General features: G+C 46.2%; 1 protein-coding gene across 8 annotated transcripts; it reads left to right on the top strand.

The window, feature by feature from the left end:
* The first annotated feature begins 36,885 nt into the window (after positions 1-36,885).
* Positions 36,886-135,099, top strand: Znf532 (zinc finger protein 532). Of its 8 annotated transcripts, XM_075968456.1 has the most exons (11): positions 41,038-41,169; positions 42,719-42,769; positions 42,861-42,970; positions 76,939-79,289; positions 91,717-91,898; positions 96,927-97,103; positions 104,280-104,442; positions 109,364-109,645; positions 129,389-129,501; positions 131,714-131,870; positions 133,198-135,099. In XM_075968456.1, the coding sequence occupies exons 4-11, from the start codon at positions 76,956-76,958 to the stop codon at positions 133,690-133,692; spliced, it is 3,903 nt and encodes a 1,300-aa protein (XP_075824571.1). In that variant the 5' UTR covers positions 41,038-41,169; positions 42,719-42,769; positions 42,861-42,970; positions 76,939-76,955; the 3' UTR covers positions 133,693-135,099. The 8 variants fall into 8 exon arrangements, with proteins under 8 accessions (XP_075824568.1, XP_075824567.1, XP_075824571.1 ...); XM_075968452.1 differs by lacking the exons at positions 41,038-41,169; positions 42,719-42,769 and adding an exon at positions 40,553-40,574; XM_075968449.1 differs by lacking the exon at positions 42,719-42,769 and having other exon boundaries at positions 41,040-41,169.
* Positions 135,100-143,329: the final 8,230 nt, after the last annotated feature.

Genomic DNA, 143,329 nt, shown 5'->3' with positions numbered 1-143,329 from the left:
GAACGTTAGGAATTTCCTTTGGATGGTCTGTTCTTGGGTGGTGCCTGGGTAATCTCAGTTTGTGATTCTTCCTGCAACCAGGTATTGCCTCAGGGTAAACTACTGTGGCACAGGGTAAACTATTGTGACTCAGGCCTCCATTAAACTTACTCTGGCAGGTGATAAGGGTTGAAAGTTAAAAACTTCCTTTGGGTGGTCTGTTCCTATTAAGCTTATCATGGCCGGGTCCTACAACCCCCAGTATTAGCCCATTCTTGGAAGTAGCACCTTTCCAATATAGATCCCATCCCAGATTACACTCCAGGGGACCATGTTCCTCAGCTCATTCCAAGTTCCAGATGACTAGTGGCAGCCCCCATGTGAGGGCAATCAAACCTGCCTCCCACCTCACCTGTCCTTCCTGTGAAAATCACTCCCCACCAGGTCTCCCATGGGCCCCAGGTGGTACTGCACAGCATGCTGTGCCTCCCGTTGCTAGGAAACCTCCCACAGCCAGGATTCCTTCCTCGTTTCCCTAGAATCCCACATATCCCAGGCTTCAACTGATTCTGTAGCCAGAAGAGGTCTGATTTCCACAGCTGTGATAGAACACCGTGACCAAAAGTAACTTGAAGAGGAGAGAGTTTGTTTGGCTCTTATGGTCCCTCCCCTTTATGGTCCCTCCCCGTTAGGGTCCCTCCCTGTTATGGTCGGTCCATCATGAAGGGAAGTAAGGGAAACATGAGGACCTGAATTTAATTGCTAGAAACGGGGTGTTCGAGAGCAAGGTTATGGAACAGTAGAATTGCCATCCTCAGCTGCACACGAGCTGACAAGTTTACTCTGTCTGAGGCCATGAGGAGGCAGAGGAGCTGAGACTCAACCTCTTTGTTTCAGCGCTAATGAAGGGTAACCCAGCTCTCACTTTTTGGTCTCATTGCCTGCTTCTTACACCTGCCGTTTTATAAGGTGCCTTTTCCTCAGTTTTGTTCCAAAATACCTTCCCTGTCCACCAAATCGCGTCCGGATGTAAGAGATGGAGATTTAGGGTGTCCTGTGTCTTCTATGCTAAGCATAGCAGCCGTTAACCAACTTCATCAGAAGCAGCGGAGACTTATAGGAAGTGGGGAGGTCACTAACCACCCCCCACTGAGATTCAGCACCCCTCCTGCTGCTCCCTCCCAACTGTAGCTCACTCTGCCCCACCTGTGTGGTCTCAGTAGGTGCTAGAGGAGCCTTTCTCAACCTGTGGGTCGCAAACAACCCTTCCACTGGGGGTCACCTCAAAGCATCAGAAAACACAGATTTTACACGAATATTCATAACGGTAGCAAAATCACAGTTATAAAGTAGCAATGAGATAATTTTATAGTGGGGGATCATCACAACACGAGGAATTGTATTAAGGGAAGAATTGCATTAGGAAGGTTGAGAAGCCGTGCGCTAAAGTATATAGAGAAACGCTAACTGAGGGAGGAGCTCCAGCTCTCTATCTAGCTATGAGGGCGTCATTGTGCACGCTGAGGCAAGGCTTTCCAGGCGGTGCTGCTTTGGGTTCCTGAAGTAAGCCACACTCCCTGGTTCACCATCCTAGAGTCAGGAAGAATTGTTTGGGTCTGTGTCCCATCCTACTCCTCCAACCCCGTTCCACCCAACCCCCTCCACCCTTGGGTAAGTGGATACTTGTTTACGTTTTTCAGGAAAAACATAATGGTAGTTCAAAACATCAATGGGGGGAGCTGGAGAGATGGCTCAGTGGTTAAAAGCATTGCCTGCTCTTCCAAAGGTCCTGAGTTCAATTCCCAGCAACCACATGGTGGCTCACAACCATCTGTAAAGAGGTCTGGCGCCCTCTTCTGGCCTTCAGGCATACACACAGACAGAATATTGTATACATAATAAATAAATATTTAAAAAAACATCAATGGGCGGGCGGTGGTGGCGCACGCCTTTAATCTGCCTCCCTTTAATCCCAGCACTCGGGAGGCAGAGGCAGGCGGATCTCTGTGAGTTGGAGGCCAGCCTGGTCTACAAGAGCTAGTGCCAGGACACAGCTTCCAAAGCTACAAAGAAACCTTGTCTCGAAAAACTACAAAAGAAAAAAAAAATCAATGGGCTCCCCAGACATAAGTGTTCTCAGAGCTGTGTGCCATGGGGCATCCTGAGTGTGGCATGGTCTCTGAATACAGAGGTCACATTCTAAGTCAGGATCAATGGCCACAAGAAGAGGAAAATCACAACATGGAGAAAGACTTAGCTGACAAGTTATACGGTTCAAAATATCCACATAGACAGCTGGCAAGATGGCTCAGTGGGTACAGGAGAGTGCCACAAAGCCCAAAGACCAGAGTTCCATCCCCACATGCTGGAAAGAGAGAACTGAGTCCCACAAATTGTCCTCTGAACTTGACGCATGGCCCTAGCAAACATAACTAAGTAAATGTAATTTTTAAAAATATCCAGAGGGATCGGGCAGTGGTGGTGCATGCCTTTAATCCCAGCACTCGGGAGGCAGAGGCAGGCGGATCTCCGTGATTTCAAGAACAACCTAGTGTAAAGAATGAGTTCCAGGTCTAGCTCCATAGCTACTGAGAAACCCTGTCTTGAAAAACAACAACAAATATCCAAACAAAAATCTAAAGGAGATGAACAAAGACTTCCCTGGATAGAAGATTCTGAATGAGACGTTGAAGGCTGGGGAGTGTTTGGGCAAGGAAAAGAAAAGGGGTGGAGAGATGGCTCAGCACGTAAAATGACATACTGCAAAAGCTTCACAACCTGAGCTCACCTTCCTGAAACCACCCGAGAAGCTGGATGTTATGGCCCACCCATGATGCCAGCACTCCTACAGCAAGATGGAAGCAGAGACGGGGAAAGCAGCCGGAAGATACAGGCTGTGCAGTGGAGCATTTCACAGTCGGGTCTTCACTGGGATTTGCATATTTGGAGGGAATGCCCTCCAAAGTTACAAATTTAATCTTTTTAGTCTTGGGAAGCATGGCAGTTGGTGTTTAACCTATGAGCCTGTTATAAAAGTAAGTTCGGAGAATATCAGTTACCTGGAAATTATAGATGGTATAGTTTACAATAGAAATAGACAGTTCAGAGCAAAGAACAAGAGCTCAAGGATTGGGAAGGGGGGAAAGAAAAGAGAGGAAGGAAGAACAGTGAGAAAATCTAGAAACTCAGAGAGAATCTTGGCTTGCTGACCAGGCTGGGCGAGGGAGATCATGCAGTGCTTCTGAAACATGTTGAGCCTCCTTCTGAGTTAGCTCCCAACTTTTTCTTTTTCCCATTTCCTTTGCAATTTTATATACATCACATTCCCAAAACAGCTTAAGAGATGTCAGAAGTTTCATTGACTAGAATCGAGAGGAACATGTAACCCAGCTCTAACGAGAACCCTGGCCAGTTTTGCCAGAGATGAGAAAATGCTCGCTTTAGCCAAATACAGGAAGGTCTCATTCATTTTCTTGGGTAACATTGGAAAATAAAGTTTCATCATGAAAGTAAAACTTCAGCCACATCTATCAGGGTGGCTATTTGCAAAACAAAACAGAAAATCCCAAGCGTTTCGTAAGGTTATGAGAAACCCACTGGTGGGAATGTTGGGAAATGCAGATTAGGAAATAATCAGTAGCGGCCTCATAAAAAACCCACTCCCACGCTAGGTATTTCAGAGGGATGGAATACGGGGCAGGGGGTCGGGAGGTGGATTGGGAGTAGAAAGTGGCCATCTTGCCTCGTGTATTATTGCAAGAGCGCAGGAACCGCTGAACCATGGTTTGTAACAGGCAAAATCTGGAACATCCTCAATGCCTAGCAGCAGGAGAATTCGTGAGGAGGCTGCCATGAATTCATAAAGAAGAATGAGACACCAGGCACAGGCACTGCAGGGATAGTGGTGAAGCAGTGCTGAGCCAAGGAGGCTTGACTTGGTGCGATGTATACAGTTCCCAAGCAGGACCACTAAACACTAATAGGGAAGGAAGTGTTCACTGCTGAGCTCGAGGTACTGGGAGCTGGTTTGAGGGGAATAGCAGACTGTATTGTGCATAGGGTGGGGTCTTGGCATACAGGCAAGAATCTACTTCCTAACAGTTCTCATCTTAAAGGGAATTATATACCATGGGATAATCTCAAGTGTGATATTGAGCAAAGGAGACTTGACCTGGTATGATTCTGCCTATATAAAGTTCTCAAAATGGAGCAGGAGAGATGGCTCGGCCATTAAGGGCACTTGCTGCTCATCCAGGAAACCTGAGTTAAGTTCTCAAGACTTATACCAGATGACTCACAGTTGCCTTCAATTCCAGCTTCAGAGGAGCCAGTGCCACCTCCTGACCTCTCTGTGAACCTTTGCACACATGGACAGACCGACACAGAAATATTTTTAAAAGCCCCAAGTAAAAAACTAAACATTATTCATCCCTAGGAGGGAAGTAACTGAAATTTAAGATAATGGGGTAAGAAACAAGTGCTTTAAAAATTAGCATTGTCAGCATGGTGGTGCACACAATTAATCCCAGCACTCAGGAGGCACAGGCAGAAGAATCTATGAGTTCAAGACCAGCCTGGTCTACAAAGCAAGTTCCAAGACAGCCAGGGTTACACAGTAAAACCCTGTCTGGAAAAAAATACCAAAAATGATAATAAATTAATTGATAAAAATTGGTATTGTCTCTACCTAGGAGAAATCAGGGCAGGATCCACACGGGCACTTGTGCACCGTAGCAAGTCTTTCTCTGTCCCACCGCCTCCCAAATGATGACACGGAGATTTCTTAATTATTATCAAAGTTTAGCCTTAGTTTAGGCTTGCTTCTAACTCACTCTTATAACTTAAATTAACTCATTTCTATTAATTCACATGCTGCCACGTGGCTTGAGGCTTTTACCTCCCTCTCCTCCTCTATGCCCTGCTTCCTCTGCATCCTGCTGGCAACCCCACCTTTCTTGGTCTCTGAGTTCTCTATGTCCCACCTAACCTCTTCCTGTCTAACTATTGGCCATTCAGCTCTCTATTAAGCCAGTCACAATGACACATCTTCACACAGTGTACAGGAATATTTCCCAATAGTATACGACTGATCTTCCTCGTGTCGTTGCTGTGCCTCTATTCTGCTTGATGAGGGCATGACAGTCTCCGTGCTCTCTACTGCTGACTGACGTTTAAGATGTCTTGGGATTTGCCTGTTATAAAGAGTGGCCCAGTGGTTCCTAGACCCTGGTAAGAGACAGACGATGGGGTGTTTAATTTCTACTTCAAATCCACCTCCTTGTATTAGAGACACCTAAAGTGGGTGCTGCTTTCTCAATGGTTCTTACTGCCAGCTCCAAATCAATGCCTCCTTAAATTTCTAACGAAGGAAAACTAACTAAAAGCACAAATTTCAGGGTCTCAAACCCAAGCCTCTCAAATCAGACAATCCTTGGAACATACAGAGGACTTTTTTTTTTTTAATGCATTGGTGTTTTGTCTGCATGTTAGCAGCCATGTGGGTGCTGGGAATTGAATGCAGGTCCTCTAGAAGAGCAGCCAGTGCTCTTAACAACTGAACTATCGCTCCAGTCCACAAAGCCTTTTTTTTTTAAGTGCCTTAATTAACTCCTGGAGTTGCTTTGCCTCAGTTTCCTTAAATGATGGACTGTGACCAAGGCAGGTAAGCCAGAAAAAAAACAAAACAAAACAAACAAACAAACAAATAAAAAACCTTTCCTTCACTGAGTTACTTTGGGCATGGTCTTCATCACAGCAATAGAGAGCCAATTAGAGCAGGGAGTGGAGGCCCAAGTCTTTAATCCCAACACTCAGGAGGCAGAGACAGGCGGAGCTCTGTGAGTTGGAGGCCAGCCTGGTCTACAAAGCGAGTTCCAGGACAGCTAGAGAAACCCTGTCGTGAAAAACCAGAAAAAAAGACTAGGACATTATTGTTCTGCATAAACATGTATGTGCCTATAAGATAAAGTCCTACAGATACACTTAACCAATAAGAATACTTGTAGTTTCAATAAATATATTTGATTTGCTATTTGTAGTTATAAGTATTTGTTATCACTAAACTGGCCTATAAGGACTTAGTATCAATCTAAGATTGAGAAGGATTTTTTGGAAAGGGAAAATGTGGTTGCACATCAGAGGCACATGTACTAGGTCACAGTCCCTGTACTTGGGTTTAAATTTCAGAAAGTGAACAGAGAATGCAGACAAAGCCCATCCATGGCAGCCACAGTTCCCAGTGTCTGTCTCCATAGCAATCACTGGCTGGAAGTTTCCATGCCTCTCCTGACAGTAGGGATTCTTGTTCTTTCTAGTCATTGTTCTCAAAAAGGTCACAGTCTGTGCTCTCTGCTGTGGTTCAGAAAAAAGATGAAGCCACATTTTGTAGCCCTTTGTAGACATCATCCAGACCAAAGCATCGCTTCAGAAGTGAACGTCCCCAGAACCAGGCCAAAGGTGAGTTGTGCGCAGGGAACTCAGAGCATTCCTGCCTCTGGAGGAGCTTCTCATTTATGAATACAAGAACGAAAGGATGGAAACTTTAGACACAGTTATGTTCTCTAGGATGGCAAGAACATTCCAGCCCTAGAGAATCATTACTTTGAGGCTCCGCCAGGAGCTAAAGACAATACAACCAAGCATTGGATTAGAAGTGCACTCTTCCACAAAGACGAAGGATTCTTGGCGCAAAAACTAGACACTCTTTTGGGAGTCCTTTACTTTTATATAGTAGGAGATTTTACTGTGCGGCTTTCTGTTTTGCTTCTGCTTTAAATTCTTGGTCCTCCTCTGAGTCTGATAGACAGAAGTAGAAACAAAAATAGAAGCATGAAACTACAGAGGGAAGCAGAATTCCCTCTCTCCTCTCTCTCTTTTTCTCTCGTGGGTTTTTTATTGTTGTTGTAGGGGGATTGCTGCTTGGCTTGATTTGCTTTGTCTTTTGGTTTGAGATATGACTTCATGATCTCTTGTTGGTAGGAACTCAACATGGAGCCCGCACTGCCCTCACCCTCACAGCAACCCTCTGGCTTTAGCTCCCCAGATACTGACATTAGAGACGTGTACACTCCATCTGGCCAGATTTTCATTTGACTATGTCATGGTTTTGTTGCTTTTTGCTTATCTTTGATTTATTTCTTCGCTGTTTATGTTTGTTTGTTTGAGACAAGGTCTCACTACTATGTAGCCCTGGCTGGCCTGGGACTTGCTGTGTGGACCAGGCTGACCTCAGACAAATATCTGAAACTACCTATCTTCTGTTTCCTGAGTGCTGGAATTAAAAGTATAACAATGACATGTTTTTATAAAATCTGTCAGTATTTCCTGACAGAAACAAAGGATAAAAAAAACAGCTGATTTTCATGCACAGTGAGTTCTTAGAGATTTCTCCTTATTTCTTGAAGAAATTCAAGCATCGGTCTTTGAATAATTTATCAGTTGAAGGCCTTTGATAGAGGACAAAGTAAGTCAGAATCAGAAGCAGTCATTTCAGCACCATGAGTGCACAGCTGGAATTCACAGCGCTGGAGGCTTAGAAATTGCTTCTGGGCTTCTAGGACTGAAGACAGAGTGTGCATCCAGCCTGGCATAATCCCATACATCCCCAGCATGTGCATGGAGTTCAGAGGACACACTGAGAAAATCAGTTCTCTCTTTCCTCCATGTGGGTCTCAAGGCTCAGACTCAAGTCTTCAGGCTTTGCAGCAAGCACCTTTACTGGCTGAGACATCTCTGTGACCCACCCCTTTCATGATGACTAAGTTAGGAAGAATAACAACTCTCATTCAACGGGTAAGGCGCTTTAAACACATGTGAGTGAGTACCACCTGAGTGACCAGTCATTAAAATCTAGTTGCTCAGAGGTTAGAGAGATGGCTGCTCTTCCCAAGGTCCTGAGTTCAAATCCTAGTACACACATGGTGGCTCACAACCATCTGTAATGAGATCTGGTGCCCTTTTCTGGCCTGCAGGCATACATGCAGACAGAACATGGTATACATAATACATCCATCCATCCATCCATCCATACATACATACATAGATAAAATCTAGTTGTTCAGCTGGGATAGAATCAAGTATCAGTAGATTACGTGAAGTCAAATCTAAGGTTTGAGGCCTAACTTTCTAGAAAATCTTGAAGAGATCCAAGTAACCCCGAAGAGATTTGTGCTGACTCACAAGACCACAGCTTCCCCACCACACTTTCATCTAGAATCTTCTTCTTTTTTTCCTACAGCTCTCTCTCAACTAGATTCTAAGTAGTCATACATTCTCTGCCCAGGCTGTGGGTGAAGACGCTAAATCTTAGATATGGCCTGGATGCTTCCCAAGACCATGTGTCTGCAAGCTCAGGCCCAGTTCCAAAGCCTGTCCTCTTAAGGACACTTTGCTGTCTTCTGCCTGTAAAAACACTAGGAGAGCCGGGCAGCGGTGGCGCACGCCTTTAATCCCAGCACTCGGGAGGCAGAGGCAGGCGGATCTCTGTGAGTTCGAGACCAGCCTGGTCTACAGAGCTAGTTCCAGGACAGGCTCCAAAGCCACAGAGAAACCCTGCCTCGAAAAACCAAAAAAAAAAAAAAAAAACAACAACAAAAAAAAAAACCAAAACACTAGGAGATCACCATGCAGGTGGAACTGGCAGTCCAGCTGGGCTGGTCGATGGTGAAGCACTGTTCTCAGGATGTCTTTGTTGCTAATTCCATGTTAGCCATATTTGGTTGTGTGTGTGTCTTAAGTTTTTGCTTCTGGTTTTGTTGTTTGTTTGTTTGTTTGTTTTTGAGACAGGATCTCTCTAAGTGGCCTTGGCTGTCCTGGAAGTTGCTTTGTAGACCCCGCTGGCCTCAAACTCTCAGAGATCCAACAGCCTCTGCCTCTCACGTACTGAGATTAAAGATATGCACCACCACCGCCTGTCATTAACCATGTTTTTATTCCTTTATCTTCTGATGTGTTGATATGATATAGTAATCAAACTTTCTAGATGAACAATTAAACTTCTCTTCTGGAGTAGTGATGTTCTAAAGAACAAGAAACTACAGGGGTCCCATCTATAACCTCAGATAAGCTTTCTGAGAAGCCTGTCATCCTGAGTTTGAGCCCAGGAAACCATGTGGTTGAAAGAGAGAACCAATTCACACTGGCTGTCCTTTGGCCTTTTCTTTTGCTACTTGGCATTTACACACGCACACTCACATACACGCACACTCACATACATGCACACACACACACAAATAAGTAGATAAAAGTAATAAAAATCAATTTGGAATTACAGCACTAGGGAGATGTCTCAGTCATTAAGGACCATCTGCTGTAAAAGTGTGAGGTGCTGTGTTTAGAACCCCAGTGCCCATGTAAAGAGCTGGGCAGAGTGGCAGGTATTCTTATTCCCAGCACTGGTAAGGCAGAGACAGGCAGATCCCTAGAGTCCATCAGCCAGATAGATCAGCTGAAACAGGGAGTCCACGGCTCAGAGAAAGACACTGGCCTCAAAAAGTTACAAAAGAAACTGTGGAAGGTACCGAGTGTTAACCTCTGGCCTCTATATGCCCTTACGCACTCACACACTCACGCTCCAATACACACGTGTACAAGTACACATCCATAATACTACACACACACACACACACACACACACACACACAATTAGGAATTAGCCCGTGAGCCTTTCTCATGTTAACTTGCAAGTCCAGAAGCTGCAGCCACACCTGCCCCTTATCACATTTGTAGTTGGTTGTTTTTGTTGTACTCTTTGGCCCTTTGTTCTATGAGGGCCCATCACCCAGATCCCAAATAAATCACATAGAGTCTTATTCTTCCTTATGAATGCCAGTCTTAGCTTGACTTGTTTCTAGCCAGTTTTTCTTAACTTATCCAATCTACCTTTTGCCTCTGGGCTTTTACCTTTCTCTATTTCTGTATCTCTTTTCTTTCCTTCTTATTCCATGTCTGGCTGTGTGGCTGGTGGCTGACCCATTCTTTTCTCATTCCTTCCTTCGTCTCTCCTCCTATTTATTCTCTCTGCCTGCCAGCCCTGCCTATCCTTTCTCCTGCCTTGCTAGTGACCATTCAGCTCTTTATTAGACCAATCAGGTGTTTTAGGCAGGCAAAGAAACACAGCTTCACAGAGTTAAGCAAATGTAACATAAATGAATACAACACATCTCTGCATCTTTAAACAAACGTTCCACAGCAAAAACAAATGTAGCACATCTTAAAATAATATTCTACAGCACAGCTCTCACACCAAGCCAGTGCTTCATTTGCCCTAAGTCATCCAAGGGCCAGGTACCCAGTTATCACTTCTACAACCCAATGCCTGTGCTATCACTCAAATACTCTGACTCAAAGCTGGTTACCCTGCCCTGCCTTGCCTTACCCCTTGAAAAGCCCCAATAAAGGCCCTACCTCCACATTCCCTCCCCTGGAGTTAGTTCTTCCTGTAGCCAGAGGTGGCCTTGTTACCTGACAGCAGGAATTTGTGGCATAAAAAGCCACTCATTACAACCAAGACAGGCAAGGCTTCTTTACAGGGACTTAAGCACAAACCGGCCAACTTGGGCGCTAACTAAAAGGATAGCAGAGATAGAGAGGCTGGCTGCTGTTCACAGGACCAAGGAAATGGCAGACGCTTGCCGGTTTTTCCAAGTACGTCTAAGTTTGGTAATTGTTTGGTGGTCATGGCACCAAGTTTTCCTTCTCTCTATTTATCCTATTTATTGTTTGTTTATATTTAGATGTAGCTCAGGTTAGCCTCTAATTCACTTCAATCCACTGCCCCAGCCTCACAAAAGCTGGGAGAACAGGTGTGTGCCATAAGGCCTGGTTTAAGGTTTTCTTGTGTGCAATCATTCCAGCCTGGAGGTTTATAGGCTAAGAGCCATGACTCAACTCAGGAACTGTTGTGTGTCTCCTGTTATTGATGTCGTCTTCTTCCATAAACATCCTGGCCTATGGTTTGCTGGAGCCTTGATGAGGCTAAGGGACTGTCGTTTGCGTGAGCCGCCAAGAAAGCACGCACAGAGTAGGGCACTCACATCAGCACCAGTGGACAACGGTCAAGTAAGAATTGCAGCGTGCTGGGCATGATGAATATGCCTGTCAATCCCAGCTCAGGCGAAGCTGAGCAGAAGCATCACCCTGAGTTATACCAGTCAGCCTGGGCTCCAGCAAAAACTGTATTAGAGTCTTTGACAAAACACGTGAGTGTGCATGCATTGTGTGTATATATGTGTGTGTGTGAATATGTAGTTGTTAGTATAGGTGTGTGTGTGTGTGTGTACAGGTTGCATGCATGTGTGTGAACACGGATGTGGAGACCCAAGGCTGATATCAACCGCCTTTCCCTCTATCTATGTTTTTTGAGATGGGCTAGAATCCCTGGTTTCAGGGGTCTACCCAACAGTGCTGGAGTTACAGGCATATGCTTCCACACACACATACAGGGTTTTTCGTTTGTTTGTTTTAGTTTATTTTTAACATGTGCGTGCTCTGTCTTCATGTACACCTGCAGACCAGAAGAGAGCATCAGATCTCATTAGAGATGGTTGTGAGCTACCATGTGGTTGCTGGGAATTAAACTCAGGACCTCTGGAAGAACAGTCGGTGCTCATAACCACTGAGCCATCTCACCAGCGCCCCCCCCCCCACACATGTGGGTTCTGGGGATCTAAACTTAGGTCCTCAGGTTTATAGGGCAGATACTTCACCAGCTGAGTCATCCCCCACAGCCCTTGGGTGCAACATTTTAATGACCACCATGTCTACGTGTAAAGCTCCGAAGAATTTGACCCCGGGGTTAAGGACCAAAGGGAACAGACATGATATAAAGACAGATGCCAAGCCTTTTATGTCACTTAGCCATCCATCAGATAGAATCTGTAGGTTACAGTGAAAAGCCAGTGTTTAGCAAAGGGCTCCTTCAGGTTCTGAGAAGTAACCTAGGCAACTGTTAGGAAAACCTACATCAGAGTCTTATCTCCTGCAGGTCAATGGGAAGTCAATAATGTGTGGCCCAGCTGTGGGACCTCCAAAATTAGGAATTTTCAGGTCAAGAAAGAACAAATGTGATTTAGCTTTGACAGGTTGATATTGAAGCTGGTTCTGGGCCTTTCCAAGGGCATCTCATGGCACAAGGATTTTCTGGTTATTAGTTTTCCCTGCCTTCATGGGGTGATGATGTGACTGCCTTGAGCCACACTGGCTTTTACTCAGCTTAGTCATATAGGCTCCCTTGTCAGTAAACGTTCCAGTCTTGTGACTTAATCTACCATTATATCACAAAGCTATCAAAACTGTGCTTTCCGTGGGTCTCAAGGTAAGGGCCCTGTGTTTGTCCTTTTGTGCCCTTTAAGTGGTCCCTGTCTCTTTCAACACAGTATGCCCCATTATAAACTCATGGGCACAAATGTCTGACACGGGGGCTGAAGAAGTAGCTCCATTGGTAGAATACTTGTCCGACATACACAAACCCCTGGGTTCAATCCCATTCTTGGATAAACTGGACATGGAGCATACATGTAACTCCAGGTTGCAGGAGTGTAGTAGGAGGTTTCTGTCCCACCTGGTCCCACGATAAACACACAGAAACTATATTATTTGCAATGCTGTTTGGTCAATAGTTTAAGCATATTTCTGGCTTACTCATATCTTAAATTAACCCATCTCCATTAATCTGTGTATTGCCACGAAGCTATGGCTTACTGTGTAAAGTTCTGGCATCTGTCTCTGGTGGGGCTATATGGCTTCTCCCTGACTATGCCTTCTTTCTTCCAGCATTCAGTTTAGTTTTCCCCACCTAGCTCTGCTCTACCCTATCACAGGCCCAAAACAGCTTCTTTATTAACCAATGGTATTCACAGCATACAGAGGGAAATCCCACATCACAAGAGGTTGAGAGAGAATATCAAAGTTCAAAGTCCTGTCCAGCTACATGGTGATTTCAAGGCCAGCTAGTCTACCTGAGACCCTGGAGGGGGTGGTAGTGGTTTTAAGAAAAAAAATTAAAATTAAATATTATCTGCATGTGGGAAGCAGAGGCAATAGGATTTCTTTGAGTTTGAAACCAGCCTGGTCTGCATGATGCATTAATTCCAGGCTGCTCAGAGCTACATAGTGAGATTCCGAGAGCTACATAGTGAGATTCCATCTCAAAAGAGTCTAGAGATTAGATGTCCTGATTTAATTTAGGAGAAGCTGATTCTGGAGGCTTCCTGTAGAATGAAACTGGTGCTTTCTATAGTTCTCTTTTATTCAGTCATAGCAATGCTTACCTAGCACTATGCACAGTTCTACCTGTTTCCGTTCATCCGGGAGCCTGTGAACTCTGAAAGCATGACAATAATCTTGTGTGGTGTATGTATCTGTCTGTGGTGTGTTTGTGGGCATGTGTGAGCAGAGGTGTGCTCACTCATTCATGCACCTATGGACACAAGGGTTAATGTCAAGTGTCTTCCTCTAGGTCTCTCTATCTTTGTTTTGTTTTGTTTTTCCAAGACAGGGTTTCTCTGTGTAGTCCTGGCTGTCCTGGAACTCACTCTGTAGACCAGGCTGGCCTCGAACTCAGAGATCTGCCTGCCTCTGCCTCCTGAGTGCTGGGTTTAAAGACAAGGGCCATTACCACTCACATTTTTTTAATTATTATTTTTTTTATTTGTAGGAGTGTGTATGTGTGTGGGTGCATACATGCCATTGCATGCATGTGGAAGTCAGAGGCCAGCCAATGGGAAGCAATCCTGTCTTCCTGCTGTATGTGCCCTAGAGATTGAACACGGGTTGTCGGGCTTGGCAGCAGGCACATTGGCCTGATAAGCCATTTTACTGTTCTTCTATCTTGTTTCTTTTCGTCGTTGTTCTCTTGAGTTGTTTGAGTTATTTTTAAGATTATTTATTTTGTGCCAGGTGTTGTTGGTGCACACTTTTTATTCCAGCACTTGGGAGGCAGAGGTAGGTGCCTCTGAATTCCTGACTGGTCCATATGGTCTGCTATCTTCATCGTACTGAAAGCACTGGGGTTATGAGCATGCACTACCATGCGTGGCTTTCTACATGAGTGTCAGGGATTCAAAGTCATATCTTCACCCCTGCTTAGCAGGCAGTTTACCCACTGAGCCACTGGTGCAGCCCTAATTGCTCTTTAAAGAGCTAAGAATATGATTTGGTGATAGAATGCTTGTCTAGTATATTCAAGAGCCTGCCTTTGAGCCCTAGCACTGAAAAAAAAATTGTTTTAAATATAAAACTGTGCCTATTGAAGTTTTTGTTTGTTTATTTATTTCTCAGTCAACATCTTGGTTGATTCTTGGAATTGCCGAAGTCCAGAACATTTCGGGAACCTGTTACAGAGCAAATTCCCAGTTCCCAGCAATGTTTGCTTTTCTCATCTTTCCTAGTAATAAAAATTTTAATGGCACATAGCCACCCAGAACGAACATGACTCCTGGCTTCCCTTGTGGGGCAAGCATGGTCAGTGGACTAAATTGGAATCACCTGGATGGACGGATGCGCGATCCCTGTCGCTCCCAACCCTTCGCTTTTGTTGTTGTTGTTGTTGTTTGTCCCTTCCTTACATCCTTACAGCTGGAATGTGATGTCACTGGAAGGGCTGGTCCCTAACGATTTTCAGAAGCAAATTGCTGTTGTTCAATTTGCCTATTTTGTTAAGCAACTGTTATCTGGGGGTTTTCTTTCACTCACAGCCAAGACAAATCATTACTAATTCAGTGGCAAATGGCCTAAATAAAGCAATCAAGGAGGGGGCACTTAGTGACGAACTTCATAGCTGCATGGTTTAACTGAGACTGCATCATAGAGGCAATGAAAACAGTACTTTTTGAAGTGCATGGTTTTAATAATTTCAAGTCATTTCTCCTTTGGATCTTCACAATAACTATCTGGGTCAGAGAGAGGAAGACTAAGGTGAAGCCTGCCTCCGTTGGCCTGAGGGTCTGTTTTTTGTTTGTTTGGGTTTTTTTTCCTGAGCAGTCTCACCACCTGGTCTGGCTCAATGAGCCAAAGATAAATATAGTAGACAGTGCAGATTTTACTTGTTATTTCAATAATTTTTTGTAATTATAATTTTCTTTCAGATATTTATTTTATTTTACCTATGTATGAGCGTTTTGCCTGCATGTTCACACGTGCATCCGAAGGTATCAGATTCTCTGGAAGGGATGGTAGTGAGTCACCATGTAGGTGCTGGGAACCGAACTTGAGTCCTCTGGAAGAGCAAGGAGCGCTCGGAACCACGAGCTAAGTCTCCCACTTTGATTATAATTTGATTGGGAATATACAATGATGATGAAGTCAAAGTTCAGAGAGAGGCTGAGTGTTGGGGGGCTGGAGAGATGGCGGTTAAGAGCACTGGGTCTTCTTCCAGGGTACCCGGGTTCTGAGCACTCCGATGGTAGCTCACAACTGTCTGTAACTCCACTTCCAGGGAATCCGACACCCTCACACAGACATTATGAAGACAAAACATCAATGTGTATAAAGTGAAAATAAATAAACAAATATACATAAAAAAACCCTAGTATTCTTTTTGTCTCCTTCCTCTCCTTCAGTCTCCCATGACCCTACCATGCCAGTAACTGCCACATCCTGCCGTATTCCTAAGATGAACAGTGAAGGAGAGACGGTTCTGAGCGGTCTTTGCAAGGCAAGTTTTCTATTTGCTTGGGTTTCTACTTGCTTGAGTGGCCTCCAGGGTTGTGCCTTCGTTTGGATTCCCTCAGGTCCTGGTGATTTATTTGGGAGATGACTGGAGAAAGCATTGCTAGTGAATAGGGACGTGAAACAGGGAACAGAATGGAGACACCAGTGTGTGCTCCTGAAGGCTTATCTCTTTACACAACTTCCATCCTGGACAGTACCTCCTGAGAGACTATTGAGGACTCCCAGAGAATTGTCCCCTAGAAGGAGAGGAAGCCAGAGGATGTATCCACCCACTCCTGTGTCCGGTTTGGTTTACTGGGGTTTTGCTGGGTGGTGCTAAGCATATGTCCTATTGCTGGACTACCCCACCATTCCCCTGAAGCCCATGTGTTTGTGCTGCTCCAGGGAATTGGCCTCTGTAACGTTTCCATCTGTGTGCATGCTAGCCAAGCACACTTCTGCAACCAAGGAAGGGCTGCAGGCTGGGAGGCAAAGAGCCTGAGGCAAGAAGCCATCGAGAAGGCTGGTGGTATACCCTGGTTGGTAGAGTTATTTGTCTGGCACTTATAAAACCCAGGATTTGACTCCCAGAACCCCACAAACTGGATGGAATGGTGTATACATAATTTCAGCATTTATGGTAGAGGCAAGAGGATCATCCTTAGCTACAAAGCAAATTTGAGGATTGCCTGGGCTACACAAGACCCTGTCTCAAATACTAAAATCAAACTTAACCAGTAGAAGGCACTGGACACAGGGGAACTGTCTCTCATAGGTCTGAGTGAGCTCCTATGGGAGACCCAGCATCTACTATAGACAGATGGATAATCAATGTAAGACAACCCTGTCTCCTCCACCCACCCCCCTTTTTTTTTCTCATTTTGTGAGATAGGGTTTCTCTGTAGCTTTGGAGCCTGTTCTGGAACTCACTCTGTAGACCAGGCTGGCCTCCAACTGACAGAAATCCGCCTGCCTCTGCCTCCCAAATGCTGGGATTAAAGGCAAGCATCACCACCGCCTGTCTCTCCCCTTTTCTAGAACTCTTTGAAGTCATAACTTTTCGTGTGTTTTCACTGCCAGCATCCTGGGCAGAGTCAGCAAGTCTCCACACATCATTCCCATTTGCCTCTTGTCAGTCTAAACAATGGGATTAAGGGGCAAGGACATAGTTTAGACATCCATTGGAAAATTCTCTCTTTCCTTTCTTTCTTTCTTTCTTTCTTTCTTTCTTTCTTTCTTTCTTTCTTTCTTTCTTTCTTTTTTCATTTTGTTTTGTTTTTCAAGACAGGGTTTCTCTGTAGCTTTGGAGCCTGTCCAGGAACTAGCTCTTGTAGACCAGGCTGGCCTCAAACTCACAGAGATCCGCCTGCCTCTGCCTCCCGAGTGCTGGGATTAAAGGCGTGCACCACCACCATCCGACTATATATTTCTTTTTAGTTTTATTTGTTTTTTTAAAAATATTGATTTATTTATTATGTATACAACATTCTGTCTGTGTGTATGCCTGCAGGCCAGAAGAGGGCACCAGACCCCTTTACAGATGGTTGTGAGCCACCATGTGGTTGCTGGGAATTGAACTCAGGACCTTTGGAAGAGCAGGCAATGCTCTTAACCTCTGAGCCATCTCTCCAGCCCTAGTTTTATTTGTTTATAAATGTCCCTCACCCTCCATAGTGGGTATGTGGATTTCGGGGGACAACTTTAGAGAGTCATTACTTTCTTCATACCTTGTGGGTTCAAGGGATCAAACTCAGGCCAATGTAAAAAACAAGTGGAAATTAGTGTTTGTTACACAGTGCCAGGGATTGAATCAGGGCTCTCGAGCCAGGCGGAAGTGCTCTCACAGATATCCCCAGCCCTATGATTTTGTTTTTGCTACCTAGTGTTGTCTTTTTTTTTTCTGTGTGTAGGTGCCTACAGCGGCCAGAAGAGAGCAGCAGACCCCATAGTGCTTTAGTTACAAGAGCTAGCGAGCTCTCTTCGAGGGCGCTGAGAACGACTCTGGTCCTCAAAAGCAGCAAACACTAACCAGCAAGTTACCTCTTCCGCCCTGTGCTTCTTTTTTGGTTGAAATATATAAGAGTTTTGTCAGACATCACAGCAGCTGTGGCGGAAGAGCAAGGCCATAAACTTTTAGGGAGGTGTCACTCCTTTGAGTTCATAAAACCCTGGTTGGGCTGAAATCGCGGGATCGGTCCTAGGCTAGTATGGCTCAGAACTGAGGTCGTTCATGCCGTCGAGTGTTCTGGGTCCACTGCAATTCCTCCGGAGTTCCCAATTGTACACAAATCATTCCTACTTTGAGCCGATGCCTCTCTAATGATCAATATAAATATTACCTTGTTGGGTCCACGGGGGTTGCGCAAAGTTGGGGACAGACCATGGAAAGCTAATAAACCAGAAACAAACTTTATTAAAAAAAAAAAAATAAATCTCCATGGGGCACAAAAAGCTTATCAGCTAGCTGAGACCACAGCCAGAGATGGATTTGTAAGGTTGTGGCAAAGGACAGATTTTGAACCCTCCCTTTTTATTTTAAGAAGCAACGACCAAGAAATTTTTACAGTCTTGAGGTGAAACTTAAGACACAGATTGTCCTTCTTTGCAATTTCCATTAACAGAGTGTTTCAGTTAAACTAGCGTTTGTATTTAGTCCGTTGTTTTTCCCTGGCGTTCCCTGATAGTGTTTACCAAAGCTCTGCACCTCCCCTGACACTACCAGTTTCGCATGGCAGGGAAGGGTACTGGAGAATGCACAACCAAAAAGTCAAAAGTTACATATATCCCTTCGTTTAAAAGTTAACTCAGCTCACATCAGTTGCTGGTCATGAGTGGCCAGGGGGTTATCTAAAAGCTGGTCCTCAGTTTACAGAGCGACCCTAAGTTTGCGGAGGGCACTTTAGCCACACCAACAGAGCTATGGGTTGTAAAGCGGTGTAACCCGCTATTAATAGTTAATCCTTAAGTTGCTGGCAGCCTTCTCTCATTCTCCTAGGCTTACAACTTTATATTTCTTTATTTCTACATTCTTATTCCTGGAATCTACATTTTTATATTCTTATTCTTGGACCCTTCAACCTCACAAGAAATTGAAGGCATCTCATTTCTGGGTGTTGCTGGATTTTTTTTTTTTTTTTTTGGCTTGGTTAAATTCAATTTTCAGCTATTTGGCCCATGCCACCACTAAGAGACCCAAATTGTATTATGTATTGAGCAGGACTACCATGTAAAATACTCCATCACGCATTTAAAAATTTTACTACATTTATTCATTTATTTGGGGGGTATGCCTGTGGGGGGGGTGAAATGACAGCTTGAGGGAACCAGTTATCTCATCCATGGAGATTCTGGGGATCAAACTGAGCTCTTGTGGCTTGGCAGCAGGTGCCCCACACTGAGCCATCTTACTGGCCCCCACCATGCCCTTTTTTCTTTTGAGTCAGGGTTTCTCTGTGTAACAATCCTGGCTGTCCTAGAACTCACTTTGTAGACCAGACTGGCCTTGCATTCGCTGAGAGACACCAGCCTCTGTCTCCGAGTGCTGGGGTTGAAGGCGTGTGCCATCACCGCTGGCTTTTTGTTTTGTTTTGTTTAATTTTCAAGACTAGGTTTCTCAGTGTAACAGCCATGACTGTCCTGAAACTCACTGTGTAGACCAGGCTGGTCTCAGAGATCTGCTTGCATCTGCCTCTGGAGTGTTGGGATTAAAGGCCCCGTAATACCCGTGCCAGCTCCGATTTGATTTTCTTAGACGTGTGTTGACCCTTAGACCCTTAGACAGTTCAGGGCAATGAGAGGTGAACAGAAACTTTAGGAAATTTCTGGGAAAGTTTTCCATTTCCTGATGAAAAGGAACAAATGTTGCTCCCAGCTTTCCCCTTTGTCCCTAGTTCAGCTACAGCAGCGCCTTCCAACCCAGAGAGGGTTCTGGGCCATGCCCTGGGCAGCCAACAGTCCTTGTGTGCTGGCTCCTTTAACTTGGATTACGTTGCCTTCTAGAGTGAGTTACACTGTTGCTGACCTGACGTGAGAAATGTAGCCGGGCTAGAATTACCTAACACTGTAAATATCCCAGAGACTGTCACAGACTTTAATGTCACCGGCTTCAAAATAGCTCCAGGCCGTGTTGCAAGCCGGCTCACCAGGCCAGCCTGCAGACTTACCCACGTGGGCAGGACTTCTGTGCTTAGAGAGGGATTAGAAACCTCTGAACTGGTCTGGTGGGCCTCCCGACTATCCCTTTGGCCCTTCTGAGTCCTTTTGAATCAGACTTTGTCATCTAAGGAAGGGAAGAACAAGCAAAGACACAGGGTTAAAATGGCTTTTTTTTTTTCTCTCTCTAGGGTTTTTAAGCCCAGTACTGAGGTTAAGACTTGTTAGTGGGGCCCACCTGCTATCCTTTTAAGGAGATAAAAGACTACATCCACCGGTGCCCCTTCCACTCTCTTCCAGTCCACTCCCCCCACCCCAAACCCTATAATTAAAAAGGCTCTTTTCAGATGGGGATACAATTCAAGCACCATTATTATGAGAGCCCTGCCCCGTTTCTGTGGTTACTGACAACCCCCTTTGTGTAGGTCTCATTAAATCAAACCAGGGATTCCTGATTAGGGGTGTGTGTGTGTGTGTGTGTGTGTGTGTGTGTGTGATGATTTTTAGCAAGAGAAAGCTGTGTTGGTCTAAGAAATAATGTTGCAAATATAGGTATGACAGCCCTCCGGATTAGAAAGGAATATTATTTCTCTTGTTGGAAGTCGCTAACAAATCAACCGTGAGAAATTGATAATGGTTTTTGTCACCCTGCCCTTGCTCTGTCCTGGCAGCGTTCTCTGTCACTGAAAGGGAGACACACGGCTTTCTCTGAAAAGCTCTTTTATTGCCAGGGAGATCAATGAGACTCCACTTTCATCCTATGCTTCTTGGGCTGTTAGAGTAATTTACTTCTCATAAAGAAAATGACACTTAGCCAAACCATAAGCAATAGCAGGTTTTCCTTAAACCTTGAAAAGTAAAATGTGGGTTGGGGAGACAGGCCAGTAGGTAAAGGCACTTACCAGCAAACCTGATAACCCGAGTTCTATTCCTGCTACCCACGTGGTCGAGGGAGAGGACTCCCCACAGGTTGTCCTCTAAGTTTTACCTGTGCAAAGTGACACATGTACACACACACACACACACACACACACAGGCATGAATGCACACACATGTACAAAGTCAAATGTAATTTAAACTTTTAAGTTGACACAACAGTTGAGATGCTCTTACATTTTACCTGGACCTAGTTTATGTTAGCCGCTGTTTTATTTTCTCACCTTCAAATTTGCCACTTTAGAATTCCTAAAGTCTTCCTGTTATTTTTCTTGTCTCTGAAACTAACTACAGCTTGAGGGAGGAACGGTGTATTTTGATTCATGGTTCGCGAGACTTAGTTACAGTTTGTTGCAGGGAGGGGACACGGTGCTGGGGGTGCTCCATCCATCTGCATCAGAGCTCAGGGAATGGATTGTTTACATCACAGCGGTAGCAGACAGAATACAGAAAACTGGAACCAGAGTCCGAAACAACCTTCCAGACCCACCGTCAGTGACCTAGGGATGCCCCGAGTCCCAAACACTGTCACCAGCTTGGGACCAAGTATTTAAACACCTGAACTTGTGAAGGACACGTCACAGTCGAACGAAAAGTGGTGCACACACTTAAACCCACTGGGGTAGAAACAAGAATGACCTCTATGAATTCAAGGCCAGCTTGGTCTACATAGTGAGCTTCAGGACAGCCAAGGCTACACAAAGAAACCCTATCTCAAAAAACAAACAAACAGAAGAATTAATTAATTAATTACTTTTTTATTTTAAGAGGATCCTTCCTTATAAAATTACCTAATGATCCCTTTGGGAATGTTCTGCCTACTTCTGACAAAGGGTACTTGTCTGAACCAGCCTTGCTGTCTAAGCTCTCCAGGTCTTTGTTCTCTTGAGTCAGGACTCTTTCTTGCCTTTGAACCTAGTCTTAGTGGTTGATAAAATCTCCAGAGGACTTCACTTTTATTTTTTTTTAAAGAAAATATTTATTATTTTATGTATATGAGTGCTCTATCTGCATGTATGCCTTTATGCCAGAAGAAGGCATCAGATCCCACTACAGATGGTTGTGAGTCATCATGTGGTCTGGAAATTGAACTCAGGACCTCTGGAAGAACAGCCAATGCCATCTCACCAGCCACTAGAGGACTTCATTTGAACATTTAATTTCCACAGACCCCTCGCTCTTTACAAGGTCTTTGTGGCCCTGCCTCCCCCGAAGTCACACTTCTTCTGATTTTGTACCCCTTTGCTGCAGTCAGTCACAGGAGGCCACGTGAGGAAAGAAGGAAATGGCCTGTTCTGTTCCAGGATGAGGAGTGTGGCAGCGGGGATCAGAACTCAGTGGTAGAGCATGACCTAGCATAGTTGGACCCTGAGTTTGGTTCCCAAGTACTGGCGGCTGTGTGTGTGTGTGTGTGCCAGGTGTGATGATGGTTGGCATCCATGAGGTCAGCACTTGGGAAGCTGAGGCAGGGGGTTGCAAAAGAGTTCAAGACCAGCTTGCGCTACACAGTGAGTTTGATTGACTACAGAGTAAGACTCTCTCTCTCTCTCTCTCTCTCTCTCTCTCTCACACACACACATACACACACACACACACAATTGCGCATACTTCACTGTGCACCTTATCATGGAACACTGTTTCTCATTGGAACATGGTCCACCAATGAAGCTGTGTGAGGATTCTGAGCCTGTGAGAAAACTCACAGGAAACAAGAGTCCTGTGACCCTGTGACCTCTGCTCCTTCAGAACAGGGATTTGTTCTTGGCAAGCGCTTCTGAGCGTGCCCCTCCCAGGTGTGCTGGATAGGAGTGGGCTTACTTCTGATTACCGCCATCTTACCCTTTATTATTGAGAATGGGGTTTTCAAGCACGATTTGTCCTCATGACAGACTAAACTTACGTGACCTTGTCTTTGTGACTGTACACAACATGAGCTTAAGTGAACTTTGCTCACATGACCTAGCCTAACCCTTAGAATACCCTCAGAATAGAAGTTGTATAAGGCCCCGAATAAAGATGGCTAGTACAGGAAACTTTAGTCTGCCCATTATTTGGGCTCCACTCTCCCAGGTTCACACCGACCAATAGAGCGGTAAAATTGTTTGTCGCATGTATGCAGGACCCACACCAGCCTGAAGAGAGCATCAGATCCTCCTGTAACTGGATTTACAGTTGAATGCTGCCAGGTAGGTTCTGGGAACCGAACCTAGGTCATGTACAAGAGCTGTAACTGCTCTTACAGGCTGAGCCACCTGTCCAACAACACTTCCTGCTTTTTGAGACAGCATCTTGGTGTGTCTCAGGCTAACTCACTGTGTAGTCCTCGCTAGACTGGAGTTTGGGACTCAGGCTAACTGGAACTCACTGTGTGGTCCTGGCTAGATTGGAGTTTGGGACTCAAGCTAACTGGAACTCACTGTGTGGTCCTAGCGAGACTGGAATTTGGGGCTATAGATGGAATTACAGATAGAGGTCACCATGCCCATGACCTGCTGCTCCCCTTGTCTTTCCTGGGCACTATGCTACAAGGTGTCCTGCTTCTGGGTGACCCCCAGCACCATGGTTGGCAAAAATGCCCTTTGGTGAATGTATCCTCCTTCTACATCACAGGGAGTGTCCTGAAGTCCAGATGCCTTAGCAGGGCAAGGCGGTACACGCAGATGCTGGTGCACACCAACACTGGTGCATGCTGGCGCTTCTGGGATTTGGAAGGCTAAGGCAAGATGATTGAGAACTGGAAGCCAGCCTGAACCACACAGTGAAACACTGTCTTTAAAAGGGGGAAACTGTTTAAAAAGATAACATGGGGGGTACAGAAATGGTTGCACAGTTAATAGCATTTACTGTTCTTCAGATAATCCAAGTTCCATTCCCAGAACCTACATCAGGTGGTTCACAATCTGTGCGATTCTAGCTCCAAAGAATCTAGCACCTCTATCCTGCTCAGACACATGCATATACATACAGACAGACACACATAATTTTTTAAAAAATAGATATTGCTGGGTGAGGTGGCACTGTGTTTAATCCCAGCATTTAGAAGGCAGTTTGAAGCCAGTCTGGTCACAGACTAAGTTTCCGGACAGCCAGAGCTACACAGAGAAACCCTGTCTTGAAGAACCAAAATAAGTAATAATAATAATAATAATGCCATTTCCCAATAGTTTCAAAGCCAATGCAGGTGTATTTCTGTAATTTTGTGGCCAGCATGATCTATATAATAAGTTCCAGGCCAGCCAAGACTATGTGGTAAGACCTTGTTCCCTGCATCCCCCCAAAAATTGAGATCAGGGACTGGAGAGACGATGGCACAGTGGTTAAGAACACGGACTGTGCCGGGCGGTGGTGGTGCACACCTTTAATCCCAGCAGAGGCAGGCAGATCTTTGTAAGTTTGAGGCCAGCCTGGTCTACAAGAGCTAGTGCCAGGACAGGCACAAAAAAAAAAAAAAAAAACACCACGGACTGTTCTTCCAGAGGACCTGATTCAATTTCTAGCACCCACATGGCAGCTCACAACTGTCTATAACAACAGGATCCAACACCCTCACACAGATATACAAGCAGGCAAAACACCAATGCACACACACACACAAAAATCTTTAAAAAAAAATTGACATAGATGCCTGAGAATCTGCAGCTGTTGAAACCTGACCAGTTATACTTTGCAGGAGGTTTGCCTCCTGGTAGAGTCATCTTCTGACAGAGATAAATAAAGCAAGCTTTAACTCATGAACCAGAAATATCTTTTCCCTGAAAAAGATGGCGAAGACCTCAGGAGACTCTGAGAGGCTTAGGGCTGGAGGGGGACAGTCTGTTGGACAAAGGGAGGAGGGAGCAGAGGGGGAAGAGAGAGATTGCTAATGATTAGCTGGTAACAATGAATATTTATGAGTGGCACTGCCTGTTTTGCAGGGTTTCATTTGAATAATCATGAATATGTTTCCATGCATTTGCACCTGATGGGCTGGTTTTCAGTCTTTAAAGAGCCAGGGAGAGAGTGGGAGCCTGGAGACAGGGAATGCAGTGGGGTCATCACCCCTGGACACCTTTATCTGAGATGCTGCCCTCATCCCTGCCATGCTCTTCACGTGGAACCAGGCAGAAAAATGTCTCAAATCATCTGCCTGGTGCCTAGCAAGGCACGCGTGGATACTAGCTGTCATCTCTTCTGAACCTCTTTTGCCCAGGAAGACAAGGGCATCTGGATGCTGCTGTCTCCCTTTTTGGCCCTACCGTTTCCAAGTGATACATCTGAATGTCAGGGATGTTTAATGACTTTTCCAAGTTCACAAGGCTGTCTGATGTGAGTCAAGGCCATCGCTCAGGTATCTTCCAAGGGCCTGGGTTGAGCATGTCCCCTCTGCTGGGGTCAGTCCTGGCCTCTGTCTATTGTCCAGTCATAATTAGTGCCCCTGGCTCAGTCAATAACAGAACAGTTGGGATGCTAAACCCTCGGATTCGTTGAGTGGTCGGAGGCAAGCAATCATTCCTCTCACTCTCTGTCTCATATTAGTTTGCTTGTAGCTTTGACAAAATACCCGACCAGAGCATCTTAGTAAGAAGTCATGACAGCAGGAACAGTAGACAGTCTCATGGTCTCCGCAGTCAGGAAGCAGAGAGAGAGGTAAATGTGGTGCTCGGCTTGTGCTTTTTCCTCTTTATTCAGCCTGTGACCCCCGCCCCCAGCCCCTGAGACAGGACCACTAACACATTCAGGGTGCTTCCTCCCTTCTCCACTTCCTGGAAACAGTTGCATCCAGAGACATGTTCCACAGTCATTCTATACCCCCATCAAGTTGGCAGTCAGGATTAAGGATATCAGGTACCAATAAGGGATGATGGTTGTTTTGAAGGGATTGCTGCCAGGAGGGCAGGGTGCTGCGGGCAAGGAAGGCAGAAAGATGAGGGCATGGCTGTGTTCCCCGTGAGCTGTTATGTGGAAGGGAGCAGCTGAGGGCAGAGGAGGAGAACGTCAGTCTGCACGTATTGGAAAGGAAAGGGGAATGAACAACCCTCCCACAAAAGGCATAAGCCAGAGGGAAGCAACTTAGTTATTTTCTACAAAACACACAGACATTATGTTGGGGGCAGGGCTTGTCCAGAAGAGGCAAGATCATCCAGTGCCCACAGCTAGCCAGTGTGAGGCCAAACTGCAGTTCTAGCCTTTTCTGGCACTGCTGATGTTGGGCAAGCCCGTTCCAGGCTCCCAACCCCACCCCAAGCTGGACTGAAAGGCAAGGAGGGGTGTAGGCCAGGGCCTAGCGCAGATGTAGCCTAACACGTGGGAGCTATTATTAGGCAATCCTTATGGGAGGAAGCGAACGGCTATGGACTTGCAGGCTCCACCGGAACTGGAGTGGGGGAGGCAAGCAAGTGAGTCAGCTGTCGCTGCATCCTTCCTGTGCCAGGCCACACCTGCCACATCAGCCTGCTCCCCCTGCCTGGGAAAGCCATGCACAGGGGTTGCAAAAGTTTTCCCAGATCCCACACTAACCCAGCCCCCTCTTCTGTTTACATTTTCTCTCTTTGGCTATGGTGATACCTTCAGTGCATCATCGTCTCCTCTTCCTTGGCCAGCAACCTTTGCCTTTTAAGGATACTTGGACATTTGTGGGGCCTTGTATGCTAGGGTTTTCAACAATTCACCTATAAGGAGCCATATTTCCAACCTTGTCTCTGAGTGCATTCCTTCGTGGGTATCTCAGTCTAGATGACCCCATGGGTTCATCCTGAGGTCCATGTATTTGAGGTTTATATTAAGTTGGAAGCGTCATCCCAGCCCCTGGCCCAGGGGTTGTCTTGGGCCCCGACTCCCCTCCGGAAAAGCCCACCACTCCCATAGACTATTTAGGTTGCTCCCCAGAGAAAGAACACGTGGTTGTGGGTTTTGTATGGTCTCTCCCTCTCTGCCACCACCCCCACCCCCTGCCATGCTACTGCATTCATTAAACGTGGGCCTCTTTGATTCTATCTAATCTGGCCTGATTGGAGTTATTTTGTGTCAGCGGAGAGGCTCGTTTTAAGATTAGACCTAACAACAGTGATTTGAGGTCAATTTGTTTTTGCCTGAAAAAGTTACACGTTATTTTCCTAAACTATGAACTGGTAGTTCCTCAATATAGTGGACTCCATGAAAGGCTGAACATAGTGGTGCAGGCTTTTAATCCCGGCACTCGGGGTAGGGGGCAGAGAGACAGGCACATCTCTGAGTTTAAGGCCAGCCTGGTCTACAGGGTGAGTTCTAGGACCACTGTGTAACAATCCAGGCTCTCCTGGAATGCAACTCACTTTGTAGACCAGGCTGGCCTCAAACTCACAGAGATCCTCTTGCCTCTGCCTTCCAAGGGCTGGGATTAAATGCATGCATTTTTATTTGGGTTCTGAGAATCTGAATTCAAGCAGTCAGGCTTGTATGGTAAACACTTTGACCTGCTGTGCTATCTCCCTGGTCACTGTTATTGTTTTTTTGTTTTAGTTTTCTCTCTGTGTCTCTGTCTCTCTGTCTTTCTCTCTCTCTTTCTTTTGAGACTAGATTTCTTATTTCCCACACTGGCCACAAACATGCTGTGTAGCTGAAAATGACTTTGAGCCCCTAAACATCCTGCCTCCATCTCTCCAGTCCTAGGATTGCAGGTATGTGCCGCCATGATCTGTGACTGAGATTTGTTTTGTTTTGTTCTGGGTTTGGGACATTTTGTTTGTTTGGTGTGTGTGTGTGTGTGTGTGTGTGATATTCCTATGATGTGTGTATGCCTAAATATATGTGGAAATGTTCATATGTGTGTACGTACAAGGATAACCTCCAATGTCTGTACACGTCTTCCCCTTTGTTTGAAAAAGGGTCTCTTTGTTGTTCTCCCCAGTGTATACCAGGTGAGCTGGCCCACAAGCTTGTGTGAATTCTCCTCTCTTCATCCCCCATCTCATCACAGGAGCACTGGGGTTACAGATGCACTATGTGCCCAGCTTTTACAGAGCTTCTGGGGAGTCAAACAAAGACCTTCATGCTTGTGTGGTACCCGTTGAGCCATCTCCCAACCTGGTTTTGCCTTGTCTTTTTACATTTTATTATATTTATTTGTGAAAAGTTTTTGCATCCCAATAAGACTCTAAGCTGATGCAACAATCCAAATCAGACCAAATCAAACCAAATTAGAGCCCAGGTTTAATGGATACAAACACTCCCAGGTGACCTTCCAGCCCCCAGAGAGGAAACAAACTGGGAAGGAAGACCAGAAAACCACGTGTTGTTCTCTGGGGGGAGGCAGTTTAAATACCCTATGAGAGTAGTCTTGAGCATCTCTGGGGAGGGGTCACCATTTGGTGGGCTTTCTCAGATGTGGAGAGTCTGGACTGAGGCAACATCCCAGGCTTGGGGTGGAACTTCCACCTAAACATTCCAGACTCTTTGGATATATGGATGCCAGGGGCTGGGGTGAAGCCTTAACCCAAACAATTTGTATCACATGTAAAGGTACCCAGGCATGCCACCAAACAGATGGAGGTCAGTGGACAGCTTGAGTAAGTTGGTCTTGTTTCTACCATGTAAGGCTCAAACTCAGGTGGTAGGGGTTGGTGTCCTCGCCTCCTAAGCCTCCACTTACCCTGGTTCTGGTTTATTTAGAGTGCTTGGGGTAACTCAGGAACTCTTGCCTTTCCTGCCTTACCTTTCCGAGTGCTGGGATCACAGGTGAGTGCCGCTGTTGGGAAGAGAGCAACCTCACATCCCACAAAGAAACACACACAAAGAAAAGTGATTCAGCAAAGCAATTTATTTTCGCAGAACAAGTGTGCCACAACATAAAGCGGGCAAAATGACCTCTGACTTTTATCTCTGCCATCGGTGGTAAATTAATCTCATTTACCATTGGTGAGAGCTTAAAGTCATAGTCTGATACCAATAGCACAAAGGGGGAGGGGAGGGGCTCAGGAAATATGGGCTAGTGGTAGAAAACAGTGTGTTTCACACCACCATGCTGCTTTGGGGTTTTGAATGGTGAACTATCCCCACATAGAGTGTAGAGTCTATGAAGGATAGAAATAAATTAGCTAATCCCAGTGGGTCCAAATCAACAGAACAGACAGGGAAAGGAGGAGGAAGTGTTAGAGGAGCTCTCTGAGAAGATCAGTCCCAGTGACCGCTTACCTGTCCCTCCTGGGAAGAAGTAAATGCCACATTACATCACTGACTTTTGCCCACAGGACTGCTCAGAGCTTTTTAAGACAAGGTCTCACGAAGTTGCCTCAGCTGGACTTAACTGAAATTACTCTGTAGCCCAGGAAAGCCTTGAACTATGCCTCAGCCTCCTGAATAGCTAGAATTAAAGGTCTGAGTCACCAGACTTGACTGACTCAAGGCTCTTAGACCTAGAGTTTCAAACTCAACAGGAGACATGGGACTATGGCTCACTACCTGACTCGACTGATGTGGATGCATGCTTGAGACACCTACTGTTGCTGGGTTGTGATGGTGCACATCTTAAGTCCCACACTCAAGTAGCAGAGGCAGGGAAGTGGATCTCTGAGTTCAAGGCCAAGCCTGGTCTACAGAGCAAGTTCCAGGACAGCCAGGGCTACACAGAGAAACGCTGTCTCGGGACAGAAAGAGAGAGATCCATCGATCTACTATCTTAGTTTCTTTTTCTGTTTTTGGGAAAAGATCTTGACAAACACAACTTAGAGGAGAACTGGTCTTGTTTCAGTGCACAGCTGAAGGATCTCTACACAGCTGGTCACATGACATCTACAATCAGGAAGCAGAGCAGGATCAACACCTGCTGCTGCTCAGCTCCCTTTGGTCCCACCCACAGTGGACTGGTCCTTCCACACCCGTTAACACGATGGTTCTGTGAAAACTTGGCTAGAGGCCCATCTCCTAGGTGACTATAGATTCTGTCAGGTGACATTAACACTAGCCATCACAGTCACCGTTGCTTTAACAGACACTTAACAAAGAAGAGAGGTTTTTCTTGGGTCACAGTTCCTGAGGTTGGGAGTTGAAGACAAGGTAGTTGTGTCAGCTTGGCGTCTGATGAGAATCTCCTGTTGCTCCAAGAATGGTGGAGAATCTGAAGAGTAAGGGGGTGATTGCAAAAAGAGGAAGACAAGGGGGCAGATACTTTATGACACTGTCTTTCTTGATATCTAGCCGGCTCTTGTAGGAAACGCATGTCAGAGCAGAAGCCCTTGAGTCCAAATAACTGAAGGCTTTTTAAAGTGGTACTATTCTTCAATATTGTCACACTGGCATTTATGTTTGGTTTTGTTGTTTGTTTTTCAAGAAGGGGCTTCTCTGTGGAACAATCCTGGCTGACCTGGAACTCTCTCTGTAGACCAGACAGTTATGTAGCTGACTAAATCCCCATGAATGATTGGGAGAAGATTCCAAAGTCCTAAGTAACAAGTCCTAGCTAACAATACTCAGTTGTCAGAACATTCCATGAGGCTGTTCTAATTATCACCTCAATGCATTCAGGTGTTTTTTAAAGGCTAGCTGTCACGGGACAGTCATGGTGCACACCTTTGATCCCAGCACTCAGGAGGCAGAGGCAGGAGGATCTATCCCTGTGAGTGTGAGGTCAGCCTGGTCTACAAAGTGAGTTCCAGGATAGCCAGCGCTACACAGAGAAATCCAGTCTGGGAAAACCATGTAAACAAACAAGCAAATGAATTAAAAAAGCTAACTATTGAGAACAGTATCCAACGGTCATAGTTCTCTTTCAAAGCTTAGAATAGAGCAGCTCCATGCCAGAAATGCAGAGGTTCTAGGTGAGAATATCCAGCAAGACATGATGGGAGAGAAGAGAGGGGTATCAAAATCATTTTCATGGCTAATTTTTCAGCCCTATGCTGGCTTGTGTTGGTGGGATTGTAAACTGTCATTTGCCTGGAGTTCAGTAGTTCATCATGTTCTGTTAGTAGACCAGAAAGCTGTACTTGTGTGTCCTTGGGCATTCCCATGGCAACTGAGAGATATCTGAGGAGACGGTGGAGGCTGGAAAGTGACGTGGCCTAGACTGCCTGGCTATTGCTGATACCCCAGCCAGTGTGGATTGCCTTCTGCATTCTACCTTCAGTTCTCAGCCCCCTTGGCCAAGCCTGGTGAGGCCCAACACTGTTAGACAGGGTCTAACAGACCATGTCCGCACGCTCCAAGAGTTTGCCTTCAAGTGGGAGAGAAAGGAACTGAATAGAGACCATTTCTAGGGCTTCCATGTTAACAAAAATAAACAACAACAATAACAACCCAAGATGACCAGTTCAATCAGAATTTCAAATAAACAGCAAATGATTTTTTAGTCTAAGCATGTTCAAAGTTTGTTAGGCAAGATCTGCTGTCTAAGTCCTGCTGGCCTTAAAGTGCTGTGGAGCCAAGGATAACCTTGGCCTCCTGATCCACAGGCCTTCACAGGCATGGGCTACCACACCCAGTTTATGTGGTTTTGGGAAATCAACCCAGAGCTTTGTGCATGCTGGGCGAACACCCTACCAACTGAGTGCCTCTTGAGTATGCCTCTAGCTTTTGAGTGCTTGGATAATGTATATGTGTCGTCACGCCCAGCTTCTTGTTCTGCTTGGCTTCGTTGTGCGATACTTGTCCTTGGAGCCCCCTCTGTGCTAAAGGTGTGTAACTGAGCTACGTTCTCAGAACACATTTAATATATAAACTCTGGTTTTCTAAGGGCTATTTGATGAAGAACAGTTAGGTGAAAACCGTATGGTAGTTAAGGAGTCACTGTAAAAACTCAGAAAGGGTGCTGGACATGGTAGTCCTTAGTCCCACCAGGAGGTAGAGGTAGGCAGATATCTGTGAGTTTAAGGTTAGCCTGGTCTTACTGACCCTGTCTCAAAAAACCGGTAAACAAGAACAACAAAAGAACTCAGCTGGGGAAAATGGCTTCCTTAAGATGCATTGACTTAAAGGTTCTGTGTGGTGGCCTACGACTTTATTCCCAGCACATGGGAGGTAGAGGCAGAGGCAGGAGGGATCTCTGAGTTTGAGGCTAGCCTGGTCTACAGGGTGAGTTCAAGGACAGCTAGGACTACACAGAGAAACTTTTGTCTTGAAAAACAAACAAACAAACAACAACAAAAAATACTGATTTGGCCAGGAACAGGGCAGGGTGCTAAGAGCTGCAAGAAGGAATTGTGTCCTCACCCTGTGAGGGGGGAGGGGAGAGGGGTGTGACCTTGAGTGACAGGGTACAGCAGCAAGCAAGAGGCCCCCTTTGGACCTCCTGAGCTGTGTAGTGGGGGAACGCACGTGTTACTTGGCAGCTCACCCATGTAGGATTAGAACAAGGATCAGATCTAAAAATTCAGATTTTGGGGAGTCATCCAATTAAATCTGAAACCCTGAGAGCAAACACATTCCTTTAAGAGGTACAGATTTAGGAACGAAGAGAGCCAAAGATAGAACCTGGAGCAAAATTCGTATTTCAGAGAGGAATGCAGAAAATGAGCCAAGAAGAAAGGCTGAACAAAGGCCTTAATGGAAGGGGGGAAGATGTCACAGAAGCTAAGAGACTGGAGATGTGAGAGGGGCTTGCGCAGACATGCAGCGCCTACCAGATAATAGATCATCAAGGAAGGTAGCCACCAGTGGCCAGACGGGTTACCTCAGGGGCTGAGGAAGAGGGGAAGTGTTCCTTTTCATTTTTTAAAAAAGTTTTATTTTAATTCTCTCTCTCTGTCTCTCTCTCTCTGTCTCTCTGTCTCTCTCTCTCACTCTTTCTCTCTGTGTGGTCTTTGTGTCTGTGTGGGTTTTATACACATGAGTACAGTGCCAAGGATGGGCAGAAGGAGGTTGTCAGATTTCCTGGAGCTAGAGTTACAGGTAGTGATGGCTGCTTAAAACCAAATAGTACATGCTCTATCTCTGAGCTGTCTCATCAGCCACTGTATTCCTTTTAACTTACTAGTTTATGTTGAGAGCATAGGAGCCAAAAGGACCAGTTATAAGGGCAGAGAGATGGGCAGCATCAGCAAGGGTTTACTGAAGGGTCCCTCTGCCAGTCTCCTAAGGATTGAACATGATGGTACAGGACAGGCGTACTTAAGGGTGGCCTAACTGGTGAATATGTCATACGTGTGTGTGTGTGTGTGTGTGTGTGTGTGTGTGTGTGTGTGTGTGATAGTCAAGTTGACCTAGTATCTAGGACAAACATACTCAAAGATAAGAAGCTTGGCATGATGTCTCAGGTCTGTAATACCCAGTACTTGGAAGCTGAGGAAGAACGATTGGGATGAATTCAAGGACTCTGATTCATAAAACAAAACAAACAGCTGGGGGTTGTAGCTCAATAGGTAGAATACTTGCTCAGCATGTGTGATGCCCGAGTTTGATCGAAGCACCGTAAAAACCAGGTGTGGTGGCTCATATCACATCTCTAATTTAGCACGCTGTTGGGGGAGGCAGAAGTGCTCTACTACACTATGAGTGTCAGGCCAGCTTGAGCTAATGGAGACCCTTTGTTAAAGAAGAAGAAAGGAAGTCATGTGGTGGTGGTGGTGCACGCCTTTAGTCTCAGCACTTGGGAGACAGAAGCAGGTGGATCTCTGTGAGTGTGAGGCCAGCCGGGTTGGTCTACAGAGCGAGTTCCAGGACAGCCAGAGTTATACATAGAAAGCCTGTCTAGAAAATAAATAAACGAAGAAAGGAGGGAAAATAGGAGGAGGAGGAAGGAAGGAGAGAAGAGGCATGGCCAAGGAGGATGACCCGGAAGCCCTCCACATGTGGGGACACCTAGACTCTATCTGTGTGTCTGCTCAGATGGTGTCAGTTACTTTTCTCAGTGCTAGGATGGAATGGTTGGTAATAAAAAGAAAAAAGACAGAGAGAGAGAAAAGAAAAAACCAGCTAAAGAAAACTGCCTTTTCAGCTGGCTTCCTTCCTTTTTGCTTTCTTTTGTCCAGGCTCCAGCCCACACGATGACCCGCCCACATTTATGAGTTTTCCCATTCCAGTCCTTTCTAGAAACACCCTCACAGGTACACCAAGACACACGTCTCATCGTCCCTGCCCCAGTTCCTATCTGTTGTTGTGGGGGGTGTGCTCGTGGAGTCTTAGGACCTCCAGGCTGGCCTCAAAGGCACTGTACAGCTGCAGAGCTCAGCCTCCTGCTTCCTCCTGGATGCAGGGATTTCAGACAGCACCACTGTGCCTGGTGACACTGAGAGTGGAGATTAACCCTCACCATGCTCTCACCTGCCAGGGTCTAGAGTCGCCGAGAACTCCAGCCTCTGGCCGTGTCTATGAGGGAAATCCCAGTTGTGTTCATAGGGTAAGACATCCATCTTAGCCATGGGTAGCATCGCATGGGGTGTGGTCCTGGGGGCAAAAAAAGGAACCTGTGAGCCGAGGACCAGAGCTGCTCTCTGCTTCCTGCCGCAGGCCCTACTCCTGAGCCAAAAGAAACCGTTCTCTTCTTTTTTTAACCATAGAAAAGAGATTTTAGGGCAACTCTGGAAGTACCTTGGAGGTTGCACAGGGGATTCAGACATGTCTTTTACTTTAGGGTTTTTTGGTGAAATTGCAGGTTTACACTGGGAAAGGAGAAAAGATATTTGGTCTTGAACATGGTTCATTACTGTGTTAACATTTTCTTTTCTTTTTTCTTCTTTCTTCCTTTCTTTCTTTCTTTCTTTCTTTCTTTCTTTCTTTCTTTCTTTCTTTCAAGCAGGCTGTCACAGGCTGGCCTAGAACTCAATCTATAAAGCAGGCTGGCCTCAAACTTACATCGACTTGCCTGCCCCTTTCTCCTGAGTGCTGGGGTTAAGGGTGTATGCTACCACATACATGGCTGACCATGAAGCTCCAGAGATCCTCACCTCTGCCCCCATCCCCGCCAGACTTGAGATTACAGATGCATGGTGCAGAACTCAGTTTTTATACTGTGCTGGGGAACCAAACCCTGGTCCCTCAAGCTTGTGTGGCACATGCTTTGCAGACTCAGCTATTTCCCCATCTCTTACTGCTGTTTCTGACATCACCCCAGCCCACAGTGAGACCTCACAGAAAAAAAAAAAAAACAAAACATAACAGTCTAGAAGTAGCCAATGTTTTCTTAGAGATATATGGATTTTGGTCCTCTATTTAGGAAGACCTCAAAATAAACTTCAAATATTTATCAAAAAGTTTAGTAGAAAATTATAAAAGATTTGATCATCTTCCCCTCCTACATCCATCCATCTGTCTGTCCATCCATCCATCCATCCATCCATCCATCCATCCACTGGTTGTTTTTTGAGACAGCATTTCTCTGTGTATAGTCCTGGCTTTCCTGGAACTCACTCTGTAGCTCAGGCTGGCCTCAACAGACATCCACCTGCTCTGCTTCCCAAATGCTGGGATTAAAGCCTGTGCCACCACCACCACGTAGCCCCTATCTTTTATCTTTAAATTTTAGCAGAAAAAAAACCCAAATAGACAAACAAAACCCTTATAGGTGTTAATCTAATGCTCCAAATGACTACTTTAAAATGTCAAGTTAGTAGTGATGCATGGCCCCGTGGAGAGTGGTGTGTGTGTGGGGGGGGGATCTAATGTGACCCATCATGTCATCACCTCTGTCCTTAATATGCTTCTTGTTTCATGGTGACAGAGTCATATAAACTTCACACACCGTGTAAAAAGGCAGACAAGTGGGTCTGGAGAGATGGCTCAGCAGCTGCTCTACCAGAGGACCCAGGTTTGATTCCCTGCACCCACATGGCTGCTAACAACTAGCCAGTTTGAGGGGATCTGACACCCTCTTCTGGCCTCCACAGGAACCAGGCACATACATGGTGCACAGACATACATGCAGACAAAACACACATGAAATAAAATTAAAGGAAAAATAAGCAATTTAGGAGTGAGTGCATGTTAGGGGCACTGCAAACCTGAGGAGCCAGGAGGGCTTCTGTGAACGACATACATTTAGATCTAAAGACGCGCAGGCATTAGTCAGACAAAAGTGAAGGCCAGAGGCTTTTTCAGAAAGAGGGAACAGCATGTATAGACTTGACAGCAAGTAGAAGTAGGTCACATTTAAAGAACAGAATGTTTACCAAGTCTGGGTCTCACAGTGCTCAGCGGGTGAGGCAAGGGAGGCCTTGTAATGGGTTGCATGATAGAAGCCCTTCTAAGTTATGTTTACAGAGTCTAATGAGCGATGGACGCAAACAAAGGTCCGAACAGAGGGATGGAGGGATGCTGTCCTTAGAAAGACTCCTAGAGCATCGGTGTGGAGGATGCTGCGGAAGCTAGCCAGACTGGAGATGAGGAGACCTGATAGCCACTGTATCTGAACTGACCTGAGGGGCTGGAGGTTGAAGGTGGGCAGTGGACATGGAAGGAAGGTAGGATTGTGATCAGCGGGGTGGGGATGGAGGTGGAGTAAGGATTCTCACAGCGTTGAGCGATGGAGTGGATAATCCAGAACAAAGGACACTTTCAGTGAGAGCTGATTCTGAGGGCCTGTGCTGGTGAGGGCCTTGGGCTACAATTACCTGGAAAAGGAGGCTCAAACACAACCTCTGGATCGCATTCCTGGAGGACTGCCCAAGGCAGGGTTAGAAAGAAGTTCACCCCCAGTGCTGTCCCTGGTGAACGGCCTCGGTGGACAGGGCTCTGGAAATCATGGCTCTCGGAACGAATGGGGTCAAATGTAGACAGAAGGCCAAGCCTCCCTAGCAGCCCTTACTCTGACTTTGGTTTCTCCAGGGAATGTATTCTATATTCTCATGCCAGACAGTTCCTAAGGACTGTCATTAAACAGAGACCAAGGCAATTTGCAGCGAGTCACCAGAAGTCCCAGTTCCCAGAAGTGGCTAGAGAGATGGCTCAGGGGCTAAACATGTTGGCAGTGTGAGCCTGATGATGCAAGTTGGAGCCCTAGAATACATGAAAAACTGGGCAGTGGTGGCGCATGCCTTTAATCCCAGCACTCGGGAGGCATAGACAAGCGGATCTCTGGGAGTTAGAGGCCAGCCTGGTCTACAAGAGCCAGGGCTGTTACACAGAGAAACCCTGTCTCTAAAAACCAAAAAAAAGAAAAAAAAAAGAAAGAAAAAAAGAAAAAAGAAAAAAAAGAAAGCTGGCTGTTTTGCTGTGTCTGTGTAAGCCCAGCCCTCCTGCAGTGAGGTGGGAGGCACTGGCGGAAGGAATGGGTCAGAAGCTTGATGACCAACCAGCTAGCTTAGAGTACACAGTATAGCAGCAGATATGAGAGACCCCACCTCAATAAGGTAAGTAGCGGAGAACAGACTCCTGAAATTTGTCCTCTGCCCCCTACAGCTTACACATATGTGTGGTGTGCCTGTCTCCTCCCCAACTCCACACTCAGCAGTTAGAGGCTAGTGCTGTACACCCTGAGAAAAATAGCAAAACTCCACAGCATCCAGGCCAGTGGCAAAAAGACCTTAGTTTTATGGGGACATATTTGCTTTTAGGTACTTGAATATATAATGAGTTCATGCCACCCACAGAATGAATGCACACGACACTGGCTTCTGCAGATGGCGTGGAGGGAGGGAGCAGCCAGAATGGCTGAGATGAAGATACAATATGGTGCCCAGGCATTGTCCTTACGGCAAGAGGCTCACCCATAAGATTGCCTCCAGGGAGGAGCTAAGACTTTCCCCCAAGCCCCACACTTCTGACTCTCTGATCCTTCAAGGTAAAGCTCATAGACATCACTCCCTTTCTCTTGTCCCCACCCTCCTTCGTTTGAATTAGGACAGCTATCACTGATTTATCAGATAGACAGAGTTAAGAATGAATGTATTTAGTCATTCCTCAGGATCTAGGAGGCCGGTCAAGCACTTGGGAACCCCCATGTCCCACTCACTAGGAAGGAGCCACCCAGCCGCCCTTTCAGGTCTCCTAGTAAAAGGCCTATTTAAGGGGTCTGGTCTGAAGCTCCGGAAAGGGAAGGAGGTGTTCCCACAGAAAGTCTGAGGTCGCTAACAAAGAGTAAGTCTGGGATCTGTTTTTCAGCCCAGTTCTGGCTGACAACAATGGAAAACTGGTGCTGACTTCTTTTAGGGGTATGTTTTCTGAAACCTATATGAAAAGAAAAATCCCTATTCTATCACGTTTGCTGTTCTTAATAAGACATTCTCCCTGACTTTGATGTGACCATCTACACATCTGCTCCAAATCATTAAATTACTCTTCTAGGGCCACATATTGTAATGGTGCTTTTAAAAACACGCTAACAAATGTTACATGTGGAACCCTCTACAGACTACGTACACCTAGGCCTACTTGGTTTGAAGCTTTAAAAAAAAAAAAAGTGCAGCTCAAAACCCCAGCAGCAACTGAGGAGTTGGCCTGCAAGGCCTTTGCTGGTGAGATAAAAAGAGAAGGCTTTTCTCCAGCCCCCCCCCCCAACACACCTTTTGTGTGCTCAGCCTAACAAAGGAATTTCCCAATCCCAATTTCAGAGTGGAAGGAGGGAAAGTGTGGTGGCTACAGGCTCCTACAGAGCTGGCTTCCCACCGCAAAAGGTTAAATACAAACAAAAAGCAAAAATGAAGCTGGGATTCTCGGATACACTGGAGGAAACACCAGGCTTTCAGTGTTAGCAATAAAAACATCAATAACCAAATCCCAAAGGACTCGGGATTCCTTTAGTTTCTGTTTGGCATGAGAAGGGTGTTTCCTTTGTCCTGTCCTTATCTGCTGCACTCCGGTAGTGGTTTTACTTCTTGTAGTCAAATTACTATTTTATTGTTGCTCAGCACAGAACGGTATACGTGGTAGCCTTACATATGTAGAATATTAGAATGGACCTTTTTGCAGTGATTGTTTTGGATGAGTGGTGGGCCTCCCCTACCCCCAACTCAGAAGCTGTCTCTTCAGCTGTGAAATTCAATGATTTTGCAAAGTGGGTTCAAATGGGTGTTTTGTTTTAAACTATCGGTTTATCTGGCCAAGAGGTTTCTCTGAAGCCCTCATTGTAAAAACAGAAACGAGAGAATTTGCTAGAAATTGTTATCTTTTACTTTTTGGTTCTTTCTGGTTTTAAAAGCAGTTGCAATGTTAGCTCCTGTCCTTTGTGCAAATGATGAGTGGGGCCGTGAAACCAAATTCCCCAGCCCAAGGGTTGACCAAGATGCTGGGCTTGACAGAGCCCTGCTCACAAATCTTTGGCATTACAAATCCGTGGGGCCGCTGCACAGCTGGATTCCTAGGATAAGCAAGTTAGACTTTGGTTTAGGGGGCACAACTCTTGTAACCATTTAAATGCTGTTTCCCTAAGCTTCCAGGGCTGTGTAGGGAGTGGGGGGAGGGGCAAGAGAGCACTTCAAGTACAAAAGATCTCAAACCAACCCACGACCTTCCTATGACATCTGCAAGCTCAAATTCCATATATTGTAAGAGGCCGCCAGGCTATCGGGTTCTCAGATTAGCCGGTCCTTGTATTCTCTTCAGTGCACATAATTCTTTTTTTTACATGCATATTAACAACGGCCTACCTTCAGAAGAAGGAAAAGGCTTCCTTTCAAATGAAAGCAAGTCCAAGCAAGGTAGAGACCCAACACAGAGTGTGCAGGGTGGCATTGTTCTCTCCAGCTCCAAGAAGATGAGAGTTTCAGTTTCCTCATCTTGTAACACTGGTACACCTAATGCTGCGGTTGGCAGAATCTGCAGCCGGCGCAGGTTCCTCCTAAACCTATGCAGATATGCATGTCAACTTGAGTGCATCGTGGCACAAGCGCAGGCTGAAACTCGAGAACTCGCATGTGAGACAATAATTCAAGTCATTTGCATGAAAAGTCTCAGCGAGCACAAGATCTTTTACAGTGCACATGCTACGGGTGCCCTAACCCGGAGAACAATGGCCTCCTCAGCGGAAGTTAACGCAAGAGAATACTGAGATTTAAAAGGAAAACTTCTCTGGTCACTATGCAGACATCCACCAGTCTGTTTTAAAATAAAGCACACAGGGATACTTCTGCCAGGATTCTTCACTGCTATTCCAGTGATAGTGTTGTCTTCAGAGTGCAAGCAAACAGGAGCGAGCCTTTTTAGGAGGTAATGGTGGCAGTTTTTTTTTTTTTTCCAGATCTTCCATTTTGTCCTGCTTCCAAGTCAGTACAATTAGCTCAACATGGAGGTTTCTCTTGTCTAAACAACATCAAAAAAAATAGAAACCTTTTCAGTGGCGTGCTCGACTGTGCTCAATATGGGCACCAGGACAGGGCTGGAAAACAGCATACTTCATCTGGCGTAGAAGGAAGCGCTGCACCTCCGTCTCAGATGGCTTACGATTATCTCCCTTCCTGGCCTTTGGCTGGGTTTCTGTATGTATCTTTTTGCCTGTGTTCTGTAAGCCATGACCACCTGCTGTATGTACAACTTGTGCTTGTTCCATTTGTGCACCATTTCCCTTATAGAACTTAAAGACCCAGCTATTACTGCGTGTTTGCTCATATCATTCCCCCGTTTAAAAAAAAAATACACCATACATGAACCGAACATGCCATGCTTCAATCTGGCCCCAGTGGCTTTTTCTCTGAAAGCAAAAACGTGTGTCTTTTACACCAGGGCTTTCTCCCCACCCCAGGGGTGTCTTCCATTCTTTTGTGGCTCAGTTTAAGGCGAAAAGGGCTCCAAACCACTAACTAACAGAAGGGAGCCCTTTCTTCCACCTCCTGGGAGAATCTCAGATTGAATTTATCTGAAGATAGCTTGCTCTCTTCTTACTTATTTGCCACCATTACGAGGAGGACAGCACAACCACCACCTTGGCTTCAAGATCCTGGGTAGAGAGGCTCACGGGCATTTTTTTTTTCAACCATCTTTGGCGAGGCCTTGCTTCCTTCCACTCCAGTAAGTCGCGGCTTGGGGCCATGGAAAAGGACTAGGTGAGAGTCTCAAGTGTCGTTTGAAAAGACAGCAAAACAGCCCCCGCTCGGCCCCGTCCCCAGCACCGCCACCAGCACCTCCGGGCCGTGCCGTGCCGCGCGCCCGCAGCCGTCTACCCGGGCGAGGCGCCGCGGGCCGGTGGGGCGTCGCGGCCGCGGGCTTCGCGCTCCGCCGCCCGGCTCGGGCTCCCTTCCCCCACGGCGCCCCCTCCCCCTCGCCGCGCTCCCTTTTGTTCGCTCGCCGCCCGGGCGGCCCGAGCGCTAGGCCCCGGCGTGGCCCGGGCCGAGCCGCCGCCGCCGCGCGGCCTAGAGCCCGCGCCCGGGAGCGGGGCCGGCGTCCGGGCGCACGGCGAGGCCGTGGCGGCGGGGAGCCCCAGGGTGGCGAGGCCCCAGCTCCCGCTCTCGCACACAGACCCCGGCGGCGGGGAGGCGCGACACGCCCGTAGCATGGAAGCCGCCGCCACCGCCGCCGCCGCCGCTCGCACTGCAGCGGGCGCAGCAGCAGCAGCCGCCGGCGGCGCGCGGAGCAGAGGTCGTCCGAGCCGCGGCCCGGACACCCGGGCTTGAGCGCTGCGGAGGCCCGCCCGGCCAGGGGGTGGGTGTGCGCCTGGGACAGGGGGCCGTGGGGGTACGGGCGGACGTGGGCGGGAGGGGGCATCGGGCCCCTCGTGCCACCCCGCCGGTCACGGCGAGCGCGAGGCTCAGGCCCCTTGGCCTGAGTGCGGCGGCCTGTCCCACCCTGGCCTTGGGGACGGACGGCCTTCGCGCCCAGCCAGCTTCTTAAGGGGGGGCCCGAGGCAGGGCCGGTGTTGCTAGGCCCCACCGGCTCCAGAGGGGGCCACGTGAGCGCGGGCTCGCCTCCCCCGCCAGAGCTGGTTGTGCACAGATGATTTTCCCAAGGCCTGGGTGCCCCCTCTTTCCCTACTGTTCCTTGACTTGTCCCCTTGAGCCCCACACCTCACCAGTGTACTACCCAGAGGTGAAGGGATTTGGACTTCTCCCCCCCCAGGTGCTTGAAAGAAGAGAAGGTTGGAGGAGGAGGAGGAGACTGGGGGGGCTGCTGGTGGTGGTGGTGACAGGGCTGGGAGAGAGAGGAGAAGGACGGAAGGGAGGAGGGGGCTGGGTGGGGTGGGGGTGACAGGCAGAGAGGAGCCTGGTCAACAAGCCAGCACCACTCTGCTAGGAGGCCAGGCCGGCTCCTGCAGCCGACGCATCCTGTGTGAGGAGACACACATAGATTGCTTTCCTGGGGGCTCTTTGTCAGCCACCAACACAGAGAACACACACTGACATACACGTACACAAAGATCTGAGCCAGGTTGTGGGAGGTAAGTGGGGGAAAGAGAAGGAGGGGGAAAAACAGTGTCTGCGGTGGGCTTCGGGCTGGAGGGGAGGGGGATGAGCCCCGAGAGGCTGTGGGGGGCTCGTGAGGTGAGCCTTTCCAGGGTTCTGTGCTCGTGTGGAGGGGGCACACACAATGACCTTTCCCTCCTCAGGAAGCCCTAAAAGGGAGAGGCCACCCCCCAGCGAGCAACCACCCTGTGCTGATGGTTTTCAGGGACTTGTTGGCAACTCAGCGAGGGTTGCCATAGCTTTTTTATGTAGGGTGACCAGAACCGGCTGAAACTGGTTTGAGGCAGATCAGCTCCTGAACACAATGCAGTCACTGAGCTACTACAGTGGGATAGCAGCTTCCTCCCTTCATGGCAGCCAAAAGCAGAGGAGCTTGCAGGAAGGTACCATCCCAACCCAGTATGTTAATGCACACTTAGACACCACACAGCACTGGTACGTGACTAATGGAGCCCTAAAAGAGCCTGTGTAGGGATGATGGGCGAGAGGTGCAGGTTTGCAGTGGCTGAGACGAGTTGGGCTGTTCCTGCCTTTTGCTTTTGCTTAAGGGATGGACAAGGAGCTGAGATTTATGACCCTTATTAAAGAAAAAAAAAAGTATGTGTCTTGTTAGGGTGGGGACACTTGGTTTGTGCAGTCTCTCTCTCTCTCTCTCTTTCTCTCTCTCTGTTTTTAAGGAAACAACCAGAATGAACTGACGGATTTGTGATGGTGGTTTGTTGCTGGAGAATGCTACTTTGCATGCCTTTTTCTCTTGCAGCCTATGTTCTGTTTTGTGCTTTTCCTTTTAGATGCTACTAAAGGGTGTTGGGGATTCTTGGGACTATTATGAAGGCCAAAAGGTAACAATATTGTTCTGGGAAATGAGCATAGATGCGATCCAGTGATGTTGTCAGCCATACATGCTGTCTTTTTTTTTTTTCTTCCTTGTAGGCCTGTTGACTGGGGCTGCTTTTAACCCTTTCATATTTGCAGAGAATGCAACCGTGTGACAGTAACTGAGCACTGGTCCAAAGTCTTTTCAAAAGGTCAAGGTTCACAAGGTGAGATAAGCTATTTTTAGCATGAATTTAAATATTAATTTGCACATCCATTCTGACACAGACCGCCAGTGGGTTTGGTACCCTGGAGATAAATGGGGTTCAGAGAGGAGACCAAATACCTTTCATGTTGTCCATGCTTAGTGGGTTCCACTGAGTTTTTTGATGGTGTTATCCAGGCGAGATCTGAATGCCTTCATTAAATCGCATGTGCCTGGGCATTTGAAAGAGTCAGGCCTGGAAAGGCATGTCTGGAGGGCGGTAGGCGGCTGGGCCTTGTGGTGAACGCACGGGTTTTGCATAGAAGCAGTCCACATGGCACATTTTGCCCACAGTTGTAAGAAAAGGAAGGGCTTCATCATTTCCAAGTAGCCCAGCCAGCTTTTTAGGATCCGAGGAGCCTGGAGGTAGATTGTCTTTTGTTCATCTATCACCTCTCCTTCTCCACGCTCTCCGTGTTGACCTGAAAGGATTTTCAGTCAAGTGGTGGAATGTCCTTTATTGATTTTGGGGGCTGTCGACAGTGAGTTCGCCAATGGATTATTTGTGGCATACATCTCAGTGTGGGGGACTAGCGAAAGACTAGAAGGAACCCAGGTCTGTCCGGCTTTATCTGTGCAAAAAAAAAAATGACTGTTAGCTTGCAGCTTTCCTGTAGTGGGTGGTAGAAAATGTCTAATGCTTTCCTGCATTTAGAATTGGGCTGGTAGAAAAATGTAAACTAGAGCTAGGAGAGGAGGAGAGGAGAGGAGAATGCAGAGGAGGGCAGCGAGTCAGGGAAGACAAAGGCCCTGGGAGCTTCCAGGAGAACACTAAACATTTTGCCTTGGGGTTCCTTGTGCAAAGAACTGCAACTTCCCCAAACAGGAAACCAGTCACACCAGAGTCAGGTCCAATATGATCTCAGCCAACAGAGCTGGTTCTGCCTTTCTGCTGGTTTGGTAAAAGTACAGTCAAGAGGAGCCCATGGGAGACCTGATTGCAAATACATTTTCTCTCTTTGAAGTGCGTATCATGTTCCTCTCCGGCTCCAGCAGACTAGTCTGTTCAGAAATGCAGAGCATCTTAGAGCTGGTGAAGTGTGCTGGCAGTGGTGGGCAGTCTGTCAGCAGTGAAGGGCGTTGAGTATGCAGGGGTTTTTATTGTTGGAATGGGGGTGGGGGGGCTGCAGAGAGTCACCCATGTGCTAGCACTGGCAAGAGGGGAGACTAGAGTGCTTGGTTAGCTTGGAATATTTTATGTAGTATTTAATAGAGATAAATGTGATCGCAGACGGATATACCAGCAAATGGCTTCCATGATGGAAGAAGGTCCTTTGCAAATCATGTGCTAAAATTGGTTTTCAGTTCTACCTCGTTTCCGACGGCCAGAGTTGTGTGGTAGGGATAGTGCTTGTCGAGCATATTCCAGTCTATAGTGCATGGCGTGTTGACCCCTGCGTTTCTGGTGCCAGCTAAAACTCAGATGGCTAATGTGATAAGCCTTAATTAGCCTAATACAATAAGCTATTCTATCGTTTAGTCCTTCATTCCTGTCTTTCCAGGGGCAGGGGTTTTATTTAACTTTCACTGCTCGCCCCTTACAATGACCGTTTCTTGAGGATGTATTTTAAAAGCCTTTTTTAGGGCCTGCATGTCATGGAATGTTCTGGTCTGGTGTACTCTCTTGGTGGTTTTAGCTTTGTTACACACACACACACACACACACACTCTCTTGGTGGTTTTAGCTTTGTTACACACACACACACACACACTCTCTTGGTGGTTTTAGCTTTGTTACACACACACACACACACACACACACACACACACACACACACACACACACACACACACACACACACACCCTGCCCCCTCTCCCCCTCCCCCCAGAAGCCTCTCCTCAAAATAGCATTTGTTTTGCATTTAGGCCAGTCTTTCCAGCTGCAAATGCTGTTGGAGGCTGGGGAGCTGGTTCTCCCAGGCAGCAATCATGAGCTCATCTTGGATTGGAGCTGGCCTCAGGTGTTGATCTCAGGCTGGGCTGTAACAAGGTAGCAGGCCCACGTCTCCTGGGGGGCGGGGGAGGGGGGGAGGGACCCAGAGCGGTCTGGAGAATAAGCAAGGGCATGCTCCTTTCTGAGAGAGCCAGGAGAGAACACCATGGCACCCATATTGGAGCTACAGCTGGCGCCTGCTCCTGTTTCCTGAGGCAGTCTCTGAGGAGGACCTTCGGGCCTTCCCTGTCTGCAGCAGGAATGTGCGGGTTTGGCGAGAGCTCACTGGAAACAGAGTGTAACTGGGTGGTGAACACTTGCTTGTTTTCTTCCTTTGCCTGCAATTGACTCATATTTTCCATGTTAAGGAGCGCTCAATCCAAGGTATTTTTTTTTTTAACAGCTCAGTCTAACCTGGTTCAGGGTTTCATTCTGTGTTCATAGTCTTTCTCACTTTCCTTCCCTCCTGCCCTTCCTCCCACCCTCTCCTCCTTTCTCCCAAACACCCCACCCACCTTGGAGACAGGGTTTTGATATATAGCTCCAGCTCCCCTCAGACTTCATCCTTCTGCCTGGACTCTTGAGTGTTGAGGTAACAGGCATGTGCCGCCACACCCATCCAGCCGTGCAGCTCATTTTTAAGGAGTCTGGGAAGGGGGTAGACCACATTTAAGTGGATTTTTTTTTTTTTTGCTTACACTTTTGACTAGACTGAGTTCGTGTAAGGATTTGGTCTCTGCCCTCCCCCCTTTCTTTGAAATCCTTCTCAAGCTTCTGTGTTGTGGGTTTTGAGTGACCTTGCTCATGTCCTTGGTGGAACTCAGCCTTGCTAAGTAAGGCCTGTGCAGAAGTTGTCCTGACGTGGAACCTTAAAAAAGAGTGGCGGTACCGGTGACAAGGATCTTAAGGACATTTGGGACCGCTCCTTCCTCAGCCCCCACAGATCTCTTCCTCACCCCTCCAAGTGTCAGAACTGAGACAGCAGCCCTCAGAGACAGCGGCACAGAAGCCCCAATATGTTGGTGTTAAGTTGTTTTAGGGATAGTCACTAATCAAGGTATGGTTAAAGGATGTAAATGTTTAATTTATACGCAGTGACATTTGCTCAGGAGTATCACTTGTTAGGTTTTGACATGTAAATAGAGCCACGTATGAGTTGACGTAATCCATGCAGAATAATTCCATCATGACGAAACTTCTTGCTGCCCCTTTGAGGCAAACTGGTCCCCCACCCGAACCCCTGGCCACCGAAGTTTCACTGTAGTTCTCCTTTTTCCTGGCCATACTGTCTGGGTTTTCCCAGAATGTTCTATAAATGGCATCTTCCACTTGGCAAGATGTACTCGAGATACGTCCTTACTGTTTTGTGTGTCACTTCTGGGCTCTTTTTGTCGCTGAGTACTAGTTCACTGTGTGGATGTACCACAGCTCGTTCGTCTTTCTCTGCCTGAAGAGCACCGTTGTTTCCAGTTTCAGGTGATTGTGGAGAAAACAAAGACTACCGTAAATACCCGTGCACAGGTTTCGTGCCAGCAGTTTTAGTTTTTTACTTTTGTAAATACTCAGCATTATCTGGTACATGTATATAAATTTGAAGTTGAAATGAAATGAATTCAGCTCCCTGTGTCATCCAGAAGAGATCCGACCTTGACAGCTGCAGTTGAGACTTCCCAGAGAAGAGAGCTGGTGACCACGAAGACATTAGTGAGATGGCCGTGATAACAGAGCTGTAATGGGCTGACATGCTTTATCACCCTGAACTAATCGGAATTAGCCAAAATGGAAACAAAGAGCTGCAAGTGGTAAAACAGCCTTTTATTTCTTCCGGCAGTTATTTTTAATCTCAAGACGAGTTTTGGCAGTCAGTTCAGTGAAACACCACACAATTAATAGAACTGAAATTTTGGAAAATGATACCGAAGATCTCTATTGAAATCTTGGTTGTCTAGAGATAGTTTTCTTCAAAAATGCCTACCATTTGAAGTCACTGGATACCCTGTAAGGAGGTGGATGCATTTGGGCACTGTCATGGCAATGGAGTGGAGAAAATAAGTCCTTTTTTTTTGGGGTACGTCTTCCTTATGTGTAGCCCAGGCTACTGAAGCTGGTCTCTAACCCTTAGTGTTAGATTTTTTTTTCCTGTTTTGGTTAAACTTCTTTGAGTTCATGAAGGAGGAAGGGAGGGCTGAGGATAAAATCACTTTCTGGATCAGGAGAATAGGCAGAGCCAGTGGCATGGGAGGTGAGCCCAGGAAAGGTCAGGCTATGCAAGTGTGAAGGTTCTTGCCTCAAGGTACCAGAGACTTCATTGTTTTTTGAGCAGCAGGCATCTTGCCAGGTTCTGGGAATGCTGAGGAAAGAGGAAGCCAGAGAGCAAAGAGTAGGAAGTAGCCCATAGAGCTAGCTGTCCTAGAACTGTGGCCGGGCATCTACTGCCATTGTCCGGGAGGAGCCCTCAAGAGGTGGAAACCTGAACCTGGAAAGCCCTTGAGTGTGTGAGGCTGCCCCAGGTTCAGGAAGAGCACGCGAGCAATGGAGCAGTGAAGGTACATAGAAAGCCTGGTAGGCATGTGGTAGCCATACTAATGCACGAGGCAGAGAAGGTCCAACAAGACTGTTTCTGATCTTTCTGGAAAGTCCTCGTGATCTGGGCACTAGTATTAGCAGAAGGATTTAGCCTTCATCCCCAAAGTCTTGTGGGAATACCTGGAAATTGAGTGGAAGCTGTTGAGGGTAGGGACAGGGAGATCAAATGGGGACACCTGTAGCAATTTAGGGGAGAAAGTCTACGGCTTTACGTGGAAGGCTGGGCGCACTGTTTGTGAGAATGGAGTGGAGGGGCAGGTTATACCGGGACCAGTCGCATGTGGTGGTGCCTGACTGGATGTGGGGAGCGATGGGGCAGGAAGACTGAAGGAAGGTTCTGGAGGTTACGTGGATTTCTTGGCACCTGGTCTTTTCTGTTTTGAGGTGACCAAGTCAGAAGAAGAGATGGGAAGGGACTGGCACTGATAAAGGGCCCTGATTTGCTGATTTCAGGTTGGGATGGGGCCCTCTGCCTCTTAGCTCTTTTGGTGTGGCTAACTGGGCCAGAGGTCAGATTGGGCAGATCATAGCTCCCAGTGGAGGAACCAGTTTGAAGACTACCTGGATGCCTAAAACTCATTGAACCTTCTGTGTGGTAGGTTCTTCCTATTCATACATAGCTGTGAGAAAATGAGGCAGTTCTGAGCACAGAGTGTCAGCGAGAAGGAGTAGAGAGATGCTTTTGTCTTTATGTGCTCTGAAAGTGTGCTCAAAGGAGGAACCCAAGTTATAGCAGATGCCATAGAGTCGAGTGCTGAGCTGCTGAGGCAGGTGGGCGACTGTCCCCTGAGCTGCTGAGGCGGGTGGGTCACTGTCCCCTGAGCTGCTGAGGCGGGTGGGTCACTGTCCCCTGAGCTGCTGAGGCGGGTGGGCGACTGTCCCCTGAGCTGCTGAGGCGGGTGGGTCACTGTCCCCTGAGCTGCTGAGGCGGGTGGGTCACTGTCCCCTGAGCTGCTGAGGCGGGTGGGCGACTGTCCCCTGAGCTGCTGAGGCGGGTGGGTCACTGTCCCCTGAGCTGCTGAGGCGGGTGGGTCACTGTCCCCTGAGCTGCTGAGGCGGGTGGGCGACTGTCCCCTGAGCTGCTGAGGCCTGTGGGTCACTGTCCCCTGAGCTGCTGAGGCCTGTGGGTCACTGTCCCCTGAGCTGCTGAGGCTGGTGGGCGACTGTCCCCTGAGCTGTTGAGGCCTGTGGGTCACTGTCCCCTGAGCTGCTGAGGCCTGTGGGCGACTGTCCCCTGAGCTGTTGAGGCCTGTGGGTCACTGTCCCCTGAGCTGCTGAGGCCTGTGGGTCACTGTCCCCTGAGCTGCTGAGGCGGGTGGGCGACTGTCCCCTGAGCTGCTGAGGCGGGTGGGCGACTGTCCCCTGAGCTGCTGAGGCGGGTGGGCGACTGTCCCCTGAGCTGCTGAGGCGGGTGGGCGACTGTCCCCTGAGCTGCTGAGGCGGGTGGGCTACTGTCCCCTGAGCTGCTGAGGCGGGTGGGCGACTGTCCCCTGAGCTGCTGAGGCGGGTGGGCAACTGTCCTCTAAGGCTGCAGTGATGAGTTCAGAGACACACCCAGCGCCTTCCTGACCAGTCAGCACACAGAGAGGAGAATGTGTTCTCTGTACCAGAGAGCTGGCTCTAGAAATAGCACATTGGAAGGACAGAAGTTCTCCTGGGCACAAATTGGAAGCGAGACTAGAGCGATGCTTTTGTCTCTATGTGCGCTGAAAATAAGAGAAAAGCGAAGTGAATTGAAAATGAGATCAGAATAAGCCAACCATAAATAAACATAGCTTAAAGAATTCTTTTAATCATCTTTTTCAGGCAGGACATTCGAGCAGGGAGAGCAAATTCATGGTCATTGGCATCTGCAGACAGAAATATAATCTTAGAGAAACACCGGGAGGCTTTCTTAGCTGTCACATGACTCCCCGCACTCCCTGACTGCTGGATCATCCTCTGGCCCCACACACCAGTACTGTATGGTTTTCAGTAAAGTTGATGATTGTGCCTTTCCATAATTAGAACTTTGTGGCGTGTAGATCAGTCCTGGGGACCTAAAGGCAAACAGGTGTTTGTTCAACTCCAGCCTTTGCTTTTTGAGGCGCAGACTCATTTTGGAGGCTGATTCCTGGGGGTAGTAATGGGCATTGGTTTTTGTGATTTCTGGAATAGTGGGAAGGAACTGAACTCTAGACTGAGCTGGCCTTGAACTAGTGGCAATCCTGCATCATCCTGAGAGCTGAAATTATCGATGAGAGCCACTTCTCCCAGTTTCCCTTTGGCACCTCTAGTCTAATAAGGCAAAAGATGTCATAGGGCTGCTAGGCCTTGGGTCAGTACACAAACAGTGCCTGCCAGTTTTGTTGTCTCAGTGATTTGGGATCATAGTGAGAGATAGGAATTCAGAGTCTATAATCAGTCACCATGTCTGTCTCTCTAGCCGACAAGGCACTGAGGTGAATGATGACTTGAGAGTGAGTTACAGGAGATGCACTGCACAGCAGCTTCGGAAGGCGGCTGACACTCCTTTCTCAGCAAGTGGTAAAGTGCTGTCAGCAGTGTGGCCAGGGGACCAGCTCTCCCGGGAAGGTCACTTCGGAGTTCCAGCCAGCCAGGAAATTGAGCTGTAGGAAGGGGCTGATGTGCGGAGTGATTGAGCTCTGAGAGACTGGAACAGTGGGAAGGCAAACTGATGAACTCTGAGATAGTGATACAGATGTGTCAAATGAGGAAGTTTACCCCCACCTCTACAAAATCCTGCCTTAACACAGAAATCATAGTGTAGTTTTATATCATGGACAGCTTGCCCCAGTTCTATCAAATATGAACCTGGAGCGTGGACAGCGACTTATTAGTTGTTGGCTGAATCTGTCATTTGCTAGTTTAGCTCATAGTCTTGCTCCTTGCATGGTGGGAGTCTCTGGGTCTGTTGGGCTGCTGTGGGATCACAGATTGCTGCAGTCGAACTGGACTGGGCTTTGGAGGAATGGGGACCAGGATGGGCAGCCCTGGAGAAAGGGAGAGAAATTTTGAGTGTCAGAACTGTGGAAAATTCAGAATATAGCTGGGACAAGCTAAATCTGGGTTGGAGTATGCCAAGAATCAGGGTGAGCAGGAGTCTAGCCCATAGAGGACATGAGAAGTCACGTCAGAGGTGATGGTCACAGTGCAGAGAAACAGGCAAGGACACGGGGATGCAGAATGGAGAGCTACATCAGAGTGCAGGGTGGCTGGGATCAGGCTGTTAGGAGAGGCTCCCTGGTGCCTGTAGCTGAACAGGTGAGTGCGTGAGTCTTCGGAAGGATCATGTCAGGGACTCAGCCTCCATGTGGAAGGGGACAAGATACTGGTGTGGCAGAAGGGCATGAGGACAGGGAGCAGCAGTTTCTTGTAGGGTTGCTGCGTGGTGGAAGACATGAACTCCTGAGGGTTTGCTGTTGTGGCCTAGAGTCACACACAAGGACAGCAGAGTGAAGGGGAGCTCCTTATGAGGCAGAGGTGGCAGCTGCCAGGAGGACTTGAGCCAAGGAAGTTACCTGCCATCCTGATAGAACTACATTTCTTCTTTCTAATACATGTGACCAAATATGGCTCTTGCTCAGCCCTGTTTCCATGACCTCATTTGCTTGCTTATTTATTTTTGAGGTGAGTCTTGCTATGTAGCCCAGACTCGCCTGGTACTCTCCATATAGCTTAGGCTGGCCATGAGTCTGTGACAGTCCTTCTGCCTCAGCTTTCTGGGTGCCAGAATTACAGCTGTCTGCTATCATGCCTGGCTCTATGTCCTCATCTGAAATACAAGTGGGCATCATCTGTATGCATTCAGTTCTTCTTCTGCTTGTCAAGAAAGCATCCAGCTGCCCCTCCCTATCAGATGTGTCTGGGAGGCAGGGTTACTGCCCATTCTAAATGACTGGCAGCTTTCAGTGGACTTGTGAGAATCTTTCCCAAAACTCAGGACTGCTATGTTAGGAGCTATAATGACAGGGCCACTGGTCTGTGTTAGCATGTTCTCTCTCCTTCCCTTCTCCTCCACTGCCCTCTTCCCTTTCTCCCATTGCTTTTTTGTAGCAATTGGCTTCTCCTATCTTAGTTATCTATCCCTGCTACATTTAAGATTCAGTGTTGTGTAGAGAATGCACAAGGGTCAGAAGCTGCCTTTGTTTCGACACTGGCACAGCCATTATGTGACTGAGTCAGGCGGGGAGAAGTGAACTGCGTGTGTCCCTTAGGTAGGTTTACAAGCTGGGGTGGAAAGTGTTCTGTTGTTAATATGTTTTAAACTTTTAATTTATGTTTATGTGTATCTCTGTGTGTTTGGCATATGCACGTGGTGCCTGTACAGGCCCGATGAGGGCTTGGAGCTACAGTTACAGCCTGCAGTGTAACATGGGTGCTGGTGACAGAACTCTGGTCCCCTGGAAGAGCACTGGGCACTTTAACCAGGAGTTATCTTTATAGCCACCAGGTGCTCTTTTAAAGTATTTTTTATTTGCACCTGGGTGGTGGTGGCACACACCTTTAATCCCAGCACTCCAGGAGGGAGGCAGGTGGATCTCTGTGAATTCTAGGCCAGCCTGGTCTACAGAACGAGTTCCAGGACAGCCAGGGCTCAATTACACAGAGAAACCCTGTCTCAAAACAAACAAACAAACAAATAAAAATGTTGTATGGAGCATGGGCTGCGTTCCTGCTGCCCCGGCTCCTGGCTACCTGGCTAGCTTATGCCCTGAAATAATTACTCGGAAACTGTATTCTTTTAAACACTGCCTGGCCCATTAGTTATAACCTCTTATTGGCTAGCTCTTACATATTGATCTAACCCATTTCTAATAATCTGTGTACCACCACAAGGTGGTAGCTTACCGGTAAGATCCTAAAATGCTTCTGTGTCGGGTGGGAGAATCATGGCGACTGCCTGACTCGGCTTCTTTCTCCCAGCATTCTGTTCTGTTTACTCTGCTTACCTAATTTTCTGTCCTATCAAAGGGCCAAGGCAGTTTCTTTATTTAACCAATGAAATCAGCACAAAACAGAAGACTCCCACATCATAAAAAAAAACCTCAAAAACAAAACAAATCATGAAAAGAAATGATGAAGAAGAGGTAGTTACGTCGTCGTGTTGGGAAGGTGCAATTAGGAAATCAATTGGAACCATCGGTTCCTGGGTGGTTAAGACTCTCCATGTCTCTGAAGGGCAGGTGTGTTCCTGTTGCATGAGGAAGGAACTGAAGCTTCCTAGCATCATGGATGAGACTGCATTGCCGTCAGACCAGCTGTTCCTGGTCATAGCTCTGCTCTTCACCCTCGTTCAGAGCTGAGGTGCCGGAGCTCTTTAGTTTGGAACTTGAGTCTATGAAGCTGGGTGAGGTCTCAGTGCCTATGAATCACAGTAGTCTAAAGGGTGAGCGAGAACGTCAGGAGTTCCAGGCCACCCGTGCCATCCTGGACGGGATTCCCAAAACAAAAGCAAAAACCACAGCTATAGAAACCAAAACCAAGAGTCTGTTCTCTTTCTCACCTCAGCAGTATAGTAGGGCAGGTGAGATGGCTCAGAAGGTAAAGGCACTGGTCCCCAGACTGACTCTCTTAGTTCAGTCCCTGGTGGAAGGGGAGGACTGACTCCCACGAGTTGTTCTTCTGTCTTCATATGTGCCTACCACATACACAGTAAATAAGTGAAATAATGTAGGAAGCATTTAACCCGCAGTATCTGCTCCACAAGCGCATGGCTCATGTGAGTAGTGCCTTTTCCTCATGCTGGAGGTAGGAGTCTTGACTGAGTCACTGGAGGAACTGTGTGACCCTATGTTAAGGGTCTTGCATGTGCACATCTTAAGCGCTTCTCATATAGTCATTTGTATACATGCTTGGGATCCTCATCAGCACTTACAGTATCCGGTAAAGTTCCTGTCTGATGGTCGGGTTAGTATTAGTTTGGGGGAATGTTAAATATTTAGTTTTGCACTTGACGTATAGCAGTTGGCCTTTCATGGTTTCGTTGAGACAGGTCAGAATTAAAATTGTTCCTCTAATTCTGAGCATTAGGACATCCTTGACTCCAGCTAGAGTTTCAAATTGAACTGTAGTGTCTTTGGTTACGCTGTGCTCTAGTTTCAGGTCACTGTGGGTAGGAAAAATCTTCCTGGTTTACTCCTTTGAAGACCTTGCCAAGGTGCCTATCTTTTAAGGGGGTTTAAGGACACTCTTTGGTGCCCCCGGATTGCTGGGAATTCTGGTGGCATCTACCTTCATATTGACTGTTGGGAGCGCCACCATTGTGGCTTAGTTTGTTCTGGGCCTCTCTGCTAGAATCCCCAGACTGGCCTTTGCCCTTTTCTGTCTTTGTTTTCCAGCGATGCTCTTACTGTGGAGCTCTGGCTAGCCTTGAACTGATCTTTCTGCTTCTGCCTAGTTGTGGGTCATCCAACTTGGCCACTGAACTCTCCAGTGTGTTTGAGGATGTGGTCACTTGCTTGTTCATGAGGTTCTTCCTTGGGGGAAAAGGAACTTGCTAGAAAAATGGGCTGGCAGCACTTCCATCTCACTTTAAATCTAGAGTTTATCCCTGTTCCCTGAAACCAGCACCAGAGAGATTACTTCTGGATCTGCAATATCGCTTAAGCTGAGGAACTCTAAGCACCAGATAGCCTGGAGGCCTGCTTCCTGCCCTGGATGCCATGGTGGGAAAATCATAGGACTCACTATCCTGTCCCCTCTCCCTCCCTCTGTGTATGCGTGTGTGTCTAATCCAACATTCCCCTAATTCCTTTAAAAATTATTTGTTTTTATGTGCATGGGTACCTGTACATCTGTGTGAATGTTTGTACACCACATGCATGTAACATCTGTGGAGACCAGAAAAAGGCATCAGAATTGGAGTTGCCATGTGAGTGCTGGGAATTGAACCCCAGTTCCTCTGGAAGAGCAGCTAGTGCTCTTAACCACTGAGCCATCTCTCCAGCAGCTCTGCTGTTCTTCCTCTGTCTCCCCTTCAGTTCTGCAGCAGCTGGCGAGGTGCTGTAAATACCCCTCCTCTGGCCACCCCCAAGGCTGTTTCCTCTTTACTTCAGGAAGTTGTCAGCACGCAGTGTCTAACTTTTGGGATGCTCTCAGTCATGTTTACAGATAAAAGTACTGTGTTTTGTAATTCAAAAAATGGTTTTAATGCTTTGGCATCCAGTGGGAATTGCCTCATAGTTAACCACTGGCACCATTTCCGTGGCCGTTGGTCCATTCTTCCCTACCGGAGGGCAGCGTGAGACTGGAGCAGTGGCTGCCACCAGTCTGTGCTAAGCACAGCTGTGGTGTGGGAAGCAGGTTTCTCATGCCCTTCGAAGGTTCTGGTGTTGGAGGTTGATGGAGGTAGTCACGGAAAGTGTTGGTATTTGCATAGAGTATTGTTCCTGAGCCCTAGCTGGACTGACAGTACTGACTGTTGACGTTTTTGTTGGGGAGCTGCTCCATGAATGTACATGGAGGATGTGTTGTACATACTTGGCCAACTTCTGGTGTCAGCGTCTACCACTCAGAGCCAGGAGCATGCTTTCTCCTCCGTGTGAGGGCATTAAGAATGACAGCTGATAAAGGCCTCACTGGAAAACCACTGACTTCAGATCTTGCAGTGAGAACAGTAGTTTACACAATTTTTTAAAATTAATTAATTTATGTGTGTGCATGTGTTTGTGTATGCTTACATGCATGCATGTATGTGTATGTGTGCATATGTATGTGTGCATGTGTGTGTATGGAGGGGGGTGTGTGTGCATTGCCACAGTGCACCTGTCAAGGTCAGAGGACAGCTCTGTGAAGTCAGTTTTCTCCTTCCACCTTTATGTGGGTTATGGGGTTTGAACTCAGGTCTCTAGGCTTGTATAGCAAGTACTGTACCCACTGAGCCATCTCAGAAGCCCTGTCAATGGTTTGAGTAATAAAAATTCTATTAAGAAGATCTCTCTTGTCGGATGGTGGTGGTACATGCCTTCAATCCCAGCACTTGGGAAGCAGAGGCAGGCATATCTCTTGTGAGTTTGAGGCCAGCCTGAAGCTACAGAACAAGTTCCAGGACAGGCTCCAAAGCTACACAGAAAAATCCTGCCTTGAAAAACCGGGGGTGGGGGGAAGACCAAGAAAAAAGAAAACCTCTGTTGACAGAAGCTAACATGTATTCCTGTCTTCCACCTCCTCTCCCCTCCCCTCCTCTTCTGCTCTCTTTCCCCTTTCTCTTCTCTTCCCCTTTATGTTCCCTTTTGAGACTCTGTTGCCCCAGGCTGCCTTGAACTCAACTCAGTCCTTCTGCTAACCCCCACCTCCAAGTTTGCACCCCCAACTCTTTCCCCCTCTCCCCCCTACTCATGTTGTCCAATTGCTGGGAGTACAGTCATGAGCCTCTATTCTCTGCCGGTTTGATTTGATTGAGACAGGTTCTTGCTTGTAATTCAGGATAGTCTGGAATTCAGATCGTCTCATGCTGGGATTACAGGTGTGTACCACTACCATATCTGGTTTCTTGTGTGTACACATATGTATGTGTGTATGTATATGTATTTGTTTTATGTGTGTGTGTGCTTGAGTGGATGTATATGCACCACGTGCATGGAGGAGCCCGTGGAAGTGGGCATTGGATCCCCTGGAACTGGAATTTACAGGTGGTTATGAGTTACCCTGTGGGTGCTGGGAACTAAATCCTGATCCTCTGCAAGAGCACCCAGTGCTCTTAAGCCCCAGCCATCTCTTCAGCTCTTGGCTTCTCACATATTTAACAGTGTGCCTGTGGGGGGGGGTAAGGAAAGTGTGTGGGATTGGGGTAGTGGTGGCATATGTCTGTACCTGGAGGGCTGCCTCACTGGCCCCCCTCCTTTGTATTTTTTAATGTTAGGTATCTCAAAAATGTTTGCAAATACTTTAAATCTAAGATTTAAAAATTGTTAAGTTGTAAAAGCATATGAGAAGAAACGTTTGAGGAACAGTAGCTTCCTAGCAGAACTTGGGACTTAGATCCAGAAATCTGGAAGGTCTGTTCAGGTGATAAGGGGAAGTAACTTTGAAACTCTCATTTCTGTGCTCAAAATATCACTTCTAATTTAGGAAATCTATATTTTACCTCCAAGCAGAATGGTGGAGAAGCCACTAAAAAGCATGGCATTTATAGACAGCAGGGATTGCATCTGGAGTCTGGGTGTGTGTGCTCCCCTGACTAGGAGTGTGCTTGTGGCCACTTTTGACTTAGTTACGAAGTACTGGAATTCCCTAAATAGGTTCTGTTAACTAAAGGCAGTTCATACTGAAGTAGGGAGAAACATGGGGAAAGTTCCGCTACTTTCACCGTAGAGCCACTTGAATAACCCACGTGAAGAGTGGATGGATCTGGTGACCAGCACTTGGAGTGGAGCAGGAAGAGCGCTGCAGTTGAAGGCAGAGATGGCTCAGCTGCATGTATGCTTAAGGACCTGAGTTTGGATCCCTGACATCCACATTAATTCCACATAAATTCTTAATGCTGTATTTGAGGTTTTTCTTGCAGACTATTCCCCTTTGAAGTGCTATCCTGAGAATCTTACTCTTCTTGAATTCATTGTTTTGTACAGGAAAACACTGAGTAGGTATTTCTGGACACTGTTTCTTCAGTGGGTAGATGTGGCCTGTTCAGGAACTTTTATCTCACAGCCGGTCAGTACAGTTCTATTTCTGCATGGACCAGAAAAAGAAAGCATGTCAGCAGGATGCTGACCCTGCCACTCGTGGGCTTTGGGTGGTGCTGTGGTCTGAAGGGAAGGGAAACTGTAGGGCCTATCATCTTCCACCTGGGCCGTGACCCAGGGCCAGCAATGCTCAGCTCCTGGAGTCTGCTCAGGCAGGCCTGGTAGGTCAGGACTGCTGCTCTGGATCCCAGGCTTGGGGGCCTAGTGTTGGAGATGGGACCTGGAGAGCTGCTGTGCTTGGACCACTTCCTGAGGAAGTGACTGAAGCCCCGGGCTCTGGGGAGCTTCATCCCCGAGTTCCCCTGGGGCTGGTGGGGAGTAGAAATAATACGCAAATAGATTTCTTTGAAGCTGGGACTTGGAAGGCCTTCTTCAAAGCCTCTGGTTGGGTCAGTGCTTGGGTTTTAATTATCTCAGACTGCTTTGCTACTCTCCTTTCAGACAATACAAAGGATAGGACTTCGTGTCTTTCTGTAAAGGAGTTTTATGCTCTGATAGAATGTTTAATGTAATATTTTAAAAGAAATCAACCTAGTTGGCTAGTGGCTCACAGCCCCCACAGAGGGTTTTCTGTGAGCAGAGTCTGGGTGAAACCACAGGGTGGATCATTAGAGGAAAGTCGAGCGTTTGGAGACTTAGCTGTGCCTTTAGAAACTACAAATCAAGTCAAATATTAAATCGATACACTCCATGTGGAAGAATCGCCAGTGAACATTGGGCTCACTGCTATATAATTTCTGGATTTTAAAAATAATATGAAATTAACTTTTCATTTAGAATTTTCTTTTCCTGCTTCACTGTATGGATGATCCTGTCTTGCTTCTCTAATTTTTCCTATCTTTCCCAAGCATGTTAGTTAGATAGACCTACTTAGTAGTTAGTTAGCACATTTGAGTTGAAAGCTGTGAGGTTAGCTAGGTAGAGGTGAATAAACTCAGCATCTTGCCACAAGGAAAGAGGCACCTGTTTCAGGTGGACCCCAGCTCCTACCAGTTGTTCACCCGTGTGGCATTCATCCATATCCTATATATCTGTAAAACGCAGTTAGGAGAAAAAAGCACCTAGGTTAACTTGTACCTTTTCCTTAAAAGGGAATTGTTCTTATGCGAAGCAGGCGCCTAAGAAAGGCCACGTGCCAACTAAATTAAGTACCTGTCCCTGCTTAACTGCCAGCACCTGGGCTGATCCAAGCATTTGCTTTTCTTCCACCCAGGGTAGTTATTCTGTTTGAGCCCAGTTTATTCCTGGCTCCTTAAATGTTTGTTTTAAAGTTATAGGATTTATTTATTTGTGTTTGTGTGTAGGTGCCCACATGCCACTGCGTGCATGTGGAGGTCAAAGGACTATTTATAGGAGTCAGGTTTCTCTTTACCATGTAGCTCTTGGGGATTGCTTGCTTTTGACTTTCATGTGTAGCTGAGGCTATCAGCGGGTCTCTAGGTCTGCAGTGACGATTATGAGAAATTTGAGATCAAGTGTAGGAAAATAAGCAGCTTGCCCGGTGCTGCCTATATTCCTGCCAGCCTCTGGGTTTCAAAAATTCTGTATGCGTGTGCTGTATGATTCTTTGTGTGTGCCAAGCCCATCAGTGTGACTGCCCTGCTCTGTCATTCTCCTTCCCTTGGGTGTGTGTGGGGCGGCAGGTACAGGCTCTCTCACTGAATCTAGGCTAGCGTCCGTGAAGCCACAGTGATCTTCCGGCTCTTCCCTCGTAGCACTAGGGTTACAGACCTGAGAACGACCACATGTGCTGTTTTCCTTGTGTCCTCATGCTTGTACAGCAAATAACCTTACCTCTATTGAGTCATCTCTTAACCTCTGGCTACTGTTCCGTGAGCTCCTGTCCCCCTCTCCAACTTGTCTTTTTCATCTCTTCCCACGAGCTAAATGGCTTTTCTCTTTCCCTTTAAAAGGGACCTAGGACTCCTGTGTGTGATTATGAACTTTGAAAAAAATCACCAGATAAAATGAATCCTGTTTTACAACCAAGGTTTAAAAAGTATCTCCAATTGGGCGTACATTTTTAATGTCCGTAATCGGGGAAGCAGAGGCAGAAAGAACTCAATGAGTTCAAGGCCAGTCTGGTTTACAGAGTAAGTTCAAGGTCAGAGCTCTGTAGAGAGACCTTGTTTCAAAAAACAAACCAAACAGAAAAAATGTCTGGAGGTCTGTTTTTGCAAATGTTTTAAAGAGTTTCCTGTTGGGAATCACTTTGACTAGAGGTACCTTAAAAACTAGCTGCTGTTCCCACACCCTCCCCTTTCCTGCGACTGCAATGAGACCCAGGTCTTCTGTGGACTTTTTGACTTCTGAGTAGGTCAGGTTACTCTAGGCTGCTTCCCTCTGGCTACGATCTTTGAGGAGGGAGAAAGTGTCCAGTGTGAGGCTGTTTCCTATAGACCACCTTTTCACTTTGAAATCCAGAGAACACTGTCCCTTGGATAGCTTTCCTCAAGTTGTTCCTTGAGACATGCTAGGCATCAATGATCCTGGGGTACCTGGTAGGGAAATGCCCAACCATTAAGCTAGTTCCTTAGCCCTAAAGGTTATGATTTAGAGGTGAGCTAATTTTTCTAATGTGTCCATTTCCTTAATTTTTAATTTTATCATGTGAATTAAAAATAGAAATCTGGATTTTAAATTAGATGTGTGAAAGTCAGCACTGTTTGCTAAAGGTTGTTTTTTGACATGTTCTTGCTTTTAGAAGAATTCCGAGGAATTCTTCTTTGGGGTTCTTTGTGTTGGCAGAAGTCTCCCTTTGAAAGGCTCAGGATCTGATTCTAACAGGAGCTCTAGGATAGTTGCAGGTGTCGTACCCATGGAAGAGTGTTATGACATGGTGGAAGCCTTCTGACGTCCGAACTGTGCCTGTGACTTGTTGAAATGTAAAAGCGCTGTGATGTAATTTCAGCACTCGGGTTGAGCTAGGACAGCAATCAAGGCTAGCCCCAGAAATGGAGAGAGATCCTGTCTAATACAAAGCAGCAGCGCAGAGCTTGTGGTGTTACATGGCATGCATGTTTGCGCTCATGCTCTCTATCCCAGATGTTACCAGAACTTCTCCCACATGAACTGTCACCCCCTGGGCCTTTTGCTGGGTTTTAGAGTTTTGGCAAAGAACATATTGTACAATTTCAGCTGAAGAAAGTGCAATACATTTAAATAAATGGGTAAGTTAAGCTGCCTGTGGCGACTGAATGCAGAGTGGGCTGACAGAACGGCCATGCTCATTGGCTGGGCGGTCCTAAACTGGGGCTTGGGAAGGATGCAGGATCACCCTGGCTGCAGCAGATTGAAGGGGTAGGAGCTGGGTCCAGCCCAAGCGGGAGAGGATGATGCGCGGCTTGTGGTTTCTGAAGTGCTCCGTGCACACGGTGTCATGAGGCATGGGCTTGCCCAAGGACTGAGGCGACACTGCAGCTTATCGGCTCAGCACGCTCTGATTTCTACTTCAAAGGGGGGAGAACACTAATTAGAAGTTTCTGTGAGCTGCTTTAGACATCAGTGACTATTTCCCTGTTATTAAGTTAATGATTAGCTTTTAGAAGTGAGGTAACTGGGAAGCTGCATCCAGTTTTGGGCCCAAGTGTTTACTACTTAATGTATTGATATTGTTTGACCTAAGTGGCTACCTGTGAAATGGTTGCCTTAATGTTTTGTGTATGTCTGAAGGGTTTGCCTTGTGCTGTTGGTGGCATAAGCCAGAGAGCTGTGATTCCACGGGGAGAATGGCCCTTGCCTTTACCTACCTGTAGATCCCTTGGGCGATACCTGAAAATTAAATTCTGGTTCTTCAGGAATATGAAGACAGTGTTCCTCAGGTTGGTGGAGGCCTTTTCCTGGCCTGTGATTGAAGTCTTCGGGAGTGGGGTAGTGGAACCCCTATCTAGACTCAAGCACAGAGGAGTTCGTCTCCCAGTGTCTGCTTGGTGCTCTGCTGCCGCTCAGCCCTTACATTTTAATTGTTCATCTTATTTTTCTTCTTTGAGACAGTCGTGCTGTATAGTCTGGCTAGCAGCCTCCCGAGTGCTAGGACCAGGTGTTCACCACTGTTATCATTTATAAACAGGTGGTGGGGGACCGGTCCCACGAGGGGCAGTAGCGGGTTCCCCGAGCCAGTGCAAGACAGATACATCATGCAGAGAGAGAATTTGGGTATAGAGTTTATTTAGTGGGTTATGGTTATGGGAAGGGGAGAAGGGGAAGAGAGGGGAGAGAGTAGTTACCTCCACAGGAGAAGGGAAAGAGATCTAGGAGGCAGGAGGCAGAAGAGAGGGGTTGGGAGTGGGCTTAAAAGGGGCTTACCTTTTAAAGGGACAGAGTACCCAGGTGACAGACCAGGCCAGCAGATTATAACAACCACTATACCTGCCTAGCCCTATGCACAAAAGTATACACGTGAACTGGGTAGTGCAGAGGAACTCTGTGAGTTCGAGGTCAGCCTGGTCTACAGAGCGAGTTCCAGGACAGGAAACCCTGTCTCAAAAAACCAAAGAAAAAAAAGTATACACGTGATTTTCACCTTGCCATTGAGAATGGAAATGGAAAGAATTCCTTCTGTCCGGAGTTTAAATAGTAGGACGATGAGTACCATTGTTACTGCTCCAGCCGGGAACTCTTGCTCCGTCTGGGTATTAGAGTGGTAACTTGCTATGTGTATGCGAACCAGTCTCCTTCCTCCTCAAGAAAAGGATCAAACTGACCCTGTTGCGGCTTTGATCTCCCTCTGACTTTCTCATTTGAAGCTAACTCCTCGGTAGATTCTCAGGCATTCCTTGGAATTTTATGAACAGAGCTGGCCTACTAGCTGTTTTGGGGGGCTTTTTTTTATCCCCTTAATTCAATTTTGTTCCGTCCTTGGGGTGTTTTAGAAACTGTCGTTGTTAAAAGACAAGCTCCTCCCACTCCAGATTGCTCTCTTCCTGCCAAGGCAAGCCCTAGGCGCCTTCCCTCCCCTGTCTCTGTTTCTGTGTCTCTCCCTTCTTCCCTCCCCTCCCATTTCCTTTATCTCAAATAAACTCTGGTTTGGGCCCTGTCTGCTATGGGAGGCCCCAAAGGTTCCTCTCCGGCTGTATCTATCTTACAAATGTATTTTTCAAGGTTTTGATAACCTCTTGAATCCTAGGAGCTTGTGGCCTTTTAAGTGTTGTAAAACTCAGTATTGGAGAAAAGGACTTGTTGCATGTCCAGGAAATTGCCTGAGCCTTTCCCTTCCTTTTCCTTCTATCTGGACGGTTGAGGCCACTGGCAGAGGCTTCTGTTGGGTGTCTCTCTATAGATGGTTGTATGGTTTGATTCATACTTACTAGCTTGCACACCTTGTCCTATCCATAGGATGCCAGACACAGAAGGTATGGGTGGCCCACTACTGAGCAGCAACCAGGTCTTCTCATAGAGATCCTGCTGCTTCTGCTGCAGTGTGTTTTTCTATTTTTCCTTGGCACCTGGTTTGGGCTTGCTCTAAAAGGGGATTCATATTAACAGTTCATTATGGGGGCTTTAGATTTGGTAAGCTTAACACCAGTGCAGTCCTGTGTCTAAACAATAGATGATTTCAAACTCTGCAATTTTTCTGGTTTATAAATAATCTAAGATCTTTCCCTCCCTTCTCACCTCCTTCCTTTTATCATCCCTCTGCCTCCCCCCCCCAAAAAAAACCCTCACTGGGTAAATGAGTTTTAAGTGTGTTGAAGTTGGGAGAGCATGTTTCTAATAATCTTTCTACATATCATGAAGTTTAATTCTGCAACCTGAAATCTCTATTTCTGAGGTGTTGGGTACTTAGCATTGTCTGACAAATAACAGAACTTGTCAGTTTGAGACAACACTCAGGTGCTGGGGGTGGGGTTTCTAGGGTGAATTATTCACGAGCTAAATTTGCATTTGTGCAGGAAAAAACTAGAGTTCCCCATAGTGTTTTGAATGAATGAGGCTCATGAGCAGTGTTTTTTTAGTGTTTCACATGGAAGGAAGAGATACAGAATTAAACTTGTTAGGTATCTTTTCAACACATTCTTTTGGGTAGGAATAATGCATGTATGGATATTAAAAAACGAACAGAATGTTCCATTCCTAATTCCCATAGGTAGTTAATTTTAACCTTTTGGTCTGTTTTCTTACTGACTTGTCATTCTTCTGTTTGGACTTGATTTTGATGTCCATGTGATAAGCCAGGACCGAAGAGGAGGAAGACATGGATACTCAGCTCTCCTCTGCCTCTTACTGTGTGTCCTGGAATAAGAGGTGGCCTCTGCCTGATGCGTTAAGTAAGGCTCATAGGGACAATGATAGCAATGGTCTCCCTGCCAGCTTGGTCTTCTTATGACCTAGGGCAAGAGCACAAATGGAGAGCAGATGGCTAAATATTTAAACGGTATAATTAAATATTTAAAATGGACATTTAAATATTTAAAAGGTATATACCATATACCTAAATATTTAAAAGGTTTAAATCATGCTCTGTTTGGCTGGGCTAGCCTTCTTCCCAGGTAGTCTCCCTCCTTGCCAGTGTCTAAATACAGATGTCTTTAGGCTTGGGCAGCATGCCTGGATTTCCATGAGCTGGGCTGGCAGTGAGATCAGCTGGGCAGGACCCCTGAGAGCACTGGGATCTGAGCAGAGCAAGCCTTCCCCGGAGCCTGCATAGCTAGAGTCTCCATCCAGGACAGCTTCCCTGTGTTTTCTACATCCTGCCTTCTACCCTAGCTGCCTTCTCCATAGTGAGAGCTTCTATCCAGCCAGCCAGGGCTACATAGTGAGACTCTTCTTAAAAGCAAACAAACAAAACACCCCCCAAAACAGTCCCCCACTCTAAAGAAAACAAAATTGCACAAATAAAGAGTAAATTGAGAGCTTGAGATGGGTGGATTTCCCAGAGCATGGGTGGGTGTGGGACCTCTGTCTGGGCAAAGTTTCCACGCATGCTTGGTTGTTGTGGGGCCAACTTGATGATGACACCTGAACACCCCTTACAACTGTGTGGGACAAGTCTGGGACCAGAGAGGGCTGTGCCATGTGCTGTGTTGCTTTGTTTGCTGGGCTGTCAGGTTGCCAGGGCAGGCAGATCAGGTGGACGAGGGGACCGACACACTACAAAGATTTCATCGAACTGCTTATGTTGCTGTGCCTCCTGTATTTTCTCTGGTGGCATCACGCTGACCCCTTCAAGTTGGCCTTGACTGTGAAGCCATTCCTTTCATTTCTGTGACATTTTACTCCATGTACTTTCTATTTTCTAGAATACTCGAGGCTAGCTGTGTTCAACTGTGATTTTCATACTTTTTTTTTTTGTTTGTTTGTTTTGAGATGGGTTCTCTGAATAACAGCCCTGGCTGTTCTAGAACTCACTCTGTAGACCACACTGCCTCACAGGGATTGCCTGCCTCTGACTCTGAAGTGCTGGGATTAAGGGCTTGCTCCACTATTGCTGGCCATCTTTTTCTTTCTTATTGTCTGTGTTATTTACTTTCCATCACTGTGATAAAACATCACGACCAGGGCAGCCTATAAAAGGAAATGTTTATTTTGGGTTTATGGTTCCAGAAGGATAAGAGCCCCTCGTGATTACAGTGGGAGACATGGTAGCAGGTAGCCTGGGGGTAGAAGCTGAGAGCTAAAGACTTTTCTTGAACCACAAACAGGAAGCACAGAGAGGAACTCAAAATGATGCAGGCTTTTAAACGTTCAAAGCCTGCCTGCACACCACACCTCCTAAGCCTCTCCAAACAGTGTTACTAACTGGACACCATGTTTTCAAATGCCAGAGCTTATGGGGTACATTTCATTCAAACCACTATACTGTCCACTGTTCATATTTTTTTTTTTTTAGGGTCTGATCTCTGACCCTAAATTCAGAGACCCTTGTTTCTCTGATCCTGTCATTATCCCTGCCCCTCAGCCCAGGTTTTATGAATACTTATTTCACGAATACTTGTTTCTGGAGGTTCCTTCATAGCTTCCTTTTTTTCTCCAGGGGTGCTAATGTGTTTGCAGTATTAATTAACATCTGGGGGCATGTGTTCTCTTCTTTTTCCTACCTTTTGCTTTTCATTTATTTCTATCTAATTTTCACTGGAGGTCCCTCCGTTTGCTCTGCTTCAGGGATTGGAACGTGAAGGACCTGCAGGGAGCTACACCAACAGGTGGGGACTGTCCTTGGGGGGCTTCTCTGTGGTTCCCCTGGAGAACCCAGTATCTCTCCACCAGAGCTGTGTCTCCTAGTCTAGAAATCATCTTAGGGCCCTGCCATGGCTTTGACTTCTGTGGAGGAAACGGGCAGTGACTTTCCAGGTTCCTCTTTGTAAAGCTCCTTGGCTTTGGGAACCTAAAGAGGTCCTCTCCATCCTCCCCAGCTCCTTCCCTCTGCCCCTGCTTTGTTTTCTTCTGCTGACTCTGAGGCCTTGCCTGTGAGGACTCTCTGAGCTCTGCCGGGTGAAGCTCCCACTCCTGTGGAAGTAGCTGCTTCCTGCCCTCCTCCCACATTGCATCTTTGTCTCACCTTGCTCATGACTCCATTTCATTGCTGTGCCATTCGGCACCTAGAATATACTTGGCTGTGCCTGCTGAGACTTAATCCATACTACTCAATAAATCATTTGAAGGGTGTGTTTGGTGGTTTTCAGCATCTTCATCCCTGATCAGTGTTGGACATCTGATGGTTGCCTCAGGGAGAAAACCTATGCTTTTCACTGCCCCTGGTTCTCCCAAGGCCCTGCCCCTAAGCAGCTACTTAAAAATTAATTATTATTTTTACTTCTGAGGCGCTGGGGATAGAATCTCACATATTAGGTAAGTGCTGTGCCCCGAGATGCATCCACAGACCCAGGTTACTTGTTTATATCATTGTATTTTATTTTGTTTTTGTTTTTTGAAGCAGGATCTCTTTACGTAAGGCCTGGCTGGTCTGGAACTTGCTACATCAGGATGACCTTGGACTCACAGTGGTCCACCCGTTACCTCCTGAGTGCTGGCATTAAAGGCCTGTGCTGTTTATATCTTAAAACAGCAGACATATGTCTGTGAACTGTGTTCATGTATGGTGCCTTTGGAAGCCAGAAGTTATCTGATCCGCGGGGCTGAATTTACAAATTATAAATCACTGTGTGGGTTCTGGGAATTAAATCCTGGGTCCTCTGAAAGAGCAGATGGTGTTCTTAACCACTGAACCATCTGACCAGTCCCATTCCTTTATTATTTGATTTTTTTAAAGACAGGGTCTCTCTGTGTAGCCCTGGTGGTCTGGAAGGAACTTGCTATGTAGACCAGGAGGGCCTCAAACTCACAGAGAGGAAGCAGCCTGCCTCGGCCTTGGGAGTGCTGGGATTAAAGGTCTCTGCCACCACACCTGGCCTCCTTTAATCTTTTGAGACCTCCCCGGAGCACCAGCTGACCTTGAACTCGCTATGTTAAGTAGTTGGTCAAGGCTGTTGTGAACTCTAATCCACGCATCCCCTTCATTACCTTACACACACACACACACACACACACACACACACACACACACATACACACACACACACACACACAAACTATGCCTGGCTTTAGCCGCCTTACTTATTTCCGTGGCCCTTTACCCACCTTTCTTGGGAAAGAATGTTGTGGTTTCAGCTTGGTTTGACCTAGAACTCCTTGCTCTTTCTAGCTCCCTGTCCTAACTATTTATAACATCCAGATTGCTTAAGAGTGAACCAGAGCCGTGCTTTCTGTGGATTTTCTTCACTTTTAACCTCGTGTCCTTTTTCTTTTTGGAGCCGTCCAATCTCAAATCTTGTAGACTCCTCTGGGTTTTGACTGTTTCTCAGGCTTGCCTAATTGTGATGACCCTGAGAGTTTTGAGGAATGGTCAGGGATTTTGTGAGTGTCCCTTGGTGTCATTTGTCTGATACTTAAGCTAGACACCATGCTTGTGTGAGATAATGTGCCATTCTTACCCAGACACACTGTAAAAGTAACTTGTCCTGCTTAATGCTGGCCTTGGTCGCCTTGCGAGGTAGTGTTAACAGATATCTACACTATGAAATTACCCCTCCCCCTTTTCCTCTTTCCATACTGAACTCTGGGAGAAGGTGTGTAATTGTTTAAAAGTGGGTAATGTTTTCTATAAGTGGGTTTCATTATTTATGTTGCTTATTTATGGGTTAGTTTTGTTTGTTTTATGTTTTGTCTTTTTGACAGGGTCTCATTCAGGCTTGGTGGCGCACGCCTTTAATCCCAGCACTGGGGAGACAGAGGCTGGCGGATCTCTGTGAGTTTGAGGCCAGCCTGGTCTACACAGTGAGTTCCAGGATGGCTAAAGATACACAAAGAAACCCTGTCTTAAAAACCGAGAGAGACAGAGACAGAGACAGAGACAGGGTCTCACTGTGTCCATCTGGCTGACCTGGAACTTATTTGTGAAGTTCTGCCTCCTAAATACCAGTATTAAAGGCGAGTCACTCCTAGTTTTTGGTAGTGCTGGGTATGGAACCTAGGTTCTTCCACAGGCTTGTAATTTTGCACAGGAGATAAGTCAACTTTAAACAATCATTACTGTTTGTGAGCATGATGTGCACGTGCGTGCATGTGCCAGGGGTAGCTGAGGGGGGTACGTGCATGGCGCAGAGATCAGACGGCTACAGAGAACAGCTTCTAGAAGTTAGTTCTCTCTTCTACGGTGGGATCAAGGGGTGCCCTTTGACCTGCTAAGCTATTCTGTCCTCATTTGCTTTTGTCGTTTTACTTCTTCAGTCAGATATGTCACGTGAACTCGTGGCTTCTTATTGCATACTTGCGGCTGTAATTCACTGTTTCTTGGTCATTTATTGTGGTCTGAGTTGCTGTTGCCTTTTGTGTTCCCTCAGCATGTTTTTTTTTTTTTTTTAAATTTGGGAGGTGGTGGTTTAAGTACTTTTAAAAATGTGCATGAATATTTTGACTGCATTGTATGTCTTTGTATCACATGCATGCCTGTTGCTGCGGCTTATGGGTCATTTGTGTATGCTGAGGGAATATGCCTCTGTAAATTTGTAATTTAATCATGGTTTAGGGGCTGCAGAGATGGGAGCTCTGCTGTGCCCACTATCTGAGCATCTTCATCCATTTCTCTGGTCTGACTTGGTGGCCTGGTTCCTTGTGTTGCAGCCTCTCTCTTTGATCTCTGCTGAGGCCCATATGGTTCATCTGGCTCTCATTCCCAGTCCCTCATATATGAATGATGTCTCTTCAGTCTCTTTTTTTTTTTTTGCTCAAAGCCAGATCTCTGACCAGGCATCACAGTCGTGGTCTAGAATATGATCGAGACTGTAGGCCTGGGTCTTTCTGCGGTTATGGGATGAATGAAAAAGGTAGCCGCCTCCTTAATTCTCTTAGCATTGGTCCTTATTGTTTGAGTTTTGTGTTTACTGTCTTTCAGTGTGTTTGATCATCACAGATTCCTGCAAAGACCTTTACCCATCCCTGTAGTCCAATGTGTACTCTTATCCTGTTGTTTATTCTTATTTTATGTGTGTATATGTTCCAGTTTCTTTGATTGGCACTGAGGTCACCCTGGCTCCTCCATCCACCGTGCTAGGCACTGCTTTACTCCAGCCCTTTTCTAACTGTGATGTACTTTCTGCAGTAGCTCTGGGGTGTCGGTTGGATATCCCTTCCTCAAGTATCTGACATCAGAAGTGTCTCAGACTCTGAACCCCGTGGGTTCTGAGATACTTGGTGTGAACACCCAGGGTGGTCAGCTTGTCCTGTGATGAAGTACCTGAGATACTCAGCTCCGTAGCAGCAAGGCTTATTTTGGCTCATGGTTAAAGAGGTTTTTTTTCTGTCCGCGGCCCTATTAACTTCGGGCCTATGAGGAGGAAGAGGAACTTCACGGCAGGAGTCATTGGGGCAAAGCCACCAGCCCTGGGACCAGGAAGTAGAGAAAGAGGCTAGTGTCCTCAAGGACATACCCCAATGACCTAGTTGCTGCAGCTAGTCCCCTCCTGAGGTTTCCAGCACCTCTAAAGAGTGCCCCAGCGGGGCGGTGAGCCCTTCAGCATATCCTGAAGTTTCTACCACCAGGTGGGGATGGCTCCTTGCAATCTAGACTGTTATATTTCTAATCTTAAAACCCCCAAATCCTAGGATGCCAAAAGAACTTTCAGTATATGTCTGATGCTCGAAATGCTTTGGGGGTGAGAGCATTTCGGGATTTGAGTTTCCAGATTAGGAAGGTACAGCCTGTGTTCAGTGGTAGAATGCATTTTGGGTGTACCTGTCGAGAAGAAGGTTGTGTTGCTGTTCAGATGGCCAGTGTGACTGGGGTTGAGAAATGCTTAGCAACCTCTGGGTATGTCTCTGGGGAAGTTTCCAGAGAGACTAAACAAGGAGGTATCCATCCTGAATGTGGGCAACAGCATCGTGAGGTGGGAATCATAGGAGGAATGAGGGGAGGATGGGAGCATCCTCTCTCTGCTTCCTAGATATTGCGAGGTGAGTGCTTCTTCCACAGGCTTCTGCCTCCACAGGCCCAGAATGAATGAAGTCCAAGACTGTGGGCTAAAACACTGTGTGCAGAAGTAAACCTTTCGTGTCTTCGGCACGGTGATATAAAGTCTGCTGAACTCAGGGACATTCAGGGAGGTGTTAGGGGACCAAGCTAGTCATCAGGTAGTTAGAGTGTGTAGCGTAGCCAGATCACACAGCCTGGAGTTTCCTGTTTGAGATGGGGTCCTGCTTCATAGCCCAGGCTGGCCTTGAGTTTGCAGTCATGCTTCAGATCTTTGCAAGCTGGGGCTTTTGTTTTTTAACTTTAGAATAATTTTTACTTCTAAAAAGTAAAAATAGAGTTTCTATTGTGCCTTTACTCAATTTCCCCTAAAGTGTCTTGTATTAATTATATTATGCTAAGTAACAGCAAAAGATTGTCATTGTATAGGCCTGGTAACCTTTATTGAGATTTCACTAGTTTTTCCACCAAGCATAGGACAGCATCTGTACTGGGTCCTCTTTTTAGTCCCATAGTGACCTCTGCCACGCTGCGTCGTGCCGTTCACCTGTGATGTGTGTCGGCTTCATGCTCCTCTTCACTTCTGGTTTTGGCCTGTTTGCTTGTTTTTTGTTTTGTTTTGTTTTTTTGAGAGAGGGTTTCCCTGAATGTCTTGGGGCTCACTCTGTAGACCAGGCTGGCCTTGAACTCACAGAGATCCACCTGCCTCTGCCTCCTGAGTGCTGGGATTAAGGCACACATCACCATCACCTGGCTTGATTTCTTTTCTTTTTAGTTTGCAGGGTATACACTGTGTACTAGTCAGTTGCTTGGGTTTTCACAGATGTGTAGGACTCTGTTTCTAAATTACTGAGTCTGGAATACAAAACAGGTTTGTCATTCTCTCCTTCCCCAAATTCTCTTATACTGGGTTTTCTGGAAAGTGGGTTACCAAAGGCTGGGAAGCTGTGGGATTCACCTGTGTTGAGGTTGGGCCATAGAGGCAGCGTGACAAGGACACAAGTCCTGAGGTGTCGGGTAAGGCTGGGAGCTCTCTCTACCAATGGGGCTAGTGACAGGAAGAGACAAGGCTCACCAGAGGACTGACCCGAAGGACCAAGTATGAAGGGACAGATGCCCTTTGACATTTGAATGGAGGCAGGAAGTGCCTGGGAGAGCCCTTGCCTGGTGACTTATTTGAGTTAACAGTAGAAAGACTGGGGGTGGAGTCTGGAAAAGGGAAGGATTAGAAACAGCTTTCATTCTGGGTGAGTTAACAAGGAAGACAGAAGATTTGGCCCCTTGTGGCCTTCCTTTCTCAGGATCTTCACCCAGCAGCTGGAAAAAGCACTAGCGGCCAGCCTGTGCTTTCCAGTAGAGGAGGGGAAAGTCCCCTTAGAGAGGGCAGGAGGGCAAGTGGGCCCAGCATTGGTGACCTCTGGGGAGGGCTAAAGTTTGTCTGGGCCTTTGCTTCTGTGGAAGGCATTTTCTTTACTGTTCCCAAAGAATGGGTAAGACAGGGCTTGTTTGTAGAGTCTTGACAGAAAAGTGTAGCTAACTGAAGGGAAGGGTTTGGGATGGTTGTGTGCCTGTGTTTCCCACGGTTGTGATTAGTGACTTTAGTGAGCAACCCCTTGTGTGTGTTTCCAGAAGCAATTTGAAGATCATGTTTGTCAGGCTTAAATCAGGAGTATTGTAACTAAGAAAGAACACTGCCTGGGTGATTGGTATCAGCTGACTTGTGGCCAAAACAATGTGCTTCCTCTGGTGACAGGAGAACAAACCACACTGACTGTGGTGTTGGGAGGGAGTTAGAGACCGAAGGAAGTCAAGTAGAAGCAAGAGGCTGGCTGGAGTAAGAGGTGTGATTTCTTCCTCTTTTTGCTTGAAGCCTTGCCGTGTGGTTGGTTATCTCTGGAAATCCTCAAGTGGCAGGAGATTGGTGGAGGGAGGCAGGAGAAGGGCAGGGTATATAGAGTGTGAGCACACTGTTCAGTTTTGGGTGGAGTGAGGTAAATTTGAAACCTTGTGTAATAAAAGCATGTGCTGTTGAGGATATTTCACAGCTGAGGGAAAGCGATAAGCCGCTTGCTGGGTCCTTTAGTTTAGTTTAGCTGCTTTGAAAATTCAGTGAAATAAATCTTTTTTTTTTTTTTTACTCTTTCACAACGGAGATTTTATTGGTTGAGGAGTAAAGTACACAGACATTTCAATTCTTAAAACATGTACCCAAACTCTGAGGAGTCATACATTGTGTTCAGGTACCCAAAAGAGCCATGTGTTGTTTCTCTTTGAACTTATTCCAAGTGATGTTCCACCCCCAAACTTGGCAAGTCTTCCCCAAGACCTCACATAATAATAAGCTGCTCACAATCCTCAACTCCACTGACTCACCATTGTATGCCATGCACAGGACACAATCTCAAGTACAGTGTTTCACAGCACATTGTTACACTTGTTAGGAAAATGGACTGCCATAGGCAGACAGTCCTGACAGGGTAAGGACCAAGGAGTGGGTTTTTAGCCAACAGTTCTATGAATCACGACACCAGAATACAACCACATCAACAGGAGAGTAACGCCCTGTGTGATCAGCTTTACCAGGAGTTTCTAGAGCTCTGTGTACAGTCTGTCAACTTTTCTTTCTTTAAACCACAGTTCTGGTTTATAGCAATCACTGATTTTCATTAAGGGGAATGCCAGTTTTTTCATTTTATGGGGAATCTGATATGTCTGCACTGGCCAGGCTAACTTTAATATTTATTTTATATTTCATTTATTTTTGTGTGTGTCGCGGTCAGAGGACAGCCTGTAGGTGCTGATTCTCTTCTTGTGCCTTGCTGGCTCCAGGAACTGAACTCAGTGGTCAGCCTGGTAGCCAGTGCCTTTATCCACCGACTCACTTCTCTAGCCCCGTTCATGTTTATATAAGGTGAGCTGTGACTGGATCTAGGCCTGCATCTTTCCTCGTGGGACTAGTGGGATTCCCATTCAGTGGCAGGGTGTCCTGAGCCTTTAGCCTTGACTTGGGCTTGTCCCCTCCCCCCGTTTTCCTTTTGCTTCTTTTCTTCCTTTCTTTGATTTTACTTATTTCTGAGATAGGGTCTCACCGTGTAAGCCTGGTGGCCTGGAGCTCATAGAGATCACTTGTTTCTGCCTCTCAAATTCTGAGATTAAAGGAATGAGTGAATGGCTTTTTGTTTTGAGGCTGGATCTCTTGAGCTAGGCAGGCTTTACTGACAGAGTAGCAGTATTATAAACAGGTACTGTCATGCTCCACAAACTCTTTCCAGTTGGAAATTGCAAAGCAACTTTTATTACAGATAAAATAGGTTTTTTTTTATTATTTATCTATTTATTTATTTTTTGGTTTTTCAAGGCAGGATTTCCCAAGTGCTGGGATTAAAGGCATGTACCACCATTGCCTGGCTAAAATAGTTTTTTAATTGAACAACTTTTTATTGTAAAATGTAAGTATGATTAAGGGGTAAATAGTTTTTTTTTTTAAAAAAAGTTTCTCTTTTGACTTGGTAGTCTTAGCTTGTATCAAAAAAGATGAAAGATTTTCCTGTGATTTCACTTTAGTAGGAAAGGAAGTGTCTGTGTCACAGGAGGGAGTAGAGTAGTCACTGGACAAACTTTTAAATTCTTTTTTTCTTTCTTTTTAAAAATGTAAACCAGCCAGCCTACTGGTGATGGTGTTGCACACACACCTTTAAAACCCGAGGCAGAGGCAGGTGGATCTCTGTGAGTTCAAGGTCAGCCTAGTCTACAAGAGTGAGTTCCAGGACAGGCTCCAAAGCTACAGAGAAACCCTGTCCTGAAATAAATAAATAAACGAATAAATAAAAATTGTAAGTCAGCCTACTATTTTTCTCTTGGCCTTATATATTAAGTACTGCTATAAGTAAATGTGGGTATTTATAAATGATCTTTGTTTTTTTTGTTTTTGTTTTTTTTGAGAAAGGGTTTCACTATGAAACTCTGGCTGGCCTCGAACTCAGAGAGATCGGTCTCCCTCTGCTTCCTGGGATGGAAGGCATGGGCTTTCTTGTCCAGACTGATCATTGGTCTTTTTAAGGAAGACATATGATCTTCCTTTAAAAAGGAACTTATCCGTAAGCATATATGTGCAGATAAATGTAATAAAAGTTAAAAAGGCTGTTTTGGTTTTTTTTTTTTGATGATTTTAAATGAGAGAATTGATTTTTAAGGCTGGGCAGAAAGTGAGGGAAATTGAGATGGAGGCATCCTCTCCGTATGCAGAGTACTGAGCAGCTCCTGCTCATTTGCTTTTGCCCTCCAGAGTGTGTGGGGGTCAGGTGATAGGACAAGTGATTGCGGGTTTGAAGAACATTTCTATCAACCAAAAAAGAGGCATGAAGTTACAGGGTGGTATTTATTACATTAGTTATACAACCCGGAGAGGCGAGCCTGCCGCCACAGCCGTCTTGGGTTTCAGGTGGTGGTATACTGTCCTTTGTGTTTGCTTTGCCTTTTTAGCTTAGCATCAGGCTTGATGAAAGGTGAGCCATTGGCGACTAAGCTTGAAATCTGCAAAACGCCCAACTGTTTCTCCTTGTGTGTGTTCTTTTACTATTCCCAAGAGAAGAGGGTGAACTATGTGTGTGGGGGGGAGGTGGGGACAGGGGGCTGGCATGGTTGGTTCCTGTGAGGTAGGACCTTCTCAGGTAGGACCTCAGGTAGGTTCCTGAGGGATGTGTATGTGAGTTGCAGACAGGACACAGTTTTTTTCTGACGCTGTCGGACCTTAGGTGTGCTTGAGTTTAGTATACAGGAAAGCATGGGAAATGTGGGGGCATCAGGCTGTCTATGTCTAGATGATCTAGCCCTGTGAAGTGTGAGAGGCAGGACCTTAGGTATAATGGGAGAAGGTAATGATGGGTAGATTTGGTTCTTAAGAAGACACCTAAGAACATCTGCCACAGCACTTCTGAGCACCTGCCAATCACACAAGTTTGGTTTCTATGGTGACCTTTTTCACATTTCTTATCATTTTCTGTCCTGGCCTGTCACCCAGTGAATAATTGAATTATCTCTTGCTGTTGTTTTGAACCGATTGCTCTCTGATGGGCAGTGTGCAAACTGTGATGTCTTTTGATTACATCATCATAAAGAAAGGATGAGACACAAATCTCATGTTCCTGTGAAGGAAGCCTAGGGATACTATAGACCTTGCTACCACTGGGGTGACTGCAGCCTGAGCCCCAGCTTTTATATATTTTAAAGATCCGCCTTTCAGCTGTAGTGCTGAGTGAAAGGGGGGTGGGTCATGATTCTGGGCCCCCTGGTTTGTTTTTATTTTTGTGGTCCTGGGTGGGTATCGTCCCTAACATGCTACCACTGAACCCTAGCCTGATTCCATGTACTGAGTTTAAAGAAAATGGAGACATAAAACATGGAGCCGCTTGGTTAGAGCACCTTTATTATGGGTGTTCAGTTCCCAACAGCAGTGTGGTGCTGGGGGACATAGGTGGGGTGACATCAGGGCTGTTCTCAAGTTAGTGGATCCTTTTATATGGCTGTAACAGCTGGCAGATTTGTTTTTCATGTCCTCAAATTTGCAGTGAGAGACAGATACCGTGTAGAGTCTAGAGTTTATATAGTGGGTATTGGGAAGGGCATAAGAGCAAGGGGTTATAGAGAGCACAGGAGAAAGGAGAGGGAGAGCAGAGACTGCCTCTTCAGAAGGACAGAGAGAGAGGTGGGGGGACGGAGGGAGAGACATGGAGTGGAGGCACTTGATCTGCCTGCCTTGGTGGGAGGGGGAGATTGAAGTGGGCGGGGCCTGTCTCTTAGGTGCTGGCCAGCAGCCGATTACAACAGCAGCTTTGTGTGTAACTGGGGTGGTTATGCTTCTGCATCCCTTGAACTTGTACTTGTCTCTTCCTCAGCAGAGGATTTCCTCAGAGTCTTAGTAGTGGCGTTTAGATCTGTCCCTGGAGTAGGAAGATGCTGAGAGTCTTTGAGCTGTGGCATATCTGAGGCTGGGGTTTCCTAGGTAACTACCCTCATCTGTGTTGCATTTTACCTTCATCCTGAGACTGTTGCTCTCATCAGGTGTGCATGAGCTTTTACAGATTGTGTAAGGAAAAAGGTAAATACTTCAATAAAATGTGCAGTGCAGTAGGGCAGATTTAAAAGAGGGGCAGCATAGTGAGCCCTGAAGAGTGGAGCATCAGGATGTAAACCTGCAAGTTCTCTAGGCCAATCGATTGTCCATTGCGGGCTCCCAGCCTCGGCCTGCTCCCTTCTACTGCTAACTGCTTCTCCTTTCTCCTTTCTGTTTTTCCTTCTTTTCTTGGCAGCTTACTGCTGACGGTGGGGCCAAGTCCAAAGAATCTGTTGCTTCCTGGGGGTCCAGAGCTAGTGAGTGGCAGAGCTGAGCTTAAACATTCTGTTACAAATCTTGCTTTGGCCCCCTGTGTGTGGCTTGTTCATTCCTTAGCATTTATGATGCAAAGATGAGTGCCACCAAGCCTATACTCAGATGACATATGACAGGAGGCGAGTGTGCAGGCGGTGGGTGTTCCAGAAAGTAACAGAGCCCCGCTGTGGAGCTGCCAGTTCAGAGATGGCGATGCTCCGTGGCCACTCTTTTTCATCTGCCGGTGGTGTCTTCTGTATGGCTTGATTTACCTTTCTCCCAGAACTCCCTGTCTTACCCCAGAACATCTCCTTTTCAACACAGCAGAGAAAGCTAGAATTAAAAATGGATGGGATTACTTCCTTAGAGACTAAGAAGAAAAGAAATCCCAGATGAATTTAGTGACCCCCTGTGGTAGGTTTAGATGGCCTTTTTATTCTTCTGTGGATGAATTTTGAAGTCTGTAGTTGTTTTTATTGTAATCTTCGGTTAATGTTGCATCCCAAAGCTGATGGTGACTGAAGTTATCAAATTGTGCTTGTAGAGTTAAATGTTATCAAGATGAAAATATCTGGAGGAATAGCTTTTTATGAGAACTGATGGGTCTGGTAGTAAATAGCTTTTTTGGGTATTAACACTAAATAGATTTTCTGTGCTTTGCCAGGGCTACTCTAAAGCTCTGCTGGTGACCCTGTGCATACCCTTTGAGGCTGTAATTGTGTTGGGTTATACTTTCTGGCTGTCATTTTGACTCAGGTTTCTACACAAAGTAGGGTTGTTGCCTTGCACACTTTCTCGATAATCAGCACTGTGTTAGTGTTGTGACCTGTTCAGAAGACTGACTTCATTATCAGTGTTAATTTCTGATGAAATTCTTTTCCCTTCCTTTAACAGAACATCTGATCAAATTCATGACCATGGGGGATATGAAGACCCCGGACTTTGATGACCTCTTGGCAGCATTTGATATACCAGATATGGTCGATCCCAAAGCAGCGATTGAGTCTGGCCATGATGACCATGAAAGCCACATTAAGCAGAATGCTCATGTGGATGATGACTCTCACACTCCTTCATCCTCGGATGTTGGCGTCAGTGTGATCGTGAAGAATGTTCGAAACATCGACTCCTCTGAGGGAGTTGAAAAAGACGGCCACAATTCCACAGGCAATGGCTTGCATAACGGGTTTCTCACAGCATCTTCTCTTGACAGCTATGGTAAGGATGGATCAAAGTCCTTAAAAGGAGATGCACCTACCTCAGAGGTGACTCTTAAAGACCCAGCCTTCAGCCAGTTCAGCCCTATCTCCAGCGCTGAAGAGTTTGATGATGATGAAAAGATAGAGGTGGACGACCCTCCTGATAAGGAAGATACACGGTCCAGTTTCAGATCAAATGTATTGACGGGCTCAGCTTCCCAGCAGGACTACGATAAGCTAAAGTCCCTTGGAGGGGAAAATGCAAGCAAGACTGGCGCCTCTACATCAGGCCATGTAGAGAAAAACAAAGTCAAGAGAGAGGCAGAAACAAACTCCATAGCCCTGAGTGTTTATGAGCCTTTTAAGAGAAAAGCAGAGGATAAGTTGAAGGAGAACTCTGAGAAGATGCTTGAGAACAGGGTCCTTGACGGGAAGCTGGGCTCTGAGAAGAATGATTCCGGCCTTGCTGCTGTCACATCTTCCAAAGCGAAGTCATCGTCCAAGCTCTCTTCGTGCATAGCTGCCATCGCAGCACTGAGTGCTAAAAAGGCAGCTTCAGATTCCTGCAAAGAACCTGTGGCCAACTCAAGGGAAGCTTCTCCATTACCAAAGGAAGTGAATGACAGTCCCAAACCCGCCGACAAGTCTCCCGAGTCCCAGAATCTCATTGATGGCACCAAGAAAGCCTCCCTGAAGCCATCAGATAGTCCTAGGAGCGTATCCAGTGAGAACAGCAGCAAAGGCTCCCCGTCCTCTCCTGTGGGGTCCACCCCAGCAATCCCCAAAGTCCGTATCAAAACCATTAAGACATCTTCTGGGGAGATCAAGAGAACAGTGACCAGAGTGTTGCCAGAAGTGGATCTGGACGCTGGGAAGAAGCCTTCTGAGCAGGCAGCATCCGTGATGGCGTCTGTGACGTCGCTTCTCTCATCTTCAGCATCAGCCGCTGTCCTTTCCTCTCCCCCCAGGGCACCTCTGCAGACGGCCATGGTTACCAGTGCAGTTTCCCCAGCAGAGCTGACCCCCAAACAGGTCACCATCAAGCCCGTGGCTACTGCTTTCCTTCCTGTGTCTGCTGTCAAGACGGCAGGGTCTCAAGTCATCAATCTGAAGCTCGCTAACAACACGACAGTGAAAGCCACAGTCATATCTGCTGCCTCTGTTCAGAGTGCCAGCAGCGCCATCATCAAAGCTGCCAATGCCATCCAGCAGCAAACCGTTGTGGTGCCAGCATCCAGCCTGGCCAATGCCAAACTCGTGCCAAAGACTGTGCACCTTGCCAACCTTAACCTTCTGCCTCAGGGTGCCCAGGCCACCTCTGAACTCCGCCAAGTGCTAACCAAACCTCAGCAACAAATAAAGCAGGCAATAATCAATGCAGCGGCCTCCCAGCCACCTAAAAAAGTGTCCCGAGTCCAGGTGGTGTCAACCTTGCAGAGTTCTGTGGTGGAAGCCTTCAACAAGGTGCTGAGCAGCGTCAATCCAGTCCCTGTTTACATCCCGAACCTCAGTCCTCCCGCCAATGCAGGGATCACGTTACCGATGCGTGGGTATAAGTGCTTGGAGTGTGGGGACTCCTTTGCCCTGGAAAAGAGCCTGAGCCAGCACTATGATAGGCGTAGTGTGCGCATCGAAGTAACGTGCAACCACTGTACAAAGAACCTTGTTTTTTACAACAAATGCAGCCTCCTTTCCCATGCTCGAGGGCATAAGGAGAAAGGCGTGGTGATGCAGTGCTCCCACTTAATCCTAAAACCGGTCCCAGCAGACCAGATGATAGTGTCTCCGTCTAGCAATACTACCACTTCCACTCTGCAGAGCTCCGGGGGAGCTGGCACACACACTGTAACCAAAATCCAGTCTGGCGTCACCGGAGCGGTTATTTCTGCACCTCCAAGCACACCCATCAGCCCAGCCATGCCCCTAGATGAAGATCCCTCCAAGCTCTGTAGACACAGTCTCAAATGTTTGGAGTGCAATGAAGTCTTCCAGGACGAGACGGCTCTGGCTACGCACTTCCAGCATGCTGCAGATACAAGTGGACAAGTAGAGTATCATTTAAATCTGGGTGTTTCGGTGATGAGTCTGTAGCCACGAGTGCTCCATCAGATACTGTGAATTAGGGTGGCAGCACAGTTATGTGGAGGAGTGTGTGCATGCGTGCGTGCGTGTGTGCGTGTGTGTGTGTGTGTGTGTGTGTGTGTGTGTAAGCACGGGGAAGGCAGAAGATTGTTTTCATAGTATAGGTAGAGTGTTGAAATAAATGGGGACTTCCTTTAGCCAGGTATGAAGTGTATGCTCTGGTTGAATTATTGTGTTAGGAATTGTCCAGGCATTGGAATATACAGTGGAAGTCTGAGATTTAGCTATAACTTTAGAGCATCATCCCATCATAGTGTCTAGTTTGGATTACATTGGTACAGTATGAAGTTTTACTCATGGTTTCAGAGTTTTGACAATTACTGGTATGTCTAACACTGAAGTGACTTATAAACACATCTGTTAGGCACCTACTTTAAGGCATATCTATTTAGTTAGGATCCGTGGTTCAACAGTATGGTCAGTAATGTTCATGGCAAGCCATGTGGCACAGTAAATCTTTGTGTCTTTGCATCTTTTTTGAAGTGAAGTATAGGTTGCTATTGGTGAAATACATTTTATCATTTGCATCTACTTACTGTCTTTTTCATTTACTTTCTCCATGAAGCAACATTTGCCTGATGTAGAGCTTGTGTAACAAGCATTCCTAAAATGCTGAGTGAAATAATTCCCAAGTAGAGAGAACATGGTACATATATGTATGTTGTTCGGTGAGAAAAGTTGTGCGATTCAAAAGGGAGGGGGCTAGGTTGAGCTCCTGTCCGAGGCATCTCAGAAGGTCCAATAGTAGGTGACTGTCCCTTCATTTCCCCCAGGAGTATGTTCCCTAGGAGCCCCGGACTGTGATCTGAGACCTGGTACTGTCAGCTGCTGGTTTAAACTATTTGTAGGGTTTGGGGAAAGAAAAGATAATAATAATACCCGTTTTGTTGTTGTTTTATATATTTTTCTTCTGTGTTTTATGCCTAGTTGAAGTGGAAGCAATGAGTCTTGACCATATTTCTGTAGGCTTGGGAGTTTCATGTATCCCGGAAGAGGATGCCACACCAGTTCTGGCTCTCAGAGCATGGTGATGATGGTTGGGTTCTGTCCATGCACATACCCCCTTATCTTGTCACCAGTTCCCACTAAGGGCAGTCTTCCTCTTCATCATGAAAATAAAAACCCCAAAGCCATTTCCTGAGTGGTTTGTGCTGTTGTGTGCCAGTGGACAGTGGTATGGTGGGCTGGGTCCTGGTCCAGAATTTGCACATTGTCATGGTTGTGGGTTCTTGGTTCGGAGCTGCCATTAGTCATGTCATCTCTTTGGGACCTGGAAGGGTATGGGTGGAGTGGCACCCTGTGTTCCCCAGCTTTTGTTTTCAGATAGGGTCAAACAGCGGTGAAGCGCTCTGGGGTGGGGAGGGGGGAGATGAATGACTCTTGTTGCTTGCTCATCATTTTCTCGTATTTTGCTGGAACAAGTAAAACCTGCAGATCACGTACATCACCTGGAGTCCAAGGGAATGAGTCATGGCAGATGTACATTAAGGAAAACATACACACCCTTTCTCCAGTTAGCCTAGGTCACCCACCCAGCTCCCCCAAGAGGTGTTATTTAGTAAGCTTTTGCTTGCTGTGTAGCCGGCTCTCTTCAGGGCCGTGTCAGTGCTGCCCCGTGTTGTATTCTCTCGGCACTCACGTCCTTGTCTCTCGTTGCAACCATGGTCCAGAAGACCTCGTGTACAGTTTCCTGTGATGCGCAGACAGCTGGCTCACCTCGTCAGCAGCTGCGGCCCTGGCTAGTCTAGCTCTGTGTGGAATGGCTCTTCTCCCATCTATTTGGAGCCACTTTAAAACTTTTCTAAAGCTGGAAAAGCACCATAGCTTCTGATGCAGTGGGGGCTTGGGTGGCCCCTCCTCCATTGCTGACGTAGCAGCAGAAGGCAGGGCTGCAGTGTTTGCGAAGGGATCGCAGTTTTTATCCGTCTTTTAGCTTGACAGCCACATCAGTTTTAGTCTCGGTTCAAGAAATGCCTGCCTGGTGGAAAAGTATCCTCTTTGAGAATGGCACGCACATTTCTTTCTTACTGAAGATGTGGAGGGTGAACCAGGGTACCTGCAGTACCAAAGGCTTTCCCAAGCCTGTCTCCTGTTCTCTGCTATGTCCACGGATTCAAAACCTATTTTTATTTTCTATTTTCCCATGAATCTCCTCACTCTTGGTTACTCATTGGTGGATTGAGAAACAGTGTTTTTTCGTTCTTAACAGTTATAAAAGCGTCTTTGTTCTCATGCCCTAGCATGCTCCGGAGCAGGTTCCAGTTCCGTCAGAGTGACTTTGAGATGGGCTCCATTGTTGGGTCTTCTTCTGCATGTTAGTCTTAGTTAAAAACTCATCCCTAGTAGATTCCTGGAGTGACCCTGCTGGCTCTGTGAGATTCAGAAGGTTTGAAAGTGTCCTTGGGGGCCCTCCACCAACAGGTGCCTTACACTTCGGGCATTGCCTTTCAGTTCAGGTTCGCTGGGTCTGGAGAAGGGGTCACTGTTTCATTGGTAGCAAGGTCTAATTCTCTTATTATTTGGACATAACTGTAGATTCATGTAAGAAATATGAGAAGTTCTCTGCGTACCCTTCATTCAGTTCCCCGATGGTAGCAGTCCACAAAAACGTAGAATGATTATCGCTGTCAAGGCACTGACATCAGTGTGGTCAGGCTGCACAGTAATTCCACCCTCGTGGGAATAGCTCCCACTGCTACCCTCTGGGTCCCAACCCCTGGCAACTGCTGCCTGTTTGGATTTCTATAATTTTGCCAATTCTCGGACATTAAACTAAGGAAACCATGCAGTGTGTAAGTGGATTAGCCTGTCTCACTCGGTACAGTTCCCTGGAAATGCACCTAGGTTGTTGCCTGTATCAGTACAGATGCTCTCTGACTGAGGGTTCGCAGTAAACCCATCAGAAGTTGAAATTATAAGAAGATGCGCGAGATAAGACCAAATACCCTAGCTTCGAAACACGGCACACTGTGGTGTGTGTTAGTTGTTTGCCTTTTGATCGTGTGGCTCCGAGGCTGACTGCCCAGCACTGAACAGAGTGTAGCCCACACCTGGGTAAGGTCAGGATCCAGGATTCCAAGTGTGCTTTTACTGGCCTTATCACGTCACTATTCTGAGCCAATCACAGCTAGTTTGGGATCCTCTGTGGCCCATTCTGTTTCATTGCTGTGTAGTAGTGTAAGCGTATGGTTGTACCATAGTTCTGGGTTTTTTGTTTTTGTTTTTTTTTTAATTTTTAAAATTTTAAATTTTTTAAATTAAAATGTTGGGTTGATGAGGTGGCTTAGCAGTTAAAGGACTTGCTGCCTTGCATAGGATCCTGGTTTGTTTCTCACTCATACAGCAGCTCACACTTATTAACTCTAGTTCCAGGGCATATGGTGCCCTCTTCTGACCTCTGAGTACTGCACACACATGGTGCGCATACATGCATGCTGAACACTCATACACATTAAGATTAAATATTTAAGAATGTGTTTGTGCTCATGCGCACCTGTGCCTGTGCTCACGCACGTGTGTGTGCCTTCAAAGGGTTGGCAGCTGGTGCTTCCTTATTGTTCTCCACCTTACTAGAGTGCTTCATGTACACATGCATGTATGTCCTCTGTGCATGTCCGGTGCCTATGTGGGTGCTGGGGATTGAAACTAGGGCCACTGCAAGAGCAGCAAGTGCCATTTCCCCAGGCTCGCCACCTTCTACCTCATTGTCTTCCATGGGAAGCAGGAGTAGCCTCATTTGCTGCCACAGAGAAATCCTGTCAGCCCTGTGGCAGGAAATATGTTAAAAGTATAAAATAGTTTGAGCGGCACATTGGCATCGTTATGGTCTGAGTCTTTTAGTCCTCGAACAGCCTCACCCCGTTTATTTAGGTCTCTAATTGCTTGTGCTTTCCAGCATGTAAGTTCTGTTCGTGTTTTGGTAGGTTTTGGTTGCTTCATCAATTGACCAATCAGTCAGTTGTTTGTGCTACTGGGGATGAAACCCAGAGCTCCAGAGGTACCCGAAGTACATTCCCAGCTGAAATTCATTATTTTAAAACAATATAATTTTGGTGCGCACAAATTCATTGATAGTATGTGGAGAAATTAATGTTGTTTATTATTGTGTATCTTGTGATTCTCTTGAGCTTCCTGGCTTCAGAGTTTGAGGGGTTCAGCTACTGATTTCTCAGGCATGGGAATAACCACACCCATGGAGTGGGTGTACCTGGCCAGGCATGTGCAGGACCCTTTTGCTGTTGAGCAAATATTACTATGTTGAGGTCCTCTCGTAACTGTATTCATGTAGGTTTACACCTCACCCCTGCCCGCCGCCCCCCATCCTTGTCTGGCTTGGGGTAGTTTGCTAATAACTTTGTAGAGTGAACTGAGAATGTGTCTTCTTCCCCTACGTTCCGAATGAGAGTGAGTAGAATTGACGCTAGTGTCTCTTTAAATGTTTTCTTGGTTCTCTGGTGAAATCATCTGGGCCTGGAGGTTTCTTTGGACACTTTCCATTCTCACTGGGCTGCTGAAGGGGCTCATTTTCTTGTCCCTCTTGGCTCCCCATCTTTTGGCTCTTCTCTGGGCAGGGCCTTTGGGGCTTATTACAGTTTCAGGAGGTGGGAGTTTGGCATGGCCTGGTAGCCACACTATTTCCTGGGGGCTTGGTACTCACCTTGGTTTCTGCCCTGTCCCTGGCTGCTGCTTTCATGATCTGAACTCCAGAGAGCAGGCTTTGGGGTGGGGGCTGTCTCCACCTCTGCGGCACTAGCTCTTCTGCTCCAGTCTGGGTTGTGAGGTAACAATAAATGTGGATGTTCCCAGTCTGTTCTTTACCTCGGGTCCCTGGCCAGGCTAGTTTCTTGCTGTCTTTTCAGAGTCTTCCTATAGGTGTTTTCTGGGCTCCGTTTTCCTGGAAGCGGAAGTTGTTCTACTTTCCTTTTTCCCTTTCCTTCTTGTTTGTTTTGAGACGGAGCTTGCTTTGTAGTTCAGGCTGGGCTTGAACTCAGGATCCTCTGCTCCTAGTTCTGAGATCGTAGGCATCCATCAGCACTTCTGCTCTTTGCCCTGTTTTTGTTTTTGCGTTTTTTAAAAAATTTATTTATTAAAGATTTCTGCCTCTTCCCCGCCACCGCCTCCCATTTCCCTCCCCCTCCCCCAATCAAGTCCCCCTCCCTTGTCAGCCCAAAGAGCAATCAGGGTTCCCTGCCCTGTTTTGAGACAGGGTTCCTCTATTATGTATCTTTGGCTCTCCTGTACTTTCTGTGCTGATGACAGTAGCCTTGAACTCACAGAGAACCACCTTTGATTGCTGGAATGAAAGGAATTCCCTCTCCGGCCTTTTGTCCTGTCTTTAATGTGGGGTCTGGACATGTTCACCTTCTCTTCCACCTGAGCCTTTCCCACAGCTCACAGGTGAGGCTACAGTCCACCCCAGCCCTGGCATCCATATACCCGGGCTCAGAAAGCCCGACAAATAAGACCCCTCTCCCAGAGATGCTCAAGGCCACTCCCACATGGTATTTAAACTGCCTCCGCCCCCAGAAAACAGACACTTTTTTTTTGTCTCTTTTTCCCTGTCTCCTCTTTGGGGGGCTGGAAGATCATCTGGGAACATTTTGCCCATTAAACCTGGGCATTTTCTAATTCAGTTTGATTTGGTCTGATTTGGATTGCTGCGCTGGCAGACAGGTTTATCGAGGTGCAGAAACTTTTCATCAGAACTCTTATTTTTTTGAATTAACTGTTTTTGATCAACATACAAAGAAATAAATGTATGGCTTTTTTATGTATACCATTCTGGGTTTTTTTTGTTGTTGTTTTTGTTTTGTTTGTTTTTTGTTTTTCAAGACAGTTTCTCTGTGTAGCCCTGGCTGTCTAGAACTCACTCTGTAGACCAGGCTGGTCTCAAACTCACAGAGATCCACCTGCGTCTGCCTCCTGAGTGCTGGGATTAAAGGTGTGTAACACCATACCTGGCGCTCTGATGTGGTTCTATTTGTCCCATTCTTTGCTTCATTCTCCTCCCAGGCTGGTTCACTTCCTCTTGGCAAAGAGTCCCTCTTCTTTCAGGTCGTGTATGTTCTATTTGGGTCTTCTCTTTGCCTGGCCCATCTCCACCTCAGCCCCATCTTTTAGGGGATAACTTCCTTTCTTCCCCCACATGGCCTGTGAATGCCTTCAGCCTGAGCTCTCAGCTATTTTGAGTAGCTCGGCCTTGGCCCCCCTCATTCTCTTTCTTCCCAGTGCTGGGGATGGAACCAGAGCCTCCTCCGTGTTGTCTGTCTCTCCACCCCAGTGCTGTACCCTTCGCCCCCCCAGGTTTCCTGCCTTTTTATCTTCGTCTCTTCTTTCTTAATTTTTGTCTCCTGTGTATTTTTAGAACAGACCTTTGGTTTCCCTGTGCTTCTGAACCCAGCAAGGCTTTCTCCTGAGAATGCTGCTGCGGCTGAGCGGGCCACGGCTCTCTCCACAGACTCCCGCTTGTGTGTGCAGCCTTTGGGGACTGTGTCACTTTGCTGTCTCTGTTGTTCCTCCCTGTTCTATGAATGCTGTGCAGGAAACCTGCAGTCACCCAGGACAGTAGAACTCCTCTTGGTCAGGAGCTGGCGCCTTGCTGAGCCATGGCCTGGCGGTCTCTGGAAAGAGCCGGCTTGCCACACAGAGCTTCAGTACACTCCTTTGCCTTACACGGCTATGTCCGTGCCTGAGTCAGGGGATCTTAACATGTGCCGGGGGTGATGTGGTCCAGGAATCCCAGCGTCTGCAGCTGAGGGAGAGGCTCTTGTTTCTTCACTGCAGCATGGGACTAAGCGAGCAGTGCGATGAACATGGAGCTGTGGGTAGGCCACACGGCTTACTCACGCGCTCACATGCACTGGAGATACGCACTTGTGCTCCCGTCACACTCACACACAGAGACTCAGATTCCTTCCTGCGCTCTCATGGACACAGACTCATGAACTCACTTATGCACTCACAGGCCACAGTTTGGGGCTCCTTTTCACTGCCTGATGCATGCGCCTGCTTCAGGCACCTTGAGCAAGGCAGTGGGTAGAGAGGCTGAGAAGCGTTCCTGTCGGTGAAAGGTTCAAGAACCGCTGCCTGCAGGTTTAGTAGTTGATGCTGGGATACACTGGCATGCCACGCTTCATCTCTTAGTAAAACATGGCTAAATTCAGTCAGCTGCAAGCTGGAAAGGCATAGTGTAAGCTCTTAGTTGTTGAAGCGCCCTTTCTTTCTATAGGTTCCACAGTAGCCGTAAAATCAGAGATTGTAACCAGCCCTTTGGTACACTCTTTTATTTTGCTATTGGAAAAGCAAATGCCCAATTAGTGGCAGTACTGGGACTGGGGCAAGTGGTCCTTCATTGCCAACTCATTGTCTCTCCTTCATTATGTTGCTGCCCAACACAGAAACTTAGGACTTTACAGTTGGGGACCTCAGTAGAAACTGGGGCTTGCATCCACATTATCCCCAGGTGCAGTAGCTGAAGGAGGTATGCGTCCACGTTGTCCCCGGAGTGCAGTAGCTGAAGGAGGTGTGCAATCTTCTGGGTCTTCATTTTGAGAAACTGAGCACTCATTTCAGTTTTAGGAACTTTCTGGGCATTACAATTTTTCTTTTTAATATTTAAAATTATGTTTGTGTATGGTGTATGTTTACCACATGCATGCTTGGTGCCCACAGTGGTTGGAAGAGAGCATTGGATCCCCTGGAACTGGAGTCTCTAATTGGTGTAAGTGGACATGGGTTCTTTTAACTATTGAGCTACTTCTTGAGCCCCTCTGAGCAATTACAAAAATTATTTTATGTTTTGGAGCTGGTGAGATGGTTCAGTAGGATGTGCCTGCCACACCAAGCTTGAGGATCTGAGTTCATCCCTGGAATCTACGTACTGGAAGGAGAGAACCAGGCCCTCCCCCATTGTTCTCTGATCTCCACACGAATGCCTGTATTCCTATACCTACATGTGTGCGTGTGTGTGTGTGTTTGTGTGTATGTGTGTGCGTGTGCTAAACCCTGGAGGTACCGTCAGTTGTGAGCTACCTGGTTCTGGAATCTGCAGTCTCAGCAAGAGCAGTGTGTGCTTTTAACTGCTGAGCCATCTCTTCAGTCCCCTTTCTGGGAATCTTTAACACGGCATACTATATATTAAATTCTTTCGAGCAGTATCTGCCTGTTCTCATCTCTAGATAAACTGTTCTCAGATGCAAAAGTGTTGGAGCATCCTGCCCCACACCCCTTCATTATCAGAAGACGAAGTTTCCTTCCTCCACTTTTCTTATTCACCCTCTTCCCTCGCCACGTTGGAGACTAAACGAGGCCTTAGGCACGCTAGGCAAGTGTCTCATTGCTGAGTTACACTCACAGCCTTTTTGGTTTGTTTTTTTTTTTTTTAGAAAGGCTGTAGCTGTTACTCAGGCTGCACTTGAACTCATGATCCCCTTGCCCAAATGCAGGGTTTACAGATGTGGGCCACTGGCTTTCAGCTGAGGACTTTCAGGCACTGCTCCCTAGACTGCTAATTTCGTCTTGTTCAGACTAGTTCTGCCCCGGTTTTGGTAGTGTTACCAACTCTTAACAAATCTGCTTCCTCTAGAAGCAGTCCCCTGAGCGGATCTTATATGACTGCCTACAGTGTCAGTTAGTCAGCTCTGGATGCCGCATGGCAAGTGGCTTGGAAACAACTGCTAACCAGCCAACTCTGGGGACAAAGGATACCTGTATCAGGATGTGACGCATGCCTTGTCACCCTCATTTAAGCGAGACTGGGAGTAAAGCATTTTCTGTTCTCTTCTAATTATGAAAATGTGAAAGCCAGTAAAGAAACTGCTAAGCTTCATTATGACCACTAAAAGCATCATCTTACCGTCATGCCATTTACAGAACTGGTAAAGGGCACAGGCATTGACTTAGCTGGGCCCCCGCTGAGCTGCAGTGTCTGGCTTTTGGCCTGGGTGTTTTGCAAGCCCTAGGTCTATTTGCTTTACCTGTGAGAGATGCTTTGTGTGGTTGTGGTCTCTAGCTTCGCTCACCCTTCCCCTTTTACTTTTCTCAGGCTCTATTTCTCCCTAAAAGAACAAATTGAGACAAAGAATTGTATTCCTTGTTGCTCAGGTAATTCCTCACGTGTGCAGAGGGCGCTGAGTCCCCCAGTCCAGCTTCTTAACAGGACATCCGGCTCCACCCCTCCTCCCGCCTCTGTTATGCCAGCTGTCAACCCAGGCCTCCGCTGGCTGCCGGCCCATCAGGCTCAGAAAGGACTGTGACCTTTTCATCTCCCTTTCCCTCGGCTTCTAGTGCCTGCTGTACTACTATTGACAAGTAAAATTAGTTGAAAAATCATTCCCTGAGCAAACAAAACTGCCCCAGAGAAGAAATTCGCTGCTTTCTACCTGGTCATCAAAACCTTTATGCATGTTTCGATGGCACTAAGCCTAATGTTGAGAGACATAAATCCACGTGCATGTGTTTCTTCTCTTTTGTTCTCTTTCTGAGCCATGCACTACTGGGCTCAACTGCTACATCTTCTGAGTTGCCTAGCAGCCGTAGTTGGTGCCAATTAGGAAAACTTTATTTGACTTAAACAAAAAGGAAGGGAAAACCAGACCACAAAGACTCTGTTCGCTCTCCTGTGCTCAGTGTGTCCTCTAAGTCCAGACAATGTGCATTTTGTCACGGATTCAGAGCATCCCAGAGAGCTGGCGGAATCTCTACTGTCTGCAGCAAGAACAGTTATGCAATCTGAGGCCGCATGGTTAAGGAAACAATGTCATGTGAGTTCAGAAACATGGGTACTATGCAAACATCAAGGAGGAGAATGCTTTGGACCGAAATGGAATGGAGGTGAGGCATGCAGCAGTCAGCCGAGAGAGAAACATAGGGGTAGTGTGGGTATGTGCACAGATGTGTGTGCACCTGTATAAACTGAAGGTAAGAGCCCTGCATGTTGACTGTGATCTCTGACCACATCCTCCCTTTTCAAGAACTCCATGATTGAACACATTTGATTCGAGGCTGGAGTCCTTTTTTCTTTACTTCTGGGTGTGATATGGGTGGGAGCCTCAGCTGGTGGCTGTCCACGGTTGGGAAAGAAGGAGCTGTGATAATGGTGATCTTGGGTGATAATCAGGTGATGAGCAGTTGCTCATTTTATATGTATTGTATTGCTTGCCATTATTAATGGATGATGATGTAAGTCTTTTTGTTTTGTTTTTAGCTTTTATACAGCACATGACCCTTGTTCTTTTAAATTTTCTTTTAGCTTTGTACTATTACAGAAGTAGTATAATCACGTTTTAGGTATGGGAGAAGCTATGGGGAAAGAGAAATTAATTTGTTGTCTTAACATAAACGGGTCATCTTTGACATTCAGGTTTATTGTTCGTGTTTCTCAACTCTGTGTTTTTGTGATGGCTCAGTTCATGTGATCCCATTCCACTCTTTCCACTGCCTTTTCACCCAAGCCTGATTGATCCTGGTCCTTGCCTTAGTAGCAGTGGGTATAGAACACATTTCTTATGTCACTAAGTCTTATTTCCTCTTCTGTAAAATGAAGGTATTATTGACTTCATAGATTATGAGAAATAAATGATACAATGTATTTTATCTATATTAAGTTCCTAATGTATTGAAAGAACTTAATTCACTGCTTGAGTCATGGTGAAATGAAACCAATCCATACCTAAATCTATATTAATATCTCTTTATATACATGAGTATGTGTGTATATACCTATGAATGTGTGCATATGTGAATGTGGAGACATATATGTATAATGTTTTTTGACTTATTTTAGAATTGAAAGTAAGTGCACACCAAGATGCCTCCATAATTCTCCCTGGGATGATGGCTGTGGAGAAGGTGGAAGCCTGTAGTTCATAGTGAGTGATTGCCAATGACTATGTAATGCTAGTGGGCTCTTGTAACTAGGACTCTGTTGACTGGTTCCGTTGTTGTGCATGTTAGTGACGTTAAACTCATCAGCACTGCCTGTAATGCTCTCATTTTGTGTTTACAATAAACATTTCATGGGATAAAGCTTGTATTTCAGTCCTTTCAGGAGAAAAACCAAGAAGTAATTGTCTTTCTCTTTTGGTTTTTAGAGACAGGATTTTACTGTGTAGCTTTAGCTGCCCTGGAACTTGTTCTGTAGATCAGGCTGGCCTCCAACTCACAGAGATCTGCCTGCCTCTGTCTCCCGAGTGCGTTGGTTAAATGTGCACCACCACTGCCTGGCAAGAAATAATTTTCAAGTGAGTTTTCTTTTTTTCTTAGCATAAGTCACTTCAGAACTTAAATTTTTGGACTTAATTTGAGATAACTATGAAGAATTAACAATATTTTTTTTAAACTGCTGTCAATCTGAAAGAGTGTTTTTAATCTCGGAAGAATCTATAGTTTGAGGCTTTCTTTGACTTTAATACAGATGGTTTATTTTAGAATGCAAGAGGGACTTGGTTTTGCACAAATGTCTGAAAAGTATGAATTTTATCTCTCATTCTGTTGGATTTGTTTTGAGCATGGTAGTCAGTTTATATTAACTGAATATTTTTGTTTATGTTTTAAAAATATATTTATACTTATATTTAAGGGGACGGAGGATAGGATAGAGTATTTGGGTTTTTTTGATAATTAAATATTTTTCTTCAAAGAAGATCTCAGTCCTTTTTTTTGTCTTTCTTTTAATACAATCAGATTTTAAGCTTTGTAAAATTCCTTATGCTCTGCAAATTTCAATTTAATGTCCAAATTTATGTATCTGAGCTTGAGTTTTTTGATTTTTATGATTATAAATCATATTATGGCCAGTTCATCCATTGAAGGCCAACTTAAGTACCAAAAGAAAACCAATTCCTAAACCATCCCTTTCGTGTTCCTGAATTTAAGATTTAAATAGTTAACTGACTGGGAAATAAGAAGAAACTGGATTAGCCTGGGTCAATTTCTACTTTCCTGAGGCAAGTTCTGGATTGTAGGAGCTACATGTCCTGTTGGCCTATGAGCTCTGTAACGTGTAGCAGGATTAACCTGCCCACACAGTCTGCAAGAGGACCTCTGCTGTGGACAAAAGATGCTAAAGAAACAGGACTGGACGCATCTGAAGCTGGTGTTTGCTTTAGCTCACACTGGCGTGAGCCTGCCTCCATCGTTCTAATCGTTTTTATTTTACAGGGTGAAAACGTTTCTGTTAAACATGTAGTCTTCAGGTTTGCTCTTCCTTGGGTTTGGTCATTTATAGCAGTGTTTAAAATGAGACGCATAACTACTGTACAGCTTAACTAAGGAACTTGCATATAGCCATGCTTAGCAGGACCAATCGTGTTTCCCCCTTTGGTTTGTTTAGAAGACTTGCACTGTCTGCCAGATGCTGCTTCCTAACCAGTGCAGCTATGCTTCACACCAGAGAATCCATCAGCACAAATCTCCCTACACCTGCCCCGAGTGCGGGGCCGTCTGCAGGTCGGTGCACTTCCAGACCCACGTCACCAAGAACTGTCTGCACTACACACGGAGAGTTGGTTTTCGGTCAGTATGTTGTTCACTTCTGTGCAAGTCGTTCACTGATAACTGCACTACGATTTGGAGGGCTCGTGCACATACATAGTTCTCAGGGTTATCTGGTCATATGTACTCCAACACACAGATCCTCTGGGAACTTAGCTCATTTGTAGTAGAGTAGGATCTATTTGAATCCGACTTTGATGCCACGTTGGTCTTGCCAGTCCATACAGATGAGGATAAATGGGTGATCCTTTTAGGTAAATGTGCATATTCAGGGCTTGGCCATGACTGACAGCCTTTGTAACCCTCCCCCCACCCCTGCACGTATGTTTTTGCATTCCCTGTATTTATCCCCTGCAGGAACACCATGCACCTCTTATTAGTCCCCCTCTAATAATACAAACATGATGAATTGCTGGAACCACACAGAAGGGTCAGGTGAACATCTTTTCTAACATCAGTCTTTGGAGGAGCCTCACCTCCAAAAGTCCTTCCCTTCTGCCTCCTCCACCTCAGTTCCGGCCCTTTCATCTTTTCACTGGCCCCGGAGATTCCCAGATGTGTACTTTTTGACATCTGGCCACTTTGATGTTAATTTATCCAGTGTCAGGTGATGATATACTTTGTTCTCAGACTTTGTTACCTTCTTAAATGTGCTCTCATCCCACTTACCTTCGCCCTGATGAAAACTCCAGGGACTCTGTCATGGGCGACGTGTCTTTGTTTTAGCAGATGTTTTACTGTGGCATGTTTGTCTTACTATGTTTGGTTAGACTGTTAATGTGTAGTGGTTTTCTTAGTTGTAATTCCGTCACACGTTTCATAAAGATGAGGTAGCATTGATGTGGTTTGATGATTTTATTTCATTAAAGATTTATTGATTATGTATACAGTGTTCTGCCTGATGTATGTCTGCAAGCCAGAAAAGGGCACCAGATCTCATTATGGATGTTTGTGAGCTGCCATATGGGTGCTGGGAATTGAACTCAGGACCTCTGGAAGAACAGCCAGTGCTCTTAACTGTTGAGCCATATCTCCAGCCCCCTTTATTTCATTTTAGTTTATGTTCCAGGATCACTAATTCTTGGGTGGTTCTGCCCAATTGTCTTTCTTTTTCTTCCCCCTCCTAAGATTTATTTTTATTATTTTGTGTGCAGGTGTTTTTCCTGCTTGCATGCACGTCTGTTTACCATGTATGTGTATTGTCTAAGGGAGCCAGAAGAGGACCTCAGCAATCTTGAACCTTGAGTTACAAATGATTGTTAGCTAACATGTGGGTGCTCGGAATTGAACTAGGGTTCTCTTGAAGAAGAGCCTTTGCTCTTAACTGCTGAGCAATCTCTCTAGCTCCCCTCTGCTCAGTTTTCTAACATTAAAATACGAGAGATTCCTGTTTTTAATTATCTGCCTTCTAATGTGTAGTGTACAAATGCTTTATGGATTGAGCTCTAACCTGGTAGGAAACCTTTAGTTGAGAAAACAAGAAACCAGGGTTTTTTCTTTGTGCTTGATTTGTCTTGTGTGAGATTCTTGTGTCCTCTCCTCTGTGTACCCTGTAATGTGGGGGATGACTTGCCTCCAACCCTCTGAGATGTGACGGTTAAACTGATAGTGCACAGACCCACGCAGAACAGTACTTTGGTCTTACCACATGCTTGGAAACTGTGAGGGGATCCTGTGCACAGCCTGGGAGAGCAGCTGCGCAGCTTGAGCGCTTGCTGATGTTCTCTGCTGAATGCTGGGTGTTCCCACAGATTTCCTTTCAGTGAAACCAAGGCTAGATTGGGATGAAGGGGACAGCCTTCTGCACTGAGGTATCCCTGGTATCTTCCCCAAGTTAAGACAGAAGGTTCACATGCAGGCTGAAAGCCTGAATCTTTCTGGGAGAAGATTGTTCTGCCCTTTGCTTGCCCCAGGCAGACTTGCTTAAATTGGGTGCTTTCAATTTTACAGTTTGAATTTTATCAAGTTTTTATTAAGTGTAGATTTTCCCAACTACACTGGAGGGTATACAGACTGTGGAAACATCATGCTTGTGGGTTTTCTGTGTTTGCTTTTAACACAGGGTCCTTCTATTATACTCTGATTGTCTTGCAACTTGCTGTGCAAACAAGACAAGGCTGGCCTCACTTCTGAACCTAACTCCAGAGCTAGGGTTATTGATCAACATCACTGCACCCATTCCCCTTGTTAGTTTATTGTGAAGTTCAGTTCATGTTGACTTCTTTAGAAAAGATACAAAAACTTAAACATTTTTCTTGCTTAACCCCTCTCCCTTTTTGGTGAAGGGTTTTACACTGTAGTCCAGGCTGACCTGAATCAGAACAAGAGTTCAGCCTGGGATTAGAGACCAGTGCTACCATGCCCAGTCCTGCTGCTATTTTAAATAATGGGTAGTTGATGCTTTTTGACTGGGTTTGGCAGCCTGTTGGTCCTGCCCTGTTTGTCTGTGTCTCTCTCATCTCTGTCATCTCTCTCTTGTCTCTGTAGTTAGTCATTCTGTCTATGATCTTTTTGTAGTCAGGGCTCCCACTCCTGCCTCTGTTCCTTCCTAGGCAGGTGCTTGCTTATCTTTTGATCCTATATTATATCTCTTAAATATTGATGGCCATGCCTGGATCCTGCTTCACTTGTAAATGTCAATTATGGATAAAAGTCAAATATTTTCTGAACTTTCCTGCCTCCTAATAACATGCATTTAAAAAGAGATTATTGTTGGATTGTATAATGTAAACCTTTTTGTTTTGTTTTTCAAGACAGGGTTTCTCTGTGTCTGTCCTGGAACTAGCTCTTGTAGACCAGGCTGGCCTCGAACTCACAGAGATCCACCTGCCTCTGCCTCCCGAGTGCTGGGATTAAAGGCATGTGCCACCACTGCCCAGCGTAAACCTTTTTTAAATTAAAAATAAATAATAAAGAGAGCTAGGCATGTTGGCAAATGCGTGCCATTCCAGAACGTTTAAAGCATTGTGGTGCCATAAGGTGTCTTTGAAATTCCGTGTTCCATGTGCCCTCTTTACTTGTTGTCGTTGGCCTCTGTTGCCCTAAACCTCTTCTGTCCCTTTTCTTTTCTTTTCTTTCTTTTTTTTTTTTTTTTTTTTGGTTTTTCGAGACAGGGTTTCTCTGTGGCTTTGGAGCCTGTCCTGGAACTAGCTCTGTAGACCAGGCTGGTCTCGAACTCACAGAGATCCGCCTGCCTCTGCCTCCTGAGTGCTGGGATGAAAGGCGTGCGCCACCACCTCCCGGCCCTCTTCTGTCCCTTTTCTTCTCTCTATTTTCCCTTGATTTCTGTGATACCCTTTAGACTGAGTCCCTGTCATGTCTGCTGCTAACTTAAAAACCATATTTTACTTTGTTTGCAGCCTATGAGGCTTTTCTCTTGCTTCACGTGGCTCTGGAACATCTGGGGCATTAGCGTGCTTTTCTTCACTTCTGTTTGTCTTGTTTTTTTTCTTGAGATAAAGAGTCTAGTCCTGTGTTTGGCGGGAAGATGTGTGTGGTCTATGATAAAATACACCCTTGGGCAGCATTTGGTTGGCACTGGAACAGGTGGAAACATTAGGCCCCAGTGCCAGATTCTAGCATCTGTCTAAAGTTATGCTTCCCCAGATGCGCTTGATCTCATCAGATGGCCATCCTCCCTAAGGCCAGGAACCTGGGGAGCTTGCAGAACTCTGACCAAGACCTCATCCCCCCACTTGGTTTGTAGTCACTAGCTTCTAGGGGAAGGTGGGACTAGAAATGATCTGTCCAGTGTTTTATCTTACAAACAGGGAACTGCAGACTTTAGGAGCATTAGGTGGGGCCTGGAAGAATTTCAGTATGCTTGGCTGACTCCTGTATTGAGATAGTGTCCCTGTTGGTAGACAGCCAATCTTTCTTGTTGTCCACTTAAACAGTGTTTCAGTTTCTATGTTGGTGACCACTGTGCCTTAAGACCGTAAACCTGAGAACACACCGCGATTTTCTAACGAAGCCTGCAAAGCCTTCTATGGTGTGTTCCGTAGAACACACACCCTCCGTGTGGTTTTCCAGGAGTTACTCCATGAGTCCATGTGTACCTCTAAGCCTAGAAGGGCAGAAGTGTCAGTCTGGCGTGGTGTACTGGAGGGCAGGCCCTGTCCGCAGATTTCTTTCCCAGGTGACTTGCATATGCACGACTAGGAGCATGTGTGTTGAGTCACATGCGAGACGTGTTCTCAGATGGTTCCCAAGAGCCGTGGTGAACATTCTTAAATGTTTTCCGTATGTGAGTCAAGAAGAAAGAGTCCATCATCAAATGGAGGTGTTACAAGTATTGCTGCGAGTCCCTGTGCAAAGATGGTGATCTGGGGTGGGGTGACCCAGTTCTGAAGATTTCCTATGGGATTAAGTCTTAGCAGGGAATGAGGTCATACTTAGAAATTTAGAAGCTTGGAGCCAGTTGTTGGAGATGCTGATTTTTTAGAAGCTTGTGTTGATGTAGTTTAAAGACCGAATACAAGCACAGCCAGGCTGTTTTCTAGCAGACAGAACAAACACAGGTGCTGACTTCCACCACCATCTGGGTCACCATGTGGCGCTAAATATTGACCACATCAGTGTGTGCCATGAGACCATGGGCCATGCCCTCTTCATGTGCCCCTCCTCCCTGTGTTGAGGGTATGTAGGTAGGTGTAGATCCCAAGACCTCTTCCCTTGGACAGATCTAGGGCAGGTGGGAACATCAGGCCCTAGTGTTAGTCCAGTACATGAACGTCCTTCCCCAGCCCAGGATCCCCAGGTTCTTGCTGTGTCCCTCATGGCCTGTTGGCCTTCCTGTATACATCCTTCCTCAAAACGTTAAAGATGCTCCAAACACTGACCATTTGTACATTAATCTTCTTTGTGATTTTTCCTATTGAACACACAAAATTAACTTTACTCTGTTGCAAGCCGAAGAGGCAAAGTACTTCCCAAAAGCCACGAGGAACCCCTGTGGGCTGAAATCCGCTCATTTCACCCTGTCCACACAGCGATGTCGCTCACGGTGTTGGGTGGTCTGTGCTAATGACAGTGTTGTTTCTCTGACAGATGTGTACATTGCAATGTTGTGTACTCTGATGTGGCCGCACTGAAGTCTCACATTCAAGGCTCTCACTGTGAAGTCTTCTACAAGTGCCCTATCTGTCCAATGGCGTTTAAGTCCGCCCCAAGTACCCACTCCCACGCCTACACGCAGCATCCTGGCATCAAGATAGGCGAACCAAAGTAAGTTACCCGTGGCTGAGTTTTACTCTGCCGCCGTAGTGTCATTGAGAGGAGGGTGTCATTGCAGTAAATAAAATGTAAGGTCTGAGCATGTGTCGGCCATGTTGGTTTTTGATGTGTGACGTTCTGCTCATTGCTCACCAAGTCATTCTACTTTTTCTAGCTAAAGTCTTTGTCCCAAAATGTCACCTGTTATTCATGCACTTAGCATCCATTTCTGTTCAACAAATGAATACCTACCCATTTTATCCTTAAGATGGTTTTTACCAAGTAAGTTTTAGGAAATTTGTAAACTATAAACCAGAAAACCCAGACAATGTTGTGTCCCATGTTACCATTATTTGTTTATTGTAGGGTTCACTTCCCCAGCAGTGTTCAAAAGGCCAAGTCAGCTTGAGACACTAGTTACTGAATTGAACTTCATAGCTAGGACAAGTCTTGATTAGGGGAAGTAAATTTAGTTTTGCTTCATGCTGTTCTTGCTTTAGGACTGGTGAACAGGTAGGGCTACCTGCCTGTCTGCCACAGGGGTCAGTCAGCAGCAGGGAGGGGGAATGTGGGCGCAGGGGCAGGTCAGAGTTCCTACAGCTGCCAGTTGTGAAGTTGACTGTTTCCTGTCTCAGCCTCTCCTGTAAGTGCCGGTCATGCTTGTGCCCCAGGGTCTGAGTGAGATTCGAAATGGTGATGTGACTGAAATGTGTGCCCCAGGAGCCTGTTTGGGGGTGGAGCATGGTTTCTGTATTCGCTCACTCCCTCTTTGTGTGTACACAGTGTGCCTGGTGGTGGTCATTATGGCCTCGTGAAATGTAATGATTATGGAGGTCAAGTTGGCTATCCCAGTATTCTGATGAGAGAGAGAGAGAGAGAGAGAGAGAGAGAGAGAGAGAGAGAGAGAGAGAGAGAGGGAGAGAGAGTAAAACTCCATTATTAAAGATCCATAAGGGAAAGAGATGTCAATATGCAGTATAATACCCACACTTCTTTATGTCTAGGGTTTTTTTTTTGATTGAGTATATACAAATGACTGTTTACTAAAGCAGTGTTAAAATCTATTCCAATAGGTCTTCTCCCTGATGTTTTGTGCATTGACTTAAAGGGAGGCTAATTACAATTAGAGGATTCGAATTCCAGTGATGTCCCCACACAGAGACAGGGATTAGTGAGATTAATGCATGTGTCTCCAGCGCTCGTGATGGGAAATTTGTGCATACTAATAGCCTTTGTTTGCCTTGTGATGAATATAGCCACTTGATTCTTCACTCAAATAAGTCACATATTCTGTCTGACAGTAATTGTAAAACTGGAAATCGAGGATAGTAGATTATTAAGACAAGTTAAGACAGTGTTGTCAAGTTTGAGTACAGTGGTCTAGAGTTCTCATAGCTTCACCTACAGGACACACTTTATAGGTGCAGTAGCCATGCGCCCTTTATCTACTATTTATAATTTCTGTAACTTTCACTAACCAAGATCAGCTGTGAACTGAAATTATTAAATGGAAATTCCAGAAGTAAACAATCTGTGGGTCTAGATTATACACTGTGTCCCAGGATTTCTTTATCACACCTGCATCTCTTTGTCCAGTGTGTCTACTGTATCCACTGCCTGCCCACTAGACAGTTAGCTCGGCTGTCTAACTGATGATGGTTGTGACATTGCACAAAGTCTTGTGTGCAGGTAGCCCTGAGTGCACATCATAATGGCCCCAAAGTGGAAGTGTAATGGTGCCAGCCCTTCCTAGAGAGGAAAGTGCCTCCTTTAAGTACAGAAGTGAAAGTTCTAGACCTTAGTAAAGAAACAGGAAACAGTCGTATGCTAAAATCCATGCTCTACCCGTGAGACAGTGAAGGAGAAAAGTGAAGTCATTGCTAATCATCTGTCAACCCCAACAAGGAGAAGTGACAAGCACGCCTCAGTGCTGTTGAGACTGCAAAGGTATCAAATTAGAGTGTTCAGTGTTTTTTGTGTGGCTTCCAGACCCCACTGGGGGGCCTTAGGATGGATCCCCCCTCTAGATAAGAGGGAAGTTGCATAGGAAAACATAGCTCTGATTTTTTTCCCCATCCCCTCTTACACAGGATTCAACTGTGTAGGCCAGGCTGACTTGCAGCTCTCCGCCCTCCCACCTCAGCCTCTGGAGCGCGGGGATTAGAGGCACGCGAGACCACTCCTAGCTTTATTCTTCTGTCTTCTTTCTCTTTTACTGTCAGGGTTCTTTAATAAGCAAATACCTAAACCCAGGCACAAGCCACTGTGTTTTACACTGTAAAATGGAAGCCAGAAGCCCCAGACCAGTGCAGCTCTGTTTGAGCAGCATTACCTTGGTGCTCGTCCGGTCTTCAGTCCTCAGCTTTTGGCTGAGTCCAGCCCTGCCTGAACCCTCGCTTTGCAGGGCGTGCTACTTCAACTCTGTGGGGTTTCAGGCCTGTGGTGCTTACTGTGCCTGCGATAGTGCCCCTCGCACCACCTTACCCTTCCAAGCTACTGTAAAACTTCTTATCCTGTGGCCAATTTGGGGTCATCTTGGAATTAACTAAAAAGAAGCCGATTTTTCTTGAGTCAGAACCTTCTGGTGCTGACCCCGGCAGCAGTGTTTGGATGGCCGTGGTTATACAAGCAGCTCAAATTACCCAAGTGACTGTCAATGTCCACCTTACTCCCATTTTCTATCCTGAGTATGTAGACATCTGAGCATATACCGAAAGTCCTACAGTTTTGACACTTCAGTTTGCAAAGCACCAGGCAAGCTGTAACATGTTTGTTGCGCCCCACATACCGCTGTAAGCACTGTTTGCTGTTTCTCTTCTTGTTTTCCAGGATGGGAGCGGACATATTTCCACTGCTGTCTTAAAGGGCACTTTTGAACTCTTAATAATTGCTGGGTAATTTATTTCATTTTAAACACATGACAGTTCCCAAGTTAAGAGCTATATAAGAGACAGATTTGGAACAAGCCCCCGAGAAGTAAGGCCTATAGTATTACACTATTAGCATGGAAGGGGACCCCCTAGGTCCCGGGAAAGAGAACTCAGCACCAGAATTTATTTATTTATTTATGACATCAAGCAAATGACCTCAGGTCTGTGACTCTTACTGTGCCATGTGGGACCAGGAGGTAGTGTCAGTTTACCTCGGCAGGGCTACGAGAACCAGCCACATTGTGGAGATGAGTGCTTCATGTGCCTGTGCTGTTTAATCAGCTGCTCACATCGGAATCTCAGGGCTTAGAGCTCCAACTTAATTGTTTTTGTATCCTACACGTGTACAGCAGTGTCCAAGGAGCTGGCTGGGCCTGTTGTCCGCTTCGATATCCTCCTACCCAAAATGGTCTGGCTGTCCAGTCCCTCATGTTTCCCAGCTCCAAATTATCCCCACCCCAACATACACTGTGGACTTGAGGGCCCCCGCGTGCTGCTCTCTGCCTTTTTCCCTCCCACCCCCAGTTTGGGAAGCCTCCCCATTTCTCCCATAGTAGACTGTTTTCTCTCAGGCTTTCCCACTGTCACTGCGAAGTTTGCTTCGTGTTCATAATTTGTTCTGCTCATGATTTGTGGTAACTTTGTCATTTGCTGTTTCTAGTTTTTAGCAGCTACTTAGTAGTTACTGCTACTTTTAATGGTTCTTGCCCCACAAAAATGTTGGCAGCGTGTACTGAGAACTCATGGGTGCCTTCGCTCAGAGTCCTGGTTGCTGGCATTTTTACACGACCTGGTCCAGCTCATAACCACTCTCCTCATCCTTGGAGTAACAGGACATTATGACCTGTTACCTCAGCGTGTCCCTTTACAAAAGCACACTCGTAAAAGTCATGAGTGAACAGCCCCTGTTCAGGCCAGTGCTTCTCACCTTGCCAGCCAGTTCACAGATTGGATTTTGGATTAAGATTGTTCCAGCTGCCTAGACACCTGCCCCTCACAAAAAAAAAAAAAAAGAAAGAAAGAAAGAAAGAAAGAAAGAAAGAAAGAAAAGAAAAAAGGAAAAGAAGAAAAAGCAGCTTTTCTTTTCTTTCTGGAATGGCCTTCCCCATCTGTTCTTGGTTTCTCGGACTCAGCCCAGAACCTGCTCTCACCCGGAATCCTGCAGCATGAGACTGCGCATCTTCTCTGTGGGCCACACTGGGACTCAGCCAGTAGTCAGTCACCTTTCTCAATAGTGGTACTGTCGGCTTCCCTTGAGCCTGGTTGGTTGTGCCGTATTTCTCACGTCTTTCCCCTTTACGTTCCTTAGTGCTTTTGTTTTGCTTTTTGAGATGAGGTTTTGCTGTGTAGTCAGGATAGCCTAGAACGCACCGCCTCTCTGCCTTTGGAGGGATTATAGAAGCTTATCAGTGCTTTTGGCTCCTCATAACATATCAACAGCTTGTTCCTCAGCTTCCTCAACAGATGCAAAGTAGCTCTATCATCTTTGGCTTCATATCTTTCCCCAAGAGAATGTACCATGAAGAAAATGAGAGCCATACCTGTTTTTTTCTAAGATTTATTTTTAATCGTGTGTGTGTGTGTGTGTGTGTGTGTGTGTGTGTGTGTAATGTCTATTCACATGTGTGTGTATACATGCATTACCAGAGGGGTTGAATCTTCCTGGAGCCGGAGTTAGGAGCAGCTGTGAGCTGCTTGATGTGGGTGCTAGGAACTCTAGTCCTTTAGAAGAACAGTGCAGACTCTTAATAACTGAGCCATCTCTCTGGTCCCGTGCCTGGTTTTATGAAGTTCTGAGAAACAGAATCCTAAGTGAATAGTCAGTCCAACTAGTAAATCTCAGTGCTTCTCTTAAAACTCTTCTCCCTGCCCCCCTCATTTTTTTGGGGGAACTCGCTTTACAGACCAGTCTGGCCTTGAACTCACATTTTTATTTAAACTAATTTTTTAAGTGGACATACAAAGTGACAGGTCTCATTATGGCATTTCCATATAGACAGTATTATGAGGCTGTTCTTTTTAAAGGATTTAGTTTTAATTTTTAATTTTGTGTGTGTGTGTGTATGTGTATTCATGTATGTGAGTGCAGGAAGCCAGAGATCCCCTGGAGCTAGGCTTAACAGGCAGTAGTGAGCTGCCTGACACTAGACCATGCTGAAACCAAGCTTGGGTCTTCTGCAAGTGTGTTACATACTCTGAACTGCTTAGCCATCCCTGCAACCCAGACACTATTCTTTTGTCAAATGACTGTGTTTTGATTATGGGAAACCCGTAAGATAAAGATAAACAGAATAATAGAGCATGCGCATACTACCCATCCCTAGAGGCAATGATAATTTTATACTTTCCTCTGCCTGTTAAGAAATGTGATCATGGGCTAGAGGGATGGCTCTGTGGTTACAAATTTCTCTTGTTCTTCCAGAGGACCTGGGTTCAGTTCCTAGTACTCATGTTTCAGAGGCTCCCAACTGCCTGTAAGTCCAGCTCCCAGGAATCCAAACACCCTCTTCCGATCTCCAAGGACACTTGCATATGTGTGGCATATATGTATGGCACACACACACACACACACACACACACACACACACACACACACACACACACACAAAGTCACTAATAAAAAAGAAATGTGCCCACATCATAATATACTGCCTTGTTTGAATTTTCCTGAAAATCTTTGTCTTTTAAAGATATGCTTACGAAGTTGCTCTGTGTGATTGTGTGATGCTTTATTCCACTGCACATTGAGACTTCGCATGTAAGCAGTTTCAAACAGTGAGGAAGTGAGCATCCTTGGATACCTGCTGCTGTGATGTGAGACATCACAGGGACCAGCGCTCGGCAATGAGCTGGATCTTTCTCCCCATCTTCAATTGAAGGTGAAATTTGGCAAGACCTTGGAAAAACATGTGGTCTTCTAGTTATATTAGAAAGTCTTCAATGAGAGTTAAGCTAATTAATTAATTATTTAGAGAAAGTCTTGCTAGTTTAGCCCTGACCAGGATGATATTTGCAGTATGCTGGGCTGCCCTCATCTTCCCAAGTGCTGGGATTACAGACGTACACCACCATGCTGGGCTAAATTACAGTTGTTTTGTTTTTGTTTTTGTTTTTTTTTTGACACCATTGCCCAGTGGAGTTTGCAGCCATATGAGGGGCTATCTTAGGAACACACCCAGAAAATACAGATAGGTTCATGGGGCTTTTTTTTTTTTGCCAGCTTTGCTGAACAGTTTTTTTTAGTTAAATTTCTTTTCCCCTCTGACCTTTCTCTTTAGCCAGTTTGCCTTCTTTCCTCAGCAACTCACGAGTCTCTTTGAGCCTGTTCCGCAGTTCTTCAAAGGGGGCAGGTTCCGTAGGCCCTCCTTGAGGACTAGGGTGACCTAGGGACAGTTCCTAAGGAAGGGACCACTGCTGTGTCCCAGCTGCATACAAGGGGAGTGTTGCATACAGTGCCACCAAACACCCACCCCCAAGCTTCAGGCGAGGTCTAAGCGAGCGGAAGAGGTTTGTTGGGAATATTAATTTAAGGAGGTGGCTTTAGATTAGCATTTGGTATGAAAATAGTGTCTAGTGTACCGGCACTGAAAGCTATTTTTAGGAAGCATCAGGTCCTCCTGTGCTGTGTGTTTTCGTCTTTTTATCTCTGTAATTGTTTACTGGTGTACAGTTTTCTGTGTGAGAATTGGTATAGAAAGGTTGATGTTCAAGTGTGAAATTGATGATTTTAAATGTAAACTCGGGGCAGGTTGTCCAGATATTAGAGCTTGGGTGTCTTTAGTTCATTAATCAAATTTCTTTTTTTAGTTAGGGCACCACCATTGAGTCATACTGTTTTGTTTGACCTTACAAAAAAATTGCCCCCACATCCTTTTTCAGGTTAGAAGGTTACTGTTTGGTTGTATTGCCTTTTCAATCCTTGTTTAAAAGAGGGGAAAGAGGGTGGGAAGGAGAGAAATTGTGATTGTTTCTTGCTGTGTGTATCAGTTCTGGGAGATTTCGTACAAAAGCCTTGTGAGGTAGAAAATGGTCAGCTATTGAGATCTCTAAACAAATGTCGCTGAATGTGTCTTAGTCAGAATTGAAGACTTATCTGCAATTGAGAGATGCCAGTTGTCTTGAAAAGTTTGTATCACAGCTAAAATGTTCTTTGTGTTCTTTCAATGGCTTCTACCTCCCGAGTTCTTTAGATGCTAAGTCGTAGCTCCTTTGAGACAAGGCTGACTGACTGTATCTCGCTGCGCTTCTTCTGTTCTAGAGTAATCTATAAGTGTTCCATGTGCGACACTGTGTTCACCCTGCAGACCTTGCTGTATCGCCACTTTGACCAGCACATTGAAAACCAGAAGGTGTCTGTTTTCAAGTGTCCAGACTGTTCTCTTTTATATGCACAGAAGCAACTTATGATGGACCATATCAAGGTGTGTGTGCGCGTCTCTCCTCCGTCTAAGTGAACTGCAGATACATGCATGGTCGTAGGGCCCTGGCTGAACTGCAGGTTTCTGTAAAGCATGCTGCTACTTAGGGAAAGAGGTAGACATCGGCCCAGGACACAGGCTGTCCTTATGCACAGATAGCTTTGGGGTGCCATGTGTCCAGGAGCCCTGCCTCCCAAAGACACTGAGAAGGAGCTGGTGTGCATGCTCTGGTTTAAAAGAATAATGAGGTTATTAGGGCTCTTTTCGTTTACATGAAAATGAAAGTTTGAGTTTTCTTTAAAGAAATAAGGTTTATTTTTGTTTTAACCATGTGTATTTGTCAGTGTGCGGGTGTATGCATGTGAGTGCCCGTGGAGACCAGACTTCAGATTCTCCTGGATCTAGAACAGGCAGTTGTAAATGGTGTGGGGTGGGTGCTGGGAATTGAACTCGGGTCTTCCGCAAGTGCATTATGTGCTCTTGACAGCTTCTGTAGTGTTCTGCTTTTAGAACTCTGTCATATGGAACTAGGAAACAGGACTTTTGATGAGTCTTGTTAATTTATACAAATATTAGTGCATTCAGAAAAATGGAGGTTTCCCCCTTGAAATCATATACGCACTTAAATTTGCATTGTATTTGATTTAGTCTTTTATATTTTTCACTCTATAAAAAATAACATGTAGTTTGGTCATGATGGCACACACTTTGAATTGGTAGCAGAGGCAGGTGGAAGATCCCTGTGAGTTCAATGCCAGCCTCGTCTATGTGGCAAGTTCCAGACTAGCCAGGGCTGCACAGTTTTCTCCCCCACCCCCAATTTTATGTTATGTGTACGTGTGTTTTGTCTGCATGTATGTATGGGCACTATATTGCATGTCTGGTGCCCTCTGAGGTCAGAAGAGGGTATCAGTTCCCTTGAAACTGGAGTTATGGATGGTTGTGAGTCACCATGTAGGTGCTAGGAACCAAATCCAGGTCCTCTGAAAGAAAGTAAGTATTAAGTGCTCTTAGGCACTGAGCTGCTGGCTTTAAATACTTAGGGCAGATTGGGTGTTGGACCTGGTGTGGGTGTTAGTGTAAGTGCCTTGTTTGGATGCTCGTCTCCACGCCCCTAAAGAGGCAACATGCTCCATTTTCAGTCTCAAGGCTGGTAATTAATTTCAGCTTTCTTTCTTTTTCCTTCCTTTCTCCCCCGCCTCCCTCTTAATAGATAGGGTCTTACGATGATACTCTAGCTTGCCTAGAATTTACTACATAAACCAAGCTGACCTTGATTTTCCAGAAATCTCCTGCTTCAGCCTCCCAAGTAATGGGATTAGAGGCTGGTGCCCTCCTGCTCAGTTCTAGCTTCTCTCTTCCCCCCTGCGAACAGGAGGGAGGCAGGGAGGGGCGAGTTGCCTCTCCAAGGCTTCTGAGATTTGCTTTCTGGAACTTAAGCGTGGCTTGAGGAAGTGGTGTGTGGGTGGGATAGGGGAGTCTTCTTGTAATAGTGAATGTGGATAAATGTAGGCCCCAAAGAATAGAGATTGAGGAAGAATGGTCTAATCCCGTGACCATGGAGAGAGATTGTTGTAGTTATCTGGACCCTTCCCAGCCTATGTGATGGGAAAACAGTGGGGCTGTTTTGGTTTCATGTACATGCTAGCTAGCGTCCTAAACTCCCGTTACATTATGCTTGGTAGGAAAGAATAGAAATACAGTGCTTTAAGACATCTTTATGTTTAAAATGATGCGGCTCTTACTTGCTCCATATTTATCTTGCCTGGAGGAGAACTGGAGTAGGGGTGTTGGGAAGGGTGGCTCTCCCTGCTCCCCCCACTCTCTGTAACACACACACACACACACACTCTCTCTCTCTCACACACACACTCTCTCTCTCTCACACACACACTCTCTCTCTCTCACACATACTCTCTCTCTCACACACACACACACTCTCTCTCACACACACACTCTCTCTCTCTCTCACACACACTCTCACACACACACACACTCTCACACACACATACACACACACACACACTCTCACACACACACTCTCTCTCTCACACACACTCTCTCTCTCTCACACACACACACACACTCTCTCTCTCTCACACACACACTCTCTCACACACACACACACACTCTCTCACACACATACACACACACACTCTCTCTCTCACACACACATACACACACACACACACACACATACACATACAGTGTCTCTCTCACACTCACTCTTCCGCTGTCTTCTCTTTCTGCCTGTCTTTCAAGTGACCCTTTCTTACCTGATTCACACCATGTCCCTGTTCTCCCAGGATACGTCTATATTTACTTGGTAGGTCCTTACCCTCCATGTTGACATTCACTTTCAGCTGAACCTTTTAACTTATAGTCATCTAGGTTAGCTGTTGTTGCAAGAGCCAAAGGAAAGTCATTTCTGAATGAATTAAGTTGTATTAGTATTTTAAAAAGATGTTTCTGGTGATCAAATGTAGGACCTTGCATATGCTAGACGTATTTGTATTTCTTTCATTAAAGATAGTTGATTTTTGTTTTACTTACAGTGTATAGACAAATACACAATAAATAACTTAGAAACTTTCATTTCAGCACAGTGCTCTTCTTGTCTTGGTAGAATCCCCACTTCTTGGTGATTTCTGTCCCCAGGGTTATTTTACGGAGGAGAAATGCGTCCCTGCCCTGTCTTCCATTTGTCTTGAAGTTTATGGAAAGTTTAAGACTTGAGAATTTGTCCCTTATTTTTAAAATGGTTAGACGTGTTTCTTTTTTCTTAAAAAAAAAAAAATAAGCCCAGGGGCTGGAGAGAGAGTGCAGTTGTTAAAATGGAGGGAAGACTCCTGGGATTGACCTCTGGTCTTCACATGGACACGTGTGAAACACACACACACACACACACACACACGTATAAACAGGTAAGTTGTGTACTGAGGCACAGACTAGCTGCCTTCTGGGCACACAGAAGTCTGGCATGTACTTGGAGAAAAGCAGGTGTGACTTTAGGAAACTGTCTGCCCTGCTCAGAGGCTACCACACCACTCTCTTTTCCTCCTGGGAAGGACAGGGGGCAAGAAGGCCACTAATACTGAACTGCGTAGCCAAGCCCTTTCTTAAGAAAGCATCCTGGGGAGTTAGAATATCTTCCTTGACCACTCAGGAGGAATTTGGGGCCAAGCCTTCCACAGAGCTGGTCTGGTGACAACAGGGACCTAGGTCTCAGAACTCCTGAGGGACAGCTCCTGTGAATGTACTCCTGTAGGCACAGAACTTGTGAGACAAACTCCCTTCTTATCAGGAGAGAAGGCCCCATTCACAAATAACTGTGTCTTGAGACAGACTTGTTGCCTTAGGATACAGACAACAAGAAACAAAAGTCTTTAGAATCAGTTGCATCAGTTGAGTCTGGTGGTACTGCGCGTAGCCTCAGCTACCGGAGTCGCAAGTTCAGCATTTGCCTGAGCTAAATAGTGAGTACAAGGCCAGCCTGGGCAATTTGGTGAGACTGCCTCAAAATAAAAAGTAGAAAGGTGCATATCTCAGTACGGAGCACTTGCCTGGAATGCATACAGCCCTAGACGCAATGCTTAGGACTGCAAAGGGGTAAAAAGGAATCAAATTGTACTGATTTTATCCTACCACATCTGAAGTCCTGTGAGTTCAGGATGGCTGTTTGTGGGCTGTTAATGATAATAAACAGCTACCCAATTTGAAAAGGCTTTTTGAGTACCTACTGGGTACACATGTAGAGGCAGGAACGGGTGGTTGAGAGGTGGAAATTACCCCAAATCCTGACAGTGCCTGTACCTAAAGGCTACAGGTATTCCAAGAATGTGAGAAGCAGCATGGCTTGCTGGATCATGGGCCTTGGATACTCTTTTGCACGCGAGACTACTTAATACAGTTCTGTAAGTGGGAAGGTGAAGCCATCTCCAGAGGACTTGCTCTTGGCTGGGGGATGGGGGTTAACTAACATGTTCCAGTACAGGGTCCTATCTTCAGAGAGTGCTAAAATGGCACTGATGGATAGGCCTTGATATGATCAATGAGATGGCTCAGTGGGTAAAGGCCCCTGACAACCTGAGTTTGATTTCCAGGACTATCCTGAATTCCATATGGTGGAATGAGATGCTTAACTCCCAATAGATTCACAACTTCCATATGTGGTGTGTGGCATGTGCTCCCACACACATAAACACATGGCACACAAAATAAACAAAAAGTTGAAACTGAAACATAGCTTAGAGCAGTCATTAAAGTTAATTTATTATGTTTCTTTATGGGACTGGAGAGATCACTCAGTGGGTAAAGGTACCCTCTGCCATCCCGATGGCCCAAGTCTCGTCCCAGGACCTACACAGTAGAAGGAGAGAACCAGTTCCTTCAAGTTGTCCTCTGATCTCCACACATGTGCCTTGACATGTGAGCCCTCTCATCAAGTAAAGAAAGTTAATTCTCCTTTATCCCCCCTTCCCTGCCTCATTTTTGTTGTTGTTTTGTTTTGTTTTTTTGAGACAGGGTCTCAATACCACCCTGGCTTGCTTAGAACTGTCTACGTAGACCAGGGTGGCCTCGAATTCACAGACATCTGCATGCCTCTACCTCTTGAGTGCTGGGTTTAAAGGTGTGCACCGCTACACGTCGTGGCTCCATTGTTTTTAATTCATCTTGATTTATTTAAATTTTTTTGTGATAAGAATTACTCTGTAGCCCAGGCTGGCCCAGAACTTGCTGTGTAGAGATCTTTCTGCCTCTGCCTCCTGAGTGCTGGCGTTATAGGTGTGTGCCACCATGTCTGACTGCCCTTTATGCTTTTAAAAATGTGTACTTTTAGTTTGGGAAATATTTTGTGAATAATTGTCATTCTGTCAAATTGGTGTGACTTATGATAGGCGTTTCTTTTCTTTTTATAATGCAGTCTATGCATGGAACATTGAAAAGTATTGAAGGGCCTCCAAACTTGGGTATAAACTTGCCTTTGAGCATTAAGCCTGCAACTCAGAATTCAACAAACCACAGCAGAGAGGATGCCAAGGCTATGAATGGGAAAGAGAAATTGGAAAAGAAGTCTCCATCTCCTGCAAAGAAATCCACAGAATCGAAGAAGACAGCCAGTCTCGGGTGGACGTGTTGGGAGTGTGACCGTCTGTTCACACAGAGGGATGTGTATCTCTCTCACATGAGGAAGGAACATGGGAAGGTCAGTGAGCGTGACATCCATGCTCCAGCACCAGGAGGAGCGTCTGTGCTGGCCATCTCTGACATTCAGCTTGTGGCTCTGTCAGGGTTAGGATTAGTGTGACCTCTTTGTCTGTATGCCTCTCTTTCTGTATATGTGGAATGGGACGTTCCCAAACCCTCCCAATCCCAACTGCACACACAACAGTAGGCATAGCTTGTCCATCATGCCTGTTGATAGCTGAGGTTACTGCAGGTGAAGCTAAGGCAGGCGTCAGAGTGTGCCGTTTAGTCTGTGCCCAGCAAGGAGGAGAGGGGGTGGAGAGGCTGCAGTGACGCCGAGTGCTGCCGGTGGCCTTGTACTTCACCTGTCCTTCCTTGAGTTTATAGTACAAGATGAGCCTCATCCCTTAGGAAACTCTGCAGTTCAACTCCTGAAGAGAGTCACCAGATGATGGTACTCTGTCTCTTTTATGATTTATTTGTTTTTACTTTATGAGTGTTTGCCTGCATGTATGTGCAACTGTGTGCGCAGTGTTTACAGAGGCCATAAGAGGGTGCCAGATCCTCTGTTGTGTGCTGTGGGTGCTGGGTATTGAACTGAGGTTCTGTGAGAGCAGTCAGCTCTGACTGCGGAGCCATCTCTTCAGCCCATAGTCTCTTTTAAAAATAATTAATGTACATTTTTAACTGGTATGGATTTTTTAAAACCACCCAAAAGGGCCAGTGAGATGGCTCAAGTCTGGTGACCTAAGTTCAGTCCCCAGGACCCACATAGTAGGAGAGAACAGACTCCTGCAAGTTGCCTTTTGACTGCCACACTTGTGGACACTGCATGTGCACACACATACATAGAACAAATAAATGTAAAAATAAAAAACAAACCTCACTTAACGATTAGACTTAATAGCATAAGCAGAATTATTTTTTATATCACCTATTACTCTATTGAATATCATGTTAGGCAGTATTCACATTTTCTGATTGGTTGGGGATCCAGAAAGAATTCTTATAATATTATTTAGTTGTTGTATAATTTCATAGCAGAATTCTCTCAATTTTAATTTTGAATGTACTATTGGATTATTGTGAAAATTACATTTTTTTTTGAGACTGGATTTCTCTGTGTAGTCCTGTCTGTCCTGGAATTTGCTCTGTAGACCAGGGCATTGAGCTCACAGAGATCCTCAAACTCACAGAGATCCTCCTGCCTTTTGCCTCCCCTCCCAAGAGCTGGGATTAAAGGCATGCGCCTCCACTGCTGGGTAAAAATGAAGTGTTTAACGTATTGGTAGGTTATCTCTATCGTTACTGGATTTGACATCTTTGTGTGTGCATGTCTCCCGTGAGCGAGTGAGGCTTTGATGTAGCAGTCAGAGGAAACGTTGCGTGTTGGTCTTTTCCTTCCCCCTTGTTTGAGATAGTCTCTTGTTCACACATCATGCTCTCTGGCCCATGAGCTTCCAGTTCTCCTGTCCCTGCCTCCATCCCAGCCCACTGTAGAAGGGCCGGTGTATGCTCTCCTAGGTGGAGCTCTCCCTGGGTTCTGGGTGTCCAGACTCGGCTCCCAGTACTTGTTGGCAGGTGCTCTACCCACCGAGCCATCTCCCCAGCCTCAGGTTGAAATCTCTGGATAAGAATAAGAATATGGGTATTTCATTATTTTTATATCACATCATGAGGAATATAGCTTGTCTCACTTTTGATGATTCTAAAACTGATCTGTGGGTTCAAAAAAGCACAATATTTTAAAAGATAAAATATCGTCTTATTGCTTTAATCTTTATCTTCTTTGTTCTTGGAGAACTGTATAAAAATGTGAAGGAACTGATTAGCAACTAGTTTATACTGGACTTTGGGGAAGTTATTTATATGGGATATTAGTCACATTTATTAATCAGTCTTGATTATTTATACTATTTATTTGAGCCACTCATGAAGCAAATATTTTACTTTTTGACCACCCAAATGCTGTAAATTCTTTACCTATCCAGGGATTCCAAGTTATACAGCAGCGTTTTTATTGCATTCGCTTTAGTACGTTGTCTCTTTAGATAAAACAAGTGTTCCTTGTGGGATGTGTGTGATTTCATCTAGGCATCGTGCGATCTCATGTATTATTCTTCTCACTGGCAGCAGGGAACATGCTCTTTCTTTTTTCCCCCTGAGAACATTTTCAAAAGTGAGATTGGACTGTGTCTCTTCTTTCATAAAACATTGTGTTCCCATCACTCTTGAGAGTCAAGTCTTCGTACATTGCCTTCCTGGGTCTGCTCCTTCCGCAGCCCTGTTGTGTCTTCAGAAATTGCACCCTGAGCAAAGAAATCCTTTCAATGTTCTGAACACTGATGATTTGTTTCTGGACCTCCTCAGGTGACAGTCTAGCAGTGTGAGGGACCACACTACTCTTGGGGGCTAACCGCTCATCCTTTAGGGCTCAGCTGAGCTCCTCATCTAGAAGTTCCTTCTCAGTCCCCTAGTCCCAAATGATTCCTCTTGAATGCTTCTGTGGCAGCCCTTCCTTCTTTCTCCCACCAAACGTCCTTCATCCCCCATTGCATCTGTGGGCACTCTGGTACCTGCTGCTTAGTGGGTTGAAATATTTCTTACGTTAGTGAGTGTGAGTAAGGTCTGACTGGGCAGGCACATCACCCCTTTTAGACTTAACTTTCTCTTTGATTTATACTCTTGTGACCTCCAGTGTCCTGTGTTGTAGGGACCTAGCAGAAGTTGTGTGTGAGGTGATAAGCACCGTTCAGTGATTATAGGCTAGGGTGAGTCGAGGCTCTGAAATACGCTGCTCTTCTGTGGGAATAGGCGGTTTGGAAAGGCTTCCTGTTGCCCCTGTCTGGCCAGAAGCACCCCAGTTTGCTAGTTTACCTGGCGCAGTGCCACTGTTCATTGGAAGTACCTGCCAAAGTGAAGGTATACTTGTCTCCAAGACTACAGTTAGGACTGGAGGAAAATACATGCATGTGTTGGGTAAGGTCTCAGTAACTGCGCAGCAGAGCTGGCCCGCTGCAGTACAGTCACACGCGCTGACAGAATGGTTGGTTATTTTAAGGTTTGGGGAAAAGATCTGAGTTAGGGGTATCCTCAGCTGGTATAAATTAGGATTTTTATGTTACAATAATCTACTGCCGTGTGTGTGTGTGTGTGTGTGTGTGTGTGTGTGTGTGTGTGTGTATGTATGTATGTATGTATGTGTGCATGTGTGTGTGCCCACATTTTGTGACATGCACGTGCCTCTCAGAGGGACAGCCTTGTAGAGCATCTTCCTCCTCCATTTTCCATGGTGTTTTCCTTTTCTGTGCTGTGATGAAATACTCTGGCAGAAGGAACTTGAGGGAACAAAGGCACACCAAGCCACGTCATGGTGAGTAAGTCAGGGCAGCCTGTAGGAGCTTGGAGCAGCTGGTGGTATCACACCACACTTGAGAAGCAGAGGCAGTGCACACTCACGCGGTTTAGCTTTCTCTCTCCATTTAGACGTGCAGGATCCCAGTGAGGGAATGGTGCCACCCACAGTGGGCAGTCTCTCCACCCTAAGTGATGTAATGAAGACAGTTCCTCTCAGGCATGCCCAGAGGCTCCATCTCCCAGGTGGTTCTAGATTCTTAAGTTAACACTGATTATACACTTGGGTTCCAGGAATTGAACTCAGGTTGTCAGGTTTGCATGCAAACGTCTTTCCCACTGAGCCACTTTACTGGCCCAGATAGTATATATTAAAAGTTTAATTAAAAACTGGTAAACTTGCTGGTCACAGGAATTCCTCAGATAGACAGCCAGTAAAAAGGATCATTTGCTGAGGTTGATGTCATCATTCAGTGTGGCTGGATTTAACATGCTCTTTGGTGATGAACTCTTTTTTCTGAAAATTTTATTATTATTGTGTATGTATGTATCTGTGGGGGGAGGGTGTTAGGCATGTGCGTATTGGGGGGGGGGTTATTTGTGTCAGAGAGCCTGTGGAGATCAATGTGTGTGTGTGGGGAGGGGTCGTTACCCAAGCCACAGCAAGCCTGTGGATGTCAGAAAAGAACTTTCTGGAATCTGCTCTTCGGCCACCCTTCTATAAGTTCTGGGAGTCCAGCTCAGGCCTTCAGGCTTGGGTGACGAGCACCGTTCCCTGCTGCGCTGTCTCCCTGGACCCTGGTCACAAACGCTTGGTGGTGAGTCGTGCGTTGGTTTTGCTACTACTCTTTATCTTAAGATACAGTACATTGCAGAGGATCTCTAACGTCACTAATTGAAGTATTTCTCTTTGGACCAGTGCTTTCTCCTGTGGGACGGGGCGTTTGTGGTAGTCACAGGCACAGAGGCGAAGTACAGGTTTGTGGCTCTAAATAGTTTTCTAACCACAGAATGCCTTTTATCTTTGGGGTCTCTGTACTCTTTGCCATAAAATTAGCTGCTCAGTGTCAGTGCTTGAAGATCTCCAAGCTATGAGTCCTTCCTCAGTTTCAGGTGGGTTATATATCTCCTGATGTTTTTTATTTTTTATTTTTTGATTGCTCTGTGGGGTCTTTCTAGGGACCTAAATTAATATCTACTAAATGAGATCATGCCTGAGGCCATTCTTACAGATCAACTCATATGCAGTTATAAGAGCTAATGCTGTATAACACAAAAAGTAAGTTATCTGTATTTGTTCAAGTCTTTTAAGAGTAAAGTATGATCTATGATAACTGTCATTTTCTCCTTGATTGGTAATAGAAGTACAAAGGAACTGTTACTAACTTGTTGATATGAAGAGTCCAAAGCAGAGGGGCAGGGATGGGTTACAAAACTTAGATCTGTCCAGAGGAAGCTAAGAGCCTTAGAGTTCGGCCGCACGGACAAGGTTGTTTCTCTAACTTAGATGGGGCCTACCAGACTTGTTGAATGGTGCATTACCACCTACCTACCAACGGTGGGGCTTTGTACAACGGTAACTACCCCACTTCTCTTTATATGGCCTGGAAAATAGAACCAGTAATGGTCACCGCACAGGTGCTTTTGAAATTGATGACATGACATTGCATGTCTTGAATAGTGCAGTTCAATAGCTATTATTTCTTTGAATCCCAAATTAATTAAAAAAAATTATTTACTTTGTGTGTATGTGCTATGGCATACATGGGGTGGCCAGAAGACAGTTTGGAAAAGTCAGTTCTCTCCTACCACGTGGGATCCAGGGATTGAACTCTGGTCATCAGGCTGAATGGCAGGTGCCTTTACCCATTAAGCTATCCTGCCAGCCCTAGAATCCCTGCCCCTGGTCTGACAGGGTCTTGCTATGTATCCTATCTCTGTGTCTGGGATTGTAAGTGTGCACTGACACACCACCTTTAGTAAAAATTAAAGTTTATACAAAAGAATCTTTCCATGAGAGATGGTTTTCGGCACCCTTTATTATTTCTGAGAACGGTCTCACAAAGGCCAGCTGGTTTTCATCTTGATATGGTAGCCAAGGACGGCCTTGAGCTCCTGATCCTCTTGCCTTAACTTCCAGAGTCCTGGGATTACAGGCATGCACTGCCACAGTGGTTTATGCACTGGTGGGAATTGAATCCAGGCTTTTTACTGAGGTATGTCTCCTGCCCTAAACTGTACTTCATATATTTTACAAAATTTCATTTTGAAGTAATTTTAGACTTGCAGATATTGGTTAGAACTTCCATTTGTCCATTATCTGGCTTGGGCACTGTTGACATTTTTGTAATTAGAGAATGTGATAGGAAGTTGGGTATACATCCTCATTGATAAAGTAGAGTCAACGGTCCTTCTGCAAACATCCCCCTGTTCACCCTGTCTCTAGTCTAAACCTTGAGTTTGTGTTCAGTTGCTTGATCTTCCAACTCTGCTCCATCCGTGACCTTTGGTGTCGTCTTCATGATGATTTAATACGGTATCCTACAATGTGGGTTTGTCTGGTGTTTCCCTTGTGATTTGCTATTTGATTTTGGTAAGGATGTCACGGAAGTGGCATTGTCCTTCTCAGTGCGTCCTATTAGGATGTACCTGGTGGCTCTGTGACTCATTCCTGGGTTTGTCAACTCTAAATACTTGGTTATTATGGTGATTGCCAAGTTTCTTCACTGCAAAATGCTATTTTCCATTGTAATTAATAAGTGCTTTGTGGAAGGATAATTTGAGATTATGCTGATATCGTGTTTCCCATCATTTTCTACCTTTTGCTGTGATCATGTATCTAATTCATGTTGACAGCGGATCTAACCTGAGAATGGGAGCTGCTTTTGGAAGCAGCTGTTGTGTCAGGGCAGAGCTCGGGAAGAGCCTCCTGTTAGTGCCCTGCCATACCTGCTCCCAAGGCCACAGGCAGGCGGCCGTGGAAGTGCAGCACACATAGCCGGTTCTTAGAGCTCCCAGGTGGTTCTGGTGACTAGCCAGGGTGTAAAACCTGGTCTCTCATCCCCATGGCTCTTGCTCGTGTGATTTTCACTGCACCAGCCCCCTTTGCTGCATTATATTCAGGAAAAGTGGATCCCACACACACGTGTTCACAAAATTACACCCTGCCTTTCCTCCTGCTGGTGAATGGGGAGGCCCAGGCCAACAGAAGTCGCGCGTTTCAAGGGTGGTGAGTAGAGAAGTGGTTGCTCTCAGATCTGAGGTTGTCTCATGCCTGATTACAGGACAGGCAACGATGGGATGTTGTAATGCTGTTCCCGAAGGTGTAACCTCAGTTGAGGGTGAAGCGAAAGATAGTATCACCAAATTTTAATTTTCGTGTGTATGTGCATGTACGTATCTATGGGCATACACATGCTACTGCGCATGTGTGGAATTCAGGACAACTTGTGGGAATCTGTTTTCTCTTTCTACCATGTGGGGCCCAGGCTTGCTGGTGAGCGCCTTGACGCATTAAGCCATCTTGACGAATACTGCAGATTCCGCTTTCTCATTTTCTGTACTGGGTGTGGGTGATTTGTAAAACTGTTTTTCAGCCTTTTGTGGAATAGGCATTCAGATGTAGCTAGAAGAAAGTAATGGGAGAACGGTAGGTGGAGTCTGGGTTCTTAGCAGAGCTCAGACAGCCTGTGCTGACTTATGCCTCTTAAAATGATGCTTGGATTGTTTTCCTGATTGCAGCAGCCATACCCAGACTCACTGTAATCCTTTACAAACTTCGTACTTTCATTGTCGTGTGTGCGTGTGTGTGTGTGTGTGTGTGTGCGCGCCTGCCTGTCTGTGCATACATGTACATGTGGGTATTAAATGTGTGTGTGTATGAATGAAAATTTTTAAATTTATACCCTGGCTGAAGCGTGCATGGGCAGCCCGTATATGGCTGTTCTGTTGAACTTGTCTATTTTGGGCTTCATGGTCTAAGGTGATGAGGACGACTGACCAGGTCTCTTCCTCAAGAGGGCACCAGATCTCATTACAGATGGTTGTGACCCACCACGTGGTTGCATGGAATTGAACTCAGGACCTTTGGAAGAGCAGGCAGTGCTCTTAATCGCTGAGCTATCGCTCCATCTAAGTATATACATACCTTTTAAAAGTCATCTATACAGCCTGGGCCCCACTCATGTTTGTAAAAGGGACAGGGCACGGTTTTCTTTGTCAAGGTTTATTAGATCTGTGGATTAAATATCATTCCTTCCTTTGTTTGCTGCTTTTAACCGAGTGATGACTATTGGCTGTGGACAGAGAATATCATCTGGCTTGCACTGGTTTTTTGGCCAGGTGGTGAATGGGCGTCGTTTATACTGTTGCCACAAGGCATGAGTTACTTTAATGTAGGCGCAGGATTAAAATAGTTGTTTATTTTTTCTTCTCAAGTTATATTTAAATTGTGAGAATGTTGACCTTCAGCCAAATCATTATTATCTTGATAAGAGGATAAAAGTTTAGTTTTTCCTGTCCTTTGATTTAGAATTTGTGATCACTCAAAGGTTAGGAGGGATGTTTTAAAGTAAGTGCACAGACCAGGCAGGGTTCAGAGTGTGGTGTAGTGGTAGATATGCCTGGCGTACTCCAGGTTCGTGTCCGCACCCAGCTCAGGAAAGATGCACCAGCAGGAAAGTTGGTGAGGCTCAGCTCTGCCCCTGCTCTGCTATGGAGCAGGACCTTCCTTTTGGGCCTTAGGTTTCCAGACATGAATTGGTTTGTACATTAGTGGTTTGTGCTAGAAATGTGTATCTTATAGTAAGGCTGGTTTTATGAAGAGTCATTCATTATGGCCACAGACCTTGATATTTTATTATAATTTTCTTTAGAACATTTTACAGTATATGTAATTTTATGGTTATCACAGTGTTTATAAGAATGGTTATAATTATTGCATTTTATTGGGGAATGGTTTTATAGAAGTCCTTATCTTTTAACATAAGGATAGAAATGCCTTGCAGTGATGGTATTGACAGTTTTTAGTTTCAGGAGCACAAAATACACCTCTAGCTACTGACTTTGATAACTTGTGACTGAACTGAAAGGGAAGTAGTTACAATGACAAGAGTCACGACTGGTCACAGACTGGGTGGCAACATTTAGTCTAGGAGACTGAGAACACTAAATTGAAAGGAAAATGACAAGCAAATGACCAATTTCTGTTTCTAAAATACACCGATTATTCTGTGAGGCATAGGAAAAGAAAATGAACTGAATCTCTCAGGAAAGATGAAGTTATTTGAAAATGCGACACAGATAAGCCTGTGGCTTTTATTCCACTTCTCATTGTAGCCAGAAGGACGACTGTGTGTCAGACAGAGGATTTCCCGTTGGGATGAACTGTGTGTCTGGCGAGATGTCTGCTGGAGCCGAGCCGTAGGAGAGGCATTTCCTATAAACTTGTCTGACTTTGCTGCAAACAGCATTGAGCGGAGTTAGAGGTGTATTTACTAGCACTCATTCGTGTGTGCTAAAGGAAAGGACGTGGCTTTATTAGCTGTTTATGGCTGCTTTCTGATGGCACTGTGGGAGGGTTTGTATCAAAGTGCGTTGCGTGGGTTACTGAGCATAAAACCCCCAAGCCCAGGGATGTGCAGCCGCATGACAACACCAAGCAGTAAAGCATGTTTGTTACGTTCTAGTTGTCAAGTCAGTACCTTGTTCTTAAAATACTTTAAGCCTTCGGGCCTGGGATGCCCAGAGCTGGTATAGTTAGGGGATCCTACTGGGATCCCGTCCCTTGTGATTGCAGCTCAGTATAGTGGCCCCTCTGTACCCATGGGAATTGGTTCTGGAGCAGATTCTGCTTCTTTTCCCCTACCAACATCCAAGGATGCTGTAGGCCCCTAGGCAACATGATGTGGTACCCACGCTTAACACACCTCACCTGTGAATTTTGAATAGTCTTAGGATGACTGAAAAGAGCCCACACAGTGAAATAGCATGCAAATTGTTGTTACGGTGATGGTTGTTACATACTACTGCTCAGGAATAGTGACAAGAAAAAGTGTCTGCACTTGTTCAGTGGGAACAGCTTTTATCCCTCCTGGTTGGATCAGACTTACTGAACCTCTTTTTTGGGAGCCATAGCCAAGGAGCCACTGTAAATTCCCTTGGCAGAGCCCAGAGTGCTCTCTAGCCCACCCACCAGAGCTGCCAGAGCAATTCGGTAAGCCCTGGCACTTATGCAGGTGTGAAACACTGCTGAGGCCTGGCTGTGTGGACCTTGCCTTCTGTGGTATCCATGGCACAGGGCTGCGTGTGACCTGCCGACACATGGCAGTGTCTTCATCTCCTTTGCTACTTCAGTTGGTCACCTTTTCTGAGCTCACTGTGGCCACCAGCAAGCTCCCCATTTTACTGTGCACCTGCTGTGGCCTTGGGGCCTGGGGTGACCTCCCACACCTGTGGGTTAAAGTTAGAGCTCAGTCGAGGTGGAAGGGAGCAGTCCAGATGCACAGCTCTTGTCTCTGGTGTGCAAAGCTGGAGAAGCTGATTGAGACTCTCAGTTTGGCCAAAGTCTGTCACCATGGCCATCTGTCACCTGGTTTGGTAACCATAGGTTTGCACCTTTAATTTTATCTTTCTGCTGGACAGACCGAGGCTTTGGCTAGGAGAACTGGCTGAAAGGGGCTGGTTGGAGCAGTGTGGACTCGCTCAGCAGACCCAGACCCTCCCTAAGCACTCCGCTTTAGGTACCAAGGAGCATCTTTGCACACGAGGTATGAAAGTGTGGACTCGCTCAGCAGACCCAGACCCTCCCTAAGCACTCCGCCTTAGGTACCAGGAGCATCTTTGCACACGAGGTATGAAAGTGTGGACACGCTCAGCAGACCCAGACCCTCCCTAAGCACTCCGCTTTAGGTACTAAGGAGCATCTTTGCACACGAGGTATGAAAGTGTGGACTCGCTCAGCAGACCCAGACCCTCCCTAAGCACTCCGCCTTAGGTACCAAGGAGCATCTTTGCACACGAGGTATGAAAGCACACGTGGCGCTCCCTGAAGAGTCTGCGCCCTTTGAGGCATGAAAGCAGGAACTTCTTAAAATTGAGAGCTTTCAACACAGCGAGTAAGATGTTTACAGACATCCAGACTTGCCTGCTGCGGTGCCCGCAGGGCTGATGGAGGAACAGGCTTCCTCCCCAAGCTTTCCTGTTTATTTCTAGTGTGCTCAGGAGGTGGAGGATGTCTGGATTCTGGGCGGGTGCTGGTGCCCAGACAGGCATCCTGCCATAGTCTGCTCTGGGTCAGTGTTCCAGGCAGGACTTGCTGGCGTAAGAACAGTTCTTATTAAAACACCGCCCACGGTCAGGCACTGAGTTCAGCTCCCTGGCACCGACAGCTGTTTGTTTTCAGCCCTGCTTCCATCGTGTGGAGCTAGTGGCTTCAGCTTCCTGGTGGCCTGGTTCCTTGAGTTTTGCTGTCTACACGCTGTGCCCCATGCCGGGAGCTTATTATATAACAAGACTTTTCCTTCTCATTCTGCCAGATACTTCCCTTTCCACCCAGCCCTCCAGCCCTCCCTGTGCCTGAGATCCCTGCAGTGTCAAAGCTGGCAGCAGGCCCCATGGAGTGTAATTAAAAAGGGTGAAAAATATCCTATGAAGAGTTATATTAGAAGGCGAATAGGAAGTGGAGATGCAGGGCGTGTGCCTGGCATGCCCAAGGCCCCGGGTTCAGCCCAGCACCACATAAGCTGGCCTTGGTGGTATACATGTAATCCCAGCTTGAGTTGGATGCAGTAGGATCAGAAGTTCAGGGCTACATTGTGAGTTCAAGGCTTGATTGGGCTACACGAGACCCTAATTTAAAGAAACGAAGGGAAGGAAAGGAAGACAGGCAGGCAGTTTCTCTGTAATTCTGTGCAACAGTTCCTCTTTGAAGACAGATTCTCTGAGAATAGACATAAAACACATGTTCCCCATGTGTAGGCAGGCATTGTGGAAACAAAAGACATCTTGGAGATAGGCCCAACCCCTGTAGAGGGAAATAAGGCAGGAGAGAGACTTCACAGTCGTGTGGTGTTGGCAGATGTGGTCAGAAAGCACACAGCGCATGCCTGTGCCCCGTCCGCGCCCCCAGCCACATCCATTCTTTCTGTGTGCACCTGAAAGAGCCTCATGAGGAAGTGTTAGTCCTGACAGCGTTGTAAGGGAAGGTGCACTCAAGCTGATGGCCAGAGGCTAGCTGCCCTGGAGTTTCCTGACAAGGCCGAGGAGGGATTTGTTTACTGTTGTTAGAGGAACTCCAAGCCCCTCTGCTTGCAAAGATGCAGGGAACCCAGGCAGGCATCGGTGGTGCTATTGCCCAGTGCTCAGAGCTTCCCTGGAAGAGAGTCCTTCTCTCAGCAAAGTGTCTGGCATTGCCCTGAGCGTGAGTGCTGTGGATCTGCGTGCTTCTATTCTTTCTGCTTCGGACTTGGCCTTTTATTAGTGCACATTTATCAGCCTTTTGTGTTGTAATTTTCAACTGTACATTGTCATCAGCAGATCAGAGTTTTACATTTGTTTGTTTCACGCACGCATGTGTGTGTGTGTGTTTGCATATGCCACAGTGCCTATAGAAGGCAGAGGACAACTTGCCTGGGTTCTTTGCCTGCCCATTTCAAAGCTGCTGCTCCCATAATCTAGATCACTCTCAAAGATGCACTTAGCCTGGAATCTGTTCAGAATGTGCTAACATGAAATAATGAAAGCATTCCCCTTGTACAACTTGGATTACTTTTTTCTATCTTGAAGGTACAGCTTGTGTCCAGGTCAGGGCTGGCAACCGTCCTCAATAAGACAATTAAAAGAACCAAATTAAAAGTGAGAAACATAAAATGATTTATTCAATGTGGCTACATTGGGAAGAGGAGCAAAGAGATCCAGCAAACTCCCCAAGTCTGTCTTTGGAGGTCCTGAAGTGAGATCAATTTTTTTGTTTGTTTGTTTGTTTTTTGTATTTTCAAGACAGAGTTTCTCTGTGTTACAGCCCTAGCTGCCCTGGAACTCTCTTTGTACACCAGTTTATATAGAGGGCCAAAGATAGGACCCTCTAAGCAGTCCTGGTCAATGCGTGGTCCCACTGACCATTGACCCATCATTAGCCGGGCTTCAGTCTTATTTTATAAGGTGGTCTGAGAAATTGTTGGAACTGTATAAAGTCTTTGGGGGACAAACTTCCCATCTGCCTGGCACCTTTTCCTTCTTCAGCAGGAGATTCCTGGAGAAATTCCCATGAGGGATGTTGGTCCAGTGTTCAGCAGCCTGCCATTCCAATCGAGAGACAAGTGTCTCCCCAGAACATCCTCATTTTGCTAGTCCGTTCGTTACTTTACCTAGATTGAGTAGCCACTTGGCTAAGTGGATTTGGTTCTGCAGGGTGTTTTCTGATGGATGTGAGATAACGGTCTAAGTCAAGGACCAGGAAACCACATTTCACATTTTAATAATCCAAGGTAGCACACTCCTGCCGTTTGTGTCTTGATGCTGCTCTCTGCCTGCGTGCAGAATCGAGCAGCTACGGTGTGATGTTATGGCCTGAAAAGTCTGGTGTACCCAGAAAAACCCGGCTAACCTGTAGTCTGAATCACTCTGTTCTCAGATGTTTCTCCAGAACTGCCCAGTTTCAGCCTGCAGAAACCTGGCTAATGTGATTAATGTTAACACTTAATTATACTTCTCAGATCTTCCATGTATGGGCAGTTTGTGCTGTGTGCATAAACATACTATCTTGGTCTGTTCTTGGAAATGATGGAGTTGGAACAGAAACATGACATCAGTTGCCAGGGTCCTAATGTCTCCCCGTTAGGGTTTATGACCATTTCCCAAATGTTAGGGGAAGGCTGTTCCTTGTGTGTGGAAAGGTCATTTGACCAGTGAGCAAGGGTCACAGGATCAACAGGTTTCTTTCCTGTTGTTTGGCATCGGTAGCTGGAGGTAACATTATGTAGCAGGGTCCAGCAAGAAAAAAACGAATTTGTTGTAATTTTGTTTTTGTTTTTTTGAGATTGATTTCTCTCTGTAGCTTTGGTTTTCCTGGAACTAGCTCTGTAGCCCAGGCTGGCCTCAAACTCACAGAGATCTACCTGCCTCTGCCTCCCAAGTGCTGGGATTAAAGGTGTGCACCACCACTGCCCGATTTGAAGAGCAAATTTTAATGCCCACATAGCATTAATTTTTGCTTATCTAGATGTCAGCCCTAAAATCGAGCGGTAATTGTTAACACTTCCTCACTTGGGTATGCTAACAATTTCAAGTGGACTTAAGAATGTACTACTAAGGTATGTTATTTATGTTAATCTTAGTGCTTATGTTGTAGAAAATTTATTTTGTAGAAAACTTCATTTTTAAGAGATATACTAGATTTTAGACTTAAAAAACAGAGATCAGTTTGGGTTTATCTATACATACCACAGGTTGAATAATTTTGAGGATCAGAAGCATGTTTTAGATTTTGGAATTTTATTTTAATCTGTTTTTTACTTTGGAATATTCACACTGACTTTTTTTTTCAGATTGGGGATGCTCAATCTTTTTCTTTCCCTCTTGAGTACTTAGGCATTCTGGAACTGTGTAAACAGACTGTTCACATGCCGTGGGGATGTTTAACTTGTAAGCATTTTTCTTACGTATGTACCACTAACTTCTGTTCAGTAAACATTTACCATAATACATAGTACCCTCTATGGATAGCATCAGTCATGAAAACTAAAGCCAGTTTGTAGAGGAAAGGCTTCTTGGGAGACACAGACAGTATAAAAGTAAGTGTTCTGTGAGGGATACTTGGAAATCAGACTCCAGCTCGGAGTTTGCTTGTTGAGGACCCGTGAACACAGCCATAAGATGCCAGCCTGCTCTTAATGAGGGCAGGTTTCAAAGTTAAAATTCCGAATGATTATTAGAGGAGAAGTATTGGACTTGTGTCTGAGTGCAAGGAAACAGAGCTGATGACCGCACCTCACTGGAGAGGGACGGGGTTCGGGAACTCCAGGGTGGGCTTCTCAGAGGAGAGACTTCCCAGAGCATCCTTGAGGATGTGTGGGAGGAATGGGAATGTGAGTGTGGGTCCAGAGTGCGTGGATGTGGCACAGACGTGAAAGGGATGTCAGCAAGGAGTGCCTGAGTGTGTGTGTGTGTGTGTGTGTGTGTGTAAGGGGGGAGATTGGGACTGGGCAGGGGCCAGGCCCCGAGGCTTTGCTCCTTAAAGCTGCAGAGCTCTCCACATGGGTTTAGGCAGAGGGGAGCCCCACTGTGCACGATTTGCCCCGCAGCTGTGCAGTGTACAGGGGAAAAGAGGCAGTGACTGCAGAGACCCATCTTGGGGATGGGTGTGGCACTTGACACTTGAAGGATGGATGGGTGTGAGCTCCAGCTGGTATGGAGGACCTGTCTGTCCCTGTGTCTAAGCCTTCCTACCTCGCTGCTTCTCAGCTCACCTTGCTCTTGCAGTCTTATATCTGTGTCTGGCATGCTCACACTTCTGACATCTGAACACTAAACAGCCTGATTGTTGCCCTGTAGGACTCACTGGTGTGTTTCTAGTAAATATATGCAGGTTACTGGCGTAGTTCATGTGATCCAAGTATTTCCGAAAAACAAGCTTCTGATGGAGGATAAAAACACCCAAGCATTCCTTTAAGGAAATGAAAAACATTAGGGTTTAGACACACCTGCAAGTAAATACTCTGTGTATTGGCTGGAAATGTTTGCCTTGGACCGGATGTTTAGAATAGCTCTGTTCATCGTTTCCTCCAACGCTGATGTCCACCAACTGGTAAAGGGGTCAGTGGACTAGGGTATAGCTCTAAGTGGACATTTCTCTGAAGTGAGAAGGGTCACACAGGTGAGTTAGCTGTGTGTTGTGCTGGGTGCCTGCTGTGCTGTGATGTGGCCTGCTTCATGGCAGGTACACAAAGCAAACCAGAGAGGTTTAGAAAAGAGGGACAGAGCTAACCACAAAGAGCACGTGGGACTGTGGGGAGCAGCATTCCTGTTCTGTATCTGGGTTGACATGTTTCTGTTTTGAATATTTATTTGAGTTTATGCATGTGCCCACTGCGGCCAGAAGAGGATTCAGGTCCCCTGGACCTGAGTTCCAGGCAGTTGTGAGCTCCTGATTCGGATGCGCTCTTAACTACTGAACCATTGTTCCAGCCTCCACATCCTTTTATTTTTGAGAGTTTTACATAGTCCATCCTGGCCTTGAACTCCCTCTTTTCCCTCCCAAATGCTGGGATTAGAGGTGTGAGCTATGATGTTTAGTAGTGTATCAAATATAAAGTGCACTCATTTAAAACTTTACCTCAATAAATCTAACATTTTTTTGAGGCAGTAGATCAGAAAAGGTTTGATTTACATGTATACCACATTCACATAGTTCACAAATTGAACATGAAGGGGTCCAGCGGAGTCTTGTTTCTACCCCCACACCCTAGGTCTTTTACATATCATTATAAAAGCACGCGTCGTTCTATCTCTGTGGTCTCATCGTCTGTGTCTTGTTACCTGTGGTCAACTGCGGTATGAAAGCAATAGGTCGAAAGTTCTAGACGTGAACAACTCATAAGCAGCGTGATGAAATCTTGTACTGTCCCACCCAGGAACTGAATCTGCCCTCCGTGCTGCTGCCTGCCCACCGTGAGTCAGACAGTGTGTGGGAAGACCGCGGTGCTGTTGAACTGACCCTCGTTTTAGTAATGCTGTGTGGGGTGCTGCCAGTTCAGACAAGCCACAGGAAGGCCGTAACACTCTCTCAGTGCACAGCTAGAAGAGCCGTGAGCTCCTTAGCTTAGACACATTCACAGAACCTTGAGGAGCGTGTATTGGAACTGTTGTTTTATCAGTTCATTTCTTACGGTGCTTTGTTTGTAAATTTAACCCAGGAGGGTATGTACAGCCTGCCCTGCCCTGTTCTGCCCCTGCCTCTGGTTTGCTGTAAGTTTTCAGCTTCATAGTGGATTTGTGGGACTGTTCAGTTCACTTTGTGCTTGTGCAGGGTTTATTGAGAGTCACTGTTCGTCAAGGAGCACCTGCTTGTACAGAAAAGAGCACCACCACACAGGCTTTAGCACTGTCAGAACAGTCCGGCATCCTTTGGGGGCACTTGGAATGCTCCTGGTAATAAAGTCTTGGGGTGGGGGTGTGCAGGGGAGACCCATCGTGTAACTGTGTAACTGGGCCAGCCCTAAGTAGACCAGTTCAGCGTTTAGAACTTACCTTGTGAGGGGCTTCTGCCCTGGCGGTTCTCGGAAAGCATTTTGATTGAGTTGACCGTATATGTCACCGTGGCTTGGGACCTACTAGGCGCCCTTTAGTCAGTGGGCATTCTGCTCTTTCTTGATGGCTGTCAAGGGGGCTTCCTGAACATTGGCTGAGCATGGACCTTGCCTTGTTTTCATTTCATCCTGAAAGGAGCGTTGGTCACCCTATGGCAGTGGGGATGCATGTTCACGAGAGTAGCCTTCAGGGAGTAGTGGAGTGACCGTCTCCAGAGATCGGCTAGTGCTACCACACCCAGCCTGACGATGAACCCAGGGCTTTGTGTACACAAGTGAACGCTTTGCCAGCTGAGCTCCACCCCTGACCCTGGTCTTCATTTTATGTGTTTTCCTAACCTGGCAGGTTGCTAACTCTGTGAAGATAGATTCAGCAGGGCTGCTTCTAACCCACTATCCTCTGAGGGCATCCCCACGGGTATTTCTTTATTAGAGTTTGCTTTGGTGTTAATATACTGAGAAAACTTTAAGTCCATCGCCGTAGAAAGAGTCCAGTCCCTCTCCCTGTGCCCTCTTGCTGTGCTGAATGACACATACACTTCTGTGCTCTGATTCTGTCACTGAGATCTGTTCTGCTCTTAGAAAGCAGTCTTGTGTTTTAGCTCCTAAGTTTGTCTGATATGTACAAGATTAATGGGAATCAGGTCTTGGCTCTTTAAATGCCACTGTTGAAACAAAACTATTTGCAGATGATTTTGTGCTTAAAGCTTTATCTGAAGTGGACATTTGTATTCTCGTGTTCTTTGGCTGTGTAAGTAGAGTAGGGTTACTAAAGGTTTGCTCTATGTAATCAAGAACTTCTGTGGTCCATGACTGTAATCCTAGAGCTCAGGAGAGTGAGGCAGGAGAATTGTGCATTTGAAGCCATCCTAGACTTCTCTCAAAAGAGAGCAAGAATTATGGGGGAAAGGCCTTGGGAGATGTCTCAGTTCCTTTTCTGTTGCTGTGGCAAAACACCATGACCCAGGTGACTTAAAGCATTTAATTGGGCTTAGGGTTAGAATCCATGATAGCAGATGGCAGGATCAGCTGAGAACTCACATCCTGATTCTGGGAATGGCCTCTGAAATCTCAAAGCTCACCCCCAGTGATAGCCATGCCTTCCGGTCTTCACCACACAGGTCCGCCAATTAGGGACCAAGTATTCAAGGAACTAAATACTCCAAATGACCCACGGGGGCCATTCTTCTTCAGACCACCACACGAGAGATGGCAGTTTATCTCAGAGACAGAGTGTGCTTATTACCTTATTTTTTTCTCTCCCCATAAAATATTGATTCTTTTATTGTTAACGTAGAGATGACAATTCTCCCCCTCACCTTTGTCTGGGTCCAAGACTCTTCTGGGCACTTGTCAATCCTTTTTGTTTTATTTAGAAAGCCAGGCATGGTTGTGAACATATTTAACCATAGCACTTGGGAGGCCGAAGCAGCCTGAGCTAAATAGATATTTCATAAATAAAACAAGCCTGCTTCCCAGTCTCTTCAGATGAGACGCAGACATCGCGACTATGCTAATGTGGCAGAGGAATGAAGGAGGATTGTGGCTCTTCAGTTGCTCAGTGTTTAGTCCTAGGTTCCCCTGGCCCCACAAGGAAGACAGCTATTGACCTTAGTTCACAGTTGAGGGCGTGGCTGTTGTTAGCTGAGTGTCTGCTTGAGGCCACACAATTGTGAACCACAGAGACAGGGTTGCAGTCCTCCTGTGGTTCTGTAGAGCCCTTTAAATAGGTTTGCTTGCCAGTTCACAGGTCATCAGTTTCATCAGATGAAGGTATTTCTTCATCGTGTGTACTGCCAATAGTTACGTTTCTCACGAGAACTGATTCTACACAGCCTGACTTACTAAAGGCTGAGCCAAACTGGTTCCATTCTGGAGAATGACAGCCTTTATGATATGGCAGTGTTTGGTTTGGGACCACTTGATACTTGTCATGGCATCCAAGACTTTCTTTTCAGCTAAACTTCCAGTTTGCTTCAGGGGTCCTGCACAGAGGGGCATCTGACTAGTACAACTGTTAACCTGGGCAAAGTGGAAAGCTGTCGTGTGTGTGTGTGTGTGTGTGTGTGTGTGTGTGTGTGTTACTTGGGATTGAACTAGGGCCTCATATGCTAAACAAGCATTCTACCACTGAGCTATGTCCCCAGCCTGGAAACTTCTATGAAAAAAAAGTAATTTTTACCAGTAGTTTTAAAGTATTTTTATCATGGCTGGGCGGTAGTGGTGCACACTTTTAATCTCAGCACCCGGGAGGCAGAGGCAGGTGGATCTCTGTGAGTTGGAGGCCAGCTTGGTCTACAGAGTGAGTTCCAGGACAGGCTCCAAAGCAACAGAGAAACTCTGTCTCGAAAAGTTTTTTTAAAAAGTATTTTTGTCATGTATATAGCTCATATGTAAACATTCTCTCATATACATTAAGAGGCAGCCCACTGAAGCACCCTCCAAAGTTCTGTGTTCCAAGTAGCCACATGGATCTCACAGGGGTCTTGTGGATAATTAATCATTGATGAGCAAAGGTTTTAAATGTTTAAAATCAGCCAGTGATTAGCATGGCACATTGAAAGAGGCAGTTCCCCATTTAGCAGATCCAGCGATGGTTTTCCTTGGTAGTTACTGAAGTGGCTGCTGTTTCGCACACACTGCCTACTGTTCAAAACAGCAGCCTTCATGAAAATAGTATTTCTATCACGAATACCTAGGCATTGGAATAGGTAAAAAGTGTAAGTATTCAGGGGGTGAAGGATTCTGCTTCCTGGATGATCCAGCAGTGCACTGTAATTGCTTTAAAAAAAAAAAGTCTATGAGTGCTTTGCCTGAATACACGTGTGTCCGTGTACTATGAGCTGCCCTGTGGGTGCTGGGAATTGAACCCTGGTCCTTTTAACCACTCACTGGTCCTTAACCACTGAGCCATCTCTCTAGATCTGTAATTATATATTTTCAAAGAACTTTAGAGTTTTGATAGTTTTTACGCTGGTTTAGGGGTGCTGTAGGTCAGTGGCAGAACTATTACTTAACACCAGTACTGCAAAAATGCCAGTTGAAGTACATCAGGTGATTTTGCCTCCACGATCTTAAGGGGCCCTTTCTTCTCTCCTGCACAGCAAATGAAGAAGCACCCTTGCCGCCAGTGTGACAAGTCTTTCAGCTCCTCCCACAGCCTGTGCCGCCACAATCGCATCAAGCACAAAGGCATCAGGAAAGTGTACGCCTGCTCGTAAGTCTCACATCTGCTATGGACACACAGAGAAGGGAAAGCGGCCACAAAGCTCGGGTTTTCCCATTTCCTTTTGATTTTTCGTCTGCTCTGGTGGCTAGGCTCTGAACCTAGCACCTGTATTCCCTCTTCAGGGCATTTGTTTCCAACGTCCCATGTCAAATGAACAGCATTTCTTTACACATGCTTGCACTGTGTTCTGTTACTGAGTGGGAAGTGTTTGTTGTAGAGTGTAGTGGGCTTGCCAGGTACTTAGTGGATGAGACATCTTTTATACAGTGAGTGGATCGTGTAGATTTAAGAATGATTTACTCAGATTCAGTGAAGGCTAAGAAGGGGGCTCATTTATACCCTTAGCTCTAGCCCAGGCCATGAGCCATCTGGCTGCAACCAGTTAGAGACACTTTGACTGTTGGCTGACATCCACCAAATGTGAGGGACTGAGGGACCAGTGTAAACTCATCCACCAACAGTCAGTCCTGAATTGCCTCTTGGTATGAGATGAGCCGGCGGTGGTTATCGTTTGAGGGAAATCTGTGTCACCCACTCAACCCACATGCGCAGAGTGTGTAGCAGGTTAAAACTGCCCACAAGAGACCACAGAGGGGCTGGAGAGATGGCTCAGCACCTCAGAGCACTTGTTCCTGCAGAAGGCTTGCGTTTGATTCCTGGCACCTACCTGGTTATTTACAACCATTATAACTCTAGTTCCAAAGAATCCAGTACCCTCTTCTGAATTCCTCAGTCACCAAGCACACATGTGGTATACATACATATATGTAGGCAAAACTCACACATAAAAAATAAAATGAGCAAATCTAATTAAAAGAGAAAAACAGAGAGACCACGGAGCCAGTGTGGAAATGCGGTTGATTGTGGTCAGAGTCAGGCCCCATGGACCTCGTGGTGAGGACACATGAGGCTGACCTTCAGACTAATGGGAACTTTCTGTGCCTGAGGCAGTTAGGGAACATTTCCTAAGGAGGAGATCAGAGTGGGGAGGGATGGATGAGAAGACAACATTCCGTGGAGTCTGTGTGTTGACAGTGAGAGCTCAGGCACACGGTGTCCTGTGCTGAGAAGATGGAAAAGCCTGGCGTGGCCTTCCATGACAGCTGTTGCCTTTTCTGTTTGTCTGGCCTTTTTTTTTTTTTTTTTTTATGTTTTCCCCTTTTACTGAAAGGCAGTAAAATGGAGAGTTGCCTCAGTGAGTCGAAGTGCTTCATAAGCCTGACAACCCCCCTAAGGTTGAAAGGGGGACCACTGACTTCACAGAGTTGTCCCTGGCCCCCCACAGGTGCTGTGGCATGCACAGACAACACACACACACACATTTTGTTGTTGTTGTTTTATTTTTCAAGACAGGGTTTCTCTATACAGTTTTGGAGCCTGTCTTGGAACGCACTCTGTATACTAGGCTGGCCTTGAACTCACAGAGATCTACCCGGCTCTGCCTCCCAAGTGCTGGGATTAAAGGCATGCATGCACCACCACCATCTGGCTTTGGGCTGTTTTCTTAGGAAAATAGTAAATTAAAACCTTTCCAGGAGATCATCTTTGTAGTGCACAAAATTTAAGTGATTTACCTACCTCCAATGGATAGCCTGCTTTCTGCATTTTAATCTCCTGAATGAATAAGGATTTCCAGGTACAAATGTTAGTTGCATTTGTGCTTTGAGGAATCTTAGGCTAACATGGGTAAATTAGTTTAGGCTAACAGGGTTTCAGAAGGAGCCTCCTGCAGCCTGGTGAAGCTCTTATGTAAATTCTAAGGGCTGTTCTGAGTCACTGTAAGAAAACTTGGAAATTTTAATATTCTCCAGTTTTTTAAGATTGAAGCCATCTAGAATTACAAATTAAATAATTGCTTAAATATCTGCCTGAACCAAAGTAGTGAGGGCACAGCAGAGGTAGAGAGGTGGCTCAGCAGTTAAGAGTTCTCGCTGCTCTTCCACAAAACCCCCTGTAGCAACTCCAGCGCCAGGCTGTACCTTGCATGTGACATCCACACAGACACAGAAATGGTTTTTAATCATCAGCTTTCACAAAGCCCGGGGGCAGGACCTCTTCACAATAGGGAGCGGGAGTCCAAGCAGCGCTGCTTGTTCTATTTGGGGCCCAGTGCTAGCTTGCCTTCCCTGCTGTTGGCCAGGTCCTCTGCAATGCGCACCCCTGGGCTGCCATAGTTCCCCTCTCAATCTTGTGCTCACAGACACTGCCCAGACTCCCGGCGGACGTTCACCAAGCGGCTGATGCTGGAGAAGCACATACAGCTGATGCATGGCATCAAGGACCCCGACGTGAAAGAGCTGAGTGAAGCTTCCAATGAGGAGGAGGAAACCGAAACGGAGATAAAGGAAGACACCAAGGTCAGACATCTCAGCTGGCCTTCACTGTGGTGGTTCTGATGTGGGCTCCCTGTTCATTCTCTCAGACTACGTCAAGACTAAAGTAATCCCATGCAGCCCGTCCCAGCTCCTGAAACATAACCTTTTCTAAGTTTTTGTCTGTGTCCTTGCAGAAATAACACACAGGAGCTCCTCATATAATTCCTAAGATTATACTTTGACTTAGGGAAGTTATCTCTTCGTCAGAGAAGTATATTAAGCAGATGCTTTTCACTGGCTGTGGCAGCTGTTCAAAGTGACTCTGATCTCTTTGGAATGGTAAAAGATCAGATCCCACAGCCATGCCTTATTCTTCTCTGTGTAGGTAGTGAGCCTCAGTCAGCTGACAGTGTGTATACAGTGTGTATGGCTGACAGGAGCCTGTGCACAAGGCACTGCGTGTTCTGCTAGTTGGAGTTACAGAAAGCACCATGTAGCAGTGACTGCTGGCTTTGGTGCCATGAGAAGTCTAGAGTGTACTTGGGCTAAAGCAGTTTCTCAAGACATGCATTAGCGCTTAGTCCTTGAGTCTGCCCCGCATCCAGAGTTAGGCATGTGTGGCACTGGGCCATCTTCCCCACATGAAGTTAAGTGTAACGCAGAGGTAGCTGCAGGTGTAGGCCTTCAGAGCCATGCCTGAGTACAAAGGGCTCAGAGGAAGTGGAAGCCCTTGGGATTTCAAAAGCTAGGGGAAAGGAAAAGGCAGCTCCAGAGGGGACATGGTGTGACAAGGAGGACCAGGAGGACAATTACCAGGGGCAGGAGCAGGTACTGGGTCCACGGAGTCTTGTAGTAATTTCCTCTAGTCATAATGAAAGCATGTGCCCAAGTTCTCTCGTGAGGTGCTTTACTCTGCCTCCCCGGGCCTAGTCTTCTGAACTTCCTGTCTCCGTCCACTCTGTGTCCTGTGAGCACACAAGCCTTGCTCCCGCCTGGGGCCTTAGCACTCAGCATCTAGTGTCTGAACCAGACCGCCCCCTCCCCGTCCACCCCCGTCCACATATCACCTGTCACCGTGGCCCTTCATGACCATGCCATGTCATCACTTGACCCCTGTGTGGAAGGCCTGGGGTGCTGCTCCCCTGTGGCTCCTCATTCACTGCTGTGTACAGTGACTCTGGAAGCACAGAGTGCTTCCTGCTGGGGGGGTGGGGGGGTGGGTAAGATGCAGGATGGAGTCACATCATTAAGGCCCCAGTCCCCCTGCATCCAGTGTCTGCTTTCCTGGCAGCCTGGGCATTACTTGCCAGGCACAGAGCCCACCACCTTCAGTTGTATCATTTTTCTTTCTTTCTTCCCCCCAACAAAGGCTCCCAGTCCCAAGCGGAAATCGGAAGAACCAGTTTTAGAGTTCAGGCCTCCTAGAGGAGCCATCACTCAGCCTCTGAAAAAGCTGAAAATCAACGTCTTTAAGGTTCACAAGTGTGCCGTGTGTGGCTTCACCACGGAGAACCTTCTGCAGTTCCACGAACACATCCCTCAGCACAAGTCAGATGGCTCCTCCTACCAGTGCCGGGAGTGTGGCCTCTGCTACACGTCCCACGTCTCCCTGTCAAGGCACCTCTTCATCGTTCACAAGCTGAAGGAGCCTCAGCCCGTGTCCAAGCAGAACGGGGCTGGGGAAGACAGCCTGCAAGAGAATAAGCCCGGCCCTGAGGACGAAGCCGCCGAGGGCGCAGCATCAGACAGGAAGTGCAAAGTGTGCGCCAAGACTTTTGAAACGGAAGCTGCCTTAAACACACACATGCGGACACATGGCATGGCCTTCATCAAATCCAAAAGAATGAGTTCAGCTGAGAAATAGCCACAGATCTGCAAGAGAAGCCCTGTCACATAGGAATTGGAAACAAGACTTTTTTGTTACCAAAAGTGTGCAGTAAAACAGAGTTAACAGTACTGCCTGGGCTGTCGCAATATGTTCTCTGTCCTGTCCCTCCCCATAAGTAATAAGGCAGTATTTGAGTTTTAAAGAGTTTGTATATATTTAAATAACTTTTTATACTCTTTGTTACATGTTTGTATCAGTATTTGGTGGAAAATGTTTTGAGGTTTTTTTGGTTTGTTTTGGGTTAGAGTTTTCCTTTTTTGTACCGTTTCTTTAAAGCAGAGTTCTTCGTAATAGGGGCAGTTCCTGAATTCAGACCAACCATTTTGTATGTTACAAATTTGAATGAGTTCAGTAATTACAGGCTAACATGCCTTTTTTAGTGTTTTTAATTTTTAGAACTCACCACATAAATTATAGGTGATTGTGGGTCTCACAACACTGGCCACTCTTAAGTGTCTTAGCACCACACTCAGCGTGCCTGTTCCTAGCCACCGAGGGCTCCGAGGACAACAGCACCCAGGTGAGGGGCATGGCCTGAACCCTCCCGCACAGCATCCAAAATGGCCCTGCCGGTCCCTGCTTCCTCCAGAGTAAGTAAAAGAGGCCAGGAGTCCAGCAGGGAATGAGGCAGAGGGGATCCAGAGAGGGGAGAAAACCGCTGGCGATTTCTCTGGGTGAACTTGCGAGGCTGACTCACAGCATGCCGAGACAGGCTAGGAAAAGGCCGGCCTACTGTCCAAGTGGAAAGTCGCAGTTAGACCTGTAGCTCTCTAGTCAACTTTTGTCATGTGACTCGCCAACTCCTGCAGAGACTGGTAGTTCCAGGATGTCAAGTACTTCTCTGGCTCTTGACAGGAACAGAAAGGCATGGTTGACTTAACCCTTTGCTGTCTACACAGTTGGTGTTTCCTGTTCTGGGTGCTACTGCCAAATGTCCTGGTACTTAGAGCTGGGATGCACAACTTTACCGCTGACCTAGCAATGCAGCAGCAGCCTGTCCTCTGCAATTGGCCACAGACGAAGCCCTGAGCCACCAGGCTTCTAGAGTTTGCGCAGCCTCTCCCGGCCGCCTGACTGGAGCACTGTGGAGGTGCCCTCCCGTCACTTCCCTGGACAGTTCTCTGGGAGAGCTGTCTATTTTGGTTATCGTTTTGTGTTTTCCGTTGCATTTTATATCTTGTATTTATCTCCAGATAGGTTTTGTACTTTTTTGGTTTGTTTTCCTAGGCCAAGAAATTCATTTGTGTATATAGATACTTGCATGCTGGACTGTAGTCAGCGTTCAGTTCCTTGGAAGGTCTTGCTGCTGTTGGGTGTGCTTGCTACATCCATTGTGACTGTATTCAACCCATTTCACATGTAAATAAACAAGGAACATCTGGCCCTTGAGCTTCTTCAAGAGAGTTATTGGTGGGTCTCTGACATCATGAAATTTGGGAAGTGACTCATTCCCGGGACAGGCTACAGAGTATTGCCGAATTCTTTCCACTCTGAAGAATGGCTTGCTCGTTCTCGCCAGTGGCCAGCTAGCCCCTCTGCCACTTTCTGTTGACTCCATCGGTACAATCCAAGGGTGTGCAAATACTCCTCAACTTGAAGCTTAATTGCCGTTCCTTGTTGCATCTGTGTTGTTCCCAGTTGCGTTCCTTGGCACTTTCTCGTGCTTCTGAGTTTGAACCTTGCAATAGGCCTGCGTGGTGGCCACGCTGGTCCATACAGCCTACAGTCGGGGAAGTACAGTTGAGGGAGCTGAGTTCAGGTTCAGCTCTTCACCTGAGTCCTCGCAGCTGGTAAGTGGCTTTGCATATTAGAACCCAAATATTTTGCTCTCAATCTAGTACTTGCTCTTTGTGGTTATGTACATATTGACAAATATTCATTTATGCAACAAATAAAGTTATGTGCGAAGTACGATAGTGAAACTTTTGTTTGGGGCACTATGGTTTTTTTTTAGAAATTTTATGTATACTTACATGCTTGTGTGTCTGTGTGAGTGTGGCACACGTGAGTTGCACACAGGTGCTGCAGAGGGCAGAAAGTTCAGGTCTGTCAAACTGGAGTTGCAGGTGGCTGCAAGCCAGTTACCTGGCCTGTCACCAGGAACCAAAGCAGGTTCTCTGCAGGAGCAGCAGGAACTCGGAAGCGCTGAGCCCCTCTCTGGCCCTGTGCTACGTTATAAGATAATCAGAACCGTTTGGTAACGTGGAATTGATATCTGCTAAATATTTTGTTTTGAAGGGTTACAAGAATGACTCTTTAAAACTCTCAGAGGTTCAAAACAGAGAAGCGACCCTGGTTACAAACCCATCCATCACTCCAGTGCTGCACCCTGCACTGGAGGGAAACCTGGCCAGTCGGTGCCTCTGAGGAGGACAGCTTGGGACTATTTCCCAGAGTACAGCAGTGATTCGGAGCTGGAGTTTGTGATACTCAGGGAAGAAGTCAAGAAGGACAAAATGAGAGGGCCCAGTGTTGGCTTAGTAGACATTGCAGAGTGGGAATAGAGACCTGAAGAAGTCAGGATGGACCATTCTTTACCATCAGTTAAATAAGCACATTTGATTTAGCACAGAATGCTGACCCAGAATCCATATGCATTGACCAGCACAAGTTTTAGAGATGCATTTTAAGACAGGGTTTTGTCTCTAGTTGGGCAACTTGGTTTTACCAGTGATAGCCACAGTGGTACCCAAGGAATGTAGCAGCAAAATGATACAAAATGGGAAAAGGAAAGGTGAAGGCTTAGTCCACATGGCCACGTTCTCAGTAGATCCCTTCCTCCTCCCACAGTGTGAGGACAGCTGTACACTCCTGCCATGGCTTTGGCGGCAGCATTTCACCAGCATCTCTGGGCTTGTGTGACCCCCCCCCCATCTTAGTGTCTGACCAACACTGAAATTTCTACTTGACAACTTGGGGCAGCTAGTGTGAATGGAAACTAGATGAATAGACTCATGCTGTGCCCACTTCGAGGGGGAATAAAGGAAATGTGCTGAAGAGCTCTGTGTGACCCAAAGAGCATTTAACCCAGGTCTGAGAACGCAGTGTGTCGGATGCGTGGGGTTTCTCATGCCGTGATGCATGCGGAGCAGGCTGCAGATGGGAGCTCTGAACCTCAGATCTTCTGCTAAAACCTTGGCTCCTCTTCAAGGATAGTTTGACCTTCCTTAAGGGGCTCCTTTGACCAGCCTTTCCATACCCCCTCCCATTAGTGCTCCACACACCCGTTAGTGCTCCACCCCCCCCCCCCATTACCTCACACTATTAACTGAGTCAATTGTATGTATAATGGTGTGGTTACATAACCTGCAGATGCACGAAGCATGAATGGGGATTCAAAGCCACCACAATGGAAAACCACTAAACCGCAAAGGAAGACAGCAAGAGGAAGATACTGAAATAGAACTCCCAAGCCAGAAGACAAATGACCCACCATAACCTCAAGTTCTTAACTATTACTGCCGCTTTGTATGCAAACTGATTATATCCTCCAATCAAGCAGCAAGCTGAGGGGCGTTCTTTGGAAGCTCACCTGTATGCTGCCTACAGGAGAATCCCCTTTAGAGGCACACCAAGACTGGAAGTGATGGGTATTCATCCGGGAGAAATGAGAGGGGTGGGGAGGCTTAAGGCAAAATAGACCAAGTCAAAAAATTCAAGAGACCAAAGATATCCTATGATAAATTCAGTTCGTCAACAGATTGTACCAATTATAAATGCAAACATACCCAGCACTGAGCTACTACATAGATTAATGAAATGGTAATAGATTTGGAGGGAAAGATTCTTTATTACAAAAATAACAGGGAACTTTAACGCCTCATAGTCAACAAGGACCATTCCCAGAGCAACCAATTAGGGAAACATTGGGCTTTTGTTACACTTTGGACCAAACAGACCTAAAAAATGATAAGCACTGTACATTCCATCCAGCACCAGCAGAATACACATCCTTTCAAATACTCAGGAGACAGTCTCCAGGACAGTTACTATGTTCGCTGCAAAACAAGTCTGCGCAAGCATGGAAGGACTGAAAACGTCAAGTGTCTTTCCTGACCACAGCGTATAAAGATAGTAATAGAAGTCTTGAGATGCTCTGTTCAAATTGAAGAAGGAAATCAAGATGTTGGCCACATGAAAATGGAAATTAAGCCTGTGGGGCACAGTAAGAGCAGGTGTGAGAGGGAAAGGGAGAGTCATGCACGCGTTTCTGCTGTTAATAAGAACTCTCCCCCAAAGAACTATCACCACCCCCAAAATGCTCATTCTGAATATGTGGGCCTTAGTCCACGGGGCTTGGGCATGAGGTTAAGTTGAAACGTGGGTTCTGTCAGCCTTCCTTGAGCCTTCTCTTTTTACGTGCACTCTCTGCAGTTCTAATGGGTTCTGTCAGCCTTCCTTGAGCCTTCTCTTTATACATGCACTCTCGGCAGTCCTAATGGGTTCTGGTGACTATTTGAGTATGCACTCGAAACATCACACCTGCAAGCCCCGACCTTGGAAGGTCAAGGCAAGGAGAAAGCTGTTCATTTTTAGAGTGATCTGGGCTATGCAATGATTTCAAAGTCAGCCTATGCTGCACAGAGTGAGACCATCTCAAACAAAACCAAGACCCCTCAACATATTAGGTGATGAATTTTTTTATAGTCAGATCCTCCCCACATCTGCTCACTTATGTTCTCTCTCTTCTTAGGGAGGGCAGATGGGGGTATCCAACATCGATCTCGTTTTAGTAAATTATAAATTTCCCAGCAGAACACAGCATTCTAGAAAAGGCTTAACTTTGATGTTTTAAAATCTTATTTTAACTTTAAAGTTAATTACATCTATATGCATGGGTCTGTGCATGAGGGCAGTGCCAGTGGAAACCAGAAGATGTAAGATCCCTGGAGCTGGACTCCTATGTGGTTGTTAGCTACCTGACATGGGTGCCGAAAATCAAACTCAGGTCATCTGAAGACGCAGAATATGCTCTTCCTAACCGCTGAGCCTCCCCTCCCCCCACCTCCGGTCCTTAAAAGGTTTAAAAGAGAATTCAGAAAAGGGCTTCACAAAGCCATACAGTGAAACAAGAGATGTTGAAGCCTTTAGAGGCTAGCCAAGTGCAGGTTGATTCTCAGGCATGAGAAGACTAAGCAGTTTTGGGCAGACAGCCATAGAACAGGGCCCCTCAGCAGTAGGCATGGCAGGAGCAGACCATGTCCATTGTCAGAACCAAGGCACAGAAGAGGGCAGAGGCAGTGGTTAAAGGCTACCTGTTTTCTTGCCAGCATGTATTGCATCTTTCCAGGTAAGGTGAAGATGGACCAAAGTACCAGCTCCCCAGGTTTGTCCTGGAACTATACCCTTTCTTGCCCCAAGTGGATATTTTTACTTGAGGAAACAGAACAGTGATTCCCGGAAAAACATCCTTTACCAGCTTCTAAATCCGGCCCTCAAGCCTAACCCGAGTCACCACGTGACACTGTTTATACTACTCATCTAGTTCACTGGCAAAAGGAACCGCTGTTCTGTTTGCTGCATCTACAGCAAGTTGTACAGTGCACTGTCATGTCTGTCTCTAAACACAAGAACAACCGCCTCGTTTGCAAGACTGTGTGGGAAAATACCGTAGTTAGAGCCCCCCATGACAGACATCCCTCTCAGTTCCAGAAATTATAGGCTTAGTCCAAGCTGTTCTCTGACTTCATGTCATGCGAGGCCTAATCAGACAGGTTATTTCAGAAAACATCGTGAGTGGTGGTGGACGGGGCAGGCACAGGTCTACTGACTGGAGGGAAGGAAGTGAGGTTGGTAAGGGCCCTCAGAGCCGAGCTGCACTAGGGAGCCTGCTGTGGTATGGATCTTGGCAGGAAACAGACGTGGACTACGACAGGCCAGGAGATCCCTCACCAGGCGCTCATTCCCCGGCTTTGACACTGCTGTAGAAGGAGGGGCATTTTACATGTGTCCATGCTGGTGGCTGTGACTAGTGGCTGCCCTTGTTTAGTTAGAGGGAAAGAGCCTGGTCCCCTTTATGGCTGGAGAGACAGCTCAGTGGTTGAGAGTGCTTGCTTTTGTAGAGGACTTGAGTTTGGCTCCTAGCACCTTATGTCGGGTGGCTCATAAACACCAGCTCCAGGGGGCCTGACACCCTCTCCTAGTCCCCACAGGCACCTGTACTTGAATGTGCATAGTCACACGCAGACACAAGCACACATTTTTAAAGTAAAAATAAACTCTTAAAGGGATCTTGGGCGCCATCTTGGATGTTCAAACTGTGGGATGCCGGTGTAAACTCAGTTGCCCTCTGAATAACACGTCCACCAAGCAACACAACCAGTGCTGGCTCTTTTAGAAGAGATTCCTTGGGATAGCTGGACATGAAGCTGGTCCCCATCTCCTTCCCCCACATCCTGTCACTGGAAGGGCCTCATCTCCCAGGGCTTCCTCCCACCACCCCTCTTCTTCATATCCATCCCTCACATTCCCACCCAACCAGCTTGCCACCATGCTCCCTCCTCTGCAAGGCAACGCTCTCCCAGGAGTTTTCCATATCTTTCTGTTCAGTTCGGTCTTCTCTGCTACCAGAGCTCTTCCTATTTCCCTGACTAAAATGGGAGCCAGCCAGAAAGCAGTTCTGATGCTCTCCTGAAATCCCCGCCCTTGGGAAGGAGAGGCAGGAGGATCATGCGTACAGGGGTAATCTGAACCATTTAGCAAGATCCTGTTTTGAGGAATGAATGAATGAATGAATGAATGAATGAATGAAGCATACCGGTCAGCTGCCCACACACCTGCTACACTAACCTCCCTCTTTGTGCTGTGTTATTTTTCTCCATAGCATCACCCTACCTGATGCTAGTAGTCTATTTGCTAGCTGTCACATTCCGGAAGAGTCTGCTCAGCTTTCCCACGGCTCTGCTTGATTCCTAATCCCAAGTCCCATTTCGTCTCATGTCCCCACCCCAGAGCAGTAGAGACCAGCACACTTTCTCCATCACGCTGACATGTGCTATTGTCAGCAAAGACAGATCCTCGTTTCCCCCAACCTGCTCCCAGAGGTCTCCTGGCCCTTCATTTTGCACAGCCAGCTCTAGAAGGAAATGACCTTGGCATTCCGAACACGGGTCAGCTGATGGCTGCTGCTTCAGGAAATGATGAGGGCCTGCTGGCAGGAAAGGAAGGCAATATTTATTTTCCTGTCCTATTTTTGTGCCCAGTATGGTGTCTTGCATAAATCAGAGACCTAAAATATCCTTGCGAAATGACTGAGTCCCCTTAAACCTCTACTAGTCATAATTTTAACTTTTTAGGAGTTGGGAGAAACATTGGAAGGACTTTAGCCTTTAATTATCCAAAAGTGAGGTGTTGTTTGTTTGTGGAGACTTGTCTCCTGTAACTAGGCTGGCCTTGAACTCCTGATCCACCTACCTTTGTCATCTCCTCCGAGCTGGGATTCCAGGCCTGCACCACCATGCCTGATTTATGTGATGCTGAGGATTCAGCCTAGAGCTAGGCAAGCACTCTCCCAACTCAGCAATAGCCTCAGCTTCCATCATTCTGATTTTTGATAAGTGTATACCAGCAACTATTTTATGAATAAATCCATAGTTCAGGGACATGCTGTTTAACCATTCATAAATATTCAAATTAGCTAAGCTTCATCTTTTGTTTGTTACTGTTTTCAGTTCCCTCTTTACCTTTTGCTGTGGGGCACAGTATTTGGCACTGAATCTAGGACATCATTTTTGCATGGAAGGCAACCAGTCTACCATGACCCTAGCCCTCTGTATACTTTAAAATAAAAGAAGACAGCTGGGTGGTGGTGGTGCACGCTTTTAATCCCAGCACTTGGGAGAGAGAGGCAGGTGGGACTTTGTGAGTTAAAGGCCAGCCTAGTGTACAGAGAGAGTTCCAAGACAGTTTTACAGAGAAATCTTGTCTCGAAAAGCCAAACAAAACCAACCAACCAAACAAACAAACAATAAGACAAAGTAAAAACTAGAGAGGTGGTTGGGAAGAATAAACCAGAAAACTGACTGTGATATGATGTTTATGACTGAAAAGTTTAAATGTCCATGTGTTCTGAACTCTAACTTCATTACAAACACCTATGGGAGGCCAGTGGTTATATGATTTTTACAGATGACAAACTGAGGTAGCTTCTGATGGGCCTGGACCACAAGCTTGTGACTTGGGAGAGTGAGGAAGGTGGACAGCAATTCAAGGACTGCTTAGGCTATAGAGTGAGTTCAAGACTAGTCAGGGCAACTTGGTAAGCCCGTGTCTCGATATAAAAAGTGAAAGGAAGGCCCGCTAGTAGAGTGCTTTCCCAACAGGTGTGCAACACTGCCACAAAAGAATTTAAAAAATTGAGCTAGCATCTGAGAACCTTGTCAAAAAAATAATTTAAAAAATTGAGCTAGCATCTGAGGGAACTGGAAAGTAAACCTTGTTCTGTGAATTAATGAACGTGCAAAGCCAGTGGGTCATGCAGGAAGTGGCTGTTCTCGTGGGAGGGAGCTCAGGAGGGTTTCCTAGAGGAGCCAAGAGTGTCATGGAATAAGTACGTACTGGGCTGGGAGGGGTGACATGCTTGCCACAGAAGCATGGCAACCTGTGTCTGAGCCCTGGAGCCCATATAAGTGGAAAGGAGAGAACAGACTCCACTGAAGATGCCTGCTGACCTCCACGTGTGTTCACATGTGAGTACACACATCTTACACACACACACACACACACACACACACACACACACACACACAACTTTAATTTTTTTTCAGACAGGATCTCACTATGTAGTCAGGCTGGCCTTGAACTCACAGATCCACCTGCCTCTCCCTCCCCAGTGTTGGTATTAAAAACATGAACCATGATGTCCAGACATAAACACTATACATTTATTTTTTTTAATTTTATGTACATTGGTGTTTTGCCTGCATGTATGTCTGTGAGAGGGTTTTCGTTCCCTGGAACTAGAGTTACAGACAACTGTGAACCATCATGTAGGTACTGGGAATTAAACCTGGGTTCTCAGGAAAAGCAGTCAGTGCTCCCATCTGCTGAGCCATCTCTCCAGCAATCCTCCCACTCTTTTTTTTTTTAAAGAATAAGTAGGAATAGATGAATACAGCTTCAGAGGAGGCTGGTGAGAAGGATTCTTTAGATAGGGTGACCCAAGAGTCCAAAGGAATCAAAAGAAGGACAGTGGAGACCATGTGTGCATGTATGTGTATACATGTATGTGTATCCTTCTGAGGCCAGACGTACAGCCTGGAATGCTGGTACATGCTCTAAACACGTAGCTGGATGTGGAACCGAGTCTCGGCTACCCACAGATGTCCTCAGGCAGTGAAACAAGGTGTGCGGATGTGTCGTTCTTCAAGTGGGGACGCAGCAGCTGCTATTTAAAGACAGCCTTCTGGAATGAGGATATTTACCTTGTGATCAACACATTTTGTTTTCTTCTGTCGCAATCAGCAACTGACATCATTTCCTTCCCCGCTGTGTGTTCTAAACCTTCGCATGTGGTTGTGTGCGCATCTGCCTGGAGCAAGAACTCCTTCCCATGGGCACTCACGTCACCCCCAGGCTGGCACTGCTTTCAGGGTCCAGTAAATCCATTAAGAGT

This window comes from Microtus pennsylvanicus, chromosome 4 (assembly GCF_037038515.1).
Source record: "Microtus pennsylvanicus isolate mMicPen1 chromosome 4, mMicPen1.hap1, whole genome shotgun sequence".
Taxonomy (NCBI): Eukaryota; Metazoa; Chordata; class Mammalia; order Rodentia; family Cricetidae; genus Microtus; species Microtus pennsylvanicus.
This window is presented reverse-complemented; position numbering and strand designations above follow the sequence as displayed.

Coding starts and splice junctions, on each gene's coding strand:
- Znf532 (XM_075968453.1), top strand. CDS start 76,956: ATGACCATGGGGGATATGAAGACCCCGGACTTTGATGACCTCTTGGCA. Junction 104,443..109,363: donor TTATGATGGACCATATCAAG/GTGTGTGTGCGC, acceptor TTTATAATGCAG/TCTATGCATGGAACATTGAA. Junction 129,502..131,713: donor AGGAAAGTGTACGCCTGCTC/GTAAGTCTCACA, acceptor TTGTGCTCACAG/ACACTGCCCAGACTCCCGGC.